This window comes from Zonotrichia leucophrys, chromosome 14, assembly GCF_028769735.1.
Source record: "Zonotrichia leucophrys gambelii isolate GWCS_2022_RI chromosome 14, RI_Zleu_2.0, whole genome shotgun sequence".
NCBI classification, from domain to species: domain Eukaryota; kingdom Metazoa; phylum Chordata; class Aves; order Passeriformes; family Passerellidae; genus Zonotrichia; species Zonotrichia leucophrys.
Window position 1 is genome coordinate 13,715,263 of NC_088184.1, and position 131,503 is coordinate 13,846,765.

Below are 131,503 nucleotides of genomic sequence, written 5' to 3' on the forward strand. Positions count from 1 at the left end.
CTGATCAGGAAAAGGGAAGCATTTTACCAAATTTTACCAAAACCCAGGCTGTGCTCCCCAAACCCAGCTGGAGACAAGGATGGCCAGATGGGGAAAGACCTGGTTTGGCTGAGATCTGGCACAGAAATGAGGAAAAAGCCCTAAAAACGCGTAGGGAAGGAGCAGGGTTCAGTGGCAGGGCTGCGTGCTGAGGTGTAAAGCGTGGGTGGTGGAGAAGGGAGATGAGTCAAAGAACAATCTTTGGCCAGAACAGCTGATCTGATTACGTGGGGTTTTGACCTGGTGGGAACAACTCCTTGTCCTCACTGCTGAATTCTCTCTGGAGAGGTGTTTTCCTGGCAGAACCCTCATGGGAAGGGGTTTGCAGCCTGCCCAGAGCTCTGCTGTTAATTTTTAACTCTAAAACCCTGGGGAAATTCCAGAGGACTGGAGGGTGGCCAGTGGGAGTCAATTTAATATTTAAAAGGGATAAAAGGGCTGATCCTGGGAATTACAGGCCAGGTGAGGCTGATCGCCGTCCCCGCACAAATTATGGGCTGGGTAATTGAGGATGGTGTCAGCCAAAAATTAGAAGCTAAAAATATAATTAAGGTCGTTAGCTTGGTTTCATGGATGGCAGCTCCTGTCAAGTGAGTCGGCTTTGGTTTTTGGCATGACTCTGGGCTGGCTGATAAAGCTAATTGTGCTGCTGCTTTATAATGGGTTTCTCCAAAGTATTTAATTTAGGGCCATGTGACATTTTCATTTGTAGGACTTGCATTCTATGGAGCCGGCAGAGCAGACATCCCACGGCTGTGCTGGCGGCTCGGGGCGGTGGCCAAGGGGGCTGAGGTTTGCACAGGGTGCTGTTTTCAGCAGGGATGCTGAGGTGAAATGGGGTTGGCAGGGCAGGCAGCCCCACAGGGATATCCCCTCTGCCCTGCCCAGCAGCCAAAACGTGGGGAAAACCAAGAGGGAGCAAAAGATTTGGATTTTCCTGTGTAAGCACAGCGAGGTCTGGTGGCAGCAGCAGGCACTGATAACCCAGCTGTGGGTGTAATTCATCAATTTTAGGATAAGGTATGAACTCGCAGACATTTGGCATCTCTGGACAAGAGGAAAGTTCTGCTTGGTGGGACAGGATTTATTGTGGCTTCTGGGACAAGCCCAAGCCTCTGCATGCATGTGCAGCTTGCTCTGGCCCATCCTCATGGGCCTTTCCAGCCCCATGGAAGCTGCATCCTCCCCTCTGGACTGCACCAGCTGCAGCTGAGAGCTGTGGGTTTCCTCCAGTGGATCATTTTAGGTCATCATTTGGGTCCTTTTAGCTTTTCTAGTGGGAAAAATGGGATTGATGGGGCTTGGAGCAACCTGGTTTAGTGGAAGGTGTCCCTGCCTTGGGACAGAGGGTGGAACAAGATGGTCTTTGAGATCTCTTGCAATTTGAACCACTCTGATTCTGTGACAGCTGGGCACAGGGGCATTTCTCTCCATCCAGCAATGTGTTTTTCACCCCATATGGATTTCCCCCCTGTGGGTCTCACCCCAATAAGACCCACAGTGGCTCCAGGGGCATCCAAGCCTCCTTTGGTCAGTGTTTCCTTTGGCAGATGTTCCCCGGGCAGGGCTGTGGAAGGCTCTGGATCCCTGCAGATGCAGATGGGATGGGATGCTCCCACCCCAGGTGGAGCAGGGCAGGACGGGGGAGCCCTCTCAGCCCAATCCTGGTCCCAGTGTGGATCCCAGGGCTCGCCAGCTCCGAGCCCTGACTCCTGCCCTCTCCCCCGGGCATCCATCCGTCTGTCTGTCTGGCTCCGCGGTAATGACAGCGGGCCGGCGGCACGGAGCCATTCAGGGACTTGCCCGAGGTCCCGTGGGGAGCGATGGCCACACGGGAGGAGCACCCGGCTGTGCTGCCCCTGCCCGGCCCTGCGGAAAAATGTGAAATGTGCGGCACCAGGGCCGGGAGAACACGGCAGAGCCACCGGCCCGTGTCCCTGGAGTGGTGACATCCCGTGTCCCCAGGGTGGTGACATCCCGGCGGACATGGCAGTGATGGAGCTGCAGCATCTCTCAGGGTGACAGGAGCAGGGGCTGCTCCTCTCTCCAGGGGGATTTGGAGCTCCTGAGCCCTTTCCTGGAGGGTTTTGCCGGTGCCTCCCAGGCCGGGCAGGTGAGTAACACCTCCCGCTCTGCAGCTTGTTTACCTGGCGCTGGGGCTTCTCTTTGGAAGGCTGACTCACCGCAGCACCTTCCCCCTCTGCCACTGCGGCTCCCTGACAAAAACTTTCCATTTTCCCATTGTTTTAATTGCCCTCATTTGAGAAAACTCCTCCGGAAAAAAAAACCGGCTGTGGGTTGGAGAGACAGGGCAGCCCCAGCCGGGCTTTGCCACAGCGATGGGGTGGGATGGGATGATGGGGTGGGCACAGCTTGGGGATGCAGTGGCAGCACCTGGGGCACGCAGGGGATGTGGCAGCGAGGTCGCAGCAGCCCCGAGCGTGGCACACGGGCGGCTCGGCACGGCTGAATGCGGCCCGACAGGTTTGAGCAGGAGCCCGTCCCGTTCCGCTGGATTTTTGGAGAGGCTGGAGCCAGCCCCGGCGTCCCGCGGGGAGCTGCGGGCTCCGAGCACGGCGCCAGGTCACGGCCCCAGCCCACGGGGCAGGCACGGCCCGCAGGGACGGCTCTGTGCCCTCTGCCAGCTCCCTGATCCCTGGAAATGGGGAAGGAGCAGCCCCTTCCCTCCTGGAGGCTTCCTGCAGTCTGGGGGTCCATGCTCCGGGGAGGTGGAGAAGGGCTGGGGAGCAAGAGGACACCACATGGAGGTGTCCATGGAGATGGAGAGGGGCTTTTGGATGGAAAAGGAAATGCTGGGCATCTGTAGGAGCTGTAGGATGGAGGTCCTCAGCAAGCAATAATCCAGCATTGGGGATGGAAGCAGGGAGAGAGCAGAGGTGGTTGAGACGATCATCCGCTCCTCTCCACGGAACAGAATTTCCACAGTTGTGTGCCAGGTGAACCCTGGACCCACAGCCAGGGCAGCAGGGTCTGTTCAGTCCAGAGGGGAAAATCCTCCCTCACTGGGGTAGGGTCATGCTGCTTTCATAACATTAGGATCAAGGAAAAGGTGGGGAAATCCTCCAAAAACGGTGAGGTGTGGGGGTCTGGTGGGCACCCCTAGCCTGGGATCACCACGTGGGCTCAGATGCACTGGGGTCACTGGTGCTTTGCTGTCCCATCCCAGTCCGTGGCACACAGTGTGCTGCGAGTGGCCCTGGCAGGAGGGACAGGGATGATTAAAGCTGCCTTTGATGAAGGAAAAATTAATAAACAAGCAGGCAATTGTGCTGGGCTCTATTTACTGGGGATGACAGCGCAGAGCCGGCGTGGCGAGGCCGCCCAGGCCAGGCCCACATCAAACACCAGGACAGCGCCAGGTGTGAGGGGACCACGCCATCACCTCCTCTCCGACGGGTTTTTCCTGGCCCCAAAAATCCAGGAAGATCCACGTGCCTGTTCCTCATAGCAGGGCCCCATCCCACACCCGTGGGGAGCCCTGGGATGAGCAGGAGATGCTCTGTGCCATGCGGAGGTCGGACTGGGGTAGGGTGTGCAGTCTTGGGTGCATTTTGGAGGTGCCATTTGGCACCTTTGCCCTGTCCCCCTGCCCCAGGTCAGCGTTCCCAGCTCTCTCCTGATCCAGAGATGCTGCACAGGCTCTGAGGTTCCTTCCCTGGTGTTTCTGTGCAGAAGCCAGGGGCAGAGCTGGGAGGCCAAGCCTGTGGCCTCACACCGGGCCCTTATCAGCCGGTCAGGAATATTTACCTGCCGGTTTCCACCGGATAAAAATTCACTGGACAAACAGGAGCTCCCAGCTGGCCCCAGGGCGGTGGCACCACAGGGACGTGGCTCAGCTGGACGTGCACCCCTGTCCCTGCTTCATCCCCGCTCTGTCCCCAGGGCCGCAGGAGTGTGAGGGACATTGTCCCCACCTAACCTGCGTGCCCGAGGGTTGGTGACCCCCGTGTGCCCTCGTGTGCATGGGCTGGGGACAGGGCCATGGATTGTCACCCCGTGTCACCATGTGTCCCACGGCTGGGGGTGGGCTGTGTGGGGAGGTCACTGTGCTCTATGGGGGGCACAGGACAATGCTCTACAGGGAGCTGAGCTGAGCAAAGCCCAGCTGAGCTGAGCTGAGCTGAGTTGAGCCATACTACGATGAGTTGAGCTGAGCCGTGCTGAGACAGGCTGAAGAGAGCTGAGCTGGGACAAGCAGAGCCAAACAAAGCGGTGCCAGGCTAACCCGAGCCGAGCTTATCTATGCCAGGCTGAGCCAAACCATGTTGAACTGACTAGGGCTGAAGGAAGTTGGGCCGTACTGAGCAGAGCCGAGCTGAGCTAAAACACGCCCCCAAACTATGCTGGGCTGAGTTGAGCCAGTCTGTGCAAGGCTGAGCCAAACCGAGCTGGGCCGATCCGACTCGAACCAAGCTGGGCTGAGCCGAGCCTTGCCGAACGCAGCCGAGCCGGGCCGAACGGAGTCGGGCCAAGCTGGGCCGAACGCAGCCGATAAGAGCCGAGCGGAGCCGATGGGGGCCGATCCTGACCCAGCTGTCAGCGCACCGCCCCTCCCTCTTTCCTCTTTTTCCATTGGCCAGCACGGCCATCCGTTAGGGGCGGAGGCGCGTTCCCATTGGCGGGCGGGCACGTCTGTCCGCGCAGCGGCCCCGCCCCCTTTCCGCCTGGCTCCGCGGCGCTGGAAACTTTGCGGGCGGCGCAGTCGGGAGCGGCTCCCGCAGCGCCCGCACGCCCAGTCCGGGCCCTGGTCCCGCTCCGCACCGACCCCCGCGCCGCTCCTCACCGGCCCGCCCGGCCCGGCCCCGCACGGCGCGGTCAGCGCCGCCCCTCCGCGCTCCGCCGCCGCCGCCCGGCCATGCGCGCCCGCTGAGCCGCAGCAGAGGCGGCCGCCCTGCGCTGCGCTCCCTCCTTTGATTTTTCCTGCCGTGTTCCTCGGGGTTCTGTGTCGGTTTTTGCGTTCGCGTGACGCCCCCCGCGGGCGCGGGGCGGCGGCGATGGGCGCGGCGGCGGGCGGGCGCTCCGCGGGGCGCTGAGCGGGCGCGCAGCGGGCGCGGGCCGCGCCATGGCCGCCAAGGACAATCCCTGCAGGAAGTTCCAGGCCAACATCTTCAACAAGAGCAAGTGCCAGAACTGCTTCAAGCCCCGCGAGTCCCACCTGCTCAACGACGAGGATCTCAACCAGGTGGGATCTTACCCCAAAACCCAATGTTTTTCCCCCAAAATCTACCGCGGCGTCCCGCCCCTAGGGCGCTCTGGGTCTCCGTGCGGTGTCCGCTGGCACCGTGGGTAGCCTGGGGTCCCACAGGTGCCTTGGGAGCCCCCTAGGTAGGTTAGGGTCCCATGGGTGTCCCGATGGGTATTATAGGGTCCCATGGATGTTCTGGGGTCCCAAGGATAGAAGGGGGTGCCACGCGTGCCTGCTGTGTCCATGGTTGGCACAGAATCCTATGGGATCCCCAGGGGTGCCTGCTCGACACTGATGTTGTAGGGTCATGTAGGTGCCTGCGGCTCCCACAGGTACCGTGGGATCAGGTCAGGGATGCTGTGGGGTTCCATGGATAGCACAGGGACCTACAGGTATCCCTGTATTCCATGGGGTGTTGTGGAACTCCAAGGGTGCTCCCTGGTCCTATAGGGTATCTAGGAACTCCATGGGGTGTTTGCTGATCATACAGATAGGCCAGGGACCCACAGGTATCCATGGGTTCTGTGAGGTGTTCTGGAGCCCCACTGGTGCACCCTGGTCCCATAAAGTGTCCAGGAGTCCCATGGGGTACCTGCTGACCCTATGGGTGGTGCATGGTCCTGTGGGGTGCCTGCTGACCCCACGGACAGCACAGGGACCCACATGTGTTTGTGGATCCCATGGGGTGTCCAGGTTGCTCTCCGGTGCCATTAAGTATCCAGTGATTCCAGCGGGTGCCTGCTGGTCCCATACATGGCCCGTGGGTCCCTTGGGGTGCCTGCTGGCCCCACAGACAGCACAGGGACTCACAGGTATTTGAGAAGCCCATGGGATGTCCAGGAGCTCTTTGGGTGCTCTCTGGTCCCATAGGGTGTCCAGAGATCCCATGGGATGCCTGCTGACCCCACAGATTCCCAGGTGTCCTACGGAGCACCCACAGTTCCCACTGGTCCCTGAGGCCATGGCTCACCCCAGTGCCACCTCCGTGGGGACCTCACCCCTGAGGCCATTTGGGGTCCCGCACCAGCACTTGGGGTGATCCCGTCCCCTCCTGGGGTGCACGGCAGGTGGGGGGTGTCCTGTGAGCTCCATCAGGCGATCCTGAAAAGTCCTGGGAAAAACTCGGTTGGAAACAAAACGTCCCCTCCTGGATGTACCGGACATGATCCCCCTGCCCTTAACCCCCCTGCTCTCCTGGGGACATGGCAAGGGGACCCCAGCCCCTTTCCGAAGAGGGTTCAGCGCTGGGGGGCTGCCAGGGCTGGGCCTTCCTCCTCTTCCTCCTCTTCCTCCAGGCCTCACGCAGGCCCAAGGCCGGTGCTCCCATGGCAGGGGGTGTTGGGGGCATGGGGTGCGTTTTTGGGGTGCAGGGGCCCGTCCGTGGTGTCGGGGTGAGGGGAACAGGGCCGCCCTCCCTCCTCCCACACCTTTCTGGGCCAGGGCTGCCATCCCCGCTCCCAATCCTATTATGGCAATGAGATCAGACATATTGCTGCGCTCGCTGGGGGGGCGGCGGAGGGGAGGGGGGGGGCATCGTGAAATCTGAGGGCTAATATGGAAAAAATGTAACTGGAAAAAAATGCCGTGGTGTGTGCGGGAAAGGGGCGGGCGGCGCGGAGCGTCGCGGCCGTGCCCAGACAAAGGAGCCGTCCCGGAGGGGGCTCGGGAAGAGCCCCCCGCTCCCGGCCGGCCCCTTCCCGCTGCCCGGCGATTGCGCTGCCGCCTGGTGCAAAGCTTATTTACTTTTTGTTGGGGGGCTCAGAGCATCGCACGCAGCCGCCGTGGTGCCTGCCTGCCCTGCCACGGCGGCCACCCACCTCTCTGGGGACGCGTTTCGGGCAGCCCCTCGCTGGCTTTGTTCCCGTCGGGGTGGTGGGTGGCCCTGGGGGGCTGCCCCGCGTCCGGCTCCCATGGGGTCGGGGTCAGCGCCGTGGCCGGATCCAGGCCGTGCGCGGGGGGCTCCGGTTGGGAAAACGGCGCAGTCCTGCTCGGCTTTCTCCCTTGCAGCTGGGGTGAAGTAATCCCGCTTCCCAGATAAGATGGTGGCTGTGGTGGTGTGTGATGCACGCACGCACCTCCCGCCCTGCCCGCAGCCCCCCGTGCCCAGCAGCCCCCCGAGCGCGGCCACCCCGGTGCTTCCCCGCCTCCCCTCCCAGTTTGTGCCCCGTTTCGCTGCCTGACTGGATGTGGGGGTGTGCTCGCTCCGAAGCACACCCAGGAATAACGGTTCATTTAACAGCTCTGAATGTTTCTGCCTTTTTCACTCAAACGTTTTGGGTTGGGGGGTCCCACTCTGCAGCCCACTCTGCTGGGCTCAGTGCCCAGCGTGTCCTGCTCGCCCCATGGACAAGGGACAGTGTTGGTGATTACCTAGAGTCAGGCTAGATAAGTCTTTTGGAGTCATCTGACCTTTGTACTTGGCTTGGAGGAAAGGTGAAGGTACTTCACACTTACGCACTCGTGTCCCTTTTGGATTTTTATTAGATAAAAATACCTGCGTGCGTGTCAGGAGCTGCCCCCGCTGCTTCCTGGGATGCTGCAGGGCGCTGGAGCCGCTCGGGGCAGAGACCCAGAGTGTGTTTGCAAAGAGTCACAAATATTTAGTGGTAGTAGTGGATTTCCGTCGTACTCGGGAACCGGCTTAGGAATGGGGCTGGGAGGGGGGAAATCCAGCCCCAAACATCAGGATTAATGAGCTGGAGCTCTCTAATAATAATCAGACTTAGCACTTCCAACTTCAAAGGGCTGTGCGGACGCTAAGTCCCTAATCCCGGGAGCGCTGCGTTCACGAGTTGTTTTTGTGCGTGGCTATGCTGCTGGACGGGGCTCGGTGTGATTTGGGGCAGCTCCTTGTGGTCCCACCGCCTGTTGGGGAGGTGACTGTCCCCTCCCAGGGCTGCAGGTGGGAGGTGATGTCCCCTTGCCCCCCACAGTCTGTGTTTGACCTTCTGGGGTGCCCACACAGCATGGGAAAAACTGGGTCAGTCAGCGCAGCTGTTCTCCCTTTGGGAAAATCTGTTGCTGTGGGTAGTGGGCTGTCAGATCCCTTGATCCTGTGTGGTGGCAGGATCTGGCTGCTGGCAGACGTGGTGCTGTTGGTGGCTGTGTCGTGGCTGTGCCACCCACCTGTTGCCAGCTTGTCTTACGCTGCTCCTTTCCCATCCAGGCAGAAATTCCCTTTTTGTGGGAATTTCCACTTTCCTGGCAAGACATGCCCGTGCTGGCACTGCACGGTCCCTCTGTAACCACCTGCAAACCTCATATGGAGCTCGACTTTCCAGAACCTGCCCTGGGAGAATGGATGGTTCCCAGGGTCCCCCTCCTGTCTCCAAGAGAAAGCCAGCCTGTCCAGTGGGACCCTTTCCCCAAGCAGCCTTTTCTCGTGGGGGTGTCCCCGTGGGGTCCCTGCTCTCCACACTGGCTGTTCCAGGCCAATCCATCTCTGCACACACATGCCCTTGGTCTGTGAGATGAAGCTCCCAACAACATGGGACAGGCTGGGAATTAACCTAAAAATTTTGCCTGGCCTGAATTGGAAGAAGAGCAGAGTGTAAAACAGTTGCTTTTAATTTTCTCCATGCATTTGCTCTCTCGGGGAGTGGGGACTGGCACAGATAGAGGAATTTGAGGACGTCTTTCCAGCTACCAGTGCCTTTTTTTTTTCCCTCTTTTTTTCTTTTTATTAGACATCATGGCATAGATGCCCAGAGGACCACCCAGTTAGAAAATAAAGCTCACAGACTTTTCCCACTGCCTCTTCCTGTGACACCCCTGCCCAGTGACAGGGGGTGGTTATTTCCATCCCTCCTCCATTGGACATTATCACTTTCCTACTGTTCTGGATGCTGAGCAGCTGGTGGCCAGCAGCCTTGAGGCTGCAGCGTGTCAGCGTTGGGTCACAGGCTTGGCTTTGCTCTGGGGCATTGCATCCATAGGGCTGGGATGCTCTGTGCTGCTGCAGGGGTCTTGTCCTGGCTCCTTGCATTGTCCAAAGGGTGACAGGGTGAGGGATCATGTCCCGGCCACACTTTTCCCTCCAGCTCTGCTCCTTTTTGGGAGGAAAAGCCCCCATTTTCCTGGAAAGCAGCCCCAGCGCTTGCATTCCCTGCTCCCCGCTGCTTGTATCATGCTGCAAAAATCCGCCTCTACTTGACTGATTATTAGCACTGAACAGGGGGGGATTTCTCTGCAAATGTCAAATTTGCCTCTCTGGGTGGCTGTGGAGGTCAGGGACTTGGAGGGCACAGCCAAGGGGGCTTGGGGGGCAGGCTCATGGTGGCTCTGCCCATCCTTGGGCAGTGACGTGCAGGCAGGGAGGGCAGCGGGCACTCGGAAGCTGTGTTGGATGCTGGTGTTGATTTGGGGAGCACTTGAACCTCTGTCTGGCCCAAGGGGAGGGACGTGGCGGCGCCTTTGGGTGCTGCAGAACCGTCCCCTTTGCTCACACTCTCTTGCTGCTGGGTTTTTGCATGGCGCCGCACCTTATCTGCGCCGGCAGCCGACAGAGTGATAAATCCCCTCTCCAGCACTGTGGAGAGATGTTGCGGCTTCTCCAGGCGCTGAGGCGGGCCAGTGGTGGGAAGTGGTTAGATATTCCTGCTGGCTGCCAGGCACACCGGCTTGGGGCTGCTCGAGAAGGAGCTGGAATTGCAAAGTCCATTCTGTCCTGCTTTGTTTTGTTGCTGTTTGACCAATTCCCCGTGCGTGCCACAGCCGGGCTCGGCCAGCTCTTGCTCTGACTGCCCCAGGCAATGGCAGCCCTGGGACCCAAGCACAGCCCTGGGACCAGGGGTGTTTGCAGAAGGGGGCTGGCTGTTTGCACGAAGGGTGAATCCAACCTCTCCTCTTCCTGTTCCTCTGGTCGGTCAGTCACTCCCACTGCCCACACAGCAAACTGTCGGGGCACCTCTGTCCTTTGGGATTTGCCGACACTGGGTCAGTGCTAGCCTTGTGCCAGGAGGGCTGTGCCATGCACAGTGCCCACAGCTGGTCCGTGGCAGTGGCACTTGGTTCTCCTTGTGCTCCAAGTCCAGTCTGTCCGATCTGGTTTTGCCTTGTGCTGCATGTGGAGATGTGTTAGATGGTGAAATCCTGGCCTGGGATTTGCAGCTCTGGCAGTGGCAAATGTGTTTTGGCAGAAGAACAGGATATGGATGGAGAGGGGACTCTCCCCATCATCCAGGGTTGCCTCCAGGAGCTGCCCAGGTCTCGTCCTGGAAAAAGCACTGTCTGGGCTGGACCCAGGGGCAGTGAGCAGCCACTTGGATGAGGAGCTGGGGGATGGGAGAGTGTTTTTGTTTCAGGAATGGTTGTGGATGCTCAGAGGCAGCGCTGCAGCCTCCGCGCTGGGGTTTGGCGTCACCAGGTGACAGACAGCAGAGGGGAGATGTTGTAGAGGCAGGAAAACAGGGATGTAAGCAGCTTAACTACTGAGGCTGGGCTTCATCCTGGCCCTGGGGATTGCTGCTGGAGCATGGATTTGCACAGCAGTGTTTGCAGAGCCTCCCGACAGCCGTGGTCACGGGTCTCCGGTGGGTCTCCATCTGCCATCCCCCTGGGAGCACACAGAATATCAAGTGATGCCTGTCTCAGTTCCTAGAAGCCATGCTGTGGGCAGGAACGCCTGCTTGGCTGTTGCATCCCATTCCCTCCCTGAACACCGTGTCACCTTCCCCATTCCTGCTGAGTGACGGCTGCTCCGACTCATCCATCAGCGATGTTCTCCTGGCTCCAAGGTGTGCAAAACTGAGAGCACAGCATAGCTGGAACGGCCCAGATTTCCTATTTTGAGGTTGCAACCACAGTATTTGTGGTGACTTTCTCCTTGAACTGTGCCAGAAATGGGTCCCTGCCTCTGGAGAGCTCTGAGTGGATCAGGAGACAGCACACAGGCAATGATGACCTTACTGTCCCCCCTCTTTGAGAGCTGTCACCCTGTTTGTTCCCCTGGGTGTGGGAAGCAGCAGGCACTGCCGTCAGAAAGGCTCCTTTGGTGAATATTGGGGCTGACCCATAAAGGTGATGGAACAAGTTCCACCTTGGATCCACCCCCAACCTGGGTGGGTTGGGTACATCATTTTTTTGTGGGGCTGCTGGAAGCCCTGGCATCACTCCCCTGGTGCACAGGGCTCCCTGCTCCCAGTGCTGGAGGCAGAGCCTAAAGCTCCGATGCAACAATCCATTTTTCTTCCCCTTCCCGCTCAGTTGCCAAGCCTGAACAAAACAAGCCCTGCCTCCACCCGAGACAGGCTGATTACGTCTGCCGGCAGCCTAAACAGATTATCCCTCCCGCCACGCGCTCCGGGCCAGGAGTCTCTCCCAGCAATGGATTCGGGCTTCCCTCAGAACGTGTGGGGTGGGTGGGCAGAGGCTGTGGGGGCCTCCCAGCCCACCCAGGTGTGCAGCACCCCAGCAGGGATGGGGCTGCTCTGCTGTGGGATTGAGTCTGGACCCTAAGAGGGGATGTGGGTGTTGGTGCAGCTCTCCTGTTCCACCCTGTGCAGTGAGCTCCTGCAGCACTGTGGGGCTGGCACCGTGTGGCTCTGCTGGGTCCTGCGTGCCTGGCTGGTTTGTGTGGGGAGGGAAGAGCTGAAGGCACCATCAAAAACACAGGAGGTGTGAAAGCCTGTCCGACAGGCAGCTGGTTGGTGTCACAGCCCACCTCCAGCCCTGTGGCTTGGCACTCCATGGGCTGCCATGCTCCTGTGGCCCATCCTGCCCTCTGGAAGCAGGTGCCCTGTGGCCCTGGGGGTGTGCAGGGGTTCCTGTATCAGCCTGGGCTCTGGGAAGTGATGAGTGGCTCTGCACGTCCTTCAAGCCCAGTTCCCCATCTGCTGGGATTGTTTTCCCAGTGCTGGTGGAGCTGGTTGGGGTGGTTTGTCCATGCCTGGGCAGCATCAGCACAGCAGCCTGACAGCTTTGTGTAAACCCAGCTGGGGCCGCTTCCTTCTCCGCTTCCTCCCACCCGCCGTGCTGCCGGCGCTGGGCTGGAGGCAGCGTCCTCCCCCTGGCTGCACTGTGGGCTCAGGGGATGGAAGCAGTGGCTGTCACAGCCACCTGAGAGGCAGCTGAGGTGCTGGTGTGCCCCACAGCCCAGCTCTGGTGTCGGATCAAAGGTGGGATCCGATACCTGGGCACTCCCAGAGGTGTGACAGGAAGCGGAGCGGTGACGTGGGGGTGTTTCTGCCTGAGTCAGCCTGCAGCAGTGCCAGGGATGGACTGGGCACCGTGGGGCTGCAAACCGGCCGCGCCTCTCACCTGATGGTGGGGTGAGCGTCACCCCACCCCAGCCCCATCAGCGGCCGCTCTCCACTCTGCTCTCCCACAGCATTTTGTGGCTCACCCTCCGGCCAGGTACCTTCTGGATAAAAGCAAAACCACCTACCCAGTGCCTGAGCACCCTGTGTGGCTGCTACCTGTGGAGAAACTACGTGGAGCTGCCCTTTGAATACCACCGGAGCTGCCAGGAGGCAAGCAGGGCCCTGCGTGGTCAAAGGCATCCTGGGAACCCTGGGGTTGTTTCTAACACCATCCCTAGGTGTGAAGTTGGACAAATATCCTTGGAAGAAGGAATTTTTGCTCGGAGGTCTTGCTCAGTGCTGGTTGTTGCATTTTCTTCCTCTTGAGGAGCTTTCCAGAGGAAGCCAAGCCAGTGGAAGGGACGTGTGATTCCAGCTCCATCCTGGTGCTCCAGCACCCTCCGGGACCTGCCTCCCACATCGGGTTTATTTTAAACCTTGCTTCAGCTGGGCCATTCCAATGCAGGTGTGATGAGCTTATTTGAGACACTTCGTGTGCTAATTCATATCCCTTTCATTTAGGCTTGTATCTCTCTGGGCATTTGCTTGGTTTTAGCAGGAGCTTGTTTTGGTTTGGCTTTAAAAAGCGCTGCAGCGTGTTCATTTGTTGATGGGTGGAACCAGGCTGCCCACGCTGCCTGGCTCTAATTCATACCTTTCAGCTATTTTGGTTTCAATATCTGCAATTGGATGCTTCTGCCAAAATAAGTGTAGCCCACTGGTGGTTTTTTTTATGATGCTGGTACAGAAATGACCGTGCTCTGTGTTAAGGGTGTATATTTCAGGTGCTCGGTGTTTATTTACAGACAGTTTGAGCTAAAATTGGAATGGCTGAAGGCAAATTAATGTCTGCTGGGGGGTGAGAGCCAGGCTGAGGTAGGGCAGGATTTCATGCCTGTAATTCTGGGTTAAGGCTGCTTGCTGCTGGCCCTGGTGATGATTCCCCTGTTGGTTTCACAGTTATTTTGTCCCTGGTGTGTCACTGGGACCTGCCTGCTGTTTGTCACACAGGCTGGATGCTGTGGGGTGCTCGGAGTGGCTGTGGTGGCTGCAGTGCTGTGGCTTGTGTCAGGGAGAGTTGTTGCTCATGGGGCTTTGCTGAGTTGAGCACTTGGTCTTGGTTGGGAGCTGTGCTGGGACACAGAGAGGAAAACTGGGGATGGAGGAGAGCTGAGCCCTGCCTGCATCTCGTCTGTCTGGAGCATCACCAGGGTGCTTGCCCTGGTGTCATGGTGCCAAGCACTGGGGACGTGCTATTGTCACTGTCATCCTCTTGTTCCTGCATGGTGGAGGCCACTCCTAAGATCTTTGCAAGCCCCAGCTGCTCAGCACTCACCCCAAGTTCTCTCATGGCAATTCAGGGACTCCATTTCTTGTCACAGTGACCCGCTGAAGGGTCTCTGATGGTTCATCAGTAGCGATTTGCAATTCTGCTTCTCCCCTGTGAAACACAAGAGACATTTGGGGTGTCTGGCTCTTCCCAGGCCGCACGGGTGGCCGTGGCCACGTCCCAGCACGAAGGGAACATCGGGATCCCTGCGGAGCCCTGCCGTGGCGTGGGCACGGATGCGTCACGGGCGGCTCTGGGTGGGGGCGCGGGGCGGGCGGGGTGTGCCGGGGGAGTGGCACAGCCTGGCTCACCTGCGGGGCGCTGCCAGCGTGGGCGGCCCCGAGTCGGGCACGGAGCTGGGCACGGAGCGGGGCTGAGCGGCTGCAGGTGGCATGGGGGCCACGGGCGAGCAGGGCACCGGCATCCAGGTGAGCTGGGCAGGGCTGACGGGGGGCTCCGGGCCCTTTGCCAAACCCAGGGAGGGTGGTCGTGCACACAGGTGCCTTTCTGTGCCCCCACTGGGGTCGTGGGAACAGCTGTAGGGGTGTCCTGGGCCCCCATGACTCCCCCAAATTGGATCCCAAGCCCATTGCTTTGTTTTCATTGGTTTAAATCTCATTTAAAGGGGAAAGGAAGGAAGGTCTTCTCAAATCATGTTTTCCCAGCTGCTGGGAGAGCAACACCTCGAGCTGGTATGTCATATTGTGGAGGGGATAAGAGATTTTGTTATTTCTTTTCACTTTATAAACAGTAAAAGGTCTCCTCCGGCGTGTTTCCAGTTTGCTTACTCAGTGCTTCATGCATTTGACAGTTTCTGGTGCATAGGCAGTTTCTTCTATTGTTTGCAGGGATTTTTCCAGAGGGGAAACTTTTTTTTAACATTACAAAACCACAGAAACTGGCAAGGGGAATCTAGGGGAGGTACTGAATTGGAAACAGTTTTAAACTTTAAGGAACGGAAAAGAATGAAAGCTACAAGATTAACTGAATCAGTCAGAGAAGAGCTGGGAGTGTGTGTCCTTGTGACTTTTTGGCTGGGCCAGGATGGACGTGCATGGATGTTCCATGGTGGAAAGCAGTGTTCCCAGACCCAGGGTCTCCTGGAGCTGGCTCTGCTCTGGGTTTCCTCCCTCCTGGTCTCTCTTGGTATCTGTGGAGCCGCCTTGCTGGTGTGGCAATGTCTTGCCACTCTTGCAGCAGGATTTGGCCCCAGCCCTTGCCAGGTGTTGGCTCATCGTTTACAGCTTGACAAGGCAGCGGGAGCGGTGCCCGCGGGAGTTTGTGTGGGAGGACATGCCCGGTGCCCATCCCCATCCCACGCCTGCTGTGGCATGGGCCAGCTTCACCCTGGCCGCTTCTGCATCCAAGCCCTCAGTGGAAAGAGCCTGGATATTTTTTTTTTCCACTGACACACGGCAGTGCTGCAAGGTTCTTTCCGAGTATTCTTTCCCTTTCTCTTCCCGGCTGGCTGAGTGAGCTGTTTTCCCTCCTCCTGGCTCTGACCTTCCTGTGTGCTCGCTGGGGGGAGCGGGCTGGCAGGGGCTGCCCTGCAGGGAAGCAGGAGTTGGATGTGCACAGCACGGGAAGCGGCTGGGAGCTGGAGAACTGCCAGCACCGGGTAGTTTTTCCTCTCTTAATTAACGAACGGAAAACATGGAGCTCTCCTTTGGAGTGTGTTTTTGCTTTGGAGTAGAGGCACGCTGCCGATGGCGACGGGAAGAGCTGCGCTGGGGATGGGCTCTGCCGGAGCTTGGTGCTCCGGGCACGGTGCCATGCAGGAGCAGCTGTGTTTGGAGTTTGTGCCTGGGGTTTTGCCTCCTCCCGAGTCCTCGTCTCAGTCCCGTTGGCACACAGTGTGTGTCACACCACGGGTTGCCATCAGACACCACGTTCCCGGCACTGGGAAGGCTGAGCTTGCCTGCGTGCAGGAGGCTGAGCTCACACAGCTGCCTTCGTGCTGGGGTTGCTGCAGCTTTCCATGGTCCCTGACCATTGATTCCCTGTGGTGCTGATCCGTGTTGAGCCATTTTCCTCTGTGTGTGAGCGTTTCTCTGCTGTTTCTTTGCAGGCCAAACCCATTTATGGTGGCTGGCTGCTGCTGGCCCCGGAAGGAACGGACTTTGATAACCCCGTGCATCGCTCCCGGGTAAGTGAAGCTGAGACATCCCCTCCCCATGACGTTGGTGGGGGTGGCAGGAGGAACAGCCAGGGCTGTCCCTGCCCATGGGGGTGGCTGTGACCCTGGGAGTGTGCTGAAGGCACCTCCATGCTCCCGTTCTCTTGTGCAAACCAGGAAGCTGGGAGATGTTTCTGGCAGCAAGGCTGGAATGCTTTCTCTGGGATGCAAGGTCTCCTGTGCTGGGCAGCAGCCTGGGGCACTGCAGGTGCGGGTCAGGCTCAGTCTGTGCAGTTTTATTGCTTGTTGCTTTTGCTTTTTGATGTTTTGATGCTGCTCTGCTTTGCCTGACACGTGCCATGCTGCCAGGAAGGTGCTCAGGCCAGTGGGGTGTGGGCTGTGTGACTCTGAGCTGTGCTGTGACCATCAGAAAAGCTCCTAGTTTTCCTTTGGGGCTTGGAAACTACTTTATTTTCTGCAGCTCGTCATGAACATGCCCAGAGCTTTAGAGGGAGGCTGCATCCCATCCCCTAGTGTGGATATGCCAATGTCAGGCAGGTCCTGCAGCAAGGAAGGGGCTGAGTGGAGGTTCCCATTTGCTATAACCCTGCAGAGCTCTGAAGCCAAGTGCTGGCAGCAGTGACCTGCAGACAGAGCAGGACACACTCAGCTCCTTCCCAAAGGGGTTTTCTCATGCCTGGCAGAAACAGCAGCATCCTGTGGGGTTGGAGCATCCCCCACTTTCCTGTCCTGGGGGGGGTGTGAGGCTCAGAAGGATGTGGCCAGGCTGAGCTCCTTTCACTGCTAGCTTGTGACGAGGACTTCCAGCCTGTCCCCAAGCTTGTCTTGCAGGGAGCTGGCTGCTGAGGCTGCCAGGATGGGGCTGTCTTGTGCGTGGGAGGGATGGCAATGGTCCGTGAACCCTCTGTCACGCAGCCAAAATGTTCTGGGAGCTGTTTGTAATAAAAAAATCGCTCCCGAATGAGCAAGAATTGGGTTCTGAGTTCAGCCTGGGGTATATGGGTTATTATTTGGAGTCACAGCTTGTCATAGGCTTGCTGGCCTGACATAAAGGGGACATTGGGACCCAGGTTTCCCCAAAACCCAGGCTACCTGCTAAGCTGGGGCTTGTGGAGGTCCACAAGGTCCTCCCTGGTTCTGCTTGTCCCTGAGCACTCTGGACTTTGCCCGAAGGGCTGAGAAAAGTGAGATAAGAATTGCTGCACTGGGGCTATGAATCCAGGACTTTTTTATTTCAGCCTGCTCAACCAGTTTTTGCTCTTGGCTGAAAACAACCTGGCACACATGAAAAAAAAAAAGGCAGTTTTCCAGCCAGATCAGTTCTCCAATCTGATCTGCTGTGCAGCTGCAGAGGCAGCAGTGCCAGCATGGTGCCAGGATTGCCTGGGCAGAGCCATGCCAGGAGTGCAGCCACCATCCAAACTGAGCTCATGTGCTGCTGGGGGACATCTGACATGACACCCTGTCAACCCCCAGCACTGGATGCTGGAATAGATGGTGCAGGATGAAGCTGAGGGCTCAGAGCATTTAGTTTGGGGATCCTTATGGTGTCCTCAGTACTTGTGGTATGAACCCGAGTCATGAGGTTTAGTTTGGATATTAGGAAAAGGTTCTTCCCCCAGAGGGTGGTCAGGCTCTGAACAGGCTCCCCAGGGAGCGGTCAAAGTCCTGAGGCTGCCAGAGCTCAGGGCAGTGAGCATTGGGCAATGTGGGCTGATGCACACAGAGCCCTGCCAGCTGATGTGCAGCTCCAGTGCTCCCAGCAAGGGCCAGGGGCTGGTGGGCACTGCCATGACCCACCTCATGTCTTCTCTTGCAGAAATGGCAGCGTCGGTTCTTCATCCTCTACGAGCACGGGCTGCTGCGCTATGCCCTCGACGAGATGGTGAGTGCTGCCTGGCTCTGACCAGCTCTGGGGATGGATCAGCTGGGTTATCTGCTGCCCTTGGAGTGCTCTGCCAAGCTGGAGGAGAGTTGTGCTCGCTGGGTTTGACTCTGTGCCAGGCTGGGTTTGTGTGGGAGCTCAGTGGGCACTCTGCAGAGGACGGGTCGGTGTTTCGGAGGCGTGCGAGTCCTGCCTGGCATGGGATTCAGCAGTTGCTGACAGATCCCACACTGGCAGGAAGTGCTGGAGGGGGTCCCCAAGGTTGTTCCCCCTCCTTTTTGCCCAGTTTCCCGGTGCCAGCTGGGTTTTGGATGTGGTGAATCACCTTGGCAGTGTCCGAGGAGGAGGCCCTGCCTAGTGATGCCCGTGGAAAGTAGGTCAGCTGGAACGCCCTGGAGCTGCAGCTTGTCACCAGCACTGTTCCCAGCAGTAAAAGGGGATCAAAGGAAGGCAAACCCATTCACTGGGAGCTGCAGAGTGGGGCTGAAGAGCCCAGTAGGTCAGTCCCAGGAGCACCCAGGACTGCTGATCCATCCTGCTGGCTGCAGGAAGCCCATGGGAAGCTGCCCAAGGCTGAGCAGGCTGGCACAGTGGGCACCCATGTGCTGGGATCTGCCTGGGCAGGAGGCTCAGGAAGCCAGCTGGAGAGAGCACACCTGTGGGACAGGGACACATGGGGACCTGTGTCTGTGGCAGGGAGGCTGAGAGGTCAGTGTGCCTTGGTCCTCCTCCAGTACCTCCTGTGAGGGCACCGTGGAATGAGGAGGCTCGGCGAGTGTGGCTCAGATTTCATGCTGTGTTTGTTTGTATTTTTACTTGGGGTTGGTCCAAGTGCCCTAAATAATTTAAATGTCTTTGGTAGGAGCAGTGGAGGCTTTAATACATTTTCAATGTCAGCAACCTGGCTCTGCATTGGGCTGCTGTTTCCTGTCCTACGCTGACAGGAGAGTGCTTTGTGTCTGGGTGGAGTAGGGAGATGCCCAGTCTGAGGGTAGAGGTGCAGAAATTCTGGGAGACACAATCTGGAATATTTTTTTGCTGTTTTGCATCCTGGGGAGGTTGAGCTGCCCCAGGTTCTGCCACATCTGGGCAGAAGCAGAGAGGCAGTGCCCCAGCCCTGTGCCACAGAGAGCACCCAGAGGAGAGCAGGAGCATCCCACAGTTCTCCAGGCACCTGTTGGGCTTTTTCCCCTCGAGAAGGGAGAAAGTGGAAAAATACAAACAAAAAAGGGAAGGTACACATGTGCAGCATGGGATGGTGTCCTGGGCAGTGTGACAGCCCTGTGCTGGCTCCTGGACTCGCTGCCCCATGGCCACTTGTGGTGTGATGGATCCCAGGAGGGTCTGAGGCAGCAGGAGACCTCCCAGGCAGTGGCAGGCTGGGATTGAATGGCTCTGCTTGAACCTTTCAGACATTAATTTTGTGGGTTTGGCAATTTCTGCTCTTATTAAAGTGGAATTGGAGGGAGGAGTGAGCCTGGGAGGGGAGTCCTGGGCTGTTGATGCTGGTGGAGACATTGCTGTGCCTGGCCAGGGAGGTTCTGCTCCTGGCTCCCAGTGGGGTGTGGAGGGGCAGCTCAAAGTGCAAGCCCAGGTTGAGGAGACCTCAGGGAGTCCCCAGAGATGTGGGTGCTGTGATACTCAGAGTCTGGGGAATGGGGCAGCACTGGGCACAGGGAGCCTTTTGCCAAGGCATGGGTAAAGTTTGGTGTTGGATTGGAGCAGGCACCAGCTGTCCTGCTTGTCCTGTTCTCTCCTGAGACCTGCCCAGGGATATCCCAGAGCTGATCCTGAGTCTGTGCTCCTGCTTGGCCGCCTTTTTTTCTCTGTGTCAGTCATTCTGTCTGTCCTTGCTCTGCCATAGTTCCAGTCTGAAAACAAAATGAGTTCTGCGTGATGGCTGCGATGGGGAGAATTTGCACAGGCTCTGGACCTTCACCCCCTCAGACCAGGCTGAGCTGCCAGACTCTCTCCCTGGGGGCTCCCTCTTTCAGGCTGGGTGCAGTTGGTGGCACCCAGGTCCAGCCTGGCCACTGGGAATGCCCAGGAGATCCCACCCCCTTCCCTCTGCAGGGACCGTGCCAGCAGCTGTTCCCAGCCTTGCTGAGCCTGCTCAGACGTGCAGAAATTCCTGCCTCTCAGCTGAGGGTGGATGTGGAGGTTGTGTGATCACTTGGGGATCCCTTCCCATCCTGAACATCCACGATTGCACCTGATGCTGGCTTGCTCCTGCTGTTTGATAAACCTTCATGCTGGCGCTGATGATGATGGGCTGATGCTTCTCTGCAGCAGCTGGAGGATGACAAAGCCACTCTTACTGAGGGAAAGCAGGAGAGAACAGGCTTGGGGTTGAGCTGCTGTGTTGTGAGTGTCCAAGGACAAGTTTCAGTTCTCCTGGTAGAGCAGCTTGTGGTCTCCAGTGCAACCACTGCTGTGGAAGAGCAGCACCAACCCACTGCAGTGCTGGGAGGGTTTGGTTGGGATTTGGGAGCTGCCACAAGAACAGTGCAGGGCTCAGGGGCCAGAGGCAGCGAGTGGCAAGTGCAGAGCTTTGGCTGCCTTTGTTTTGATTGCTGTGATCTATAATTAGCGGCCGAGGTCTCTATAAATAGAGCCAGCCTGCGTGGGAATGGAAAGGCAGGAGGGGTTTGTGGGGATGGAGAGCTCTGCCATGTCCCTCCCTGGGGCTGCAGGTGGGCTGTGGCCTCAGCCTCTGCCTGGGCATGGATCCAGGCCCATGGCTGGGGCAGGTCAGAGGAGTGGGTCTGGATCTCCAGGCCAGCTTCTTAATGAATCACTGCATGTCCAAGCCAGGCCTTGTCTCTGTGCCTCAGTTTACCCCTGTGCTGCTTCTCTTGAGCTGGGGTCTATACTAGGTTGGCATTTTGCATCCTCCCTGGGGTATTCTCATGTCACATCAGGCTTCCTTTTGGTAGCTGACACTATTAATTTAGAGGCTTTTTGCTTTGTGCATATGCTGGTTTGAAAACAGGACAAAATTTGGGCTTGTCTGGGAGCATCTCAGACTCGCTGGTGCTGTGGATGAGAGGCAAGGTGAGAGCACCTTCTGGATGGGCTCTTTTAGTTTCCCTGCAGGGATTCAGGAGCAGCATCCCTGTGCAGGAAATACCCATTTTGCAACAAGCTGACCTCAGTCTGTGTCTGGCACTTGCCAGCTTGATGAAATGTGTGAGCTCTATCTTTACCCTTCCTGTAACTTGCTGGAGTCAAATTGCTGTGTGAAGTTGGGAAGGGATCTAGGAGGATGCTTGAATCACTGGTCAGCCACCTCAATACCAGAATTGCTGGGGTTGGATGGTTGTGTCCTCCATGGTGGTGCTGCAGACCCTTCCCGAGCTCACAGCAGGGTGGTCCTGCTCCTAAATCAGGAGCTCAGATGGATCATAATGTCATTAACCTCAGTACAATGGAGCAGACATCCCTGCTCCAGCCTGTGGTGGCAGGGAGGGAGGTCAGGAGGGAGCTGGTGGGACTGGGGTGGGATGGAGAGCGAGGCCAGCCTGGCATCTGGCAATGGTTAGGGAGCAGTGGGACCCCTGGGCTGGGGGTATAAATAGGAGAAGAGAGGCCAGCTCAGAGGTGGGAGGTCTGGCACTCCACAGCAGGGCTCTGGGGTCACATCTGGAGACCTGCTTGGCCCCAGGCTCCATTCCTGGCCACAGAAACCTAAGGAACTGATAAATGGGTGAAAAAGGAGAATGGTGCAAGCATTGGTGGCAGCTGGAGGGGGATCAGAGGAAGGGATGCATGCTTGCTGATGCTGTGATCCACAGACCTGTGTGATTATTGTTTCCTAATTCACCCCCCTCCAAACACCTCTTTATTTGGAGGAAAGGGGCATTTTAAAATGTCACTGTCAGCAGAGCTGTGCTGTGTTGATTCTCATTGTAGTTACCTCCTTTGTCATCTGTATTGTTTTAAGAAGCCGAGAGCCCGTGTGTGTGTGTTTTCCCCCTCCTTTTTAGATCAAAGCAGTTTACTTCAGTTTTGGCACAGAACTGAAATTCATTGGCAGGGATTAAAAACGAACCTTAAACATCCTGGCCTCTCTGTCCTTACTTTTTCCACACATTTTGCCATTTAAGTGTTTCCAAGCTCTCCCTGCCCCCTCCTCCGTGGGAGCACCGGGCTTTACAAACCCCATTCCCCTCATCATCAGTGGTTCCCACCATGGACACAGTTTTGCCAGTGCCTCTCTTTGCCAGATCAAGACTTTCAGTTTCTGTTTAGCATAAAAAGCTTTTGGCTTGAATCAAAGCATGTTTGAAATTTAAAGTAAGCAGAGACAGAAAGGCTGGGTGGGAGTGACTGTGTGAGGCTCAGACAGTGACAGGGACCCCCCATCCCAGTTTTTTTTCTGGATGTAGTCAAGTCAGGGTGGATGATGATTTGTGAGGTTTTGTGTGGGATATTTGGTGTGTATGTCATAGAGGATGCAGTAGCAATAAGGAAATGATGGGAAAATTGGGAAGCAGAGATCCTTTCTCCTTCAGGAAAGCTGGGCAGGAAAGGGACACCAGGGAGAGGGGACATGCTTGTGATTGCTCTAGACGAGTGCTAGTGACTCTGAACAGAGCTCAGAGATCTTTGAGGAATTTGTTGTGTTTGGTTTTCAATACTGATTTGGGGGAATAAAGTCCGTGAACCTACAGGGAGCCCTGGGAGCTCATTCCCTGGGACATTGCTGAGGTCAGGACCAAGCAGCCTTGAAGGGGGTGAGAGGAGGATACACAAATCTTCATTTGTGCTTTTATATTGTCTGTCTTGATGCTGATGCAAGTGTCATTACTGGGGTTGGGTGTGGGGTGACTTTGGGGTGTTCATGCTCCAAGTGCCTGGCCCCAGATGCTGTGGGAGGTGGGTTCTGCTGTCAGGACACCCTGGGCTCCTCCAGGAATGGTTCCCTACATTTGCTGAACCCTCTTCTGGTTTATGTCTTTTAGTTTGGCTTTTAGTTTGAGAAGGTAAAACTGCTGAGCTGCAGAAGGAGCATTTGAGAGGGAGCTGAGGGAGTAGGGAGTTCTCCTCCAGGGATGGCTCCATTACGAGTCCTGGCAACTGACAATGACCAGGGACATCATCAGGGCCCCAAAAGTGCCTGGGTTTATTTTGAGCTTTGGAGATCACTGTTGTCCACATCCAAGCCCCCCAAGAAGGACATTTCATGGCTGCAGGACCCTCTCAGGAGAGGCCCCGGTGTGGAACAATCCGTGGTGGGAGGTTTGGGAGTAAACAGGCAGAAAGAGGATGAAAGTGGAGTTGAAAGCTGGATGCAGCCAGCGACCTCCTAACACAAGCTGCTTTGATGACCTGGCCCAGGTGCTTCCTTCCTGGAAACAACACAGCCCCTATTGTCTAAAGCAGGGCGAGCCACAAAGCTGGAATTGCTCTTAGGCTGAGCAGCAGGGACAGGTTCAAGTGGTTCCATCCTTCTGCTTTTTCCCCACTCCTCGTCCCTCAGGACTTTTCTGTAGAAGACATGTGCCAGAGCAGCGAGGGAAGCGAGCTGGAGTTTAAATTGCATTTATCTTGTTCCTGGGGGCGCAGAGTGAAACAGGCTCTTGCAGCAGCTGCAGTTCCTTTGTGACTCCTGGACCTTTGGCTTCCAGCCTAGCTGCAGGCTCTTGGTGAAGGAAAAATTGTATCTGCTGGAAAAGGTTAATGTGGAAATCAAGCTCTGATGGCATTTAGGAGGGAAGATGTCCGGGCTGGCAGTGAAATGGCACAGCTGAGGCTGAGCAGTTACCCTGCATGGACCCTGTGGTTCCCCCAGGCAGCAGAGCAAGGGGCAGAGGTGGGTGCCTGATCCCAGCTCTTTCCAAGCCAGGACAGTGCTGGGCTCCCAATCATCCCCCAGTCCCTGGGTGGCCATGCCAGTGCACACGTGAATGACCAAACCAACAAAAATTCCAGTTTTTCACTCTCCTGTTGCTTGGTGCTGGGGAGGGGATGTGAAACGAGATGCCTGAGGAACACCCCTGAGCCCACCAGCTGCAGCCGTGTGGTGGGGATGGTTTGGTTTAATTCTTTCCACCCTATCAGGTTGGTGAGGACCACCAGTGGGCTGGGAGCTGCAGGCTGGGTGAAGCTGGGTGACAGCATCCCTTTCCCTGCTCCTGGAAGCAGCAGCATCCCAGCAGCTGGCACATCCCTCTTCCCACTGAGGATCATGAGCTATCCTGGCACGGACTGGTGGGATTCAGTGCTGCAAACCCCTCAGTGACAGCTCAGAGAGGAGGACGAGGACATGAATGGAACGAGGCAACAAAGCTGCTCCAAAAATCAAAGCGCGTTGCCCCTTTTTTTTTTCCCCCGGCAGAGATCCTGCATTCATTGATTGTTGACATGACATATGTGGGTTGGAGAAAGGCAGCGGCAGCTTCTGGCAGGGGAGGAAGGGGCTGGGGGGGCCGGAGGGGATCTGCAAGCCGAGATGCTGATTACCAGGGGCAGCAAATAGCTTGCAGCTGCCTCCGCTCAACACGCTCTTTGTGGCGCTTGCAGCCACTCTTTGGACGCAGCTATTTTTAATTTCCCCAAGCGCGCACAAAGCGAAGGGGGTGGGCGATGCCGCTGGCGTCCCCCCTTCCTGCCCCCGCTCCCACCCCTTTCCCAGCCAGCCCTGCGCTTCCCGGCTTCCTCCCACCCTCCGGGGAATGTGGGGAGCTGCACTCCCTCTTTTTTGGGTTTCTTTTTTTTTGTTGTTTTTTATTTATTTTTAATTTTTTTTGGGTCCGCGTGAGGAGCCGGCCTTGGTTTCCCCCCCTCCCCTCCGCCCTGCGCCAGTGAGTGCGGGGAGCTGGGAAAATGCAGAAATAAATAAATACACAATTAGGCAGGCGTCCAGCCGTGGAGGGGGGCGTGCTGCAAAAAGAGACTCCGGCCAAATTTTGGAATGCCTGAGAAAGCGGCTGGAGCCGTGGGCGAGTGTGGGGTTGTGGGCTTCCCACCAGGGCAGGGGTGGCTGTGACCCCTGAGGAGGAGGAGGATGAGGATGAGGATGAGGATGAGGAGGGTGGCAGCTCCCAGCCTTGCTCTTGGGGGGCTTCCCCCCACTGGCATCTCACTGAGTCCAGGACAAGGCACATTTGTGAGAATGAGGGTCTCAGTGTGCTCTTGCCTCGGCTCAGGAGTGATTTTCTGCCAAAACCCAAGTTGTGCCCTCTGTTCAAGCAGCAACACAGCTCGGGGTTAATAAATTACTTATTTGCAATCTTTGTTTCTCTGTTAGGTAAGCATTGGTGAATATGATATTTCTGCTTTATCCCAGGCATGAATTATTCATCAGGTTTGGAGGCTGTGAAAGGAACGTCAGGTTAAAACTTGCGTGGAGACAAGCTGAGGTCTTCAGTGAGGTTTTGTAAACAGCTTTTCTCAGGGTTACCAAGTGCAGAGGTTTTGCAGGAGTCTTCCTCCTTTTGTTTGTGCTGTTTTAGGGCATTTCTGGTGAAAAATGAGAATTTCCAGGCAGATTTGATTATTGGTCTTGCTCATTTACTTACCATGGGCTGCAAGATACAAAAGTAGGAAAAAAAAATCAAAATACTGTTTTTCCTTTATGGAGAACCAGGTAACAGCGTGTGAATGTGCTCTTGGTAATGTGTATTTTGTAAGATCTTTTTATTTTGCCCTGTTTCTTCAAAGCTACAGAGGAGGCTCTTCCCTGCAGTCACTGAAGTCTGACTGCAAGCAGGCAACGAGATAAAACAGCCAGACAGCTCTGCTGAAAGTCGAAATTACCATAGGTAAATCACGTGTGCAGCAACTTCACTTACCCTTCACCTCCTTCCTGCAGGATCCCATCCAGGAGCTGGTTTGTGGGAGTGTGTTAACAGCCTTGTGCTCTGCTCCTGCAGGCAGCACAGCTCCTCTTGTGCTGCTGCTGCAGGAGAGAGGTGCTGCATGTGGGGCTTGGGGTGCTCCAGGAGCTGGGGAAAGCAGGAAAAAACCACCTTCCATGGAGGTTTTTTCCTGGCATGCACTCCACGGCTGTGCCACATCTCTGCTGCCATGGCAGATGCAGGGAGGAAATTCTTCCCTGTGAGGGTGGGGAGAGCCTGGCACAGGCTGCCCAGAGAAGCTGGGGCTGCTCCATCCCTGGAAGTGTCCATGGCTGGGTTGGATGGGGCTTGGAGCAGCCTGGTCTAGTGGAAGGTGTCCCTGCCCATGGCAATGAGCAGGAACCAGGTGAACTTTAAGGTCCCTTCCAACCCAAACCATTCTGTGGCATGATCATGGGGGTCTTGGCTCTTGCACCCCCCAGGCCTTGGGTGCTGTGGCTCTCCATGATTTTATGGCCAAGCAGAGCCCAGGGAAGCTGCAGTGAGGCCGTGGGCTGCTGTCCCACTGTGCCCCATGGCTGTCCCCACTCTCCTCCCAGTTCCCTTTGCTGTGGGTGGCTGGTCCTTGGGCAGAGGAGGCAGAGGGAACAGGCGCACAGCGTGGCTTTAGAAGCGTCCCAGCAGCATCCTGACCTCATGCAGGATTTCCACCTGTTGTGATGGTGTGACTGGAGAGAAAGGTGGGGTTTTGGAGCACACCCAGCCTTGGCCCTTTGCTCCACATTTCATCAGCCCTGCTGCGATCGCATCGATAAAGGCTCAGGGATCACCAGGGCGCTGGGGAGCTACTGGGATATAATTAGGGTTTTGGTTCACTTTCCTGGCTGCCTTCCCGTTAGGGGAGGGACAGCAGGGATTATGGATGGAGCAGATGTGTGGAGGGAGGGGATGTTTGGCTTGCATGGGTGGTTAATGCCATGTACAGGCCAGTGCTGGGGGGGAGTAAGTCTGTCATCCCAGGCATGGAGCATGGAGAAATCTGTTGTGCTCATCCCCCTCACGTGCACGAGCCCCAGATTGCTCCCCTCTGCACAGCTGCTCCCAAAGGAGGGGTTGGGAGCAGCACAGGGCTGTGAATTCCCTCCTCTCCCTGTGCTCCTCTACAGGAGCCAGATGTGAGCAGCAGGTTTAGGGAGAAAATGCTGCTACCCTGGGACAGTTCCAGCAGCCTTACGTGTTAGTAGTGAATTTTTCCTGGGCATTTAAAGCACTCCTTACCCCAGGTGCCACTTGCCTGTGGACCTGGTGGTGCCTGCCTGGCCAGGCCAGCTCTTTGCTATCAGTGTCAGTGCCTCCACCACATCATGCCTGTGGCAGCAAAGCCCAGCTCAAGCTGCTGCTGGGTGGTCTCCTTCCCCCACAACAGTCATGTGTGTGCCTGTTGGGAGCTTTTCTCCTTGGAACTGCCCAGGAGGCTCTCATTTTGTACCATTTGGTGAGATGGCCAATGGTCAAAGTTTGGGAAACTCTCTCCAGCCATCATCTTGGCTTTTGGGAAGGTCTGCAGGGTCCAAGCTGGTCTGGAAGTTGCTGGAAGCAACACAGAGTGGGTGTGGGGTTCTCTGTAGGGTGTGGGGTGCAGGATGTGGCTGCTGCTTGGTTGGCCAAGCCAAGCCAACCTCTTAGGCTTGGCCAACTCTCACACCTCCAGCTGCAGACCCCCAGGGCCCTGGGAGCCCGGCCTCCTGGTATTCCCAGCCCGGCAGGAAGCTCTGCAAAGCTCATAAGAGCAGTGCTGGGGAATAATGAGATTTCCAGACTAATTTGGCCGGATTCAAGAACTTCCACTGAAGCATCTGCGCCCGTGGGAGTTGCCGGAGCCTCTGGTGGATCTGGTGCTGCTGATCCCCAGGGCTGTTGTCTCCTCCTCTGCAGTTGTTGGGTGCCAGTACAAGACCTGTATTGACTGTCCTGGGGATACCCCACCACGGTGGCTGCAGGGCCTGAAATTATCCAGAGTTCCAGACAATGGCTGTTGGAGATGGCTCTTCATGGCTGTGATGCTGCTGATGGCTTGGTCTGTCCCGGTGTTCTTACACTGATTCCTCTGCTTGGTTGTATTGGCAGGAGAGGTTGTGGGATGGTGAGGAGGAGGAGATCTGTCCCTCCTTTCCCTCTAGGCTGGAAGGGAGATGAGTTTACGTAGTGGGAGGTACAGGGATTTGATTGATCTGATTTTCTGCTTTCCTTGGATGGTAATTACCTTGGTCATGTTCCCTCACCCCCATGAAGCAGAAATCCATTTCCAGCTGGAACTGGCCAACATGGGTAGAGGTCATCCTGCCTCAATCCAAGCTTTCCTCCTCCTGAGCCGTGTCCAAAACTGGCATCACTGTGTGTTTGGCCCTCTTGGTGTGTGGGTGACCTTAGGGAGCTGTGTTTGCTGGTGTTTGGTGAAGCCCTTGCTGCTGAGGAGGCTCTGTGAGCACAGAGGTGGTGCTGAGCTCCTGCACATGTGTGCCTGGCACGCGGTGCAGGGACCACCTGGGACTCGTCTCCTACACCGAGGGGGTGGAGGATAAAGTTGACAAGGCCAATTTGGAGCAGTGCAATTTAAGATTCAAGTATCAAGATGCAAATGAAGCCCGTTTTTCCTTCCCACCTCCAAACAACTGCAGTTCCCTCTCCAGGAAAATCCTGTCATGATCTCTGCACCAAGCTCTGGTCTGTCCATGGTCTTGCCGGGTTTTTGCCATTGGGCTGATTACCATGACAACTTGCTGGAAGGCTGCAGATATTTGTTTCCCCCTTGGCTGGTGTGCCTGTGCATCTGGGAGCAGGGAAGATGCCACGCTGGCAGCTGGGAGCAGATGGGGTCGGATCTGTTATCATCTATTCCTCCCACCCCTCTCCTCAGAGGGGAGGAGGCCATTTTGCATTTTAAATGCATCTAAATCCCATAGAGCGAGAGGAAGGAGTGACTTTTGGGTTTGCAGGGCTGCAAGGTGGTGCCTTTGGCACTGCAGGCCTGGCAAATGCCTGTGCATTTCTGGGCTTCTGCTTTGGTCCCCAGAGAGTTGGGATAGGGCTTGAGCAGATGCTCCGAGCTCTTTGTACAACGTTTGGCTTTTAGTTTGGTCCACAAACAGCCAGGATGGCAGCTGAGAGCAGCCTTTGGATACCCCACCCTGGTGGGACCTTGCTGACCATCCCATCATGGTGCCAATGTCTTCTGCATCTCTCTCCCTCTTCCTCTCCAGCAGCATTGGAAGTGGAATGTGCATATCCCTGGTTGCAAGCTTCCCTGAAAGGCTCCTGCATTTGTCCATACTGCTGAGGACCTAGAGGGTCAGACAGCCGTGCTGAGAGAGGTTGAACCCACTTGGTGACCACCAGTGGGTTTGCTGACCCTCCCTGCCCAGCACGTCTGGTTGTGCCAGGACTGGACACGGCTGTTCCCACCATGCACAGACCCCTGAGAGGCTGTTCAGCAGGAAAGAGGTTAACAGGAAAGAGGCAGGCTAGGCTCTGGCTGCCAACTCCGACCCTGCTTTGGAGTGGGGAGCAGCTGGGAGCTGCAAGAGCAGTGCGAAAATAGCCTTATAAGGCCAAGAGGAGCCGGCTCCAGCCTCCGCACAGCCCGGGCCGGGCTCGCTCCGCTCCAGCGCCCGCTTGCAGGATGGGTGCCCCTGGAGATGGGGCTGCACATGGGATGTGTGGCCCCAAACCCGCTGTCTGGGCACCCCTGGCATGGGTGCTGGCCGTGCCTGGCTGAGGTGGCACTGGGTGGGAGACGAGCCCAGGGGTGCACGCAGCCAGTTTGCAGCAGCTCCCGGCCCCGCTCAGTGTTTAGACTCGCTGTCTGTGCACATAAACACCGACTCTGCTGAAAAGTGGCCCCTGGCTGAACTCTCCTGCCCAGCCCCTGCACTTCACCCCCTTCTCAAAGTGCTCCCCGAGGAAGAAAATTCCATCCCACTGGTAAAAGGGGAGCTGATGTTGTTTTATGTCCTGGTGGAGGCTCAGGAGGGCTCTTCAGGGGCTGGCATGCAGGGACAGGTGTGTGTGGCACTTTCTAACCCATCCCAGCTCTTTGGGGTGGGTGACCTGGGGCTATGGGGAATTCCTTCAGCAAAACAAATCCCAGGAGCTGGCTGTCAGCGCCTGTGATGAGCGACCCAGGGTCAACAGTGGGGAAATCTGTGGTGGGGCTGGGGGAAGTGGCATTTGTGGCATTTTTCCATCTGGGGAATGTTCTGCATTGCTTTCTGCACACCAGGTCAAGTGTCCCATCCCCTTCTTGTGCTGGCACAGGTTTGTAGCCAGTACAGAGAGGCACATTGGCAGGTCACATCTGCAGAGCACTGCTTGTGCCTCTGTCTGTGAAAGGGAAGTTTGCAGGTGAGAAAGGTGTGCTCAGGTGGCCAAGAAAAGGATACCTGCCTCTTGCTTGGATGGCACAGGGAAAGCAGAGCCGCTGTGGGGATATGGGAGCACAACCTTCTGCTGCCCTTCAATGGGTGACTCCTCCAGTCCATCCTTTTGCAGAGCCCACAGAGGTTGTTTTCAGCCTCTTTGTCTAATTTAATAAATCCAGGATGCTCAGCCTGCCAGCTGATCTATAAGTGTAATAAATCTGCCCACCACAGTGCTCTGGTCCTGTTGTGGCCCTGTCGAGAGCCTCGTGCCTGGTGGCAGGAAGCCCAAAGGGCTCATTAGAGCCCTGCTGCTGTGCCAGCCATGCTAGCCTGGCACCTGGGCAGCTCAGGGCAGGCTGAGCCAGCCCTGTGTGTGTGCAGAGAGCATGCAAGCTGGGATTTGGGAGCTGCATCCCCAGCTGGGATTTGGGAGCTGCATCCCCAGCTGGGATTTAGGAGGTCGTGCCTCACCTTGCATGGCTGAAAAGGGGTGAGTCTACATCTGAAAAGGGATCTCTGCAACTCCCTGAAAGGTGGTCGCCAAGTGCGGGTCAGTCTCTTCTCAGAGCTAACAAGAGGGAACAGCCTCAAGTTGCTCCAGAGGAGTTTTATTGGATATTAGGAAAAATTTCTGTAATGAAAGAGTGGTCAAGCACAGGAACAGGCTGCCCAGGGAAGGGAGGAGTCACCATCCCTGTAAGTGTTCAAAGAACCCATAGATGTGGTGCTTAGGAGGATGTGGTTTAGTGGAGGACCTGGCAGTGCCATGGGTTGATGGTTGGAGGTGTTTCTACAATTCTCTAACTTTTCAAGGAGTTGGTGCTGTCCTGATGGCCTCCAGGTGGGAATGGTGGATGTGGTTTTGGGTCAGGCTCCCAGTGCCATGCTGGTGCTGGGAGCTGCATGTCCAAGCTCTGTCTGTGCCCTTGCCCAGCTGTGGTTGTCTCTGTGTTGCCTGATGTGCCTGTGACAGTGTGACAGCAAAGTCCTGCTCCCTTCTGTTTGCATCCTGCCTGGAGCACTGCGATCAGCTGAGCCCAGGCACTGGGATGGGGGAAGCTTTAGCAGACACAGGAGCTGCCTTTGCAGAGCACAGGGGAGTGCTGTGAGTGAGCAGCACTCGGCAGCCACCTTCATGAATATTTTAGCTGGGAGAATTAACATTTGTCAGGGCACATTTATGGAGGCAGCGTGGATGTCTCTTCCCCAGGCTCGCTGCTGCTCCAGGGCAGTGCTGGGAGCCAGGGCAGAGCTGCCAGATCTGAGCCCAGAGTGGGGCAGCAGAGCTGTGATCTCCCCTGGGACAGCCAGGCCCCGGTGCCAAGGCAACCAGCCCGCCATGCCACATAGACAAATGGTTGTGGGGTTTTTTTTTTCCTCTCTCTTCCCCTCCTGGTTCTTGGCAGAAAGTAAAATGTCCCTTTTGTTTGGTTTCCTCCTCCCCCTGCCCCATCGCCTTTCTTTAAAGGTTGTGTTCCAGATTTCATCAACCCACGTTGTGTAATAGCCCTGGACAACAGGCTGGGCATTGGCCATGTCCCATGGAGGCCATGGCACAGCCCCTCCTCAGGAGCCTGACCCTGGGGTTACCTGCTCCAAAACATCCTGTGTACAGCTCCTGAGCAGAGCTCCCTTGTAGTTTGTATCAAGCTGCTATGTGTTAGAAATGACAGAAAAAGTCCTTGAAAAAAACCCAGAATTTTTAAAATCAAAATAATCCTGTTTTTCTAGCTCAAATAATCCTGGTTTTCTACCTCAGCCCTGCAGTGCCTTATGGAAATGAGGGACTTTGCAGATAAACCCTTTTGATTTAGAGCATCAGCTCCTGTACCTGGTAGTTCATCACCTGTGAAGCATCTAGCACTGTGCAGGAGGATGCAGTAATGCCCTGCTTGGGATTTCTTCCTTCAGGCTTCTAAGAGGCCCCCATTCTTTCTTTCCTTCCTTTCCACTGCCCAAGGAGGGGGCTACTGCAGTTCTGAGCTCTGCATCCTAGGAGCATCCATCCAAAGATCCCTGCATCTCATGCAGAGCCTGCTGCTGCTGTTGATGTGGAGAGCCTGGCATGACTCACGGCCTGGGCACCCAGGGAGGGAGAGGAGGAGGAGGAAGAGGAGGAGGAGAGCTCTCTATAGGCTTTGTGTGTTACGGAGAGGGACACTGTGAGCACGTGTGTGTGTCAATAGGGATCTGTCACTCCAGAGGGAAACAGCAGCACAATTGTTTCTTGTCTCTGGTTCCTCTGCTGGCACTGGCAGCCTGGAGAGCTGGAGCTGCTCGTGTGATGCAAGTGCTCCTTTTCCTGTGCTGGTCAGGGACAGGCACTGCTCCAGTGACTGGGCTGGAGGCACCTGCTGGCACTGGTGGCCTCAAGGAGAGCTGGAGGTGGTGGCATTGATGGTGTCCTCTGCTTCCACAGCGGTACACCCTGCTGTGCTTCCACTCCTACCCCTAGTTAAATGACACACCCAGCCACCAGATACACTTCTGGGGTAGCTGGAGGCTCCATCCCAGCAGCACTGGGAGAGGGCAGAGGCAGGGACAGGGCTGTCCCTCAGCTGGGGACTGGCAGCATTCAGGAGCTGAGCCTGAGCCTCCACTCCTGCCTCATCCAGACACGAAGCCACCCTGGGGTCTGGTGCTGGGTTCAGCCTTCTATCAAAGCATCTGCTCTTCCAAGGGCTGGTTCAAATCCCAGCCCTGTTGTTTTGGTGTCTCTGCCATGGAACACTTCTCTGCTTCTGCATTTATTTATTTATTCCCTTCCAACTGCTGAAGCCACACATCCTCACCTGGCCAGGGACCGGCTTTGCTCATCCTTCTCCAAGGTTCCCCAGCCTTGAGAAACCCTCCAGCCCAGAAACAGCTGCTCAGAGGTGAAGAAGGGGTCTAAGCCATCCCCTTTTCCTTGGTGCAGTTTGTGTGTGTGCACTCGCATTTCCACCAGGCACCATTTGCATTTTGCTTCACTTCAAAGTGCTTGTGCTGCCTCCAAGGAAGGAAACAAATGGTGTCAAGGAATTTACATCCCAAGTGAGTGAGGCTGCTGGTCTGTCAGGTTTGATTTGCTGTCGAGGGGTGTGGGGTGCAGGGGAGCTGCAGTGGGATGGAGGGTTCATCCCCAGGGCTGCCGATGGAAATGGTCACTCCCAGCTTTGTTCCCAGCTCTTTGCTGCTGTCCTGGCTCAGAGGTGCAGTGCTGGATGGAGACTCATGTGTCAGGCTGTGCGAGATGCCAGCATTCACCTTTCACAGGGAGGGCTGACTGGCAAAACCACTTTGCAGGGCCAGCCCCCAAACCGGCTCCTGGGCTCCGGTCAGGGCTGGGCGTGGACAGCAGGAGCAGCCACCCTGCACTGCCATGGCCTTGCAGGGTGTTGCTTCTTCCTCTCCTCCTGTGCCAGCTCCCTGCCAAATCCCTCTGGGGCCTTACAGGGAGAATGAGTAACCCAGGATCCCCCTGTGGGGCTCCCTCCCTCCTCCTCACCCCCTTGTCTTTGTTGAATTCCCTTGGTGTAAAACTGCTCTGGGAGGGGAAGGAGGTTGGACCTAGACCTTACAGTCCTGGAGGCCTTGGCTCTGCCAGAGGCCAGCAAGACAAAAACTTTTCTAAGACTCCACTTGGAACAGGAGAAAGTTTTTCCGTTGGGTTTTTATAGCTCCCGGAAAGCGGGGTTTTATTTTTGTTGTCTAAGACAAAAAAATCCTCTTAGGAGCTGACTACCCGTGGTGGTGCAGGGCAGGAGGCTGGGCATGCGCCCTGCTGGGGTCTGGGCTGGGCTTTGCTCTCCCTCCCTCCATCCTGGGGGGTCTCTGGATGCTGATTCCCACAAGGAGAAAAGGAGGGTTTGGTGTCCCTGATGTACAACTGGTCCAGTTCATGTACCCAGTGCTGAGCACCTGTGATGGCTCCTTGCCACCCCTGGAATGTCAGAGGATGCTCCCACCCAGGGACACAGCTGCAGGGAAAAACCTTTTTCCTGGGGAAAGGGGTTATTTCCCACCACCCACAAATGGCTAAACTGGGAGCTCTGGGAGTCTGATCTGAATTTTCTGGGTTTGTAGGCTGGGGCCATTGAGCTCTCTCCTGTCACCCTTTCTTTGCATGGCACAGGCTGCTTTTGGAGGGGTTTTGCTGGCAGGGGAGCTGGTTTCCATGGTAAAAACCTTAACAGCATCTGCCAGAAATCTGTCTCCTTGTTGGCCCGGCCATCTGGAGGGCACAAGGAGGCTTTGGCAGGGTGAGGAGGTGTCCACAGGCTGCTTTAGGTCCTCCTTTGGTGCTGTTGGCAGCTCAGAGGGATCTCTCCATCAGTGATTTATGTCCCAGGGGCAGGTTTGCCCTGGGCTGCTGGAAGGACCCCAGTGTCACCGAGCCTGGTGGGGACAGGCAGGCTGGGGACATGGAATGGCTCAGGGGGCAGGGCTGCAGGCACTGGGGATGGGTGGATACGCTGTAATCGGATGAGCCAGCGCTGCTCCAGATGGACCTGTCAGCTCTTGTCAGTGCTGACACCCCTCTGCATGTCCCTCACTGTCCTCTTGGGCCACAGGGGCCACCACCTGTCCCACTTCACCAGGTCTGCTTGGAGCTATGGGGCTGAGAGGTGACGCTGTGCAGAAAACCCACCAAGCAAGGTCCCTTCCACGCTGCAGTCCCTCCGTGGTTTTTTTTTAATTTTAATGGAAAAAACCTGGTACTTGTATCTGTGTGTTTATCCCTGAGCCATCCTGTGCTGAGGACAGTGGGACCTTGCTGCTTTGCCACCCCTGTCCCCAGGTGCCACCCCACCAGCCCAGATGGATTGCAGCTGCAGAGCAAAGCTGCCACTTGGTGCTTTCCTCGGTGTCCAGGTGCCACAGCAGGGCAGCCATCCTTCCCTGTGTGTTTGGCATAGGAGAAGCACTTCAGTGGCAGCAGTGGACCAGGCTGGTGTGGCAGGAGTTGTACTGGTTGGTCTGTGTCCCCAGGTGTGTGGCACAGAGCTTTGCTGTGCACTGGGCACGGCACACAGATGGATCTGGTTATGTGTGGGCAAATCACCTTGGTGTGTAGGATCCTGGTGTGCTCCAGGAGAGCTTTTAGGGCTCAGCTCTGCACTCCTCTGCTCTTCTCTCCTTAAAGTTGCTCCTTTCTCCTTTCCCTTGCAGCCAACCACCCTCCCCCAGGGCACCATCAACATGAACCAGTGCACGGACGTGGTGGATGGGGAGGGCAGGACAGGGCAGAAGTTCTCCCTGTGCATCCTGACCCCGGAGAAGGAGCATTTCATCCGAGCTGAGAACAAGGAGATCATCAGTGGGTGAGTGATGGTCAGAGCTGGGGCTCAGCCATTCCCAGGCTCTTCCATTAGCCACGAGGAAGAGGAAGGTGGGTAGGTGGCTTTGCATACCCAGGCTGATCCTGGGTGCTGGGGTGACCCCACAGTGCTTTTAGGGATCACATTCCATCCCATTTTAGGCACCAAGCCCACTGGCACATGTCCCATAATTCTGGGGCTGGCATGTCCAACCCAGAGTGCCATACACCCTCTGATTCTCATCCATCCCTGGGCAGATGTGGAATCCTGGGGTGGATGCTCCCCACCTCCCTGGTCCCAGGGAATCATCTCACCTCCAGGAGTGGTTTAAATGTCACAGGAATGCAGTGGCTCAGTGACACTGAAGATTAGACCGCTAAAATGAGCAAATCAGGGTAAATTTCCCAACTCCAGGTGTTGGGTGGTGACCTAGAAACATCCTCTTCCATCACTCACATGCCAGCTGGGGTTGAAGCTGGGGCTGGTGAAGGTGCAGAGCCCTGGAGAGCCGAGCTGCCAGCACACAGTGACAGAGTGGGGCTGTGCTGCTGCTCACCTGAGAGCCTTTCCCACATGGAGTGCCCGGAGCTCAGTGCCTCCCTCTCAAAATCTGACATTTGAAACTCCAGCAGGAAGGTGAAGGGATGAACACTTGCTCTTTCCCACTGTTCCCAAGGCACAGCATCTCCTGCCTCCCCCAGCCCTGGCAGCAGCAGAGTCAGCACTTTCTGCTGAGATTTCTATTTCTGAGCCTTATCTTCGGTCGAGACTCCCCTCATTCTGTAAATACTTGTTGAAATAGACATCTTTCTACCAAGAATTTGTGATTTTGACCAGATGAGTGTTTTCATACATTGAAATTTCCCTGCCCTACTGAGACAAGAGAGCACAGGTGAGCCTTGGGTTGACAAACCTGTCCCCCCAGCCCCATTCACAGCGACGTGCTGCAGGGGCTGTGGAGCAGAGCCATGCAGAGCCATGTGGGAATCACAGCCCAGGGGAGTGAGCTCCTCTCCTCCCTGGCAGGAGCACTGACTGCCCCAAACCATGGCCAGCCCCATGGCCTGCTCTCTCCACCTTCTCCCCACGCTCTGGTTCCCAGCTCAGCCTTTGTTGCTGGTCCTGCCTGCCGTGGGAGGGAGAGGCATTGCGGAGTGAGGTGGGGCTGATTTATTGCTCATCAGCCCAGCAATGGGTTTTGAAGCAGTGCTTTTGCTCCTGACTGCAGGCATTAATCATCCCCCAGCAGTCCCACTCTGGGGCCGAGCCAGGCTGGTTTTGTTTGCAGTTGCAGCACGACAGGAAGATTTCCCTGGCTGGGGGAGAATTGGTTTCACGTTCATTCTGTGCTTCTGGCGTTCATTGCTTCACCAAACCCCACTTGATGTTGTCATCTCTGAACACTTTACAGCAGCAGTGTGCAAAGCAGGGGGAGAAGGGAAGGGGAGCAGGGACATTTGGGGTGGGAATGTTTCCCAGTGGTGCAGGGATCCCTGTGGAGCTCTCAGAGATGCGGGGGCAGGTTGTCAGGCCACGGTGGGAGGACACAGGACTTCTCAATGCCGAGTTCATGCTGCTCTTCCTTGGACAAAAGCGCTTTGTCTGCAGTGTGCGGGTGTTGGCATGGCTCACGGGGACGGTCCTGCTGGAGGCTCTGTCCCTCTCCACTGTCTTTCAGGATCCTTGAATCCCTGCCTCATGTCAGCCTTGGCTGTGGCCTCACTTTTGCAGAGAGTAGGGTTTGAGCCAAAGCACCCTGGGGTCATCCTTCTCCTGCCTTATTTTCCCCCAGGAGCTGGTTGGGATGGTTTCTGGGTATTGTTCAGCAAACTGACCCTGACCAGGTCAGCATCACTCCTGTCCCTGTGGCACAGACCTCACCTTCTGCTTCTCTGCCTGCAGGTGGCTGGAGATGCTGATCGTCTATCCCAGGACAAACAAGCAGAATCAGAAGAAGAAGAGGAAGGTAGAGCCCCCAACTCCCCAGGTAACCCAGGGACACACACACACACAGTCACCCAGTCCCTTGCCTCACTCTCAGGGCCGTGACCTTGCTCTGATCCTGGGGTAGATCCCCCCCAAGCCATTGGGATCTCCAGCCCTCTGATGCTGCCTGTGTGAGAGCTGGGGCAAGCCAGGACAGCAGATTGGTGTGAATTAATTCCTGGCCATCACTTCCAGGCTCACACACTCCTGCTTTCCTGGCTGCTTTGTGGTGCCACCCCTGCACACAATCCTGGGAGTGGCCACAAAGCCACATGGTCCCCAAGGGGGACCAGGGAGAGGTGCTGTTCATGGGCCTTTTCCTCAGAAACAGGATGAAATTCCATCGGGCTCCAGTTACTCCCTTAGAGATGACCCCAGAGATAATGGGAATGAAAGGAAAATACGAAAGGCCAGGGCCAGGCTGGGAGCTCCGGGGGCCGGAGCTGGGCTCTCCAGGGACCCGCCAGTGGCTTCGTGCTCACTTTGACTATAAATGGTAAAAAGTGGGGCCGGCTCTGACTCACTCGTTCCTGCCTGGCTCCCACGTGGCTGGAATGGGGGACAGTCCCACAGATGGGGAACGTGACCCCAGGGCCACCCTCGTCCCTCGCCGGGGCTGAGAACAGCCGTGTCCCTGAGGCCGCCTGACCTCTGCCTGTGTGTCCCACCACAGGGAGGGCTCCTCCAGCCTTGCTGGGGACCAAAACCAGCATCAGGGCTCCCCTGAGCCTTGGTTTTCATGTCCTCTTTGATGAAGTTCCAGGGATGGCCCTGGTGCAAACTGGGCCATGGATGGGTTTTGTACAGTGTTTGTTTGAATAAGTTTTCATCACTCCACTGGATAAAGATGTTCTGGGCAATGGGAAAAATGTTAGTAGGGGGATGATCCTTTTTTGCACACCAGGCTGTAAGTCTGAGCCACCCCTTGCCAAGGTCTGGGGTCCTCACAGCCTGAACAACCCCTCAAGTGCTGGCTCTGGTTATGCTTTAGGGAAAATGCCTCCTCCCTTCATGTTCTGAGTTGTCAGTCCTCAATTCCTAAGAAATGGACTGTCGCATTTGGGACACCCCAGGGAGTGGGTGCAGCAGGGCAGGGATGCTCACCCTGGCCAGGGTGCACCACTAAACCCAGGCTGGGTTCAGCAGGGGGACGGGGCGGAGACGACAAGAGGCGCAGAGCCAGAAAAACATCATTCTGGGTTACATTTCATCACCATGGCAACTTCTTGGAAACCGTACAGGATCTGAGCTCCTGAGCACCAAATAAGGGAAGCGGCTGTGGGAAGGATGGCGGCTCCCCGTGGGCAGATGGGCTCCCCAGGTGCTTGGGGATGGGGACCAGGACCCTGGTGGCACACTGCCCTCTTGTCTTGGCACAGACCACCCTGTCCTGCTTGCTACCCTCCTTGCACTCTCTCCATCCCTTGCCTTCCATCCCCATGGTGCTGGAAAAAGGCACAAATTCACTTTGCAGAACCAACCTCCATGTGGGAGCTGCTGCTGATGGATGCTGTGCTGTGTCAGGAGCAACCTGCAAAGGCAGAAGCAGCATCTTTCCTCTGTCTCCCACATCCTGCTGATGCAGGTGGCTGGTCCAGGGAAGGAAAGAGGATGCTGAGGAGAAAATCAGCACTGAATTCTCCTCTGTGAAATGGCCTCTCCTGAAGTTGGCTGCTGTTCAGCTTGCTCTCCATGTGCTGGTTGAGAAAGCTTACATTCTTCCTAAAGATGGCCACACACTAATCAGGCAGTAGATTATGTCTTAGAGCTGCTTAGGGAGGGGTGGGCACCTTTGTGATATAAAAAAATAATTTTATATTCTTGCTTTTTCTCACTCTCCATAGCTTTTGATTGTCTGTGGTACAGCAGACCTTGGTTACAGCTGGATGCTCTTGGAGCGTCAAGGTCATTTTCAACTCCCCATCATTTTGCATCATCCCTCTGCAAAATCACCAGGGTGGGAGCAATGCAGGGAATACCACTCCTGCTGCAGATTTTTGGACAGGGAGTTTCAGGTGTTTTCAGTTTGCTTTGCAAGCAGGTTGCAGTTTTAGGGGGAAAAGGGCAGGATTCTCTTGCAGCTTTTGCTGTGCTCCAGCACTGGGAGAGTCTGGAATGCCTGTGCCTGCCTGCTGCCCATGGGAACCTGAGGCAGGGTTTGGGGCTGAAATGTGGGATTTGAGGCTCTGCCCTGGGTTTGCACAGGGGTGTGGCAGGCTCAGGTAAGCAGAGCGTGCCCAGACACACCTCATGCAACCAGAGGCTGGTTTTGCTGATTTTGGTGCATTCTGCCTCTTGGAGTTGTTCATACCCCTGAGCAGGAGAGAGTTAATGTCTCTGCTCCCTCACAGACTTTCTTTTTGGCCCACATCTCTGCCTAATTAAATACGTATCTACAAATAATTACGTGGGGGTGTGTGTAAGAGATATATAAAGATATATATCCTGAGCTGGTGATTAGCTTTGGGCTTGGATCAATGAAAGGGAGTATAAGGGACCTTGGAGATTGGCCTGATCCTCTGCCTGAGCAGGATGCCCCTGAACTCTGGATCGTTTACCTCCAGCACTGCATTCCTTTAGTGTGAAATTTCCCAAGGGGATTTTTTTCAAATTGAGGTCATTTGCTGCTTGTCATGGCTGTGTGTGGAGCCAGGACACACTCCCTGGGAGATCCCTGGTGGCTCTGGCACAGCCCTGCAAATGCCAATGGAGGTGCAGGGCTAAAACCCACCTGATGTGGGAGGAGGGGATGGAGAGGATGCTCTTTGCAGCCCTTGTTCCCAGCTTTCAGTTGTCTGTTTGTGCACTCCTGTGTTCCCCCCTGCTCCATGGAAAGGGAACAAGCAGCTGAAAAACTTCCCACAATCCAAAGGGGAGTTAATTGTCATTGATTTATGGGTGGCTTTAAGAAAAATAATCTGTGAATGCAGAAGTTTAATATGACAACAGCAAAACATCTGCTAATGAACAAAGCCAAGGAAGGAGTTGGGAAAGCTGCTGCCTCTTCTGGGTCACATTCTGAACCTGGGCTGGCCAGGCTGTGGCCACCAAAGGGGCATCATCCATCATCTGATGGGCTCCAGAGCTCCTTGTTAGCAGAGAAGCGCTGAACATGATGGGGAATGTTTTGAAAGGGTGTAAAGCAGTGACACATGCCGCTGTCCCATCCCTGTCCTGCTGTGACATGTCATGGGCAGCACCCAAGCTATGTGGAGCTCACACCTTGGGGCCAAGCCCTTGGGGACCCTGAGTGTGTAGCTGGGGCAAACTGTCTAACTTCCTGTGTCAACTGTTTTTTTTAGGAGCCTGGTCCTGCTAAGATGGCTGTGACCAGCAGCAACATTCCCAGCGCTGAGAAGGTCCCTGCCACCAAATCCACGCTCTGGCAGGAAGAAATGAGGGGAAAAGACCAAGCAGATGGGGGCAGTGGCATTGGCCCAACCCAGAGCCCCATGCAAGGCCAGGCTGGGGCTGCCAGCTCCATGAAGGACCCTGTGCTGGACAGCAAGGAAGGTGAGAGATGGGGTGGATGAGGTGTCCATTGCCTTGCACCCATGGAGCTGTGGTTGCTGCCAGGCTGGGAAGGACAGAGATGGAAATGCTTGCAGAGCTGTGACTACAGTTACCCATTTCTTGGTTTGAAAGTTTAGTTCTTTCACCTGTAGAAACTTAGCCCAAGGGTTGGATCAGCATCCCCAATTCCCTGCAACTGTCCCTCACCCATGGGCATGAGGGGTGCTCAGAGTGGAAAAGCCAAGGGTGCAGGAGGTAGCATCGCATGGGGCTGGTGCCCAGACCAACTTTGCTCTCACACCTGCCCCTGTCCTGGGTGGAATCAGGGTGTTTCTTTCTTAAAAGCAGAACTTGGTCTCGAAACCAAACGTGGTGACTTCTCTGTCCCTTAGAGGAGAGCTCCATGAATGGGGACCGGATAGACTGCGGGCGGAAGACGCGTGTCGAGAGCGGGTACTTCTCCTTGGAGAAGACCAAACAAGACTCGAAGCTGGAAGAGCAGCAACTGCCACCCCCACCAAGCCCACCCAGCCCCAGCACCCCGAACAACAGGTACAGTTATCCCAAATCGCCCTCACAGGAGCATGCCCAGCCCTTTCCTTCCCCAGGTATCCGATCAGGCGACCGAATGATTCACAGCTTCTCTCTGAACTCCTTGGACTCGAAGAGCAGTTGCCCCATGCACAAGGACTCCAACAGCAGAGATGTGGGAAGGGGAGCTGAGAAATCGGGGCGGCCCCTTTCTTTTAAAGCCAGCCGGCAGTACACCACCCTGGCCGACGTTCCCAAGGCCATTAGGATCAGTAATCGTGAGGCCTTCCAGGTGGAGAGGAAGCGGCTAGAGCGGAGAACCCGCGCTCGTAGCCCTGGCAGAGAAGAAGTGGCCCGGCTCTTTGGGAATGAGAGAAGGTAAGGGATGAGTGGCTCATCTCCTTGCATGCTTCCAGCAGCACTGAGGTTGCGTTCCCAGTGCAGCCTGGATGGAGCAGGTGGAATTTGCTGGGTGGAGCTTCTTTGTTTTTCAGTGCTCCTGGGTTTAAGGGTGCCCATCCTTGCTGACCAGGTGGTGGGATGTCTTTAATAGTGGTAGTGGGCAGGTGTCACCCAGCCTGGCTGCTCTGGGGATATAGAATGATTTGGGTTGGAAGGGACCTTAAAGTTCATCCAGTTCCATCCTCTGCCATAGGCAGGGACACCTTCCACTATCCCAGGGTGATCCAAGCCCCATCCAACCTGGCCTTGGACACTTCCAGAGATGGGGCAGCCAGAGCTTCACTGGGCAACCTGTGCTAGTGCCTCCCCACCTTCACAGGGACGAATTTCCTGCTAGTATTTAATGTAAAGCTGCCCCGGTGTTGGGTGGTGTTGGGTGGTGTTGGATGCCCACCCTGGTGGCACACGCTGGCAGCCAGCACCAATAATTAGGTTAGCTCTCCTCGTGGCGTTAGTGCCAGGTGCCTTACGCAACTGCCTAATGAGCTGAGAGAGGTTTCAAAATGTCACAGCATTAATCTGGGAGGGGAGGGAGAGGTGGGTGCAGTGCCAAGGCAGGGCTCAGCAGGCTGCAAAACAGCTTAGTGTGGAGGAGGACGGGGAGGGCGAATGCAGCGCACGCCGGGTGCCCTCTGGGCGAGGCCAAGGATGGGCTCCCCTCGCCCTGGGAGAGACACATTTGTGCAGTGAGGGCAGTGGAGCAAGCTGGGAGACAGGCCCTGGGCGAGAGGGCTGCCTGCCAGTCTGATTTCCCTGCCCTGCTTCTCCTCCGGGCATGTCCTCTCTCGCACAGTTGCAGTAGGAGCTTCTCCTCTGCTCCTTCCCAGCCCCTAAAGGATTGTTTTCCAGACTGGCTGGGAGAGCTGGGAGCAGCTCTGGGATGTGCAGCACAGCTTTGTGCAGGTGCCATCAGTCGGCAGGAGGATCCCAAACCTGGCCCAGAGTGTGTGCAGGGAGTGCTGGACTGGGTATAAATGAGTAAAGCTTGGGTTTGGCTATGTCTGCCTTGGGAATTGGCTTTTCCCCAGGATGGAGGAGGAGGATACCACCTTGGCCATCCTGGCCAGGGACAGGGCTGAGAAAAGGCTGGTGGCTCTGGTTATCAGGCTGAGTTGGTGCTGCCTGTGACATTGTGTCCCTGCTGCCTTTGCTTGCACAGGATGCCCTGGCAGTGCCTGTCCCCAATTTGACTGTGCCAACAGTCCCTTGCCCTGGGTGTCCTGCAGCACTGGGATCATCCTGCATGGAACTGGGGAGCAGAATTATAACAGATAACAGGGCCTGGGAGAGGACACTGCTGCCAGAGTCTGTCCTTTTTTGTCAGCCCCACTCACTGCCTGCTGGTGGGTGCCTTTTCCCAGGGAAACTCTGTTTTTCCCAGCCTGGCTCAGGCTGTTAACAGTATTTTTGCTTTATCAGTATTGGCAGCAATCCCCTGCATCAGCCCAGGGCTTTTATCAGAGCAGAAGGGGTGCAGGGAGAGGAGCAGGAGCTGCACCAGGCACTGGGGTCTTGCTGCCCACAGGGCTGAACCTGGTCCAGCTTTTGGGAGGGGGGTGATGGCAGAGAGAAAGGGGAGGGGTCCCCACCTGCCAGAGGGTTTGGCCATGGATCACAGCCCTCGGTGCTGGAGGAATGTGCCATGAGCAGGGGTGGCTCAGTGGGTGTTCAGGGATGGGCACATTTGTTTTCTCCTCTGGTAACCTGGGAATTGGCCGTGCAGGTGGTGTGGGTGGAGAGGCCCTGGAGTTGGGACAGCCATGTTGGAGCTCAGTGGATCCAACAGGACACACAGACACTGTCCAGTGTTGCACCAGAGAATTAACATTCCCCAGCACTCTGCTCAGCTTGGCTTGGCTGCTTTTAACTCGAGTTTACTTAGTCCCTGTGTCCCTCTCATTTTTCTCCTCTGAGCTCAGACTGTGCTGTTTGAGGCTGGGCAGATACAATAACTCATTTCCATGCTGTGGGGTTGGCTTTCCCCCCTGGTTTAACCCCATTTGTAATAATCCTTCTCAGTAACCCACTAACATGTCTGGGAGCACTTGTCCCATGCCAACCCCACAGGCAGCAGCCAGGCATCGTGCAGATCTGCCTTTCAGTGCAGCCAAATGAACTCACTCAGATTCTGTTGGTATTTTCAGCTCTTCCTCCCATTTTTTTTGGTGTGTAAATCAGTGCAAATGTCAGTGCTGTGGATGGAAAATAATTATTTCAGGTACCCAGTGTTGCATCCTGAGTGCCACACCTGCAGGCTTTGCTCCAGATAAAGCCATTTGTTGAGGCTTTTCATCCTGCTTCCTTATCACAAGAAATATTACATGTTAAAGGCCAGGAATTTTCTGTGCTGACCATTTATACCTGACTCTGCCTCCATGCAGACATCTGAGCTTGCAGCCACTCAGAATCAGGAAACAGGAGATAATCTCCACGATTTTGGCAGAGCAGCAGAGTGCGAGTTCCCTCTGCTGGCACGTGGCAGGACAGGGCTGCAGCACCCAGCAGGATGTCACACTGGCCTGGGGGACAGGGATTGAGGCCAGAGAGGTGGAGCCATCTCCAGTCTCCCCTGTCACACCCATCCCTAGGGCAGAAGGGCAGGGGCAGCACTTTGGAAGCCCCATGGATGAATCTGGAGGTGTTGCACACAAAAATCACAGCTGAAGAGAGCTGCAGGGATGTCCTTAGACAGCAGTCCCCATGTCCCAGAGAGACTCTGCAGCTGCAGGGATACATCCCTGCACATCTCAGGATTTCTGTTTGACAAACTTGGGGTTTTGTGCACAATTCCAGGGGTGCAGCCTGTAAAACCACAGCTTTCCCAGTTGACCTGATGTTCTTCTCACACTGCCAAGAGTTCACTGTGGTGTCAGCCACATCTGCTGTAGGAATGTGGTCAGGGGCTGAGGTGTATTTCCAGCATCAATTAATAGCAGAATTGCCTGAAATTGCTTAAAAGACTTTTCTTGCTCAAATTCTTTCTCTGGAGTTTCTTGAGGTGTAAAGCTCTGCTCTGAATTCTGCTTCTCCCTATACAGAGGAGCTCCTGCTCTCCCAAATACAGGTTTTTATCTTGTAAAACTATCCTCATCATTCTGGTGGACCTCTTGGGAAATGCCTCTTCCTTTTCCTGACACTCTCTATTTTTCTTGATGCTTAATAATGAATGAATCCAATAAAAATAAAGGCCTTTCTTCCAATCAAAGAAAATCACTTTAATGACAGCTCCTCCTGGTCTTTTGAGCTTTCCTTCCCACTGCACACCCCCTCCACTAACAGCTGAGATCTGCAGCCTGGGTTTAGTGGCCTGGAAAAGATTAACAGCCTGCATGGCCAAGGCATTCCTTGGGATGAGCTTTTGTAGTTAAAAAGCACTAAATAGCACTGCAGCTTTTAAAAAGCTTCTCCATACCTGTCCCAGCCTTGTTTTGTCCACCCAGAGCTGCTGTGCAGGAGGGAGCAGCTCAATCCAACACGTGGGGAGAGGAGGAGAACCCTTCCTTCCCCATCCCTCCAGGATCTCTGGCAGTAACCTCTCTGAAATGTTGATCTAATGGGAAAAAAAACAAACAAAATCTTTCCTGTAATCTGGATGATATTAACCCTTGGGGCTGTGATTTGTTGCAGTGATTTATTTTTCTCCTCCTTTTTTTCAATGATGAATGACTGGAATGATTTTGATTTTGTTTTGTATGTAGATGCAGATATATATAATTTCCTCTTCTGTTCATTCATTTTCCAGCCTTGTTTTCTTCCAGGTCTTGTTGCTCTCCACCTTCTCCTGCTGTGTTGCTGTGTGACGTGTCCACCTTTACTTCGCCTGCTTCGCTACCATCTCATCTCAATCTCAAGCCGTAGAACAACCTGGTGGTGCAGCCCCTTTCATGAGAAATCAACCTGCTTTTGATTTTGTTTTTATGGTTTTTTTTTTTGGTTGGGTTTTTGTTCTTTTTTTTTTTTTTTTTCCTCTTGATTTGTTTTTCTTCAGACCTTCACCTAATAGGGCACAGACAATGTTAATTCATGGACTTTTTCCTCCCTTCCGAACTGAGACTCAGAGAAGGCTGGGCCAGTATAAAAAGGGTTAAGAGAATGTGACTCCAAAACAGTTCCCTGTGTGTCAGTGAACACAGAACATGGATTTATGCTCCACAGCCTGGCCTGTGTCAGGCTTCTCATGAGCAGAGCATCCCAGGGAAATCGGGAGCTCTGCACGAGCCTGGGATTGCAAACTGGGAGGCATCAGGGGATGAACAGATGTCCCCTAAAAGCATCAAAGATCTTTAAATTTACAAAGCAATGTCTTCCCCAGCAATTTTGTCCCTTCCTCTTTGGTTGTGTCCTGGCAGCCTGGCTCTGAGCAGCAGTGGGAGCCCCAGCCCCCCAGGAGATGGGATGTGCTCAGACTGGTTGTCTCATTTACAGAATTTGGTGCAAATATTGGTTGAAAACTGAACATCTCATGGTATTTGAACCCTTAACCTGCTGTTCCTCTTTGTGGAAAGTGTTAAAAATGTTTTTGTTTTGGATAACCTGTTATCCCTCATGTGGTTGCCATTGTGATTTTCATGCACATCAGAGGCTCACACAGAGCAAGCAGCCCCAAGTTTAGATGTGGCACATGTGGGTCCAAATTTTGTTTTAAGAAACCACCTGGACAGAGCTTTTTGGGCAGGTTTAAAATGGAACTTTAAGCCTCACAGCTTGGAGCACAGCTGCCATGTGCTGGTGGTGGGTTATTGCTTTATATTCCCAGTTTGTGATTGAAGACCTGAGGCTGATACTTTCCTGCAAACTTAGACACGAGCAGGTTCTTTGGAAATTCCTCTCCTGTGGGTCAGCAAGCAGTTCTCATGCTGAAACAGCACTTCTGATTCTACCTGTTTGCTTATCTTTAAGAGAATCCCATTTGGGTTTGATCCAGGGTTGGCTCCTGCTCCATCTAAATTTCTTCATAGTTCTCCATCCTCAGAGACACAAGTGCCACGGTGCCATGGGCCACCAAGGCAATGTCTGAGAGCCCAGGTCATGCCCCCTGGTGTCCATCCAGACTGGATTTTCAGCCCAGTTAAGAGGAGGGAAAGGCCCCAGGTTCTGCAGGGAGTGCCCTTCCATGGTACAGGGTGCTCCTCATCTCCTCAGGCCCTTTCAGCTGGTGCATCCTGTGAGCCAGAACCGTGGACACCCCTTGCTCACTGCAATCCTGTGGTTGTTCCCCACGTGGGGCTCAGTTTTCAGAGGGTTCCTGTTGCAGTGAACACACTGGGAGACCCAGAGCCACCCATTACCCCTGCACCAAAGCTTGGTCTGATGTGTCAGTGTTCTGGGGAGCAATTGAGAGCCCCAGTGCTAGAGGGTAGAGGCAACATTTAAGCCAAAGCTGCTCCATAATCCCTACTTCCCAAGGAGCTGTAAAAGTCACAAATAAAAATTGTGTGAGAGGTTTCTAGTTGCTGAAGGAGCTGCTAGGTGCAGAGCTGAATAATGTGAGGTTTTCCCCCACTTTGTGGGTAAAATGATGTCAGTTCAGGGTTTTTACCCTGGATTTGGCCATGTCAGAGCTCACAGAGAAACAGGGACCAAAAGCCGGGTGTGCATGAACTCTGGGTCAAGCAATTCTGCCACCTTTAACTTGTGGGGTTATACAGCTCCACCCAGTTGCTGCTCTTGTGTTTAAAGCATGTCTGGTTTCCCTTTTGTCCCTGTTTTGCAGGAGATCCCAGGTGATTGAGAAATTCGAGGCACTGGATATTGAGAATGCAGAGCACATGGAGACGAGCGCGCCGGGAGGCGCCGCCCTGTCCAGCGAGACGCGGCAGGGCAGGAGTGAGAAGAGGGTTTTCCCAAGGAAACGGGTAAGATCCTCAGCCAGGCAATCCTGAAACATGAAACCTGGAGTCCTGCAGCCAGGATAGAGGGTTTAGCTGCAGGGTTTGTCCCTGGATGTGGATTTGGAGTCCTGCAGAACTGCTGTGTGTGCTCAGTGTGGGTGAATTTTCCTGCTCTGCTCCCTTGGCCCAGGGAGATTGGAGTGGAAAATCAGGCTGTCTCTTCTTTCTTCTTAATACAAAGGGAAACTTCAGATCTAGCATGGCAGGATACATCAGGATAGGGTGAAGTAACAAAAGAAACATGTTTGAGAGTCCCAGATTTGCTTGGGTATAATGGGAACAAATTAATGCCTGAAAGGACAAAAAATGTATTGCTAAGGAAATGACACTTGTTCTGAGCCTGAGATGCCCCTTAAATAAAGCAGATTTTTATGCCATGAGCCAAGAGAGCAGGACTCTGTCCTAGTTCCTGCACTGATCTGGGCTAATGCTGTTCACACAGGACTTCACTTGTGAGGGAGCAGCCGTGGGCTCCATCCTGGACGTGTCTGCGTCACCTCTGTCCCCACACCGCAGGGCAAAGTCACTGGACAGAAGGTCCACGGAGTCCTCAATGACGGTGAGCCACCAGGGGGGTGTCCCCTGCCTTGGGGAAGGACGTGAGAGGCCCTTCCCAGCAGGTGCCACAAAAACTGGACTGTTGCTGCTTTCCTCACATGGGATATGGGATACACTCAGACTTGGAGCAGGTTCAGGGACCTGAATCAGGGGTTACCAATGCAGAAAGCCTCAGGGGCCTAGCTGGAAAAGGGCCACACTTTTTGCCTGTTGCAGAAATTAAAACTCAGAGTCTTGTGAGGAGCACTTTTCCTTAAAGTACAGCAGCAGCTTGGGAAGCAGACCCTGCTCTGGATATTTTCCCCTTGAATGCCCCATTTCCTCCATGCTTTGTGTGATGTGTCAGGCACTCATGCTGTAGGTAACCCTGGAATTGCTGGGGTCACCTCACCTGGCCACAGCCCCTCTTTGCCCCATGGTGTCCCCCAGCAGAGGCTGCAGCAGGGCATTTCCAGCTCAGCAGAGACTCAGTCCAGTTTCTGGACTTGGACCAGCTGCTGTGTCATGACTGTGGTATTTTCATAGGACCACAGAATCCCAGAATGGTTTGGGATGGAAGGGACCTTAAAGATCATCTTGTTCCAACTCCCCTGCCAGAGGCAGGGACACAGACCAGGCTGAGCAAACACATGTCCCAGTTTTCTAATGCCATTTCCTTGATGTTTATGCAGTTGGAAGTGGGTGTGAGTGGGATGAAGGCTGCAAGGAAGGGCTGAACCTTCCCTCCTGAGCTTTCCTCCCTTTGCATATTTCAAATGCTCACCAGACCTGGAGGCAAACAGTACAGAATAAACACAAAGTACTCTCCTCTCCCTCACCACCCTTCTGTAGGGACAAAATAAATACACTTGCTAATCTCTCAAATAGATTACAGAGCTACTGTAAATACAAGTTGCATTTTTTGTGGATGGACAGCTTCTGTTCAAGGACTTATCAGAAAAATGCAGTAGCTTGGTGTTTCTGGAGCTTTTCCTGTATACTTGTACAGCCACAAGAGTGATTTTTAAATTCTTGGTGGGAATAAAAAATGCAAGAAGTGCATATGAAGTGGCAATGCACATTATCTAGTAAAGGGAAGAAAGTCATGCAGGTTTAGATTAGATATTAGGAAGGAATTCTTCCCTGTGAGGGTGGTGAAGCACTGGCACAGGTTGCCCAGAGATGCTGTGGCTTCCCCATCTCTGGAGGTGTTCAAGGCCAGGTTGGATGGGGTTTGGAGCAGTCTGGGATAGTGGAAGGTGTCTCTGTCCATGGCAGGGGGTTGGAACAGGATGATTTTACCGTTCCTTCCAACCCAAAACATTCTATAATTCAATATTTTACTTTCCCCTGTGTTTTTGGGGAGCAGGACTGGGTTCCCACCACCACAGGATCACTCAGATATGGGATGTGCTGCCCCATAGGTTTGATTGAATAAGCTCCCAGACCCAATTTCCACTGCTGCCCTTGCTGTAGCCCATTTCAGAGCTGCAGCTGGGTTTCACACACTGCTGTGTTTTCCTCCTGCACTCTGCAGCACGTGGAGCAGCTGGAGGAGCTCAGCCTCGGGGGAGTGAAAGCATTTCCACCACATCCTTCCCTGCACACAGCAGGGCTGGGAGGAGGGGCTGGCAGCACTTATCCCACGCTGTCCTGCTTGCTTTCTACAGGAATTCAACATCCCCATGCACCCACATAGGAGGGAAAAGCAGGTGTCATTAGGTGGTGCAGGGCTCAGATTCCCTGTATTTCCAGCCTTGGGAACTCAGCCTGTTTTGAACCCTGCAGCCTTGCATCAATAGCACATCGTTTTTCTTTCGTAATATATAATAGAGGGTGAAACTGCCTGAAGTCTTGCTAATTCCTTGTTTATCCTTTCTCTGCAATGCTGGTGTAGCAGTAGGAAATTGCAGGAGAAATAATAGGAAGGGAACAGTCTGAATAAACTGAGCGGAGGTCTCCATTCCTCCTGGGAGCAAACATTTAGCCACCATGCAGTGTAATGATTCAGCTTGGGGTAGATGACCTTTAAAAGGCCCTTCCAACCCAAACTATTCTATGATTCTATGAATTTAACTGGTTTTGGTCTCTTTCATTGCTCTGCTGAGTTTTATCAACTGCTGTTGCCTTCTGGGCACAGACACTTCTTCCCTCTCCTGATCCCTCTCTCCTTTCTTCCAGCCCGACCTGCTGAACTTCAAGAAGGGCTGGTTGACAAAGCAGTATGAGGATGGGCAGGTGAGTCAGGAGAAAGCTCTGCCCTTCATGTCAGTGTTTGGTGCTGTGGTCAGTCCTGTTTCTGGCAGCTCACTTTAACATCCTGTGTTGGCACCACATGGAGCAGCTCTCAGTGCTGATGGAGCCCCAGTGTCCTGGGTAGATCAATATTGGGCTTCTCTCAAAGTGGGAATTGCTGTTGCTCTGTCCTGGGGAGGTTTCAGAGGTGGATATCACATTGTGGGTTTCTAGGGAGCCAGGGCAGCTTGGATGGCAGCACTGGTTTCATGTTCCTGTTCCCTATTTATTACTCTCGTCTCCTGTGCAACCCAGCGACCTCTTTGGTGTCAGAAGTGAGGCTCAGGTAAAGTCTCCTGAGTGCCAGGGAAATGGCAATAAGTAAATAAATAAATAAATGGCTCTGAGGGAAGCAGCTGGTGCCACTTTCCTGCTGCCAATTCCCAGAAGGATGCAGGGTGTTCTGCTCTACTGGAGCCTTAGGGGTGGGCACTGATGCCAATGCAGCGTGGATAGCCCTGGCTGTTTGCAAACCACCCCTTCCCTGCATTTCCTTCCCTCCTACTCAGCTCTCAGGGAAAATAAAGGCAGTTTGCCTGTGGCTGTGGCTGGCCCAGGCTCTGCTGTGGGTACCCCTGGGTCCAAGGACACATCCATAGACAGCCAAAGGGGAATTGGCAGCTGGAGCAAGTCCTTTATTGACTGAGAGATGCCAGGGTGAGCCTGTGCTGGAAGCATTCAGGAGGCAGATTTGTGTAGAAGGAAGTCTAGGAATAGACTTCCAACTCATTTTCTAGGTACTGTAGATAAAATATGAATGTCTTACTACTTTTTTTGTGCTAAAAAGGCTTTAAGTGCAGTCCCTAAAAGCCTCATCTTGCAGTGGAGCTAATGGGGAGGCTGTGACTGCCCTGTGGCTCTCATGGTGTCACTGTCACATGCAGCGTCTGGTACTGTGCAGGGTGACAGCAAACCATCACTGTCCCTTGCACTGCTGCCTGTTTGGGTCTCCCCTTTCCCATGGAGTGGCCTTGATGAAGCCATGTGTGGAGCTGGGAGGGACCGAGCTGCCTCCTGCAGGGCAATTCTGATGGTCGACCTGTGACAAGCAGCCATGAATATGGGAAAGGAGCAGGATTGTAACTGCTCCATCTTTGTTTTTTCCTAGTGGAAGAAGCACTGGTTTGTGCTGACTGACCAGAGCCTGAGATACTACCGGGATTCAGTGGCAGAGGAGGTGAGTGTCTTCTGTCAGTGTTCAGCCCATTACAGGGCAGCTCCTGGTGCTCCCAAATGGATCCTGGGCAGGTCACTGCCTCCCTCAGTGCCCCCATTCCCAGATGTCAAAGTCCTGGAGCCCCTTCAGGGCTTTGTGCTTCTCAGGGGCCTGCTGTGCCTTCCTGCAAGCCCACCATGCTTTGGGGCTGCAAAGCTTGGTTGCTTATTTTACCTCTTCCCTCTGCAGGCAGCTGACCTGGATGGAGAAATCGATTTATCCACGTGCTATGATGTCACTGAGTACCCAGTTCAGCGGAACTACGGCTTCCAGATCCATGTAAGGAAAATGTGGGGAGCAGGAAGAATCCAGCTGCAGGACAGCTGATGGGGATACTTGTCCATGACAAGGGGAACATCTCCCCAAACACCCAGGAGAGGCCACTCAGCATCCCCCCACAGTGCTCCAGAGAACTGTGGCCTTGGGTTTGAGAGCCAGTTTTTTGACTGTCAGAAAAGGAAGGGGGAAAGTGAAGATTTTATCACAGCCTTAGGGTCTCACCTGTGGCAGAATCATCCTGATTGCTGGGAAATGCCAATTCCCACTGGGACTGTGCTGGGGGACAGAGGGGCTGGGTTTGACCTCTGTGCAAGTAGTGCCCTAGCACTGAGGGCTTGGGGATGGGTGCAGGGTGGTCCTGGGGAGTTGGGAAGCTGCTGGTGGGTGCAATCACCTGCTCTGAGCTGTTTTTTCTCTCTCTGTAGACAAAGGAAGGGGAGTTCACCCTCTCTGCCATGACGTCGGGCATCCGCCGCAACTGGATCCAGACCATCATGAAACACGTTCGCCCCACCACTGCTCCTGATGTGACAAGGTAAGGGGGGGCTGTAGCAGCCCCTGCAGCTCTGTGGTTTGCTGTGCAGGAGTAACTCATCCCTCATCCCTTTTCTTTCCTCTCTCTGAGCCTGTCTGTTCCTGGAAGCTGCAGCTTTTTCTCACTTCTCTCTGAGCTTAATTTGGATACGCGTTGTGGGGACGCTGATATGCCGAGTTATTCTTACACGTGCAGATTTCAAAGAGGGTTGAAAATGTGGTTTTAATTTGTGCATAGGAATATGAAACACTGTTCCTATATCAAGGCTCCTCTGGATTCCCACCAGGTATTGTGAAACCACTTGGATTCAGTTGTGCTGGGTTCACCCTTTCCTCTGGCTACTGTTCAGCACGAGCTGCCCAGCCCCTCTATGGGTCACAGCAGCAGGAGCTCAGGGTTCAGTTTAGAAACCGTTTGGCTCTGATCTATTTTAAACTCCAGCCAGGAAATCATCCTCCCTCCTCTTCTGATCTTGCTGAGAGCTGCTGCAGCTCGTCCCCCTTACGCTGTAGTAATGCTGGTGTCTCCTCCTGCGTCAGTGCCAGAGGAAGGGGACCTCCTGCGTCACAGAGTACCTTCTGTGGGCGCTTCTGGCTGTGTGTACTGGGTGTTTGGCCTCCTCACAGCTGTCTGTGCTGGCCACACTCACACAGGCCACTTCTTACAGGCTGTGTGGACACAGCTACACCACTAACTCCATCTCCTGTCCTTACTGTAGCTGCAGCCAGCAGGTTCTTGTCAGGTTTGTTCCTGTGTTGGTGGAATGGCTCTTCTCACCCAGTGCTGTTGACCTGGAGATGCTCCAGCTTCTCCTTCCCCATCCTGCTTCGCCCTCAGCCATTGTTTTCCCAGCCGTGCCTGAGCTCTGATGGATATCACAGGGGTCTCATGGAAGCTGCCTCTCTCCTCACTCCTGTGTATGTTTGATTTCCATGCAATCCCAGGAAAAACTTCTCTTTGAAACTATCCGTGCTGAAGCCCAGGTTGGAAAACTGTGTTCTCTCCTGTATTAACGTTCTGTGGTTTGTATATCTCGTGATTCACTGCATGCTCCTCCTTTTCTGCACCTCGGATGGGAAGTCCTGCAGTTTCCATTTATTTTTCTTTCTTTTCTTCCCCCCCTTCCTTTTTTTTTTTTTTTTCCTTTAAATAAAAACCAGAGAGAAGGGAAGAAGCAACCTGGTCTTGACCCTTGATTTCCCCACACTGGTATCTTCCGATGTGACTAGATACGAAGATGAAGACCAAGGAAATTTGAGGGGACCTCTCTGCCTTTAAAGAGCCAGATGTATTTATGGTTGCTCACAGGTTACTGCAGCACGATAGCCCTGTGCTCACTGTCTGCACCTGCTCCAAGCCCACACAGAGTGGTTTCACTTGGCTTTCCCTCTGAGAGGGTCCAGGCGCAGGTCCCTGTTGGGTAGTAACTTGTTACACTGCACAAACAGACTGTGAACCAGTCCTGAGCTGGGAAAAGGGAATGATGTGTGTGTGTGCTTCTGTGGTTTCCCACCCAGCTGGTGCCGTGGGTTAGTCACGTTGCTGGAGTCCTGCTCTGTGTGTGCAGCAGGGCTGTGTTCACTGGTGCCTGCCTGGCAGCCCTTTGCAGCAGTGTGGGGTATCCCAGCCCATCCCACCTGGCTTTGGGATGCCATTGCATTCTCACCAGGGAAGCAGAGGGTGAAGGGGGCTGCTGGAAGGACAAACTGCCCAAGGCTCAGCATGGAGGGATGCTGGGTGTTGTGCTCGATGTGTCAGGAGGGCAGCAGTGCTCATCCATCCCTGAGGATGGTCCCACACACTCCTGCAGCCCTCAGATATGTCTCATTAACCTGCTGCCGTGGCTCCACCCAGCCAAACACTCCTTGTCTTGGTTTCTTGAGCCCTAATGATGGTTTACAGTGCTGCATGTGTCAGCACCCGGCGTGGGCAGCAGATGCTGCACTGCTCCCTGCCCTCAGCAGTGCCCTGCAATCTGCAGAGGCACTAATTGCAGTTTGCTAATGATGATGGGGCAAATAGAAGATACCCCCATGAACAAAAGTGGCTGCTTCAGAACTGGATCCATGTTGAGCTCACAGCCCTTGTGAGGCTGGGTTCCCCAGTGCTCCCCAGTTCCCTGCAACCTCTGTGCTCTTCTTGCCACAGCGTGCTCAGCTTGCAGCTTGCACCACTCCCACCCCTATTAAAAAAAGCCTTTGTATTTTAACCTATGAATACCATTGGGAGGCAAAGATCACCCCCTTCCTGTGTGATATGAATTAATTTCTCTGTGGTGGAGGAGATGTGAAATGGTTGAGCAGAATTAATAGCCGTGGGGCACTTGCAGGAGATGAAATGAGAAACTTTGGGTCAACCTTCTGAGTGTCTTCACCTCATTCCCAGCAGCAATCCCTCTGCTCCCTGACCCACATCCCGTGCCCTTTGGAAAGCAGCAGAGGAGAAATGAGCTCGTGAGAGATGTCACCTCTAGAAATGCCAAGGTTCTTCCATGTGGGATTTAGAGCAGCAAAATATCTGTGTCCCAACACCATATGGCAGGCCCCAGGACCCCCATTTCTTTACTAACACTCTTCTCCATTTTAAGACTCATTCTCATCCCTGCTTTAAAATGCAGCTGTAATCACTAACTGATTCCAGATTGAGAGGCTGGCTTTGGAGTTGTGCAGTATCATGGGTGAGGAGCAGTGACATTTCATCATTGTGCCTTCTGGGTTTATTTTATTAGCTGCAAGTGACAGCACAGAAGAAGGAATTATCTCTGAGCTGGTTTTAGCCTGTAACTGCCAGAGTCTCTCCAAACCCAGCTCTACTGAGCCTGTGGTTTGCTGCTGGATGACAGTGCATCGGAAGATACTAGCCCACACAGAGCCATGTCTTCTGCTCCATGCTTTGTTCTGGGCATATGCACATCCATGAGGTTCTTGGCTGGGGCTGGGGTGTGTTTCTGAGGTGAGAGAAGCTGTGATGCTGCTGCTGCTGCTGCTGCTGCTGCTGCTGCTCCTGATCACAGAAGTCCCCAGATCTGCTTCTGATCACAGAAGTGCATGTGGTCCCATGGGTCAGAGCCTGGAGTGAAGGGCCCAGTGAGCTGCTTTCCAGCTCTTGCACAAAGCTTGTTGAGTCCCTGCTGGAGGCTGAGGATGCTGTGGTTGTATTGGAAGGAGGGAGAGCCAGGAGTCAACCTGAGCAGCAGGACTGTGCCTTGGGAGGCAGCTTTTGGAGGTTTGGGCAGCAGAGAGAGTTCAGCAAGTGCCCACTACTCCCTTGAGGCAGGCTTCCTCCACAGACTTAGCATACTGCCGTTTTCTGGTTTAATTTTGATCTGCATGTTACAGGGCTGGCATGTCCATATTTAATAAGCTAATACTGCATTATGGATTATCTGTAGGTTAGAAATGGTATTGCCTTCCCCTATTAACTTCCCCTGCTTGATGAGTATGTCTCCCTCCTCAACCCACCACCCTCTAACTCAGCACTAAAAATCATTCCTTGCTTGAGAAATTGGCATTTTCAGTGATTTCTGTGATGTGTTGAGTAACGTGCTCTCCTTGCTGCACTCACCCCTGCCCATGTCCAGGGGCTGCCCAGTGCCAGGGGGCTGCCCATGCTGCCTGTGGGGCTGGGTGCCCTGGGGAGATCTGTGCCTTCAGTGCAGATAGTGGCACAGAGAAGTTATGGACCCATTGATACTTTTTGAAGCTGAAGGGGAACCTTAGCCTTGTTTCCCAAGACTCTCAGAGCTGCTCTGTGCTTCTCCGCCCCACAGCTCCGAAGCCAGCCTGGCTTTGGTGGGATTGGTGGCATCTTTCCACAAGCACGTGACTATGGGTTGTGCATGGAGCCCCACAGCCTGGGGGCTGGAGGAGCTGTTGGAACCTCTGACAGCACAGTTTGGGATCGCTGCCTCAGCCATGGGTTGCTGCTTGCTCATGTTCACTCCAGTGTGGCTGCCGAGGAGGAACAAGGTTGGGCTCAGCCTCTCTCCAGGTGCCAGGGTGTCCCAGGAGCAGCTGGGGCTGCTTGCACCAAGGCTTTGCACACCAGCACATCCTGGGCAAGGGCAGCAACAGCTCCTGTGCCCGAGGGGAGATGGAGGGGCAGGGGCACCCACATGGCATTGGCTTGGGCTTCCAGCAGCCCTTTCCCACCCGGCTCTTGGAGGCATGCATGGCAGCGCCTGGCTGTCCCCAGCACCCACTGACACTTTCCTTCACCCTCTCTCTGTCCTCACAGCTCGCTGCCGGAAGAGAAAAGCAAAACAGGCTCTTCCTTCGAGAGCGGCCCAAAGCCGAGCGAGAAGCCGGATGCGGAACAAGCCGAGCTGGACACGGAGCAGAAGCGGAGCCGCGCCCGGGAGCGCCGACGAGAAGGACGCTCCAAGACCTTTGACTGGGCTGAATTCCGCCCCATCCAGCAGGCCCTGGTGCAGGAGCGTGCCAACGCTGCAGACTCCTCCAGCAGCGGCTCGGCCGCCTTCCCCAGGGACGCCGGAGCTGCCGACGCCGACCCCGGGGAGCTGGAGCGGGAGCGGGCCCGGCGGCGCGAGGAGCGGCGCAAGCGCTTCGAGATGATCGATACCGTGGACGGGGCAGGGCCAGAAGAGGCGCTGAGGATGGAGGTGGACAGGATCCTGCCTGTCCCTGGAGACATCAAACCGCAGAACGTCCACGTGGAGATCGAGCAGCGCTGGCACCAGGTGGAGACCACCCCGCTGCGGGAGGAGAAGCAGATCCCCATCACGCCCCTGCACCTCGCCCACGCCGAGGACCGGGAAGAGGGGCTGACCAAGCAGCACCTGACCACGCTGCTGGAGAAGGAGGTAAAGGGGTGTGTAGGGTGCAGGCTGCCTGCCAGGATGGCCTTCAGGCCACTGGGGTGACTGTAGGGAGCGTGATATAGGCTTAAAAATAGCTGTAAATATTCTTCCTTCATAACAGCAACTAGTAGGGGTGCTATAGGTTCCTTAGGGAGCTGGCAGGGAGCAGATCCTGAATCCATTCCAGCCCTGCCAGCAGCTTTCAAGTTTCCCACAGTTGCAGAAAGGGCTGTTCTTATGGCCTGGTAATTCCTTACCCCTCCCAGCCAACACAGCCTGATTTGTGGTGGTAGTAGCCAGCCTGTCTCTGACAAAATGGGTAGAAATTCAAGCTCCTAATCCTCTGTGCCTCTGCAGCTATAGAGACCAGTGTCTGCATTTATGAACTGCCATGAGCTGAGCACACAACACAAAAGTTCCCTTTTTGTGGACCCTACATCAAATAGTCTTAAGATTTTTGGAAAAGAATGGAGGAGACTCAGCTCGCTTGGAAGAGTTCTGTGCCTGGGATAACAAAGGTTGTTGTTAGCTGGGATTAAGGTGTATTAGTGGGAATGAAAGGGGTAACCTTTTCTTATGGAGTAACCAGGAATATCACCGAGCTGAACTGGGCTGGGATTTGCCAGGGTCGTGCCTGGCACAAGCTGGTGCCGTTCATCCTTTGCTGCAGTGAGCTTTACGAATTACACTGTTGCATAAATAAGTTCTTTCAGAGGGGAGGGATTTTCCTGGCAAAATGAAATCCAGGTCCCAGAGCAGAGCAGCGGTGCCATCAAAAGCTCCGTTAATTCTGCTCTGTGTCCCCTCCGAGCCACTTGTTCCTTATGGCTGATCCCCTGCCCACTCCCTGGACGCTGTCTCTGTTCATGTCCCTCCAGCTGGAGCAGAAGCAGAAGGAGGCCCTGGAGCTCCTGGAGCAGAACCGGCACCTGCAGGATCAGCTGAAAGTGGCTCTGGGCCGGGAGCAGAGCGCCCGGGAGGGCTACGTGTTGCAGGTAGGAGAGCAGGAGGAGATGGAGATCCAGATCCATCTTCCCTGTGCCCAAGGGATCCCTGGTGGGCTTCCATCCGCGGTGTTCATGGGGACATCCTGGGTGACCACCACTGAGCTCCCAGAGATTTGACCTTCTTGCAAATGTGGCTAATTCTGTAGCACTAGCAGAGTTATCTGCTTATGGAAACCTCTGATCTGGGATGGAGTAGAAGGTAGCATTACCTGTTAGCATTCCCAAGAGAAAACAAACCAGAGCCAGATGGATGGGACTTCAGCAAAGTCCACCTCTGATCCATCTCATATTGTGTTTGCCTTTGCAACAGCTGTTTCCCCCTTTCTGTGCCCCAGATTCTTCCCTCAGGCAGGAGGGTGCCCACAAGGCTTTCCAAGCATCCTGTAGCCCACCAGTTGTTCCTGGCTGGGGATTTTGTGTGCCCGTTACACAGGCAAACACAGGACACTCAGATGTATTTCCCGGACACATTCCCTGCAGCCAGAGTGGGATTTGCACTGGGATGACCTGTTATCTTGGATCACTTTGGTGGTTTCTGCTGTCACAAGATTCCTCAGCAAAGCCTTGAAATGAGTTTTGGAGGATCTGACAAAAGAAACAGGATGATCTTTGGGAAAACCTTTCCTCCCCTCGTCCAAACAAAAGTTTTTTCCAGCCCTTCCTCTGGGAACATCTATGCCCGGGGGGAGTTGTGGCACCTGCAGGGCAGCTTCTGGCTGCTCTCAGGGGTCCATAGTGTGTTCTGTGCAGGGGCAGCATTTTGACTTGCTCAAATTTACTTGACCAAACTGGCTGTGGATCAAAGTGGCCGCGCGCTGCCGCACACTGCGCTCCCGCGGCAGCAAAACCCAGTGTCGATGCCAAACCTTGCATCCTTATTTCTCACAGGAAAATTTTCCCTGAAGAAGTTGCACAGGCAGTGGAGCCAGCCCAGGGAGGGGGACATCTTGCCTTCCTTGCCCATGATCTCCCAGGAGGAGTAATTAATTCATTTCTGGAGTCTCCGAGCTGACAGTGCCTGCTTGGAGGAGTTCCATTTTCACTTGGCAGAGCTGGAGGAGTAACTAAGTCCCACTTCCCTGGGGCAGAGGCGTCTGACCTCCCTTTGCCTGGAGCCTGGAAAAATCAGGGACTGGGGATAAAAGCTGGATTCTGAATCCACCATCAAACTGAAGTTGGCCACAGTGCCTTGATACAAGGAGGGGTGGTGAGGGGGACAGCCTGCAGAGAGGCTGAGCTGCAGAGAGAAGTGACCCAAACTTGGACCTGGAAGTTGGAGAGGGTTTTTGGAAAGGTTGGAGGTTTTTGCCTGCTCCAATCTAATTGTTCTGGGGATTTCCCTTGTGTTTCCTGGGAACCAGAGGGATTAAAGTCCTATTGTAGAAGGGAGTAACCCCACCAAACCCTGCTGGGGTGGAGAGTGGAGCCACTGAGGAAATTCTGCAGCCAAACATCACAGCATTTTTTTGGACAACCCCTCTGAATTTCATGCCCTCCCACCCCATCATGCCTGATTTTGGGGAGGTTCCTGCATTGTCTGTTAGGAGGGCTGATAGAGAAGCCTGACTGCTTCCAAGCCCATCCCTCCTGAGCTGCCTGGGAGGCACCAACCCCTCCTTGGCAGCCTGAGCAGCCCCACGGGACCCCCAGGCACTGCCTGTTCCGTGAGGCAGTGCTGAGCCGCCCCTCCCATGCATGTGCCATGCACCGAAGCCTCTCTGGCCTCGTGTAACCCCTCTCTTGCTCTGAGCTTCCTCGGGGTGGGGCACCCTAACCTTGATCCCTACTGGGACAAACACCAGGAGCTCCTGCTCCTGGAAAATGGGCTGGAGACATCCCCTGCTCCGGCCACTGTGGGTGGGAGGGGGCACGTACTAACCTGTCCCAGACGGATATTCTTGCATGTTTTTGGTATAAAGCATGAAATTTAACTTAACATAACTGAGTGTCACATCTGTGGGCTTTCCTTAATCAGCAACCAGAGTACAGCAAGGCAGGCCAAATTCCTAAGCTTAACGCTGTGCTTCTCTCACCTCTTCCTGTCTGTGTATTTTTCTTTTTTAAGATACATAATTTCTGTCGCCTTTTGCATGACGCTTTCTGTGAGTTTTCTCTTTGCATGCTCCATTGCTTTGGTTTGAATCTCACAAAGGTTGGTTTCTTTCATTTTTACATTCTCATCACACCTTTTCCTTCCCTCCATTTGTTGGGCTTTTCATTTTGTCCTTTGTTGGTTTATTTTATTTTGCAGGTAGAGAAATTAGATCCTCCCTAGCCCTAAGCTTTAGCTTAACAGCATCTCTCTAAAACCATGAGCAGCCACTCAGTCTTGTTTGGCAGGCACAGAAATGACATCTCCACCATGATGGCTGGCCCGTCGCCCCGTGTATGGGTGGGATGTGATGTCATTTGCTGTCACCTCACTTTCTGTTGTTGCTTTTGGTCGGTGGACTGTATTACCTGAACTGTGCACTTTTTGTTTCACAAACAAACAAGCAATCTTGCTAAAAAAAAGAAGTTCCTTTCTCCTCCATTTTGTTTCATCTCCTCCTCATCATCATCCTTGGCATTTTTCTTTTGTCTGTGTCTCTGTTTTGCTGCTGGTGTTTCTTTTTCATTGTTTTTTTATTCTGTTTGAGTTTGGGTTTATTTTTTTTTCCATTTAGCCTGTTACTGTACAGCTGTTTTGATGTTGTGGTCAGTGTTTTCTGTTACTGGAAAGCAGTTGTCGCTCATTAAAAAAAAAAAAAAAAAAGTTGATCAAACAAACCAAATTGTGCCAAGAACAAATCATCCCATTTGGAGCAGTGGGTAGCAGCCAAGTCGCTGTGAGGAACTTTTCCACGGCCTGCCTGGCCAGAGGTGTGACACTCAGAAGGGAGAGCCAAGAGTGTTACTAATCTAGTATTTAATCAATTTTTTTAAGACCGAGGTGGCCGCCTCGCCATCAGGTGCCTGGCAGAGGCTTCACAAAGTCAACCAAGACCTCCAAAGCGAGCTGGAAGCCCAATGCCAGCGTCAAGAGGTGATCAATCAGCAGATTCAGTCGCTGAAGCGCAGCTACGCCGAGGCCAAGGACGTGATCCGGCACCACGAGGCCGAGATTCAGAGCCTGCAGGCGAGGCTCAGTAACGCGGCGGCCGAGCTCGCCATCAAGGAGCAGACCCTGGCCAAGCTCAAGAGCGACCTGAGGAGCGAGAAGGAGAAGGCCAAGGAGCAGCTGGAGGAGTGGCAGCACGGCGAGGCCGCGCTCAGCTCCCAGCTGAAGGCCAGCGAGCAGAAGCTGAAGAGCGCGGAGGCGCTGCTGCTGGAGAAGACGCAGGAGCTGCGGGACCTGGAGATGCAGCAGGCTCTGCAGAGGGACCACCAGAAGGAAGTGCAGCGGCTCCAGGACAGGATCGCAGACCTCAGCGGGCAGCTGAACGCCAGCGAGCAGGCGCGGGTCCTCATGGAGGAGAAGCTGCAGAAGAACTACGAGGCTTTGCTGGAGAGCTGCGAGAGAGAGAGGCAGGTTTTGATACGGAGCCTGAAGGAGGTGGAGGACAAAGCTAATGAGTATGAGAATCAGCTGCAGAACAGTGAGCAGCAAATGGAGATTCTGCAGAAGGAGAAGCTGAGCGCCAAGTTCGAAGGCAGCGAGCTCGTCCACCAGCTGGAGGAGCAGCTGGCCATGAAGGAGGCCAGCATCCAAAAACTTGCCGAGCACATCAAGGAGCTCGAAAGGGAGAGAGATCAGATCAAGTGCCGGTTCCACGAGCTCATGAATCAGGTGGCCGAGTCGGATAACGAAGTTGCAAAGCTACAAGCAAAGTTGAAAATGGAAGAGACCAACTACCACAATCTGGAGCAGTCGTTCGAGGAGGTGTCGGATCAGTTCCGGGGGGTGCAGGAGGTGCTGAAAGAGAAAGAAGAAGAGCTGAGACATGTTAAGGAAATGCACTTGAGAATTGTGGAGAAGAAAGATCAAGATCTCAGTGAGGCTTTGGTTAAAGTGGTTGCTTTAGATAGCAGTTTAGAGGAGACTAAAGTAAAGCTAAAGGCCAAGGAGGAGGCTTTAAAGAAATTAGCTAGTGCGGGCACAGGTCCATGTGCTGAGGAGGCAGAAGACCTTGGCCCCAGTCTTGAGGTGGATGAAAGTCATCCATCCCAACTGGGGCAAACTCAGGATGTCCTCCCAGCTCTGACTTATGCACTGAAGGAGGAGGAGGATGAGGTTCTTGAGACCAGTCAGAGGCAAATGGAGGAATTTGGCTCCCCATCTAAAGTTGTAGAGCTCCAGGACCAAGAGTTGGTTCAGAAAGCTTTAGCAAAGCCTGATGTAGGAATCATGGGGGCCAAGAGGCAAAGGATCCGTTTTTCAAGCATCCAGTGTCAAAAGTACATCCATCCAGATGGATCAGAGAAAAACTGGACAAGCAGTACCTCTTCAGACACAAGCCAGGACAGATCTCTGTCTGAAGAAAGCATGTCCTCAGAGCCAGCTCTGGGTTACCCCTCATCAGGGACCAGTGATTCTGAGACTTATCTCTCCATCATCCATTCCCTGGAAACCAAGCTGTACATTACAGAGGAGAAGCTCAAAGATGTGACGATGAAGCTCGAAAGCCAGCACGGCCATAACCAGGAGACGCTCATCGCCCTGCACCATCAGTGGGCCAGCACGGAGTCCCAGCTGCGGGAACAGCTTCAGACCAGCTTGTCCCAAGTCAATGCTTTGATCTCACAGCTGGAGAGTGAGAGGCAGGAAAAGTTCAAGCTCATAGAAAGTCACGTCAGCGAGCTGGGAGGTTTCCAGATGAAAAACGATCAAGCGCTGACTTGCTTAGAGAAGTGCAGGGAGCAGCTAAGATCCTTGCCCAAATCAGACAAGGATAAAGAGGGTGATTTGTTCCTTGTTACTCTGTCTAGCATGGAAACAACTTTATCAAATGCAATCCAGGCCTTGAGCGGAGCGCCAGTCCCATCAGACTATCAGCAGAGTGAAAGCCTCACCACGGAGAGCCCCGCTCCAGAAGGAGGGGATTTGGGAGAAGAGGAGCACATCTCCAAGGAGCAGCAAGCAGATGTGTTTGACACCGGCCAGCTGAGGTGGCTTTCTGAGAGGGTGGCATTTGAGGCCTCTCTCATCAACCAAATAGCAGAGTCTTTGAAAAATGCAAGCTCTGAGATAGCCCAGCTTCTGAGAGAGATCCAGGGAACGGCTGAGGTGGTTTTGTTGGAGCCAGCAAGTGTTTCTCATACAGCCAATGATTTGGCCAGTGTCCTGTCTAAAAAGCTGCTGCTGGAAGGGGAGTTTTGGAGCCAGGTGGAGGAGCTGAGAGCACAGTTGAGCACTAGAGAAGGAGAAGCTGAGGGTAAAACAGAAACAAGTTTGGGCATTTCCCCATGTTTTCTCAGTGCTGTAGCAGATGCTACATTGATCAAGGCAGAACTTGGGTTTGTTGCAGAGAAAATGAGAGAATCTTTTCATCAGAGGTTAAAAGCAATTGAAGAAGAGCTCCATAATACCAAAACAGCTCTCCAGCAGCACAAATGCATGTTGGAGGAGATCATCAAAGCATACAGGACTCCTGAGTTTGATGGAGTTATGCACCAGATTTCTGAAGCACTTGAAATTCAAAAAGATGCTTCGGAAAGAACCCAGATCTCTTGGGATGGGAGCCGTGTCCAAATGGTGCCGTGCCAGGAATTAGCCAAGGTGGAGGAGACTGGCAGTGCCCCAGACCGTAGTAGTGAAGCTCTTGTTTCCATTCAGGAAGATCTTGCCCAGCAGCTAAAGGACAAATCCAGTGTTCTGAAGGAGATATCTGTTGCCTTACTCTCTCTGCCTCCCGAGGAGGCCATGAGAGACTGTCAGAAGCTCCTGAAGATGTCCCAGAGTCTTTCCTACCATTCGTGCATGGGAGACCTGGAGCGGTATTCGTCTCTGTTAGTCCACGATGCCATTGTTCAGGCTCAGGTTTGTTACGCCGCTTGCAAAGTCCGGCTGGAGCACGAGAGGGAGATGAAGTCCTACAAGGAGTCCCTGCAGAGCATGGATGCCCTGTGCCAGGAGCGCGTGAAGACGGTGTCTCTCCTGCGCGACGAGTACGAGGAGCTGCTCAGGAAGCAGCAGGGCGAGTACAGCGAGGTGATCGCCGTGCTGGAGAGGGAGAACGCTGACCTCAAGGCAAAGGTGTCCCAGCTGGACAGCCAGCGCAGGCTCCTGGAGGAGGAAGGGCACGAGCACAGCAAGAGCTTGAGCGAGCTGCAGGGGCGCTACGAGGAGGAGATCCGGAACGTCATCGAGCAGCTCAACAGGACCGAGGATGCCCTGAAGGCCGAGAGGGTGGAGGGGCTCAACCAGCTCGACGCCGTTGTCCGCGACAAGCAGAACATGGAGCAGTATCACCTGGAGCAGATGCAAACGCTGGAGGAGAAGTTCCAGGCCAAGATCAAGGAGCTGCAGGTCATCCACGGCGAGGAGCTGCAGGCGCTGCAGGAGCACTACAGCCAGAACCTGCAGCGCCTGCAAGAGACCCTCGATGAGTACCAGAGGCAGCACCCGGAGGCGTCCCCCGCGGTGGCCCCGGGCTCTGGGGACACCTGGGTGGCCAGAGAGGGGGGTGGCACCGGGCAGGACCCCGGCAGCGACCCCGACTCCATGCACGGCCTGAGGGAACGCATCCAGGAGCTGGAGGCCCAGATGAACGTCATGAGGGATGAGCTGGAGAACAAACATCTGGAGGGGAACGCTTCCACGTTGAGGGAAAAATACCAGAAAGACTTTGAAAACCTAAAGGTCTTGATATGTTTAACGCTTTCTGCCTTCTGCTGCTGAGCGTGTGGGAGGGCACGTGCAGTCCCAGGGTTTTCAGCCATCCCCTGAAACAGCCAGTGTGCTGAAACAAGCCCCAGGGTATTAGCCAGGCCTCTGTAAAGCATGGTGTTTCCTTCTTCTCCATGCTGGGGTATTCTAAATGCATTGCTCAGGGCTTGGGAAGGTGGATTTCTGGAGGTGATCTTTGTGTGGAAAGGGAGAGAGAGAGTTTCAAAGTAGCTCAATAACATCACACTCTCCTTCAACACGAAGAACTCGGTGTTTCTCCTACGTTTTGCTTGTGACTTCCTTTTAAAAGCATTCCTCAGCTCTGTCTTTCCCAGTCTGATCAAATCTCCAGTCTGTCTCTGCTGCCTTCAAAATTGCAGGATGAAATGGAAACTTGATGCTCTCAAAATGTATGTTCCTAGGGAAAGTAGCTGCAAACAGATGCCAAATTCTGTAGCAAAGCAGAGCTCCTCTGCAGGAGGCTGCGAGGACCATGCTGGTGTTGGACACAATAATTCTGTACACAACAAAGAGTGCACAGTTACAGAACACCCAGGTGAGGTGCAGAGAAACCCACTGGCAATGAAATGCCCCCATTCAAATTGCCCCAGCAGTCAGACTGGCTGTAAAACTGGTTTGAGATCATCCAGCATTTAAAAAAATTGGGTTTGGTGGTTTGCTTTTCCTGGGAGAGCATTCCCAGTTCAGAAGTGAGTTTAGGGCTGTAGAGGACTCTGGCAGCACCAGGAGAGGCTGCCTGGTTGAACAGGAAGCCAAAAGGGCACTGATGCAGAGGCTGAACCAGTGAGGCTCTCACAGACCAGTTGCTCTTAAGAATCAGCAAAAATGTGGGAGAGCTTGCTTCCAGCCACAAGATCCAGCACACATTTGAGCTGGGAGTGAAGTGTGGCTCAGCTTCAGCCAAAAGCTGGTTTTAGCCTGGGGAGAGCAGTAGTTTTGCTGAATCCCATTGGAATTAAGCAGTGGTGGTCAGAAAGCCAACCAAGCAATTGGAAACCTGCCCAAACTGGAGGCTTGAATGTGCTTAATTCTTCTCTTAAGAACCTGGAGAATGTAACATCAGTAGCACAAGCATAACTCCTCAAACTGGAGAAGAGAAGGCTCCAGGAACACTTTGGAGCCCTTACCAGTGCTTAGAGGGGCTCCAAGAGAGCTGGAAGGAACTTGTGACAAGGCATGAAGTGGCAAGACAGGGGGGAATGGATTTTAGATGAAGGAAAAGTAGATTTAGATTTAATATTAGGAAGAAATTATTCCCTGTGAGGGTGGTGAGGCCCTGACACAGGTGGCCCCAAGAAGCTGTGGCTGCCCCGTCCCTGGAAGTTTCCAAGACCACGTTCAAGGCTTGGAGCAACCTGGGATAGTGGAAGGTGTCCCTGCTTGTGGCAGAGGGTAGAACAGGATGGACTTTAAGGTGCCTTCCAACCCAAACCATTCTGTGATTCTATGAGGTACTGATTTGTACGTGTGGATTTATGGCAATGCATTTACAATACATTAAATAGTGAATCTACAGCCAGACCTATGGCAGAGTATGCACCTTTTTCTTCCAAAATCAGAGGTGTTTCAGGAGTTGGACTTGATGATCCTTGTGGATCCCTTCCAACTCAGCATATTCTATGATTCTGGGTGTAATGAAGAATCCTGCAGGGCTGCTCTGTGCCACAGCCAAGTCCAGGCAGGTTCTGGCACTGAGTTAGGAGTCTAAAAAACAAATAAACAAACAGACAAGGCTGGGAAAGAGAAGAATGCCTCGGGATTAAAAATTAAATGGGAGGGAAAAAACCCACCAAAGCTAAAAATTGGGAATGAGGATTAGGTGTAGGTTACAGAGCATTAGCCAAGAAGGTGATGCTGAGGGGTGTATGTTAGTGAGAGTCAATGGTGTTGGACTGTCATGAGCACTTTTGCCACTAGGTGAGTGAATTTGTCCCCCTAAAATTTCCCATGGTGTCCCAGAGGTGACAGTTCTCACTTTCAATGGAAAACACTGGTGTTAGTCAAGGGGAGCTCAGCTGAAATCAGGGAATAAAGCCAGCCTGTGTCATTAAGGGAAAAGCCCTGTACAGTGCTTGGCATCAGGTGTGTCCCAAGCTGCCTGATGGGGCTCAGCACCTTGTCCCCAGTGTGTGCCCCTTCTTCCCTCGTGGCTTGGGCCTGCCTGTGGCTTTGCTGGTCCTGTCCGTGTCCTGCAGCCGTGTGTCCATCCAGGATCCCAATGTGCTTAGGCTGGCGGCTGAGCTGGGAACAGAAGGACCAGGCAGGAGTTCAGGACCTCACCCCTGGTGAATCCCAACTCCCCAAATTGCTCCTCCTGTGTCCTGGCTCGAGTTCTTTCCTAGAAATTCAATTAGCAAGTAATTTTCCCTGCAGCATTTATAGCAATACTTGGTTGGGAATTAAGATCCTGTTGCTGTCACATCATCTTCCTTACACCCAGAGACTGAAAAAAACCCAGGCATTGAAAAGAGCAGAAGGGGCACAGAAGGGTTTTTTTGATCGTTTTTTTGACACACATTTGCATTCCCCAACTGGGTGTGCCCCCCTGCATCTTTTTCCCTGGAGCTGTCAGGGGTCAGGCGACTGCAGGACAAGCCCTGACCTTGGCAAGGTCCATCGTGCTCCTTGGCTGGGGGAGCAGAAGATCCCTGCTGGACCTGGGGAGCTGAGCTGTGGCTCCTGGTGGGCTCCCCAGCACCGTGGCACCGGCCCTGTGCTCCTGGGCCAACCCTTGCCCTCCTCCCTTTGCAGGCAACATGTGAGAGGGGCTTTGCAGCCATGGAGGAGACGCACCAGAAGAAGATCGAGGACCTGCAGCGGCAGCACCAGCGGGAGCTGGAGAAGCTGCGGGAGGAGAAGGATCGCCTGCTGGCAGAGGAGACGGCTGCCACCATCTCAGGTGCCAGGGGAACCCATGGTGGGGCAGCTCTGTGATGGTGGGGACATGGGGATGGTGTTGGCTGCATTGAGGAGCAGAGCAGGGGTGGGGTGAGGGCTGGGTGGGCTGCACAGGGAGATGGGGACAGGCTTGTGAGAAAGATGTTTTAGGTGGAGGTCCATCTCCTGGTCATCCAGGTTTGGTACCCATCTGCTGGTTCTTCTCCAGGCTTGGTACCTCTGTCTTTGGTTGTTACACATTCTGATCTGTTTTGCATTCCAACTCCGAAAGGCATTAGTCATTCCTGTGGTTAAATTATTGCCAATTCCACACTGAATTAATTCTTCAGTGCCCCAGGGAATGTTGAAACACTGGAGTTCAGGGGCTCTGCACTAGGAGTCCCACAGTCCAAGAAACAATGTGTGAAGGGGACAATCATTTGGAATCTGTTAAAAAGCAGGATTTGCAGAATCCCCTTTGCAGCTGGGGCACAGACTGAAGGGGCCGTGAAGCAGTGGGAGATTTGCAGGGATATTTTGTTCCTTTAAGAAACAAACAAAAACTCAAAAAGCCAGCAGTGGGTGCAGGGTGCTGACCCTGTGTGCCCCTCGCAGCCATCGAAGCCATGAAGAACGCGCACCGGGAGGAGCTGGAGCGGGAGCTGGAGAAGTCCCAGCGCTCCCAGATCAGCAGCGTCAACGCCGACATCGAGGCCCTCCGGAGGCAGTACCTGTAAGACCATCCCTGTCCTCTGTCCCCATCTGCCAGGGACATCCTGTGTGGGGGACCCTTCTCTGCCATTTGATTCTGGCCATGAGTTTGGGGTTGTTTCTGCATCCATCAGAGGCTCCTGGTTACCCATAATCTTTCAGGCTCCAGGTCAATGTCCCCACATTACCCAAAATAGCTCCTTTATGGTCCCCAGAAGTAGCAGATGGGCAGCCAGTGCTGCTTTTCACACAGCTGCAGCAGCAGGGTCGTTTAGAAGGTGAGGAGGAAGCTCTGAGCTTTCCATGGCAAGGCTGTCCTCCCATGGGAGCTGAGCAGGGCTGCCTGTCAGCTTTATCAACCTTGATACATCTATATAAGTTGGGGAGGTGTGCAAATACACCTGGTCCTGAGTGCCCACAGCAAACTTAGAATACTGGGATGGTTTGGGTTGGAAGGGACTCAAAGCTCATCTCATTCCAGCCCCTTGCCATGGACAGGGACACCCTCCACTATTCCAGGTTGCCCCAAGCGCCATCCAACCTGGCCTTGGATACTTTCAGAGGTGGGGCAGCCACAGCTGCTCTGGACAACCTGTGCCAGGGCCTGCCCACCCTCACAAGGAAGAACTTGGCTTTGGTAGATTTTGGTAGACCTCAGCTCAGTTTTTGGAAACCTGAGAAAGTTCTGCCACTTAATCTCTGAGAGAATGACCTCCTGTCCCCTTTGGTGCCCAAGCATGGCTCTGCCAGGAGAGGGAAGAGTTTACTTGCTCTGGACTTGAGTTTTTTCCCCAAAGGGAATATGCAATCCTCATCCTCGGTGCTTAGCTCCCTGTTGGGTTGTCCTGGGATGCTGAAGGAAGAATGGGGATGTGTGTGTGTGGAGAGGGCACTACCCCCCCGTGTGTTGTGCAGGGAGGAGCTGCAGTCGGTGCAGCGGGAGCTGGAGGTGCTGTCGGAGCAGTATTCCCAGAAGTGTTTGGAGAACGCGCACCTGGCGCAGGCGCTGGAGGCTGAGAGGCAGGCCCTCCGCCAGTGCCAGCGGGAGAACCAGGAGCTCAACGCCCACAACCAGGTGAGGATCCCCGCCCTGCTGACCCTGGGCTCGGTGCTGAGCTGTGGCCCTGCTCCCCCTTCCCACAACGGCTCCTCTCCTCTCCCCAGGAGCTGAATAACCGCCTGGCTGCGGAGATCACGCGACTGCGGACCCTGCTGACCGGGGAGGGCGGGGGAGAGGCTGCTGGGTCGCCTCTCACGCAGGGCAAGGACGCCTACGAGCTGGAGGTGAGCTCTGCAGAGAGGCACAAGTGCTGTGTACCCCAGGAGCATGTCACACCCGTGGAGCATGTCACAGCTGGGAGGTGTCGCAGCCATCTGTCCCCCAGTCGGCTCTCGTGGCTGGTCAGCACTGTTATCATGAGCTGCATCAGGTCAGGAGATTCTGGGGTCCTGATCTCCTCACCACGTTGAGCCAGACACTCACTCTTCCTTCTGCAGCCCCTGCTTGTCCCTGGGATGCAATCCATGCAGAGCAGTGGGGACAGAAACTGGGGTGTGCAGGGAGCATGTCAGCTCTGCAAGCTTGGGCGAGTTCCCAAGAGAACCAGGAGGAGTTTTCTTGTGAGAAGCAAAAAATGGGTGGACCAGAGGCTTTGTGGTGCTGGCATGGGGCTGAGCCTCCAGCCCTTGGGTACAGCAGGTGTCACACTGTGTCTGCTCAGTTGCAAAGATTCTGGCTTTTTGTTCCCACAGGTCCTGCTGCGGGTGAAAGAATCCGAAATCCAGTACCTGAAGCAGGAGATCAGCTCCCTCAAAGACGAGCTGCAGACAGCACTGAGGGTAATGCCAGGGGTGGTTCTGCAAATCCTCCTACTGTGCTCTGCTCCTGAATGTCTGTGCTTAGATTTCAGCCCATTTACACCTAGATTTGAAACCATATTTAATTTTTCCCCTGAATGTAATTCAATACCCATTTTGATGTCATCAGTAAAGCACTCCATGCATCAACTTAAGGCTTACCCCTCAAAGGAGACAGTGTGGGAAAACATCCCTTTCAGCCTGATTTCCCCATTTACTGTCACATCAGATCAGATTTAACTGGCACAAACAATCAGTGTTAGAGATCTGCCCAGCCTCGCAGCGGTGGAACTGGTTTGCTCTGGACAAACCAAAGCCATTTCTGGGAATTCTGCTTGAATTTCTGTGTCTTGGCTAAAATGAAAAGCCACTAAGAGCCCTGTAGCTGAGGGGCTGCAGGCACTGTGCTGGCCCTTGGCTCTCAGCTCTCTGCCTGTCTCCATTCCCTGTTGGAAGCAGCTCCAGGGGCGTGAGCTGCCCTGGCCAAGCCTCTCTCCCGCTGCCGGCTCTTCTTCCGTCGGCATTTGCCAAGCTCCTCTTGAGTGCATCCACAAACCCCTGGGCTCCAGCTGTCTGTCTGGCTCCATGGGGTTGTTCTTGTTCCCTTGCCAGGATAAGAAATACGCCAGCGACAAGTACAAAGACATCTACACGGAGCTGAGCATCGTGAAGGCCAAGGCAGACTGTGATATCAGCAGGTTGAAAGAGCAGCTGAAAGCAGCCACAGAAGCTCAGGGAGAGAAATCCCCTGTGAACACCACTGTATCGGGATATGGTCAGTCCTCCTCCAGCAGCTCTAAGCAGTCTTGGGTGTCCTGAATTAACAGGGAATCCTGGAGTACAAACCCTTGTGCAGGAACGGGTCTGAGTGTAGGACTTGGCCTTCCAACCCAAAGCTGATGGGCTTTGAAAGCCTTCTGGTGTTTTGCATCAGGAAAACCTCGTGATGCAGGGATGCCCAAAAGCCCCCTCTGTCCTTGGGCTCATCGGGGCACTGTCCTGGGCTGGGAGGGCACAGCCTCAGCCCTGTCCTTGCAGGAAGGCAGTGGGCACCAGGCTAATCCCACTTCTTTTGCTTCTTCCCAGATATTATGAAATCAAAAAGCAACCCTGATTTCTTGAAGAAAGACAGATCCAGTGTTAGCCGGCAACTAAGGAATATCAGGTCAAAGGTGAGCTCAGATGTCCTGCCCAGTGGGATGGGAGTGAGGAATGCCCAGCATTTCTCTTTGATGGGGATCCCAAATGGGAAGAAATGGGCAGGGGAACAAAATTAAGAATTTCCCAGCCACTAGTGCTAGCCTGGATGGCTTTTTACTGCAAAAGGACTGACTGGGCAGCCAGGCAGGGCCCACTCCAGACCTTGCTCAGATGGAGGCATGAAGCTGCTCCCTGGTTGGGAAAAAGGCTGACATTCTCCTTATTCCTTGGTCTTTCACAGGAGGACTATTCCAGTATCTGCTCCTTCTTTTCAGCTGAAATATAGGTGGAAATATACCCATCATTCTAGTTTTAGTGTTCATCACTGCAAGATTTTTTTGTCTTTATGTGTATCAGCAATGTCTGGGTCCTGGGCATATTTAACACACACTTTGCTTGTGTGTTAACATGGTGCAGATGGCCCTGTGCTTCTGTGGTCCTTCTGTGCTTGCTGTTGGTCCCAAAGCCCAGTGATGCTGTGCCAAGCTCTCCTTGGCAGCCAGTTCCATCATGTGGGACTGGGGATAAGGAAGGGCAAATAATGCTTATCAGGGGACAGCATTAAACATAGGGCACTTGGGAGGAAGCTCAGCATGAGCAAACCTGCTTTGCCTCTCACCTGGTGTCTCTTGCTGATGTTTGAAGTGGTTGGGCCCTTGCAGGGCAGACAAAATGCTTTGAGCTTGGTGCCCACATGGGGGAAACACTCGGAGCTCTGTGAGCAGCAGCTCCTCAGCTCAGGGCACCCGGTGAACAGAGAGGGACTTTGCACATTTTGGGGCAGCCCAGACCTGCTGGGCCACTCTGATGCTGGGTTTCCCTTCACCACTTCAGCTCAGATCACTTTCTGTGTGGTGCCCATGTGTGTTGCTTGGTGGGGAAGGAGAGGAGAAGGAGCAGGGGCTGTGCCAGGGCATCACTGTGGGACGGGGGGCTGGGGCTGCGCCAGCGCAAATTCATGTGGGATTTATGAGCTTCTTCTTTTGTTTTTTTTTTTGTTCTTTTTTTTGTTTTATTTTGCTTTTTCCTTCAACAGTCCGTTATTGAGCAGGTCTCATGGGATAACTGAAATGAACCCGAGTCCAGGTTCCCTGCCACGTAGGTAAACACAGCGGCACCGCCCACGGCCCAACCTCTGCATGCACTGCTCACACCTCCCTGCCAAACTAGAGCCCTCCTCTCTTAATGACTGACTGACTGACTGACAGGTTTATTCACTGCTAATTCTTCTCCTGGGTGAAGGGGAAGGGGAGGGGAGAAGTCAGTGTACCCAGGATCTGTGTGGAACAAAGTCTCTCTGCCTCTTCCCTGGGGGATGTGGCTTTTTGTCTTCCTGCTCTTCCCACCCTCACCAACACAGCTCATCATCACAGAGAGCATTTGGACATGGTGGGGCACGTTTTCTGTTTACTGTGTTGGGAGTGTGGGACACTGAGTGTGCATGCCTGGATGACTCTGCATGCCTCAGACTAAACTCCAGCACTGTCCAGGTCTCGTAGGAAAACACCTGTTTTGCTGTTAGCCAGGTGCAGGAATAGTCTGGGATGCCTTTGAGTGTACTGCCCATAACAGCCTGGAGCATGGAAAATGGTCTCAGCCACCTCAGCTGCAGAGGGAATGTCCTGGACTGCTCTGATTTCCTTTACCCACAGTTGCTGCTTTTTCAGGTCGATCCATGCCTGAGCAAGAGCCCAGTAACCTTCTCCTCCTGCTCCATCCCTGAGCCTCCAAGGCTTCCAAGCTCATCCACCAAAAGGAGGGAGCTAATAAGAAATGAGGCTGATTCTAATGAGCCAGATATCTCCATTAACTGGAGCAATAGTGAATTTCCTGGCCCATGGCAAGGACTGAGGTGGGAGCACCTGCAGAGGCAGGTTAGGAGAGGGGAGCTCCCAGCACGGTGGGTGGAGAGCCCCAGGAAGTCTGTGGAAGATTCCTTTATCACAGATATCATCCTGCATTAGTCTCACTTCATCAGGCTCTCCTCATCAGCAACTGAAACGGTTGTGGGACTGCCTGGGGGCTGAATTTGCTGGAATTTGTGCCATCAGGCAGAACAGGCTGATGACTCCTGGTGTCTCTTTCCATCCACTGAGAAATCAGATGTGAGAACTGGAATGCATGAGCTGCTCCCATTTAAAGAGGCCCAAAGTAAACTTCCTTTAGGAAGTGTGTGCTCAGAGCCTCTCATCCCAGGAGACTCTGCTGCCCCTTGGAAAGAGAGCACTCAGCATTTGGAAATCCAGTCCAATTCAGTGCTTTCATTTCCATGCTGCCTGGCAAAGCCCTTCTGTGTTCGTGGGCCTGTGGGAGGAAAAACATTTCCAGAAATACAGTAACCATGGGAATCTGCACAGCCCTGGGGCAAGTTTATCATGGAGTCCTGCCTTGATAAATACATGGGAAGGAAAATGCAGCCCAAAAGTCCAACCTGCTGCTGTGGTAGAACAGTCCCACAGCCAGGGAAGGGAGGTGGCTGCCTGATAGTAGGATCGTGGAATCACAGAATGGTTTGGGTTGGAAGGGATGAAAAATCATCCAGGTTTCCAACATCCTGCCATAGACAGGGGCACCTTCCACTATCCCAGCTTGCTCCAAGCCCTGTTCAGCCTGGCCTGGAACATTTCCAGGGATCCAGGGGCAGCCACAGCTTCTCTGGGCACCCTGTGCCAGGGCATCACCACCCTCACAGGGAAGAATTTATTCCCTATATCCCATCCATCCCTGCCCTCTGGTAATGGAAAGCTGTCCCCTCTTGTCTGTCACTCCAGGCTCTCTCCAGTCCCTCTCCAGCTCTCCTGGAGCCCCTTTAGGCTCTGGAAGGGCCCCAAGGTCACCTTGAGCCTTCTCTTCTCCAGGCTGAACAATCCCAGTTCCTTCAGAGTTTCCTATAGGAGCTGATTTCCATCCCTGCACTCTGTGCCTTTGAAGGTGCCAGGGCTTGGTCTGTGCAGTGAATCATGTCCAGCTGCAGCATGAATTCCCTGCAAGTTCCAAGGACGGGGCTGGCAGGCAGAGCTGTGGGGCTGGGACAGGCAGTGGGGCACAGAGGGGCAGAGCCCTGGCTGTGGGGCTGTTTTAGGGATGGGAGGTGGCTGTGCCTCCTCATCTACAGGGACAGCTCACCACCTAATGCTTTGCTCTCCTCAGTCTCTTGTGCCACAGGTTTGGGGCTGCAGGAAGGAGGGTGCTGCCCTTGGGCTGGTGCATCCCCTCAGGCTGGTTTCAATTTAAAGCTGTCCTACAGGAGTCAGGCAATTTGTTTCTGGGTTTCTGCCCCTCTCAGTGCAATGCTGTGAGTCCCCATGTGTAGCTGATGGATTTTACAATTCCAAATGCCAGGGGGCTGCTGGCCAGCTGCGAGTTGTGCCTTGAAATCTGGATGCTGCATCTGAATTGGATCAGCCATGAGCCACATTTAGGATCCTCTGTCTAACTGTGGGCTGTCCCAGGGTGGGGTGACAGAAGGGGTGGGATGGTCACTGGTAGCACACAGCAGTTTCCAGGGTTTCTTGAGCAAATCCTGCATGGAGTGGAGCCAGGACTGTCCCCATGGGTGCTGTATGGTGGGGCAGGCAGGGAAGGACCAGCCTGCAGGTCCTGCTCAGCACCCTGGGCCTTCAGCACAGCAGATCCCAGCTGGTCTGCCAGGGGCTCCCCCGCTGGAATTGCCCCATCCAGCAGTGCCCTGTGAGCCCAGGGCTGTCCTGGTTTAGGGCAAATTTGGGAGAGAACCTCCAAAGGGGTTCTTCTAGAAAGCAGATTCAAGCAGCCTCTCCCCCAACCAGTTTGGGAAAATATTTCTGCATGCTTCTTCTTCCCCCCTTCACTCTCAGAACCAGTCTGTAAGGTGCAGAACTTATTTCTGGGCTAACCAGAGTGGGGATACCAGCACCATAAAGTCACCCCAGCACAGGGGTCATTCCCAAGTCAGCTAATCCTGCTTGCAGCATGATGTGCCTCTCATTGCTTCTGGTTCGTCGCCTGGTTCATCTGCAATCTCACCCTGTCTCCAGGCAGTAGCTGCCCTCCATAACCGTGTGTTCTCCTCAGCATGTCCCACTAATCCTCGCCCAGGATCCCACTCCCGCTGCCACGGCTGTGCCCGAGCGCCGCCCCCGCCCCAACCCCGCTCTCTGTCGTTTGTGTCTCGCAGAGTCTGAAGGAAGGCCTGACTGTGCAAGAACGCCTGAAGCTTTTTGAATCCAGGGACTTGAAGAAAGACTAGTTCTCCCCGCTCCGCTTGACCACGCGCACCTCCCAGCTTGAGGCAGCACAGCACCAGCACCGTTTGTCTCTGTTCCTTACGATGTCCTCGCTGTCGTTGTCCTGACGCCCCGACGGGACCTGGCGGTGCCCTCCCCTCGCCTCCCCAGCTCCTTTCCCTGCTTGTGAGATGCTCCAGAGACTCTGAGAGGGAGAGGAAGGGATTGGAGTGGGGTTTTCCCCCCTCTCTTCGGCGCTTTGTAGGAGAATCCTTTCTTTACTGTAAACCATTACACTAAGTGTCAGTATTAAGGCTCAGCAGCCTGTTAATAAGCTATAGCTCTGTCGGGAAGAGCGAGCAGGGCCTGGGTGCTGTCAGCCAGACCGAGCTCTTACTGCTGTCTAGAGACCCCGTGCCCAGAGCACACAGGAGCCTGATCTAACCATTGATCTCCACTGCATTACTTGCACCTACAAGGGGGGAAAGCCGGGGGAAGCTGCCGGGGAGCTGAGCCGGCGCCGGCGCCCGCAGCCTGGAGGTACCACACTGACACCTCGCTGGAGAAGGCTGCAAGAAGTGATTCTCCTGCCCCGTGACTGTGCCGTGTCCTGAATGTAGGTGCCACCGAAGCCTGGCCAGCTTGGGTGGCTGCCCAGGTGGTTGTGGATGGGGAGCTGCAGCTACTGAAGAGCACCCTCGAGCCGGCGCCGTCGGCGCGTCCTCGCTCCCGTCTGCCGGTGGCCGGAGTTGGTGTTCAGGGGCCGAGCTGTAAGATCACTTTCTTGCCTCTGTTAGATCAAGCCCAGCACTCTCTTTAATTTTTTTTTTTTTTTTTTTTTGCTGTTACTCCCTTCCTCTCATCGAATCCCGTGTATCCCAGGGTCTGTGCGCATGTGAAACTCCCTTTTCCTAGTCAAAGGAAAGTAGAGTAGAAAGTAGAGCCAATATTGACTGAAAATGCACAGTGCTCAATGCATATAATGCTCCTTTTTTACCAGCTTCTTGAATTCAACTCTTCTTGTCAGCAGGGCAGCTCCTATTTTAATTCTTTAATCTTTTCCTGAAATAAAGATCTCAAAACCAGTATGTGCTTCAGACCTTCTCAGTCCTAATAGCTTCTGTACTTAAAACATACAATTTAGCACCATGAGGCAGATAAATGCATACAAACCAAGGGATGAGGAGCTGGTAGCCCTAGATGGTCACAGCCAGCTGAGCAGAGGCTGCCTAGGAGAAGCCTGTGCTGCTTTGCAGGTGTGGAGCTTCATTCCTGGATAGATCTGAAGATGCCACCTGGAAGTCACCAGGGCTGAAGGAGACTCCGGCACGTTCCTTCCCAGCCTGGTTGGGTGCTGAGTGACCTGTTCAGGCCGGGATGTGGAAGATATCCTGGCCTTCACCCGGAGCAGAGCTTCCTCTTGTCCTTCAGGCACGCAGCCAAGGTTGAGCCAGCAGCTCCTGGTGCTTTGCTGCTGGTTTTGGGTCTGGTGCTTGGTGCAGGTGCAGCTCTCAGAGCCCCACGGGGCTGGTGAAGGACCCCCAGTCCTGCCAGGCTGGACCACAGCAGCTGCCAGAGTCACCCTCATCCTCCTGGGAGCAGAATCTCTTTTTTTCCAGCAGCACCCTCAGCAGGACACGGTGTCACTGGACCACGGTGGGAGTCAGGCTCTTGTCCAGCTTGTGTGGCCTTGCTTGGCACTGGTCCTGCCCAGAGGAGCCCCTTTGTGCCCAGGCAGGATGGCAGCACCTTGCAGGGGACACAGCAGGGATGCTCTGTGTGCATGGAGGCCCTGGAGGTGGAGCAGGGCAGGAAAGGTGCTCGTCCTGTTGGACACACAGCCTTTCCCTGGTCAGCTGTGCCCTCAGGTGTGTGCATGGGCAGCCACTGCATCCGAGCTCAGCCCAGCACTTCCATGGTCTGGAGAGCCTGGGGACCTTCCTGGGGACCCACCTGGATCAGCCCTGGCTGCTCTGCTGTCTGAGGTGAGCTCTGATCTCCTGTGGGAGGCAGCAAGGGTTTGGGATGGCACATGGGCCTTGTCATTGTCATTGCTCTTCCCTTGCCGGGTGTCACTGGCTCTAGGAGAACCCTCCTCCTCCTCCTCCTTCTCCTCTCCTTAGCCTCATGGTGGGACTTTGTCCTTTTCAGCCAACCAAGCAGAACATCCTGGTCTCCTCCTTGCCATGTGGACCCTGCCCTTTCTTAGATTCCCCAGAAAATCCCGCTCATGTGCTCCAGCTTATAGGAGCAGATATTTTCCATGGGCTCCTGGAAAAATAAATGGAGAATCTTGGTCAGCTGTAGAGCCAGGGCTGAGCATCATCAGGAGCAGCTGCACCCTCTGGGGCAGTGCTTGGGGAGATGTCTGGGGGTGTTTAGAGCTGTGAATTGTGGGGGTCACTGAGAGGAAGAGGAGGGAGGAAGGTCCCTTATGCATCCAAATGTTCTGAACCTGTGCTGAGGGCTCTGGGCTCGCTCTGGTGAGTCTGAGCATCTCTCCAAGGCCAGGGGCAGCACTTCTGCCTTTTCTGTAAAGAAAAAGTACCTGCAGCGCCAATAAACAGCCCCAAGCTGAAATATTCCTGCTGTAGAGCCCAGTACTTGAAAATGAAGGGAGAAATCCTTTTACTCATACCAATGATCCTCAGTTATCCTCCTGCCTCTTCCTGCTCCAGGCTTCATCCATTTTTTGGGATTAATCAGTGGCTATTTAAGTTAGAAATTGTGTGGGCAAGCTGCTGCATTCTGCATCACTCCTCACTATTGATAGCACCAAAAAGGGAGGTTTAGGAAAACTCAAGTGCAGCAAAGGCACAGGTCTTGGAGCCTTGTTGGCTCCAAGTAATCTTATTTTTCCTGAGTAAAATTTTCCTCCCATTTGCACCATCTCCCCTGAGCCAGACAGAATCCTTCTGTAAATGTCACCTTTTCTTTGCCCATGTGTTAAAAAAAGAAGCAAGTTGTGTTCATTTGTTTCAAAAATAGAATTGCTTAGAATTGGTGCTGGCTTGCAAACCAGAAAATTCCCTTTTTATGGTACCAGGGAGCTGGCCTGCAGTAAAAGTGCTCACATTTTGTACCTGCTCTGTTTGATGGCACTTCCACAAGACCTTTACATATTTATCCTGGTTTGGATACTCAGTTTGTTGTGGTCACTCAAGCACACTTCCTGTGGCTTGCCTTTGCTCTGTATTTTTTTCCAATTTTTTTAGGTAAAAAAAAAAGCTTTCTTATTCTTCTTTTTAAAAAACAAAAGTAATTTAATACCTGTATAGTATTCCAAGCAGTGCAGTGTAAATATTTATTCCTCAGCAGTTTGCAGAGGGTTCTGTTTTGTCACTGAGTTGTGGGTTTGATTTTTAAGTCTTGTTTTAGCACAGAGGCCCTTGAGTGGGTTGGGAGAGGAGGAATGAGTGTAACAAGTCCAACCCACCCCACCTGCCCTGATAAACTGCTTTTTTTTTGTGGTTTGAGGACTGTTTAAAAACCTTTTCAAACCTTTTCCGCTGATCTATGCCTTTAGCTTTGCAGGCACCTGCCTGAAGATGGTGTACACTCTGTTTGACCACTGTAACCTTCTTTGCTATAAATTTGGGGTATTTTTTCCACTCAGAGGCCTCAATAACCTTGTGTTTGATGGCAGCATCAGTGCTGTGCATGTGCAAACTGTGCCCTGTTGTTACAGAGAGCACCAGCAGCTCCCTGGCAGCCACAGCCCCCCTGCACACACAAAAATCACACAGCAGCCTGGCCACGAGCTGTAACTCACTGAGTAACTTCCAACCAGTGGAAATGCAACAAGAAAAGTGAAAGCATTGCTGCAGACACAGCAGCAATTTACTTTGTAAATATAATTACCTAACTTTACATTAACTATATGGTAATAAACTATTTTTGCACCACCCTTTGCACGCTGTGTGTGACAGGTTTATTTCTAAAAAGAAGGAAGAACAGGTCAGAGCATAAAAAAGGAGATGGTTTTTATAGTCACACTTCACATAGGAAATGTAACAGGCAGCATTTTAACAGCAATAATATATTTTAAATACTTTAAATCTAGTGCTGCTGAATGGGATTTATTGGAGAAAGACCTTCCCTAGGTGCTTCCATGCAGGTAACATCATTTTCTTTCCCCCATGAAAGCTTTCTCAGAACAGAACAAATCTAAAATCTGGGGATGTCCATGGATCATAAGTATCTTAATAAGGATCTACAGGAATTGGAATGAAAAAGTCAGATGAGGCTGTTGATGTTTTCTGTGAAAATGCTTTATTTAACAGTGCCAATCACAGCAATACTGGTAAAAAAATAGTAACAGAATACAAAAACCTCTTTTCATTTTGAGAGATATTAAGGCACTTTCCATTCAGTATAAAACAATTCTTTCATCGACACTATTTGGAGTTTGAAATTCTGAGGTTTTTACATCATCTTTGTTCTACCCTGAGCTGTGGGGACAGAGATGTCACCTCCCTCCCCTCGCTGTCCCCAGGCTGGTGCTGCCAGGGGAGGGCACACACCATGACAGGCGTCCCAACACCTGAAAGAACCAGGTGGGATTTCCAGGGCCCACCTGAAGTGGTGACCCAGCTCCAGCCGTGTCCGCTCTCCAGATAAACCCTGATCCCAAAGAACCATTTCTCTCATTTCCTTCCACAGCTCCCTGCACTTCCTTGCTGGAGAGAAGCTGTCATTACCATCTGTGCTCATCTTTTACACCAGAGCTCTGATAAGCTTTAACCAAAAGAAACAGGTACATAATCAAAACTTCGAAATTGTTGCTATTTCCCAGGAATTTCCTTTTACCAACTTTCAACAATTAATGCCAACAAGAAATGTAACTGAGGCACTTAATCTATAGAAACTCTTAACTCTGCTGTAGCCCTCTTATCTCTCCCTACCTTTTCAGTGTAGAGGAGCCCTTGGGCTACAATTCCATTTGGAATTGGCTACAATTCCATTCCATATCCCAAGTTGAAAATGTTCCTTTTACCACTGAAACACACGCTCAGCACTGCAGGAACACACCAGGTCTGCACCAGGGCACAGCAACGAGCCTGCCCAAAGTTTTAATGCCTATGGATGCAGCTCTGTCACCTTCACAATCAAACACTTGTATCATTCCCTCTAGCACGGGAATGACCCACAGCAAGGGATCTGTGGCATTTTAGGGCAGAGAACACTTCTCTGGAGACATTTACCAAAGTTACACCCAGATGGACAAAACAATGATGTCTATGCATAATAATAATAAACTCTGTGGGTGTTACCATGCTCCACTAGCCCTGTGAGGCAGCTCTATAATTTACTGCCTTTCAGAAAAAAACCTGTAATTGGCAGGATTGTACTCTTCCCAAATCCTTTCAAACTCCTCCTGGAAAGCCTTCACGTACTCGGCGTCCTCCACCACCAGCACGTTCTCGCGGTTGCTCTGGATGGCCTGGGTGGTCCAGTTGAGGGAGCCTGTGATGAGCATCCTGCGGTCCACGATGGCGAACTTGTGGTGCATGTAGCCGCTGTGCTGGTCGTGGCGCACCTGGATCCCTGCACAGACACACACACAGACACACAGACACAGACACAGACACACACACAGGGGGTGTCAGACGCAGCTCAGGGCTCACCGGGCCCGCAGCGGGCAGGCCCGGCCCCGGTCCCTCAGCGCTCACCCGCTTGGCGCAGGCGGCCGATCTGGGAGCCGTGCAGCCCCATGTACTGCGCGTCCGTCACCAGGCGGATGCGGACCCCGCGGCGGTGCAGGAGCTGCACGGCCCGGGCGAGCTGCGGGCAGGAGAACGAGAAGAGGCAGAGGTCGAGCGAGCGGCGGGCGGAGAGGAGGCGGCGCACCAGGCGGCTCAGGGCGGTGTCGCCGCTGGGCAGCGGGCACGGGCAGGGCCGGGCGGGCGCCCCGGGCTCGGCCGCCTCGGCCAGCAGCGCCTCGATGCAGCAGGGCGGCGAGGGGAAGAACAGCACCTCCCGCACGGGCCGGGCCCGCCGCCAGGCCACCACCGCCATCGCCACTGCGGTCACGGCCGCCGCCGCCAGCGCCCCCGCCGCCCTCATGGCCCGGCCCGGCCCGGCCCGCGCAGCCGCGGCGGAGGCGGGAGCGGCCCGCGGGGAGGAGCGGCCGCCACACGGGGCTGGGCCGGGCTCCCAAATCCCGGCACAGACCCAGCCCCGAAGGGCTCCGGATCCTGCCCCGAACACCGACCCCTCCCCAGGTACCGGAACCCTGACAGCGAACCCGTCACCGCACACCGAGCCCATGCAGCGGATTCCCATCCTTTAATCACAGAATGGTTTGGGTGGGAAGGGATCTCAGCGATCATCCAGTTCCAACCCCGTGCCATGGGCAGGGACACCTTCTGCTATTCCTTCTCAATATCCCGTCCAACCCCCCCCTCTGGCAGTGGGAAGCCATTCCCTGTGTCCTGTCCCTCCAGGCCCTCATCCATAGTCCCTCTCCAGCCCTCCTGGAGCCCCTTTAGGCTCTGGAAGGGGCTCTGAGGCCTCTCCTCCAGGTGAACATCCCCAGCAGTCCCAGCCTGTCCCAGAGCAGAGGTGCTTTAACCCTCGGAGCATCTCTGTGGCCTCCTCTGGGCTCGCTCCAGCAGCTCCACACCCTTGTGATGCTGTGGGCCCAGAGCTGGAGGCAGCTCTGCAGGTGGACTCTCATGAGGGTGGAATAGAGGGGACCATCAGCTGCTGGACCCTGCCTGGCAGAGGGGACAGGGGTGGCAGAACTGGTACCAGGAGGGTTTGTCTGTAACTGCAGCGAGCACTGAGCCAGCACTGGCTCCATCACACGGCAGCTGCAGCACTCACCGCTCCCACCTCGCTCCCAGCTACACGCTGCTCAGCCGGGCAGAAATCACTCTGGAATAAAGAATTATCCTGCCTCCATCAGTTTGTCTCTGAGGCATATCGTTTGGAGGGAAGGAGGGTGCTGAAAGATGTCTGCAGAGATGATTTTTTTGTTAATTAAGTCGTGCACATTCCAGCTCTCGCTGACGGCAAAGGGAGCAGCCGTGGCCTCACCTGCGAGCTGCAGGAACCTGCCCAGGCAATCCTTTGGTAATCCCACCTACAGATGTGTTCTGGCAGGCAAGCACAGCTGGGTGGAGCTTCACTGACTTGGCAGCTCTCCCCCTTCTTTCCTGTGGGCATTTTTATAAGCTTTAGTGGTTTCCTTGCCCTGGCTCAAAACCGAGTCTGCTTGTCCATGACAGCCCATCAGGTCAGGATGGAGAGGGATCAACGTCCTGCACGACTCACCAGGAGCAAGGGAGCAGCAGCAGCCTCGGCTCGACCTTGTGACCAACCCTGTGCTGTTCTGGGAGGAAGCACTAGGTGAGGTTTTGATGCTGGATTTCTTGGGAGAGATGTTTTAAAAGACAAATCCAGTTCAGCAATCAAGAAGGTCTCAATGTCAAATGATGTCTCACCTGTTCTGTTACACAGCTCTGGACTGGACCAGAATAGTTTTAAAATAAAGATTACTAGGTTAGTCTACAAGAAACTAATACAAAGATAAGAGGAAAAGACCAGTATTAAATTCTCTACATTAGATCTAGGCTAAGGATGCAGGAATTTTGTGGATCAGCTGCTGCTTTCCCTCACCACAACACACACACACTGAAAATAAACACAAAACCAGGCTTTGTTCATTTTACAAAAATAGCTCTTATGAGATTTAATGCCTGTCTCCATTTTACAGATGTTCCAGACAAAAATCAGCCTCCGTATTTTATATATAAGAACAGAACTTGTGACAAGTTGGAACATCCTCTCTGAGCTTGAGTGAGTGTAGAAGGTCACCTGGATAAAACCTGCCTTTAGCTTGTTCAAAACATCTGTGGTAACGTCAAGTGTTCCCAATAATGATCCAGAAAAACAAAAAGAAAAGACATAAACCCCAGACTTCACAACAGAAACAGAGATTCCTTACAGAACAGCTAAGGAATATCTGGTTAGGTAATTAAAAAATGCACCAATGTTTTCAGGAACTATTAAGCAAAAATGGCTACTATAGAGTTATATAAGGGAGCACCTACAGGTTGAATCTCTTCTGCTTTATTAGGAAGCTTAAAAAGACAGAAGAGAACCTTATCCTGGCGAGGTTATCTTCATTACCTGGAAGTTCTGCAACCACAGGCAAAACAAGGCGAGTATTTTCCCCTCTGAGAGGCAAGCAGGCTGCATTTTGAGGCTTCTTATTTTACAATTCGCCCTCCCAGACAAGATCTCCAAAGCAAATGCTAAAACCGTCTCAAGTTAAGATTATAAATAAATAAAGAGGAGTGACAGGACTCCCATGGGATATCCTGACTTATGCTACAGCAGAAAATAGTCTCTTAAATCTGAGCACAAAGTGGTTTGAAATAATTTACACGTGATCCATACCCTGTGACGTGCCTCTTATTTTTGGTTCTTGTTCTCTCAGGCATTGAGGAGATTTATGTGGGATTTCAGTGAGATTAACCATATGCACTCCCAGGAGTTCTGGATGCTGTCACAGGCCTGCCAAGCAACCTAAAGGTGAGGCCTGCTGCCACACCACGATGCTTAATGAGGACAGGATGGGATTTTAATTAATTTAGCTGATTCTTTGAGCGTTGCTGTGTTTAAGTCTTGAGTGTGCACGTCTAGACTGAGAGCTGAGTTCCTGGGGAGACAGCAGCACTGTGGATTAGCACTTATTAGTCCAGTCTCACAGCAAGTAGAAAAGACTCAAGTCACTCTTCAAGTTGGTTTGAGGACCAGGAGAATAGTGATGAAGCCTCACTATCCACCTAAAGCACAAGCTGCAGGCTCAGCAGAGGTAACCAGGGGTCCCTGCCCTTCTCTGAAGGCAGCAGGGGGTTGGGCACCCTTCAATTCCGGCACTCTGAGGACGTCGGGCTGCGAACTGTCGACATCAGGTGCGACTTGTAGGTCTTGCTCAGGCCGGTCATCCAGAACTTGAGGAGTTTGACATTGTCCTCCTCTGCAGCTCCCAGGATGCTCAGCAGCTTCTGGGTGTCCTCCTTGGGTCTGCTGTCCACTTTAGTGAACTTAAAGAGGACTTTCACTTTACTGCAGGAACAAGAGAGTGCTGTCTTTACCAAATGGACTCACACACCATCAAACAGGGAACAAGGAGGAGCTGAGCTTCTCTTGGCACCTACTGCAACTAAATGTTAATAAAGGCTTCTACCAGTGTTTCATTGAAACTATTCTCATGCTTTGATGAAGAAGGGTGATGATTAGTCAGGGAGATGACTCATTTTCAGTAATATTTCTAGTTTGGATTTTTCATTCTAGCAGAAAGTAGAACAATTAATTGTGACAGCTGGGAGACACATCCAGTGCCCATCTGCCTTCAGGTAAATTCACACAGTCATGATGTGCCATGAATTATTCACATGACTGACTGGTCTTCCTTTACAGCTACCTGCACCTCTGAAATGCAGAGCCTGAAGGCAGAACCCGGGCATGTGTTTGGGTGTTTGGGTGTCAGCTGTGCTGGGCTATGGCCACACTGACAGGCACAGAGGGATCTGCAGCTTTAATCCTCCTAACCTGGGTGAGGCAGGCAGGTGGTGTCATGCAGGTAACCTGCAGCTGTGTGAACTGAAGCATAAAGGTTAAGAACTGCTGAAAGCCAAAAAGACAGTTAGGACTAGAGTAGGAAATTCTTAACTCCTGACTTAATTTGTTCCTGTAAATCCAAATGAGCTTCATCAGAAATCACCTGACTGAAGTGTGTCCTGCACTCTGCTGCTGCTGTGCCAAAGCTGCTCCTCTGAGAGCAAGGGAGCTGTACTTACTTCATCCACTCCTCCTTCAGGCACACAAGGCACTGATCCACAACGTCCACAGAGAGGTTCTGGTTGGTCAGGGCAGCTTCGATCTTGTTCAAGATTGTTGGGCCAACTGCAGGAGCAGAAAAAGGGGCAAGGGTGAGAAAGAGGACACACAAGCTAAAGGTTACTGCTTACACCTTTACTGCTAATCATTGTTAACTATATCCCCAGTGGCCTGCTGGGATTTCATTGCCATGGAAGAGCAGCTAAAGGTCATCCCATTAGAAAAACATCTGATCTAAGAAGCAACATGGAATTTACTGAAGGATCCTGGGACATCCAAACAGGTTCAGAGGCCTTTGTTTTCTCTTCAGATCCACTTTTAAACTCCTGCTTAGCTTTTGTTGTGCCCTTACCAAAAGATCATTAAAAACACAAGGTTATGAAAAAACCTTCATGCTTCTTTGTATTATATACAAATATACATATAAAAATATAAACCCTCAACTTATACTTTATTTAATGTTCCATTCGTTAAGGGCAGTTCCAGGATACTTAGTGAAAAAATGAACCAGCAACCAACCCAAGGCATTCCTGGACCACTTTTTGGAAGTTTCTAGGGGACTTTTTTCACAGCAGTCCATGGCCTAGTAAGTTTGATGCTGTGGTGGAGGAAAGGCCTTACAGTGACTATTTTTGTGCAGAAGTTTCTGGACATGCCACTGACTGGATGGAAAATAAACTGGTGTATTTATACATGTGGGATCAACAACAGGAAGAGCACTGTGCAGAGAGCAAGTCTCTGCTTTGCATCTCTGTCTTCAGGGACCAAGAGGAAGGATGAGCCATCTGCTGTGTCTTTTGAGACACTCAGTGAGGCAAATTCATCTAAATTAAGACTTCCCAGAAAAGACAAGACTGATGGACCTGACTCAAATCACCTCTAGGTGCAAGTGTTCAACTGCTGGAAGGAAGTAAGTAAAATTAAATAGAAAAGTCTGGGTATTTCTCTATCAGTGACATTTGACTACCAAGTGGAACATGGAAAATCATTGATGTCATGGTCCTTACAAGTTAGTCTTACTCAAAATAAACACACAAGTATCCCAGGACTGAAAGTGTTCACTGTGGGTTACAGAATTTCCCTACAATTTTTCTTATACCTATGGTACGGAATCCATTTCTGATTTATGAAAATTAACAGGCAAAATGCTGATCTGGTAGAGCAAATCTTTTATAACTGAACAATCTGTGGTGAACCTCACCTCAAGCAGCTAAACCCCAGCTGAATATTGACCTGGCTTCTACCCAAACCTCCTTCAGGGCCAGTTAAAGGTCAAGATGCTCTTTTAATCTCAGTGACAGAGGCTCTTTCTGCTTCCATCACCCACCTCGATCTGCTGCCACGGGGCTCCCACTGGTGACAAGGAACTCGTACTTGTTGAGGGACTGCTCATCATCAAACAGGGTTGGGTAGAGGCTGGAGCGGGAGGCAGCACGGACTTCCACGAGCACTGCAAACTCTGCAGCAACAAGAGCCCAAAAGAGCATGAGCTGTGCTAGCCCAGACTCTAAAACACAGCTACAGACCCTGCTTTGCTTAGAGAAGGTGTCACATCTTTCAGTCACTGACCAGGAAAAGACACGGGGAAAACAAAATGAAATGGTTGGAGCTTTATTTCATGCAGCCAATTCTTATTTAAAAAAAAAAAAAAAATTGTGTTCTTTAACATGACTAGGGAGGGGAGAGGGTTCAGCAAGGGGTTCTTACCAGATGCCAGGATGTGGGGAGGGATCTGGACGTGCGGGCCCAGGCCCAGGAAGTTGCAGCGATAGGCCTCCTCGTACTGCTCGCTGTAGGGGATGATCCGCACGCACCCGATGGGCAGCATCGTCTGCAGGGGCAACCAGCCAAGACAAACTCTGCAATTCAACAGCCAACTGCAGTTCCCTCCCTGACCTAAACCTGGAGCTCAGCTTCCAGGGTAGGACACGGAGCACTGCTTAGGCACATGCTCCTGATTTGGGAATCAAAGTAACCCACTCAGCCTGAGAGCCCCTGCAATCACTGAGGACAAGCAAGACATCCAGAGGTTGAGGGGATTTTGTTTTGTGCATGTTTTTTGGGTTATTTTGATTGCTTTTTTTTTTTTCCAAAACCACATAATTTAGAACAAACTCTTCACAAGATCACATGTTGGTTGCAGATCATTATAAAGGCTGGAGTAGCAGAGAAATACATGTACAAATATAAATATGCAGCCAAGAAACAAAGGAAAAGGTTTCTACCCGTAGGACATCAAAGGCAGACTGGACAAGATCCACATCCTGAGCTTTCCAGATGACCTGGTTCCCCATCAGAACATGCCAAGCCAGCATTCGGAATGCTGATGCCCCGAGAACCTGGAAAAAAACCCCAAACCATTTTGCACTGGTTATAAAAATGACTGAAATGTCTACTTTGCCCTGTTAAAAACATGAGTGACAGGTAGGAAAAGGCTAGACCAGGACAGCAGGAAATTTAGCACATAAACCTTGGGCACGTGAACCTTCCCCCTCAGCCGGGTCACAGGAAGCACAGCAGAAAAGCAAGATCCATACAGAATAATTGATTCTATCTGTAAATTGTTTCTCCCTCTGAAACACTTTTTTAAAAAGCAAATATTACTTGGCTTTGCAGATACTGCAGAACCTCTGTATTAAATTACTGCCACTGCTCTTGGGAAGAAGAGAAGTGCAGAGTTTGAGGGAAATCATCTGACCCCAGCCCACATGACTGCTGATCACCAGAGGCCCACGTGAGGAAGGGAGCGTGCCCAGAGATCCCGTTCACATCGTGTTCCTGGCTGGGCAGGCACTGAGCTGAGCACAGCACAGGGAATGTGCAGATTGCAGGAAATAAATGTATCTCTAAAAAAATCAAACATTATCAGGAGAAAAGAGTTTGTGAACTCTGCAGCCTTTGTTACCTGTCTCATGTGCCTGAGAGAACGGAACACAGACAACCTCCTGTGAGCCACGTTCCAGCTGTTGCAATCTGGCACCAGAGAGGTTTCAGGGGAGCTTTTGGACAGCTCCTGCCCTTCCACAACATCTGGCTGGGAAGAAGGCTTCTCTTCTTCCTCAGAACCGTCCCAGCCTTCTGACTCTTCTTTCAGATCTAAAAAAACCCCAAAAAACAGAGGGGGAGATTGGTCATAAAAACTGCTGCTCTCTAGGAATGGAAAGTGGAAAGTGCTCACATGCTGCCGCCATGTGATTTTGGGTGGATGTGGGAAGAGAGAGAGCTCAGAACACAGTAACTGAAAGTACTGGCAGCAGCACAGACACACTTAAGTGTTAATTCAGATAAAAAATAACTACTCAAAGGTCAAGAAGGAATTTTCATTTTCTACAGAACTGAAAGTCACATTTTTTGATCAGCTATGTTCTCTAGTCTTGTTTTAAAGGTTATGGACAAAGCTTTGTAGATTCTAGTATACATGGTTAATAAAATAGTTCAACCTAGGGAAAAAAACCCCAAACAAACTATGATCCTTTACTTTTAGAAAGTTTGTAGAAAAAGAAGCAAGAAATCCATATGTTGTGACTGCAAATCCCTCTGGCTGTACAGATTCACTGGGAGGGCCAGCCCAGCCACAGAGAACAACAATCTTGATGATGCAACTCTGCTCCTCAAGTGACAAACACCACGTGCAGAGAGCCTTTGAGGTGCCTGCATTTCACATTCCTCCAGAGGCCATCTCCAGATGGGAGAGACAACCAGCAAGGTGAAGCTGATGAGCAATGGCTGTGCTTAAGATGCTGATCAAAGACTCAGTGTTTCATCATCTAAAGCACTCTCAGAGGGTTTTTGCAGCTCTGGAAACCTCTGTCTCACCTGCAAGTTTTTCCATCTGAACCAGGGTGTCTTCTGTGGGTGCTCCCTCCAGAAGCTTCTCTGTAAGCCGGCTACCACAAGCCTTCAGCAGCCTGGAGACATTGAAAGGAAGAGAAGCAGTCATGCAGCTTACCAGGTGCAACAATCCAGTAAGAAACTTTATGTCATGATGTCAAACAAAATACCAAGCACTAACCACTTTGTGCTACCTTCCAGCTCATCCCTGTGCTTTCCTCAGGGTGGGACTATCAGCCCATCTCACAATCCTTGCCACATAGAGTCACCCAGATCCCAGCATTCTGCAATTTATTTGTGCAGCATGATTATCTCCCCATCCAAATCACATGCCAGTGTTGCAACCCTCCCTGTGGCATCTTTCCAGGGAAGTTTAATGAGCCAGTCAGGCACTGGAGCAACTGGACTCTCTCAGAGCCCAATGGCTGCATCTCCCACACTGCTGATCCAGCACAGGGGCACTGCCAGGTGAACCACTGTGGTCTGTCACCTGTGAATTCCAGCTGCAACACACTGGGCGTAGGGGAATCTTTTATTCCTTTATTCCACACTGCAAAACCTTTCCATCTGCACAGCCATGGCTTCTATTAGTATTCCCTCACAGCAAAAAGACATTTTTTTGTCCTAAAGACATCAGTGTTGGCTCCTTCCAATCCAGATGCTACTTAGAAAAGTCTGAGTATTACCTCAAAAAAACCCACCCAAACCCTCAAATCCCATTCCCACTGTCTCAGGCAGCATCCTCCTGAGGAGGGACTGCCCAGGCTGAGCCCAGCAGTGCATTACCAGGCGAAGGAGGTGTGCAGGCAGGCCCAGAGGTTCTCGTCGTTGGTCAGCGAGGTCAGGGAGCGCGCGGCGTTGCCGTTGCGCTGGTGCAGGAAGGGGGTGAAGGCCGTGTTCATGCGCTGGGCACGCTGGGGGCACCCAAACTGCTCTGCTTCAAACACCTGCACACACAGCAAGGACAGCTCACAGACTCAAGGAAGTTCGGTGTTTGCAAAACTCAGGCAAAAAAAACCCAAAAATACCAAGTGAAAGGGTGTGTGACACACTCATCAAGTCATGGGAACACAGAGAGAAAGAAGGGACATCTTATTCTTAGATGGACTGAAACTGTCATCAAGTAACACTTGTGCTCCAAAATCATTGTCCTTCCCAAATCGACTTAATTACATTTGTAACAAAGCTGTTGTCTACAAGGCCTGTGAAAAGCACTGAGTGTTTCAAATTCCTGTTCCTTCCCTCCTACATCCCCAGACACAGAATCCTGGAATGGTTTGGCTGGGGAAGATCAAATTGTTCCAATCCCCCTGCCACAGGGACCCGCCACCTTCCATGAGACCAGGATGCTCCAAGCCCTGTCCAACATGGCTGTGAACACTTCCAGGGATGGGGATACACATCCCTGGTGCCTTGTGTCAATCTTCATGACCTCCCTGAGCCTTGTGTCAATCTTCATGACCACCCTGTCAAGAGCTGGATCAGCTGTTTGACTCAGCTGTCAATCAGAGATCATGATGCTGCACTGACACTGAGTCCCAGGGACTGACCCACCTTCAGTGCTTTGCCCTGCAGCTCATCAATGATGCCTCTGATTTTGCCCAGCAAGAAAGGCCAGGAGTTGATGAGGTAAATCCGGTCCATCATGATGGTGATGATGCTGTACCAGCGCTGGAAACCTCTGGCCAGGCTGTCTTTGATAAAAAAGGTGTGGCTGAACACAAAACCATGCTGCTCATCTCCAAAAAAAATAGGGCCTTCACGTCCTGGGCAGACCTGAAGGGAAGGGACAACACACCAAAATTATTAAACACATCACAGAGTAACCAACTAAACAGCTCCCTGCACTTTAATGCCCACTTGGTGAATAAATGAAGCCTTTTTACAATACTATCCCAAAACTGTGCTCAAACAGCCTTCCAGAGATATTCTACAAACACTCCAAATCCTTCAGTTTAACTGTATTTTAAGAATTCAGCCCCATTGAACTACAATACTGAGATTCCAAAAGGAATTTTGCTGATCCTGAGACACAAATGTTCATTTTTCCTTCATGTCTGTTAGAGGATGAATATTAATGGTCTATAAATGGAACTCAACACCACATTGAGGTTTTTACGAAAACCAGGTTATCTTACAATGACAAATAATAAGCACAAGGAAAAAAACCAAGGAGGGCATATTTTTAGCCTCATAAATTGAGAAGAAGGAACTCTTGAGGTCATCAAAAATCAAGCTAAAAAACACCACCAATCCTGCAATAAACAGACTTCTGTGCCTGCCTTTCCCCCTGTTCCCTGCCTGTCCCAGTCTGCACAGAGCAGGCAGGAGCAGCAGTGGAATATCTTGGGTTTGAAGTGCTGGAGGAGGCACAGAGAGCATTCCCTGTGCCCAAGGCAGGTACCTCACAGCTGAGGCTGCGCACGCAGGCCTGGCGCACGATGCTGAACAGCTGGGGATGGTTTGGGTGCTGGTGGCTGACGTACTTGATGGAGGTCTCCTTGTCGTGGCTGACGTACCCCGGGTGTCCTCCTGCAAGGGAGCGGCAGCCCTGAAGGCAGAAAAGCAAATCCAGCCGTAAATGAGTGTGCAGGTAGCTCAGGTTTGCAAAGAACTCTCACTGTTCCCCCCAAAACACCATAAAATGTTATTTACACACACAGACAGGAACATAAAGACTCAGAAGACAAGGAAGGTGAGTCAGGGTCAGGATTTGGACTCAGCTCCTCACACAAAACTCTGATATACTTCCTCTGCTCTTATGCTCATTTTCCACTATTAAATTCCACTGTGAACTTGGTGCTGGTAAAGTTCAGTTCCACCAGCTGTGAAACCAACTGGCCAAACAAAACTGGCCACAACTGAAGGGAAAGTAAATAATAAATGTATCAGAGGAAGTACTGATAGAGGATAAGTATGAAAATTATAGAATGGTTTGGGTAGGAAGGGACCTTAAAGATCCCCTCATTCCATCCCCATGGACAGGAGCACCTTCCACTATCCCAGGTGGCTCCAAGCCCCATCCAACCTGGCCCTGGACACTTCCAGGGATCCAGGGGCAGCCACAGCTTCTCTGTGCCAGGGCCTCACCACCCTGACAGGGAACAATTTCTTTAGTCTATCTAACCTAAATTTCCTCTCTTTCACTTTCAACACACTACTCCTTGTCCTATCACTGCAGTTCCTGATGAAGAGTCCCCCTCTGGATTCCCTGCAGGCCCCTTCAGACACTGGAAGGTTGCTTCAAGGTCTCCACACAAACTTCTGTTCTCCAGCCCTGAATGACTGAGAAGATATATTTTTCCTATTGTTTTAATTGGTTTTGGGGTTTTTTTTGTTTCCTAACCAATACTGCTCTTAAAATTACTATTAATAAATGATCTGACCTAATCTAACAAAGTAAATGCTCTTTGAGAATAAAGAAAGCATTTCAAAGCCACAAAAGAATCATAGATCACAGAGCTTAAAGAGACCTCAAGCTCCTGCCAAGGTGCATGTGTTCAACACCTCCTTCATACTCTTGTCATGGTCATTAGGATTAGAGTTAGGGCTAGTTTGCAGTTTATGAGGACTTGGAGACCTTCTGGCACTGGCACATACAAAACCAGTGCTGTTCACATTTTATTTGTCTTTAAACAATTCAATTTACATCAGAGAACCCCAGAGCCCTTTAGCCAAGCCAAGGACACCGATGCCCACACACAGATTTCCCCACTTGCCTCACACATGTCGGATTTCTTTGGGCCAGGGCTGCTGGAGTCGGCGCTGGCGCCTTCGGCCGGGCTGTGCGAGCGGATCCTGCTGCTCATCTGAATCCCCCCTTCCTCCTCCTCGGCCTGCTCGTTCTGCCCGGAGATGTCCCCGCTGCCGGCGCCCTGCGGGAGCGGCGAGTGCAGCACCTCGGTGCAGAACAGCGTGCGGGGGCCGTGCAGCTCACAGAAATGGCACAGGGCCACGATGGCGTTCATGGTGAGGGCTCAGCGCGGCCGCCAGGCCAGGCCTCCTGCGGCAGGGACAGACACGGTCAGCACAGGGATATCCCAGGATCTCTCAGGCCTCACTGCTGCCAGGGCTGCTCTGCATCCCACCCGGAGCAGCTGGCCTTGAGCTCAGCCTGAGCCTGAGACCATCGAGTCCAACCTGTGACCAAACCCCACCTTGTCACCCAGATCAGAGCACTGAGTGCCATGCCCACTCTTTCCTTAAACACCTCCAGGAATGGTGACTCCAACACCTCCCTGGGAATTCCACTGATCCAGGACCAACCTCCTGCTTGCTGATGGCATGGCCTCGAGCAACCCAGCCTGCCATGCCCAGATGCTGGATGCTGATCCAGGACACCTCAGGCCCTATGGGGGGGAATGGGGCTGGACCAATCCCTCATGCCCAGATACCTCCAGCATCACAGGGACAGGTTCAGGGAATCTCAGAATGGTTTGGGGTGGAAGCGACCTTGAAAATCATCCAACACAACCTCCTGCCAGTGACAGGGACACCTTCTACTGTCCCAGGTGGCTCCACGCCCCATCCAACCGGGCCTTGGACACTTCCAGAGATCCGGGGGCATCCACAGCTGCTCTGGACAACCTGTGCAAGGGCCTCACCGCCCTCACAGACCAAATGTCTTCCCAATATCCTGTCTAACCCTGCTGTCAGTTTGAAGCTGTTCCCCCCCTCTCCTGTCACTCCAGACCCCTGTAAATATCCTTTCCCATCTTTCCTGTAAGTGCTATTTAGGCACTGGAAGGCCACAAACAGGTCACCCCGAAGCCTTCTCCTTTCTAGGCTGAACAATCCCAATTGTTCCAGCCTTTCCTCAAAGGACAGGTTCTCTTCCCCCCTGATCAGCCCGGTGGCCTCCTCTGGATCAAGGCTGAGCTCGCACACAGCAGCCCCCGGTGCCCGGAGCCTCAGGCCGGAACGGGCCGGCCCTGCTGAGCGCCCACGGACCCGAACGCCTCAGGCCCTGCCGGACCCGGGCCGCCCTGTCCCGCCGGATCCAGTGTCCGGTTCCCCGTGCCCCGTCACCCCGGCCCGGCCCCGGTTCCCGTGCCCGGAGCCCCCGCTCACCGCGGCTCCCCCGGCCCGTCCCGTGTCCGCGGGCGCCTGACACCGACTGACCCACCGGCCGTACCACCCCCACCGCCAGCTGGGGGGGGAACACGGACAGACAGCTCCCCGCCCGCGCGCCCGCCGCCGCCGCGGAGAAGCGAGAAGATGGAGAACAACGTAGAAGAAAGAGAGAGATGAGAAACCCGTTCGTACCGGGGACTGAGCTGGCCGTCCCGCCGCTCTCCCGGGGAGCCGCCACCCCCCGGCTGCCGCAGTGGCTCGGCCCAGGGCCGCCCTGTCCACAGGGGCCGGGCGGAGCCATTACCTCAAGAGAGGGGATGAATGAGGAGGTCTGGAAGACGCATCCTCCCCTCCCGCGCTACACCTGCCCAGCTGTCACATCGCAGAGCGGAGCAGAGGTCTTCGATCACCGGGGACACGAGAAGGGACGAGCGGCAGCCAGCGAGCCGCGGGTGCCACACGGGGAGAGGCCGCGCTCCCCCCGCAGGATGGTACTTGCCGTGCTCTGGGTCACGTGACCCGCTGGCTCTGGGAGGGGAGCCGGGGTGGCCGCGGGCGGAGCCCCCGAAGGAGCCGGGACGGGAATCGGGATTGGGACAGGGGCCGGGATCAGGACCGGGACAGGCACCGGCACCGTGACCGACACCGGGCTGGAGTCTGCGGCGTTAACGAGCTTCGCCATCAGCTGCCCCAGAGCCCCTTCCCGTGACTTTCCCTGGCCTCAGGGCGGTGCCGTGTTCTCCGCAGGCTCGGCGCGATTTCTCCATTGGAGACTCAGCACCCACCGTCTGTGTTAATTCCTTAAAGTGCTTAGAATGTAAGATTATGGCAGATGAAGGTTTCAAATATTGTCGCTTCCCGATTTATAAAGCGGCTCTGTGGGAGTGTTTGCACAGGTACAGCCCGGGAAGGACAGGGGAGCAAACGCCCAAGTTAAACCTGTTCAGGCTCTTCATTTCCATTAAACTACTCCTCTTTCTCTTCAGGGTATCAAGTTTAAGTATTAAAGGATTAATTACCTCTAAGAATCTATGACGGAAAGCTAAACCAAATTCCACATGAACTATTAGGCTTCAAAATAATAAAGTACCAGATTTCCTCCCTGCCCCTTGGAGTTGCCCCTTAAAGAGCTTTAAATACCTGAATCTGAACAAAAGTAGAAAGTTTTCAAGTAGATAACAGCATAGATTATTCAACTGAGTAAAACTTGTACTTTAATCCCAAGAAAGAGCAGCTATTGCTGATGCTGCTACAAGACACACCTCTGGATCCAAGCACAGCCACACATAGACAATAATTGTGTCTGATTAAAACAATAGCCAGATGGTCAGCAAGATGGATTATTACAGAAACACTGAGCTCAGACACGAATCCCAGAATGGTTTGGGTTGGAAGGACCTTCTGGACCATCCCATTCCCACCCCTGCTGTGGGCAGGGACAGCTTCACTAGTCCAGGCTGCTCAGAGTTAAGTGTTCCATCCAAAATCCCAAAGCCCAGCTCAGACAAGGACCTGCAGCAGCTCTTCTCAAGAAAGACACTAAAGAAAGATTATTTCTACTTGTAGTTGCTCAGCAGAGCTCTGAGAAACCACCAGGAGGGCTGGAACACCTCTGGAGCAGAGGGCACACAGAGCAGGCAAGCAGCAGCCTCCCAGTGAGCCAAAATCACCTCCTGAAAAACAACCAGAACAAAGAGATCCTCCCCAAAAAACCTAAGGAAACCCCAAATGCAAAAGACCTACAATCTCATTTAAGACAAACTAAGGAGGACAGGTTTGTTATCTTTATTTTCCAATAGTACATTTGAACAGGTTCTCAGGACTAAGCTCTCCACAGGGAGAACATTTGCTAGGTTATACAGATGGCCTGTGACAACACAAACACGGGGCTGGGGCTGGGGCTGTGCTGTGGGACACTCAGGGGAGCTGAGGAGGAGGAGGAGGAGGCAGCTGGGGTTGTTACACCATGGAGTGATGGTCACACACTGGGGCTCCTCAGTGGCACAAAACCAGCAGTGGGGCTGGACACAAACAGCTTCAACCATTCCTTCTTAAAATCATTTCAAAATCTCACCATGACTGGCCTAGAGACCCCTCCTGTGGCTAGGAACTGCAGCTGCACATCTAACACTGCCTTCAGAAGTGCATTTGGTGTCTTTGCTAATTCAAATGCATCAAAATCAGAGTCAGATATCAAAGCATGCACTCAGTATTCCCTGGACACATCCTGTGACTGTGCAGCTTGGGAAGGAACAGCCACAGGATCTCTGAGAGCCCAAGCTGGGAGCAGCACAGCACGCAGTGTTCCCAGATTTCAGCAAAAGTCCTTCCCTGCAGTAAATCCAAATTAAAACCAGAAAGCCCAAGTGTTCTCAAAGCCTCTCAGCTGACCACAGCCCAGGCAATTAGTTCCAAGACTTGGAAGGAGCTGCTTCATTAAAAATCTGACTTAATTTCAGTGCTATCTCAAGACGTGCAGATGCCAGGCCACGTGTGTTTATCAAAGCAGGACTTAAAAGCCCTTCCCTGGAGCACTTCTGGTGAATGCTTTATCTACTGATTCTACAGGTGGCACCTGACTTTGAATTTCTAACAGAACTCAGACATTAACAGCACAACTATCCACGCCAGAAAAGGAACCTCAGCAGTTCTCTAAAAGCATCTGCCTTCTTAAAAATCAGATATGTAATGGAATATATCACTTTAAACTATTACACAGCTATTTTTGCCATCCTTTTGATGTGAGCATGGATTTGTTTTATCTACTTTGGGCAACATAAAAGAAGAGAAAAATCTAGGGCTATTCACCAGCTGCATAGATTAGTTTGCTTCTAATTCCACAGCTGGAAAACCATCCTGCAGATCTCCATGCTCACCAATAGGAACTAGTAAAAATGGACATTCCTGGTTTTTTTTGTGACTCCATGACAGCATCCTAAATACATTCTCCCCTGGCAAGGAGAGTTGAGGCAGGCACATTTCTGGATGGGTGGGGTTTGGGATCAGTGATTGCAGTCCCTTCTGTGAGTGCCACATGTGGCTGTGACAAACACCCTGTTCTGGGCTCGAGCCACAGCATCACTAATTACTCATTAACACTTCCATGGGACCAGAGGGGAAAATGGTGAATGTTCAGCATTAAAATCACTGCAGGATTAATTAGGATAAAACCTTTAAATCATAGATCTCTTCTAGTTAACTCACAAGACTTGTGAGTTATGATAAACCCCAAGATTTTGCCTAAAGATCAGATATAAAAGTTGTCCCAATGGAATTCTCTCAGGCAGGAAGTGATGAGCTGCTCACACTGTGGGCCTCCACTGTGTTCAATATTAAACTGCTATTTTATACTTTTAAAAACATCCTTCACAACCAACCACAACCTGGGACACCTCTTCACCAGAAGGCAGCACCCTGCTGCCACAGAGGCTCTGCTAGACTCGTGACACCGGTTTTAAGTGAAAATCCCAACACTTCTGTGTCAGCACTGGAAGCACAAATGGAATATTTTCAACCACAGGTGACCTGAATACATAAAAACTTCACAAAGCAAGAGCCAGGAATGCTCAGCTCCCACCTGGAAAGAAGCTGGCAGGGTAGCAGGAGCAAGCAGCTCCTGGTCAGGTGGTTCAGTAGGAAGCAGTGGCTGCTGAGCTTCTCATTTTCTGACTTGGTGACAGGTTTATTTCTGCCTCACAGGAAGGTGTTTGAACAGTGAGAATCTTCAGATACACAGAAACGACAGAAAATTAAACAACCCGTTGATTTAAGGGGTGAAGCACTTTAAAGAATCCAATAACAAAGTTTAAAATAGTAAATTAAAAACCAGGCACCATTCCAACACATTATATCTGAATAAAATCCTGCATTTTGAGAGCTGTATAGAATTCTATTTATGTTCCATGCAGAAGCACTGGTTTCCACCAAAGAAACTATCAGCCTGTTGAATACCTTCATGCCAGTTGCACAGGAACAAACATTGAAATTTCTTTCAGTGTAAACAACTTCCTATCTAGAATCCTCCAGAACACCAACGGTTTCCAAATATCCTTTTGTTTAGGTCTAGTAAGTTTCACCTAAGAGCAAATAATATTAGCAGATATTTTGCAACAGAAACTTAAAATCATAAACAGCTGTCACGTATGTTTCCATATATGATTCCTGCTGTGCAGCAAACTTCCTTACAAGGACATGTTGATATCCTCATCCTTTTGGGAAGAACAGTTCTTATTTCCTCATTTAACAGACAGCACCAGCTACATTGGGCATATGCAAATTCCCTACAGTATGATTTGCTTGAACTCCACCCCTCTGCCCCCACCACACATATGATAAATCTGCACTTTGAGCCAACTTTAAATACAGAATAATGAACCAATAATTATCTTGTAAGTGAACCAACACTAGTTTGTATTCTTCCCTGAATAACACTTTCTTTTGCAGAAGAGAAGGACTGCTACAGAAACACGGCAACATTCAAACCCTTTAAAACAAAAGGTAGATTATTTAATGCATTAACAATGTTAATCTGAAGATAAATAAATCCACAACAGACTTTCAAGTTTCTTTTGAGATTTCCTTTTTCTTTGCAGAGAATATTTCTGATATTATACAGTACTGAGAGGGTGTTCTTTTATTTTCTTAATGTCCAGGTGAAAAGCAAAGCTCAGTTCTCTCTGCTCTCTTTGTGGAACTCCTCAATGCCCTGCTCCAGGCGTGATTCTTTCATAAGCTTTTACTTGAAAGCGGAGTGGTGAGCAACATTAATTTCAAGAATAACTGGATGGTTTGGTCCCTGAGTCATCTTCTTGAGAGCCCATACTCTGAAAGGGAGAGAGTTAGTTCTGTTCAGAAACAGGTCTGCAGGCTTGACAATGACAATTCTTTGAAGTGAACAGGCAGGAAAATAAAGTGCCTATGAAATAACATGCACTTAATTTTCTGGTTGAAATCACTGCAGGATTAATTAGGGAAAAGCACCTTCAAAATTAATAAATTATCTTTATGATGTGTCATGATGTTTATGCACATATTATTAATAATGTGTAATGACAGCACTGTAAATGCTGACATTCAGTTCAACACACTCACTGCACTGAATGAATCTCTCACATACTCTTACAAGACATTAAATCCATTACCTTCTGCACAAACTGAGGGTTCACAGTGATCTCTTGATCCATGGCTTTCAGTCGTTCATCAAGCTCTATACATTTCAGCATCTTAAAAATATTTATGAAATCAATTACTTTGAAATTTAATTACTTTGTCCAGCTTGCACCTGATCTTCAACACATTTCACAGCTGTGCCATGTAGAACTAATAACTTTTGCCACCACTGAAGTTCCACATCAAAATGTTCTCATCCCTCACCTCCCAAACAAAAGTGTCAGACCATTTTTTATTCCCTTATTTGATCCATGTCCTCCCAACAGCCCTTTTTGAGGCCATTGATGGGCAGTCCCCTGAGGCTCAACCACCTTAGATTACAAGCAGGTTATTGAGAGCCAATGGAAGTGATCCTTCAAGTTTAAAACTCTAAAAACAAACTTTCTAATCCATTCAAGGATCTTCCCATCACCAACAGCAAGCAGTCTCCTGAAACAGCTCAAGCTGTGCAGGACACAACAAGCAACACACTGCAAAGAGTATTAATCTAAAACTGATGAAAATATTGTGAAACAGTCAAATAGTGATTTACAGTCCTCACTCTCTATACCTAAATCACTACACTGGCTTCTGCCAGCAGCTCTCTGATTACAGACTGAGGTTCTTTGGTAAGAATTCCAAAAGCAGGAAAAGATTTACCTCCTGATCAATGTTATGAAGCATAGCTGGATTGTTATATTTTTCAGGATTATCATGGAAACAGACCATACCATCTTTCTGATTAATACTTGCAAAGATTTCACCATCTTCTATCTGAAATGACAGAGGGTTTAATAGAAGTTATCACCAAGAACAGAATTTCAGGTAACTACAACACATAGATTCTTTGTGGAATTGTCTTTAAATTGGTTGTTTTTATTTCCCACACTTCTCAAAACCACGATTCATGCCTTATCTTACTTAGCTTTTTAGATTTTTTGAGAACAGTCTCAACACCACAGCAGACTGCCAGCATTTCCTCCATCCTGCTCAGGATGTGTACTGCCAACCCAAACACTAATTTTGGGATAGCTTACCCAAAATTAGGCCTTACCATGTGGAGGACGTATTTTTCTGCTTCCTGGGGCCCCGACAGCTGCACTCGACTTGCCATGTCTTGTAATGACAACGTTAAAAACGTCTGAAATGTAGAAAGTTTGAAAGTGTTACAACTGGATGTTAAGGATTTTCTTGTTGATGCTTCATGGCCTATGTAAGCTGGCTATGGGAAGGAACAAGTGGAACCCACAATTATTGAAGGGCTCATGAGAGTGAGTCAATTCTTTCTCCACACATTCATTTGTTACACTGAGCACGTATGGAGTCATCACTGATTCCTGCAATTTCATTCTACACCAGACAGTCCTGACCATGTCCAACCTCTTTCTCTCACCTTTTTACACAAAAAAGTGACTCTCCACCCCTTGAATTCCCTTCAAGTGATGCATATATAAAGTTCCTTACGAGATTTTTTTCTACTGCAACAAATATAATTTGAGCTTGTCACAAAAATATGCTTTCCCCAATCACCTTTCAGGATTAATCTGATCTCTCAGCTGAAGGAGCAAATCAGTTCAGTACTTCTGGTTTTCATTTTATTTCAGACATTTCCAAAATCTGTCCTATTCACTCACTCCTTTCTAATGAAGTGGCCTGTAAAGTTCAGTTTCCCTATTTTTTGAATAGGGATGAAGGTCACTGGGTTGCAGTGCTCACTTTTTTTGATTATCTACAAAAACCTCACAGGCAAAGCTCCCTGACAGACAGATTGAATCACCTTTTAAATAATGCATAAGCAGCCAACTGATTTGTTTTCCTATACAGGGCATTCTAGTCTGCTTTGTTTCAGACACAAATCTCAGTTCAAGTAATTTCTCTGCCACATTACTATGTTATCATTTAGCTCTAAATTGAATATATTTCAGAAATACACTCTCAAAAGAAAACAGCTCAGTTTCTCTTACCTTGGTTAGCCTCTGAATATTCTTTTTGTAGAGAGATGACAAGCATTGCTTAACCAGCCCCATATTGTTATCTCTTGTGAAAGTTTCACTGTGTTTGTTCACCAGATTTCGAAGCTCCGAGGGTTTATTGGTTGAATAAACTTGTGCTAATTCATGGTAAGCATTGCTAAGAGGCTGCAATTAGAAAAATGAGAATCCTTCTTGAAGAACACAGTGTTCACTCAGCCTCACAAAACCTATTCAGTGCTCCAACACTAGAAGCCATGCAGGCATTGAAGTAAATTGAAGTAGCTTGGGCATTTCTCATAAAAAACCCAGTGTGCCCATACGTGGCTTTATGGCAATGACAGATCTCATACACTAAAATCTGTATTACTGCTGTGTAAGATTTAATAAACATCATTCCAGGACCTCTGTGTGACAGTTTTACTTACAGCAATGTGAAAAAACTCTCTCAACTGACCAGCTGGGTTTGAGGTAAGTATTGCCAGTTCTGTCCTCTAAAACATCCATCCCTGACCACACTGGGTCACAGCATCGACAGCAGAGACTCAGAGGGTGACACCAGTTCACTAAACTACTTTAAAATGTTCTCAGCTTGTTTATTAGTCTCTGAAGTTTTTGGAACTCTCTAGAATCTTGGTCACAAATCAATAAAATGTTTAGAAGTGTGTTACTTAGGATCAGAACTCTCTCAGCAGCAGTTTTGTCTCCCACCCTACACCCCCAATCTGAATGCTTACAGACTCCAAACTCACAGTTTTTTCAGAAGCTTTTATTCTTTAAAAAGCTGGGTTGGGAGTAAACTGTTTAGCATTTTGTGCTTCAATCAGACGAAGTTACAGGTCAAATCTTTTTATAATGACACTGCAGCTTGAAAGCCAATTGAAATCTGAGTATTTTTTAAATTCTAACATAAAAAGCTATAAAGGAATGTTCAGTATCAGTGAAAGGAATATTGATTAGTACTATTCAACACTGAAGTTATCCCAGATTTTAAAAACATGTGTCACTGACATCATACAATGGTTTGGGTTGGAAGGAACCTTCAAGTTTGCCTCACTCCAAACCCCTGCCATGGACAGGGACACCTTCCACTGTTACACATTTATAAATTCAGATTTGTTGATCTATTATTTAGATGAATTTGCAATACTTACCTTAATGAATCTACCAACTATCTGGGAAGTGTATTTTGGTAACTGCTGAACTTTACCAAGTAGTATCAAAGAGACTAGGATATACTTTTTATATGATTCCAACATAATATGACTGACTGCCATGGCTGGAGTAGTTATTGCCTAAGCAAGAGAGAAAGAAATGGAACAGAAATTTAGTCTGCTTACTGGTAGATCCTGGTAGTTACTGCATGAACAAAAAACTCAATTTCAAGCTGCATGTAAAAGATACAGTGACATATGAAATTCTCCTTTGAGCACTGAAGCTTAACTAACTTCTGTCAAAATTAATTATCCAGACATATGCAAAAGAAAGGAAATTTTATACAAGCTACTCAAAACATATCACATTCCAGTGGTGCCTGTCTTAAAATAGACCTGCTCAGACAGAATCAAAACTTCCTTCCTTGGAATATATATCTAAAGTTGTACCAGAAATCATCTGTAGCTACCTGTGAACCTGGATTTACACAGGCCCTCCAAGAGGTTTTATAATGCTGTTACATTATCAGAAGTTTGCAGAATAGGGAAAAGGGATTTTAGTTCACTATGATACTGGAACTACTCAAGAGCTGACCCTCATTAAATGCTGCACCAATTAGTTTTGCACATTTCACAGCATTTCTCTCATAGCCAAGATTTTCCCAATTTTACTATCTTTGTTTCCTTCCCAGATAAAGCAAAGCCAGCAAATATTATAACAGCATTGAAGAAGTATAACTCCTCTCATAAGAGTGGCAAAGGCCTTACCAAAACCACTGGACTATTTTTTAAGGACACACAACCATGTGTCAGCCCATGACCTGTTTCTGTGCTGCACTTTCAAGCAGGCAGCTGAAAAATATTTCTAGTGAGATAAATTTAACATCACTCTTTGAGCTGCACAGCTTTATGGTGCAATAAGGCTGTGAGAGACTTTCTTAAAGGCAAACACCTCCAAGGACAGTCTGCTTGTACCAGTTCCAAGGTGCTGTGTTTTCTCAGCACTGTTACCCATCTACTTTTGCTTTCCAGACATCACATTTCAGATTTATGGTTTCAAGTTACCTGTTCATAAAAGTAGAGTGCTCTTTCAAAGTTCTTTAGCCCAGTGTATATCATCCCACCATAGTAGTAGTAACATAAAAAGTGCTTCGCATCATATGCCCCATTCTCTTTACAAATATCCATCATGTCCACATCTAGATACGGGAGGGCAGGTTTAAAGCATTTTGCTAACAAACAGAGCTACAAGAAAATAAATCAAGTTTTCATGAATTAGCCATTTCCATTCAAGTTTCCATGAGAAGGAATTAAAACTAAATTAGTACTACTGCATAAATATCACTCTCCCATGAGTTAAAAAACTGAGCGTGTCAGTAGTGGAGTAACACAAGTTGAAAATCTTTAACACAGATTATGAACTGTTATGAAATTATCTGACCCCTAAAGAAATTAAACTCAGACAAAGCTGTCTGAAACTCCAGGACTGCCAGACTACTGTGCTGGCAGCACTAAATATTGCTCTGAATGTTCCTGTCCAGCCCTAAATCCCAGGAGCCAGGAATGAGACAGAAATACAAATCCAGGCCAAAGACAGCAGACAAACATAAACATGTATTTTGTCACACTTGAGCAGACAGTAGCTGGATATTACACTGATACCACCCAAGAGAAGTTCACTGTGACTTTCAGCCCACAGAGAAGGGATGCCAAAGGACTTTCTGAAGTCATCAGCAAAATCAAAGATCTGAGGACATGCACTGAACATTTAAAATTATTAATTAATCTGTACATCAGATACAGATTTTTTTTCAGTACATCACATTATTTAATACTGGAAAAACCCAAACCAAACAAAAATCCATTATTACACTGCAATATGTGAACATGCATTTCCTTGAAGTTTTATAGGTATTTTATAAGCTTTCATTCTCCCAAAAAGCCATTCTGATGCCCTTACCTGGCAGAGATCTGCGTGTATTGAGGTCAGCTGGTTTGTGTTCATCTGCATCTTGTCTATGGCTTGTCTGAGAATGCTAATTCCTCGCAGGGGCTGTCAGAAATTACATCTCTTTCAGATAATTTCTCATAGATGGCAGCACATTGGATCTTATGTTGACACTTACAAATGAAAAATAACACTAATTGACAGGTTCCAGTAAGTAATAATTAACTTGAGGTTCCCTTTTTGTAGGATATCGCAGTCTCTTGGAAAATAAAATTAACCTTGGCTATACAATTTCTCCTGATCAAGTCCTCAATTCTGCTCCACAAAGTCAATCTCACCAGGAATACAGTAATGTGTATCAATAAAAAACCTTCCTTGACTCCATGACTCCATCCAAACTCCCAACAAATACTAAAGACAAGGTTCTCACTTCCCTCCACTTAGAACCAGAGATCAGATCTGGTCTGTATCAGGACAGACTTCACCAAAGTGGCCTGGAAAAGTCAGGATTTTAGCAACAAAACCACTGGTCAAGTATTTCTTAATCAAGTTTCCTGCACAGTTTAAGGCATTTCATTAAGAACATTATGTAACACCAGTGAGAATAACACTGAAACTAAAATCCCTGACTCACCAGTGCCAATAACCCTTGCAGCTCTTTCCTCTGCCCATGCACTGTCTGAAGAACATTCTTGGTACTACAGATCTCCTATTTTGTGTGGGAGAACATGTTTTTAAGGTGACTTTTCTCCTCCAAAAATTATCTTCCTCAGAGAAATCTTAGAATTTTGAGTTTGGTTTATTACCTTTCAGTAAACTTACTAACTAAAGAGCTGCACAGAAACACTTGATGTGAAGTTAGTGGCAAATCTTTATGGAGTAAGAGGCTGGTAACACCCCCTTGAAGCCTTGGGTAAGGAGTAACTTATTTGTACTAGATGATTCTTGCTCACCTGTTTTCTCTCCACAAGGGCATTTGTTAACTGGTGGCACAGGCCAGCAACTAAACACAGTAAAAAACAAACAAGAAAGAAACACCTCAGTGAAAAATCAGTATTGCCAAACTATCCAAAAATATATCAAGTCTGAAATTAGGTTTAACTCACAAGTGTCTGTTGCATATCTAATGTGTTCTCCATTGCAAGTGCTGATAAAAAGCTGCACCTGTGAGAATAACGTTTCGAAGTCAGGGATGCTGGGCATAGAAAACTTCACAAACCTGAAACAAAGAAACAAAAGGTTTAGCATTTATTGCTTGGAGGTTCTTGAAAAGAATCATTTTCTTTGCTAAGTCTCTGCACGTAGGTGCTTGTAAACAAATCCAAAGTGCTTATGAGACAGGGCATAGGATTTCCCCAGTAGCTGCACAACATCTGAAAACACCTTTTTATGCACAACATAATTCTCAATTTAGTGCAAATGGCAAAGATCATTTTCAGTATTATCAGTATTTTGTTTTGAAAGAGTAGCAGAACAAGTGCTAGAATTCTGATATTTCCCTTAAAAGAGAATTTTAAAATAGCAGTGAAACCTGCAGATAGTTCACCTAAAGTCAGATACAGCCAGTTTGAACTTCAAGACTGAATATCTTTACCTTAATTCAGCACCCCCAAGGCAACTCAATTTTATCTTAAACTCCAGACAACAGCAAGAGCCACAGTGTCTAAAGACAAACAACCAAGACCCATGATAAAAGCTTGGTTTTTACTGGAATAAAATGTCTCTCTCCATGCTTACAGCTCAGTGAAAATACACCCTGAAATAAAATTTGAAAAGCTCATTCTATATTTTTTTTCTGAACACATATGGAAAAACACCTCTGTCGCTGAAGGACACGAGAGAACACAAGCACACTACTACTCAAGGTGAAGGGAAAAAAGGGAAGTTTTATTCTCTGACTCCAATATTTATAGTTTTACAAAAGTGACAGTGGATTGGAAGGTGACATTGACATCTCTGCAATGACACTGGTCAAACTAACAGTCTATCAACTCTCTCTTCCTCCATAAAGGAATGAAAAACAATGAGTTATTTACAGAAAGTGTGTGAGAAAATTCACTACAAGAATGTCAACATCAGAAAGCTTAGAAAATCTTAAAAAACTAGGGTGACACAGCTCTCATGGAATCCCAGATTGGTTGGGTTGGAAGGGACCTCAAAGCCCATCCAGTTCCAACCCAGGCCATGGGCAGGGACACAATCCCAGGGTGCTCCAAGCCCTGTCCAAGCTGGCCTTGGGCACTCCCAGGGATGGGGCAGCCACAGCTTCTCCTGGAATTGTGCCAGTGCCAGGACAAAAAGCTTTGCTTGTCTGTCAGTTCAGCTCATTGCCTGAAGTTTTGGTATTTAACCCAAAGCAAGCAACACTTACAAGACAGCAAGAACACCTAGGGAGTGTTCCTGTACATCCAGGGCACCGAGCACTGTATCCAGATGGGAAAGGTTTTTTGCTAGCAGCTCTCCACTTTTATTGATCAGTTCACAAAGCTGGGTCATTTGCCCTGAAAAATAAAAGCATTGTTGTCAAAGCCTAATTAGAGAACATTCACCCATTCCCACACCTCTTTATAATCTGCTTCCTCATGTAACAGCAGGAAATAACAGATTCACCCCAAGTTTTAATTTTCTTTAATAAAGCAGACATTAATTTTCTACCCACCATGTTTGTTTTTAATAAAACAAATACCAGAGCTTGCTCCTTACTGGTCCTCAAGCACTACCCAACTTTCAGGTCTGCTCATAAGCATTTTTTTGAAGTAGACATTAAAGTTACAATTAAGTACCTACAACAAAAGTATTTAAAAACCTCTCCTTAGATTTACTTTGTACAATTGAAACTACAATGTTATTCTGTATGAAAAGTGACTACTTTGAATGAGGAAGGTATGGCAAGCCCCAAAACCTTTATAAAGAGAGCAGATCCATTCCCATGAACTGCTTTCAAACTCTTCCTCCCTGCCAATTAACTGAATGAATCAAAGCTATGTCCTTCTGAAGCAGAGTATTGTTTCAAGCAGAGCATTGTTTCAATGTTCAATCCTTGCAGATTAGAGAGAAAAAACAGAGGTTCTCTCACCCTTAACAAAAGTCTCCATAAAATGAGGAATAGTGCCTCCATTCAGAGAGATTTACACTACCCTCAGCTCTCTGGCCTTTTCCTTTGAGAGAGGAAAAGCAGGGAAATTCTGGCAATGAAATGTTGGTTTTGGAGTGCCAGAGGGATCAAAAATTCCAAATGGGGGATCAGAGCCCAGAAACGCCTCAAAACCATTCTCCTCCATATGGAATTTAAAAAAAAGGCAAAAGCATGGGAAGGAATGGGGTTTGTAAATCTCTCTGTGCTTTGGTCAAGGTGCTCAGGCACTGCAAACCCTAATTCTGGTGTCCTCCCTGTTCCAGAAATCCAGCCCTTCTACAAAACAAAACAAAACAAAACAAAACAAACCCCAAACAGATTCTGAGCAAACTGGTCTAGTGGAGGGTGCCCCTGTCTATGGCAAGGGCTGGAAAGAAATGGCCTTTAAGATGATCTCTGAAGTTCCTTCCAAGCCAAACCATTCTGGGATTCTGTGGTCTCTCCCTCTACCCACACACACACTGAACAATTTACAGTCCAAGCAGAAATTCCAGCACCAAGCCCAACTAAATGTCCCTTCCTGTTGTCTCCCAGGTGGCCAAATGACAATCAGGAACCAATACAAGCACACACACTGCTCCTGAGTGCTCCCATCCAGCTGCTGCCTCTGGATTTACTTTCACAGAATCCCAGAATGTTTGGGTTGGAAGGAACTTCCAAGATCTTCTCATTCCATCCTCTATTATGGACAGGGACACCTTTCACTGTCCCAGGGTGCTCCAAGCCCTGTCCAACCTGGCCTTGGACACTTCCAGGAGCAGTCAGAGCTTCTCTGGGCACCCTGTGCCAGGGCCTGCCCACCCTCCCAGGGAAGGATTCTTTCCTAATATCCAATCTAACCCTATTCCCTTGTTACTATGAAGCCATTCCCCCTTTCCTGTCCCTCCAGGCCATTATAAACACTCTCTCCTCAGCTTTCCTGCAGCTCCCTCCAGATCCCGGAAGGTCACAATTAGGCCATCCCAGAGCCTCCTCTTTTTTCCAGGCTGAACACTCCAGATTCTCACAGCCTTTTCTCAAAGCTCCATCCCTCCAACGATCTTGGTGGCCTCATCTGGACTTGCTCCAACAATTCCATGTCCTGACTGTGCTGGGGACTCTCCCACAGAGAGCATCTCCCTGGCTCATTCCTATGGGAGAACTTGCACAAAGCCAACCAGTCTCCCCTTGAGCCTTCTGCATCCCCAAAACTTCTCCAGCTCAACTATAGAACAAAAGATCCATCATCCATCTGGTTTGTACCCACATCCTGCAGGTATAAATTGTCTCTAAAGTAGAAATACTTTGTATTTATTAAGTGGAAGCAAAGTAAGAGAAAGGTGGAGTTAAACCCAAGAACTGCAAGAGGTAAAACCTGGGGCCATGGTGGGAAACATCAGTTTTTTATCAGCTTCTGGGAGGAAACATCCCAGGCAGAGACCGGTCAGAACACATTTCACAGAGCATCAACACAGAGGGAAAGTTCAAGAACCAGGAAACGCTGCGCCCACACACAGTAAAATGAGGAGTTTGGCAGGGAAACGGAGGAATTCCAACTGTGATTATTAAAACCCTTTGTGGACACGTGGGTACAGTCTCAGATCTGTCACAGCTCCGTGCTGGGGCGGGACTCTCTGGCCACACTCTGCTTTGTAAATGTAGAGCACGGACACTTGGACAATTCGGAAATTTATTTTAAATTTATTTCTACACTCATCACAACCTGTCCGTTCCTTGTGGAGGTGACAGGCTGGGCCGCACAGTCCCATTTAAAGCCCTAGCGATGCTCGCTCCTCCCCCTGTTTTAAAGGCTTAGATTTTGGCAGGATCACCCGTGCATGCTCCGCTACCGAAACCACCTCTGGGAGACCCACGGAGAGCTCCCCGCGTGCCCGGTCACACCGCCGGGATCCCTTCGGGGCTGCCCCGATCTGACACCGGCCCGGGCCCCGCCGCGCCGGGGCTGCAGCGCCCCGGCCCCGCGCCTGAGGGAGCGCCGTGCGAGCGGCCAGGCCCCGGCGCGCCGCCCCGCCACCCGCGCGGTTTGACGAGCTCCTTCGGTCTCCGCCGTCCTCCCTCGGCCCCGCGGGCCCGCCCCGTCCTCCCGGTGGCCCCGGCGGGCCCCGTCCCCCTCACCCTGGGCCGAGAGCTGCCGGACGCTGTTGACGAACTGCTCCAGGGCCGACGCCATCTTGGCGGCTCGCGCCGCGGCCGCGCGCGCCGGAGGGGCGGGGCGGGGGGAGCGGCGCGCGCCGGGAGCCGCCGCCCGCCGCCCGCCAATCAGCGGCCGCCGCGGGAGCCGCGCGACGCCCGCCGCCCGCGCGCCGCTTCCGCCGCCTCTCGCGAGAAGCGCGGTCGCTATGGCAACCGCCGGCCCCGCGTCAGGCGCGCGGGAGGGGCCGTGACTCAGCAGCGCCGGAGGGGGGGCGGTGGTGACGTCACGGAGCGTCAGCACTCCGCGACACGAGGCCTCGCACGACCGCGGCGACAGCGGCGACATCAGGGCCTCGCGACATGAGGGCCCTGCGATAGGGGAGCCCCGTGACACCGGGCCCTCCGTGACACCGAGCCACCCGTGACATCAGGCCCTCCCCGACACGGGTGGCCGCTCCCTCCCGCTGCCCGAATGGCCGCGCTGCCCCAGCAGAGGTTTAATCCCTTTTGTCCCCTCTGGCGGGACTCATTGCGTGGAATGTGTGCTCTGGTGTCAGGGAATGGGATTGGAATCCCTCAGGTTAATACGTGTTCTGTATTCTCCATCCCTTTGGAGATGCAGCAGGCAGGGAATGTGTTCAGTATCCATGAAAATGATGGAAGCCTGAGTGGAGATCACAGAATTGTAAAATATCCAGAGCTGGAAGAGACCCACAGGGATCATCCAGTTCCACTGCTGGCCCTGCACAGGACAAGCCCGAAATCCCACCCTGTGCCTGACAGCGTTCTCCGAATGCTCCTTGAGCTCTGTCAGGCTCCGTGCCCTGACCACTGCCCTGGGGAGCCATAAATTTGCATGCATTCCGTCCGTGCTTAGTCAGGAACACCCAGCTGTGTTGAAATCCCATTCCTCGCAGGAAGCAAAACGCCTGCGGTGCAAGTGAAAGCAAAACACAGACCTGAACTTGACACATTCCCCGCCCAGCCTCAGCTGAGATCAACATTGTGTCCAGCCAGTTCTTCCTTCCTTCCTTCCCTCTGTGACCTTCCCCAGGTCACCCCATCCCAACAGCAAATTTGCCCTCTCTATGGACCAAGGACAATACATTCCACTTGAAAACATTCTGGACTTGAAAAATTAAATATTTTGGAACCTTATTAGTGCTGTCGGGCAGAAACTTTTATTTCCCAGCTCAGTGTTTGCCTAATCCTGTCAGTACCACTTGGAGAACTCCCTCTTCTCCATACGTTTTAAACATATGTTTTTTGAACAGATCTTTGGTGTCTGCTCAGAACACCGAGCCCTTCTTGGTGCAGTGCCTGCTCCTTTGGGCTCCGGGATTGGCTTTTAAGGTTTCCTGTCACACGGCTGTCACAGAACTGTCAGAAACGAGTGCGGTTTATGCAGAAAATCACCATTTCACGTGTGTCCCGAAATGTACCCATCACCTCTGCAGGCAGACACGGGCATGGGGAGGGAGTGGGTATCTCAGAGGCTGACAGCGAGGGAAACTGAGGCAAGCAGGGCACGGGCAGCGGTGCCGGGGCAGCCTTAAGGCGGGCGGGCGCGGAGCCGCCGCGCTGTCGCAGGGCGCTTGTGCCGCTTTAAGGCGGTGCCGGCGCTCCGGGCTCGGCAGGCACCGGGAAGAGGAACTGGGCTTTGCACTGCCGGGTCGGGGCGAGCTCCGCCGTCCCCGCTGCCCTCCCGCCGCCGCTCCGCGCTCGCTGCCGGGCAGCGATGGGGAGGACGCGCCGGGGGCCAGGACGGGTTCCTGCATCCCCCCCTCCGCTCCCCATTGCACCCCCCGGCCGCTCCTTCCTCCTGCTGCAAAGGGATGCGCTCGGCAGGGCTGCCCGCTGCCTCGGGGCGTGCTTGAAATAGAGGCACCCCTCTTTGCTTGGAGAGCACCCCCAACCCTGCTCTGAGCCCCCTATCCCCTGCCCCGAGCCCCCCATCTGCTTCCTGGGGGCTCCATCGCCTGCTCCGAGCTCCATCCCCTTCCTCAAGCTCCCCAGTCCCTTTCTCAACCCCCTGTCCCTTCGCTGAGACTCCTTCTCCTGCTCCAAGCCCCATCTCCTTCCTCGATCTCCCCAGTCTCTTTCTCAAGCTCCTTTCCCCTTCCCTGAGCCCTCTTCCTCTGCTCCAAGCTCCATCCCCTTCCTCAGTCTCCCCAGTCCCTTCCTCAAGCCCCTTTGCCCTTCCCTGAGCCTCCTTCCCCTGCTCTAAGGTTCCATTCCCTGCTCCAACCCCCTATCCCCTTCCTCGAGCCCCCTTCCCTGAGCCCCCTACTCTGAGCCCCCATCCCCTTGTTCAAGTCCCCCATCCCTTTCCTTGAGTCCCCATTCCCTGCCCCAAACCCCCATCTCCTGCCCTGACCCTGCTTCCCTGAGCCCCCTGCCCCAAATCCCCCAGATCCCCCATCCCAAACCCCTCTCCAGGATGATTTTGCTGAGCTGTTTCCTGCACCTGCGGCCCCGGCGGGGCTGTGGTGCCCTGGCCGGGCTGGGCCGGGGGCTGGGCCCCTCAGCCGGGTCCCGCCGGGCCCTGCGGGTGCTGGTGGACATGGACGGGGTGCTGGCCGACTTCGAGGGAGGCTTCCTGAAGAAATTCAGGGCCAGGTACCCCGACAAGCCCTACATTGCCCTGGAGGACCGGAGGGGCTTCTGGGTGTCGGAGCAGTACGGGCGCCTGGGACCCGAGCTGAGCGTGAGTTGTGCTTCCCCTTCATGGGCTTGTCCCCCTCAGGGACCCTCTGAGCCCCAGATCGTGACACTGCTGTTCCTTGTGAGGGCCACCAAAAAGCTCCCACAGGAACACAGGAGGGCTTCCAGCAGTGGGTTTTCCCCAGGAATCTAGGGGATTTTGTGCATGTCTATGTCTTTCTTAGAGTCCTAGAATGGGTTGGGTTGATAAGGGCCTTAAAGAGCATCTAATTCCAACTTCCAACTAGACCAGACTATGATGGTCTAGTGGGCTTTTTCTCTGCATGCCTGGATGGAGACAGATGCAAGACAAGGGGGTATTTCAGAACATCTGTCTTGAAATACCCCAGATTGCATAGCTGGGTTTTTCTAGCTCTGATTTGGATTGGTACATTCCTAGATGGATTATTTAGCTCCTCAAGAGCAATGTGAGGGGTGGGATGCAGCAGAGCAGTTCAGAACAAACCAAGCAATTGATGCTTCATTTGAAGGCTTACTTGAAGTTAAAACAGCCTAAGCCCTCCCATGCCAGGAATTATTATATTCAGTTTAATAATTAAAGCTTAAAAGCAGAAGCTCTCTCAACGTTGTAATTTAGCATTCAGCAACAGGCTGACTGATGTAGAGAGTTGGTTTCTGCCTCTACAAATTTCCCATCCCAGTGGATGTCTGTGGTCTCATCCATGGGTTACAGTTGCAGTGACTGAAATGTGTTATTGTAAATAAAAGTGTTCCTGTTGTTAGGAGTATGATGGTTACAGGGAAGGAGTGGGAATAAGGTCCTGGGCTCTCCCATGGGCAAAGTCCTAAACAGCTTGATGATCTGAAGGAATAAGGTGTCCTTCCTGGCCGGGAGTGGTGAGAGGGAAGTGCAGAACATCATTTGTGCAGTAAAGCAGCTGCTCAAACCCCTGTTTGGCAGGGATAACACATAATAACAATTTTTTTTCTTCCTTGATCCTAACTACTTTGGATGTGTTAAATGAAGTGAGCTCATCTTGTGTCTGCTGTGATCATGTAAAACCACCAAAATCTTGGGCTGAACAACTAGCAGAACTTGCACAGTCTGACCTCAGGGCAGTCCTGGTTTTCCCTGTGGTTTCAGGGCAGGGCTGAAGTGAGTGGGAGCTGCTCCAGACACGTGGGCCATTCCAGTCTCTGGGACCAGAAAATAGGAGCCAAAGAGTCCAGTGAGCTGCAGGTCCCAGCTCTGAAAGGGAGAGAGTTCAGCAATGCAGTGAGCACACAGACCTGGAGAGCCCTGGACAGGCAGGGAGATTCCTTATGGGGCTGAGGATCTGTCCTGGACCATGGTGGGATTCCCAGCCTGGGGGATTTTTCCATCTGCTGCTGGTCAGCATGCTGGTCATGGTGCCATAAGGAATTTTTCTGGCTCTGGGAGTGGAGTGGGTCTTTTCCTCAAGCTGAGCTGAGTTCTCCCCTCCTCAAGCTTGATTGCAAAATTCTTTTTGACATAATTGGAAGCAGGATAGCTGTGGAAGTGCTGCTGCAAGAAAACACTTCAGTGCAGTTTGAAGTGCTCTGCTGCAAGAGGCAGAAACACCCCTGTGTTTCTCAGGGGTCTCTTGTGCAACTACAGACAATACCCTAAAAATAAAATCCCATTACTGCTCAGTCTGAGGCAGAGCAACTGGAGTTTGAATGTTTGCATGGCCCCAAACTTTCAGGCTGGCTGTTCTTGCCATGGAGCCTGGAGGCATTTCTGCATCTGCAGCTCCTCAGCTGTACCTCAGCACTGGGGCTGGGCTACTTCTGCTTCTTCCCAGTTCTCCTCCCCGAGGACACAGTGTTTGTGCAAAATAATTGCTTTCCTGGCACCTGGCAAGCTGTTAACCTGTTTGAGCAGTGCAGGGGCTGCTGTTCCTGAGAGCTGTGCTGGACCCATGGCAGGCAGCCCCTGGACTCTGCCCTCACCCCAAGGTTTTGCTCACTGTGAGCTCCTTTCTGTTCTCCCTGTGCCATACCAGGCTGCTGTCCTGGATGTTGTGTTTCAAATCCTTGCCTGGAGATGCTCTATTTGCCTGCTAGACCTTGTCCAGGCTTCCCTGAGGAGGAGCATCTGCATCCATCCTGACATGTGGTTCCTCCTGTAACGTTCCTGCTCCTGGGAGAGCAGCCTGGCTGCTATTTTAGGTGATCTCATGGAGACAAATAGGCCAGACAGAACCTGAACAGTACCTGAACAGCACCATGGTAGAGCTGTCAGCTGGATCCACGTGGATCTGTCCCTTGGATGGGTTTGGTTTGGAGCTGGATAATCTCTGGTGTTTGGCTTACAGGAAGGTGCAGCTCCCTCTGTGTGTGGGGCTGCAGAGGCAAAACCAACCCTGTTTATTTGTTCCATCTCCAATCTGAATTGTATGGGATGGGTGGGGAGCAGAGGCACCCACAGAGGCAGAGGGGGTGAGCAGGAGAGACTGGAGCTGGTGCTCCCACTGTTCTCCTGTCCCCTCCTCTGTCCTAGCAAAGGGTGAGGAGGATGCACATGCAGGAAAAAACACAAGAAGTGCAGCAACTGCTTGCTTTCCCCTCACAGGAGAAAGCCATCAGCATCTGGGAATCCAAGAACTTCTTCATCGAGCTGGACCCTCTCCCTGGGGCTGTGGAAGCTGTGAAGCAAATGGCAAATTTGGCAGAGTGAGTATGAACCTGTCTGTGGGGATGGACAGAGGAGCAGCTGTGTCTTCACTTCCACCTCTTGGCAGAAGTGCTGATACAACAACAGCATTAAAAATAAATATCTCTCAGCCATCAGGGAAGGGAGGGGAGAGAGGGCTTTGACTCCTGGAGCAGTCACCTACAACATCAGCCATGTGCAGCCTCTTCCCTTCAGCTCTCTGCTCCAGCAAAGGCTGTGCAAAGGGGGATGTGATTGTGCTGTGGGATTCTGTGAGATGGGGGATTAATGTGTTAAATCTGTTTGATCTGTGTATGGTGGGGGTTGGCTTTGGGCTGCTCTGGGCCTGCTCTGGCCCAGAATGACACTCTGGCCCTGTTTTTCTCCTTGTGGCAGCACTGATGTGTTCATCTGCACCAGCCCAATCAAGAAGTACCGGTACTGCCCTTATGAGAAGGTGAGCAAGCCCAAATCCCAGCTCCCCTCCCATCCACACTGCCCAGTGAAAGGTGTCTGACCCCTGCACACCTCTGGCTGTAAAATTTACCTGTTCCATCCATTTGCATGCACTGAGGCTCTTGGTCTTATTCTTTCATCATAACATCAAAAGCTGCTTGGCTTTCTAAGAACTCTTACTCCAGCAGCATCCAAATCCACCCCACTAATGAACTTAATTAAGAGAGAAATCCTCCCTGTGTGGGGACCAGGGCTGCTTGCACTCCACCAAGCACCCCCTGCCCCATCCATCAGCCCTCCCTGAGCTCACCAGCCATCTCTTGCCTTCCAGTATGCCTGGGTGGAGAAGCACTTTGGCCCTGAATTTCTTGAGCAGATTGTTTTGACACGAGATAAGACAGTGGTTTCTGCTGATCTGCTTATAGACGACAGACCTGATATAACAGGTGAGGGGTGAGGGTGAAGCCAAGGGTAAGGGTGACTGGAGGGAGCCAGGGATGGGTGTTGGTCTTTCTGTGCTCTTTGGGTTTTGTAACTTTGGGGTTTTCATGTTGGAGTGAAACCAACTTCAGCGTCTCATGTTGGAGTGAAATCAACTTTAGTGTCCCATGGAACTGTCCACCACTGACCTTCCTTGCCTTGCAGGGGCAGAGCAGAACCCCAGCTGGGAGCACGTGCTCTTCACTGCCTGCCACAACAAGCACCTGCAGCTGAAGCCCCCCAGCCGCCGGCTGCACTCCTGGGCTGATGACTGGAAGGCCATTCTGGACAGCAAACGCCTCCCACCCGGCCAGGCCACCTAAACACCAGCCCCCAGGGCCACCTGGGGCTGCAGCCACCTGCCTGTGTCCCTGTGGAGCCCTGCTGAGGGCCACAGCCACAGGACAGACAGACAGACGCTGTCCCTGCTGCACAGAGGAAGAGGAGGGTGAGCTGAAGCACCACAGTCACCTGGACTTGAAAAACAGACCCCAGCCCAGCCCAGGCATTGCCCTCTGGCTCCTGGGGTGTCTGTGGTGCATCTGCACCCCACAGGGCCAGCCTGGTGCTCCTGATGGACAAGGTCACCCTCAGCGTGTCACTGCCCTTGCTTGGGCACTGCATGGCACAGAGCAGCTCTGCATCCTCCCCTCCACAGCGTGGTCAGGGATCATGTGTGTGATTTGCTTAGTTCTTGCCAGGTTTCATCCCAAGGGGCTGCCTCAGGAGATCTCTGCCCCTGACAGTGCCTGGGTCTGGGGAGAGGGGTGGCTGCAAGGGCAGGGAGAGCAGACAGGGGCTGTCCAGGCTCCCTGCACTGGGAATTGTCACAGCACATCCCTGGATGCTGTCTGCAGTTCTCACATACTGCAAGGGAAGATGTTGGGGGGATGTTGCTGTTAAAGGCTGGGGAGCTGTGCAGGTTTCAGCCAGGGTAGAGTTCATTTTCTTCACAGAAAATAGAGCCCCATACGAGCTGCTGTGAAAAAAATTAACTCTACCCTGACCAAAAGCAGCATGGGAGCCCATGAGGGGTGCCCAGGGTGGTTTGTTCTGCAGCTCCACCATGATCCCAGCTCTGTCTGGGGACAGAGGATGCTGCCAGCCCCACTCCCCTGGCTCTGGGCCCCTGCAGGGAAGTGTTCAGTGCCTGGCTGGTGCAAAGGGGTCACAGCTGGACCAGCCCCCTCTGCCAGGGGACAGTGCAGGGGCTGCTGAGCTCTGGGAGCACCCAGCTCTGCTGGGAAGGTGCAATTGGCCCCCCAAAAGGGAAGTTTAGACCAAGGGGCAGCTCCAAGTGGGATGGTTTTGGCATAGCTGTGCCCACAGCCTCTTCCTCCCTTGTTTGTCTCGTTTTTGCTTCTCTGAGCCTGCAGCAGTCCAGCCTTGAACTTCAGTGACCTGTCTGGCAGGAGAAAGCTGCTGCTGCTGCTGCTGCTGCTGGCCCCAGAGAGACATCCCAGCTGCTGGGAGAGCCTGGCATCCCCTCCTGCCTGTGGCACTGCCACAGGGCAGCCACAGCCTGCCTGTCCCCAGTGGGAGCTGCTGCTGGGCCCCCCAGGCAGAGCCCCAGGGATGAGCTGGGGGTGTCACTGCTGACACCACAGAGGCCCTTGGCCCCCTCTGCTGTGTGTCCCCACGCTGTCCAGGACCCCACTGCCCTCCTGGCCCAAGGACTTGCTGGCTGCAGCAGTGAAATTCCCCCCATGGACACTGAACACCCCAGGCAGAGGTGGTGGCCAGGGCTTGGCTGGGATTTCACCCTGCACCCCGTGCTCACACCTTTGCTTTGCCCCTCTGCTCTCCTGTGGACCCCAATCAATGAAAGGACATGAACTTGAAGCTACATAATCAACAAATAATGTAATTCAGCAGTGGCAGCCAGGCCCCTCCTGTGCCAGGAGCTGGAGGGGTTCTGGAGTTGGTGCTTTGGAACCTGTGCCTTCCCTGGGTGCTGCAGGGCCAGGGATGGGGCCTGTGTTGACCTGGGGCTTGCCCTGTTTACAAAGTCAGCATGGTTGGCCCAGGGCAGTAGGACTTACATACCACAAGCATCTTTTTATCTTTTCTCTTTTTTTTTTTTCACTTTTCTTTATTGTTTAAACCACTGTGTGCTTCTCTGGGTGGTGGGTTTGGTTTGGAGGGGTTTATTTAGGATGTGCAGCCCCCTGGCCAAGAGCTGGCTGGGGGTTTGCAGGCTGGGAACTGGGACAGTGTGGGAGCACCATGGGCGGCTGCTGCAGCTGCTGAACATCAGGAACCCCCTGCCTCCACCAGCCCTCCACCAGCTGTTGGCCCCTCTGTGCAGCCAAGGTGACCTCATGGGGTCCAAGCTGGGTTTTTTCTGATGGTACCATGTAAATATGAGCTGCCCAAACTCCCCAGAGCCTTTTCCCTGCTTATTGAGCCAAAATGAGCTGGCACATCTCTCCAGCAGCTGCCCAAACCTCTCACCTTCCCCCGAGGGCTGTGGCTCTCTGGGGCCAGCAGGACTTTTCCCCGTGAGATGTGATGCCAGAGATAAATACACCACACCAAATATACTTGAAAGCAGAGCTGGAGTTCCTCGTGCCTGAGGCTCCAGCTCCATGCACAGAGATCCTGAGCTGGTGGCTGCTCTGATTGCTCCCACACTCGGGACCTGGAGGTGACTCCATCACTGATGGATCGGCCCGTTCGTCCTTCAAGCCTGTCTGTGTCCAGCTGACATACACAGAGCTTTTCTTTTTGAATGTACATCTGTAAACCTGAGGCAAATGAGGAGCACTGCAATAAACACTGGGTTGTTTGGCATCCAGCTGCCTGGAAATGGAGCTTGGGGTTTGCAGTTTCCCAGCCGTGGCTCTGTGTGGGGATAGGGCGGGGTTCACCTCCAGGTTTGGGAATGTTCCCTTATCCAGAAAACCTGGAACCAGCCCTGCTGTCCTGGCAGTGCCATCACCCTGTTAGACACAGTCCCTGTGGGCAGAAATAAAGCCAAGTGCAGAGTAGAGCTCATCTTCCTAAAGATCTTTTCTAATAAATAAAGCTGTGAAGTGTGTGTCCTGTTGGGCCACAGAGCAGAAGCTTTAAAAGGGGCTGGGACGGCCATGGACTGCCTCTCCCTGGGATTTTATGCCTTATCCATCACTGCTGGCTGCTCCACATCCGCACACTCCTGTGAGGTGTCTGTGGACTCCCCTGCCTGCTGTGGGGCTGTGCCATGAGAATCCCTGTGCATGACCAGAACCTGCACACTGTGAGCAGTGCCATGGCCCAGCTGGACACACAGCACCAAAGCCAGGGAGGGAGGACTGTGGGACCATCCCAGCAGGGCTGGGACAATCAGCATCACAGAGCAGAACCTGACTGTGTGCTCCTTGTACTGGTGTGGCTCCAGGATGGGACATAAGGGCTTACCAGGGTCACATCTCTAGTCCTGCTAGAGCTGGGACACCAAGGGACTCCTGGCCAGCACAGCAACAAGGTGGTTCAGCTGCCGCCTCAAATAGAACTGGGTGAACACCTCCCCAGGATGCTGCTGTGGGGCGATAAAGCTGTTCCAGGACTGGTTTAGCAACAAGAATCTCTGTGCCCTTCCAGCTGCTTTTTGGGACTTCCTGGCAGCAAGCGTTGGGCCACAGCTCCTCCTCCATCCCCACTGCCCTCACCCTGCACTGGAGGCTCCATAGGAGACCCCATCCTTCCCTGGCCCAGGGATGGGGCAGAGGGTTTGACATCAGCTCTGCCCTGCAGAGCAATGAGATGGTTTTTAAGATCCCTGGGGCGGCTGGATGGTGGCACTGGGACAGGGTCATGTTTCCAGTACAGGATGGGGCGAGTTGGAGGGGCTGCATCCTGATGGAGCATGGTGAACTCCTGGTCTGCAGCTGTATCTGTTCTTCCATGCTCTCCTACTTGGCTTTTTTTCCCTTGAAAAGCCTCAGGTTGCAGATATCACATAAATTCCAGGTGATAAGCAATTTCCAAAGCAGGCAGAGAGGAGATGGTACACAGGGCACAGGGCAGTGCTCAGGGTGCTGGTGGGAGCCTTTGCACCATTCCCATGGGCAGGAGCTGCTGCACAAATGTGCAAACACTCACTCCCCTCAGGGGATTCCCACCTGAGAGCGTCCCACTTGTCCCCAGCCCGAGCTGGCCCAAGGCAGCAGGTCCTGGCAGGGTTGGAACAAGGATGCTCGGCCCTGGATCCTGGAAGCGGCCGCCAGTGGGTGCTCATTGGCTCGGGTGCTCATTAGCTCGGGTGCTCATTAGCTCGTGCTCATGCTGGCCACTGCTAAACAGCTCGGAGCAGTGTGAGATCCCAGCGGAGGGGAGAGCAGGAAGGCAGGGGCAGCGGGGCCAGCCCTGACGCAAGGGCGGCGGGGGGTGTGGGACAGAGCCAGGGCAGGGCCGGGCTGCAGGGAGGATGAGTCACCCGAACACGCAGGAGGGGAAGGAGAGCAGGAAGCGATGGAGCAGCTGGAGGCAGCTGGATGGGCTCTGCTCTGCCGCCGTGCCCAGTTTGAGGAGAGGAGCGGGATGGTGCCCCAGGGTCGCTGCTGGCACCAGGTTTGGAGCCCGGCGGTGCCAAGGCAGTGCGGGCAGGACATGGTGCGGATGGGATGTGGATGGAAGAGGAATATCCACTAGAGGGGACTGTGTGACCGCGTGTGGAGCTGGCAGCCTGCGCTCAGCGCCGTGTGCCAGCCCTCCTTCCAGCCCTCCCGGTTATCCCTGCCCGGGCTCCAGTGCCCTCTGCATCCCTCCCGCTGGAGGCACCGATCACCGGCACCGGGTGATGCTCCAGGGTTACTTACAGGAGCCAGGAAAACCAGAGAATCATGAAATGGTTTGGGCTGGAAGGGATCTTAAAAACAATCTCATTGCAACCCATGGGCCTTCCACTATCCCAGGTTACTCCAAGCGCCATCCAGCCTGGCCTTGGACACTTCCAGGGATAGGGGAATGTTCTGGGGTGGCCTCCACCAGCTGCTGAGCCTCCCCCCAGCCACTCCACCTGGATGAGGCAGAGAATGGGATGGGCAAAACCACGAATGACTTGTGGATTAGAAGATGAAGTAGGCACCTATAGGGTCTATGTTGAAAATATCCCTGGAAAAATCACAGGCTGAAGGCCCCTGAGAGCCCAGGGCATCCCCCCTGTCCCTGCTCAGCTCTGCCCTTGCTTCCCCTGGGACCCCACAGCTCTCCCAGGGCTGGGATTGCTCATCCTGCCCCGAAAGCTGAAATCCCCCAAGGAGCTGCAACATGACTTTGCCTTTTCCTTTTGCTCACTCTGAAGCCAGAGCCCGTTTTGGGGAGCAGAGTGGGGACAGATCTGACCGTGGTGAGGACAGGGGGACTGGGGTGGCTCCTGGTGGGTTTTGCTGGCCCTTCCGCTCTCCCTCAGCACCATGATATTATTTCCCTCCAGGTTGGATTAATGGGATTTGCTTCTCAATTTGTGCACAGGGACTTGAGTAATGCACTCCCGGGAGAGAAATCAACTTCCCTTGCCCCAGCAGTGCTGGGGAGGCCAGAGCAGAGCCCACATGATAGGCTGCACTGCCTTGCTCCTGTCCTTCAAGGCTCCCACACACATTAAGCCCGCCCTCCTGGCAAAAATCTTGCAAAATGTTTATTTGTGACTATGTTAACAAACATGCCTGGGGAACATGTTGTATTCAGACGTGAGCATGCCACCTTCTCCCTGCCTCCCTGGGGCCAGGCCTGTGGGCAGAGAGGGGCCAGGGCTCAGAGCTGCCAAAATCCAGCTGACGCTGCACTCGGGGCACCACCGGGACCCAGCACGAGGCCACCAAGCACCAAACCTGCCAGCAACATCCCACCAGTGCCTTTTTCCTGGAGCTTCCCAGCTCATGGCTTTTTCCTGGAGGTGCCCAGCTCATGGATGCAGCTGGGGGAAGGGTGTGACCTTGTGGAACCCTGGTGTCCTGCAGTGGACACGAGGGCTCCAGGGATCCTGTCCAGCTCTGTAAACACCCGTCATAGGGGAGGGCACTGCTGTCAGGCCACACCGTGGGCAGAGACCTCACTGGAGCTGAGCCTGCACACCCCACACCGCCCTGAGCCCATCCCTGCCCCTCACCTGCCCTCTCCTCCTCAGCTGCTGGGTGCCAGCAATGATCCTGGGATGGAGAAGGTGCCCTGGTGCTGCTCCTCTCCCAGAACACACTCACCCTCAACACACACTGTTTTAAACTCTAACTTGCCAGATTTGGGGTGAACTTGTGTCTGGGTTCAATACTCCATGCACCTCAATCTGCTGTCAGCATCTCCAGGTAACCAGGGCTGGAGCTGGGGCTGTTTTTCTGAGATCTGGGGGAGGGAGATGAGCAGTAATTATTGAAGGGCTGTAGTTCAGCATTTGAGGGTCTGTGGAGCTCTAATCAAGCCTGTGAGCCCCTGTGTGCCCATGGAATTTTTCCTTCATGCCATCCCAGTGGGAGCCTCAGCTGGGCAGCACCTGTGCTGCCTTCACATCCCTCTGGTGAGTGACCCAGCAGCTCCTGGGGATGGTTCAAAACACCAGAGGGCTCAGGAAACTCCCAAAAGTGCTGGGAGATGCACTGGCAGGAGCTGTGGAGGCTGGGAGTTGGCTTCTGTTCAGTAAAAGTGAGGCAAGAGGGGCCTGTTGTGAGTGCCAGGGGACGTGTGAGGATGAGGAGCAGCTCCTGCTGCGTGGGCTGAGCCCTTCCCAGGATAAGGGAGGGGAAAGGCAGGGACCTGGTGCTGCAAAGCACCTGAACACCACACTGCTGCCACCCAGGCAGGGCTCAGTGCTGACACCAGGGCTGGAGCTGGATGGTGTTTGAGGTTCCAGCCCAGACCATTCTGTGATCCCACTGCTGAGGGCTCCATCCAGGTGTGGGCAGCAGCCAGGCCCAGCTCTCACCTCAGTGGGACTGGGATGGATCCCTGGTGCCTGTGTCACCCTTTCTGTGCCCACCTGCACCAGGCTTTTGGCCAGCTGGGAACCCCCTGGCTCAATGCCCCAGCCCTGCTTCCTTCCCCTCCCAGTCCCAGCCATGCCAGGTAAGGACTCCAAGAGCCCTGAGGAACAATCTCTGAAGCTTTCCAGGTGTTACCACCCTCCTCTGCTCTCAGTCCCAGCCCCTCTGGCTCTCACAGCCTCTGGAAAAGCAAACTCATGCCTTGGGTGCCGGTTTTAGAACAGATTTTCCTTTTCCAGTCTAGCAGAGCAGTGTCACAGCTGTGCTTCCTGCTCATGCATTTGTGCACATCCTCTTTTATCCCAGAGAAAAGCTCCTGGGTGGCTCCTGGGGACAGGCACTGGTGCCAGGGGCAGCCCCAGCCACCCTCAGAGCACAGGGGATGTTTTGGGACTGATTCCCTGCCCTAGGGCCAGTTTATTCTCTGAAGGGAAACATCTCTATCAACATCACTGGCATCTCCTCACTCCAAAAATGATCTCTGGGTTACCCATAACCATTCAGATAATGAAAATGGAAGCACAGAATATGTTCTATCTCCTTCCTGTAGAGTGGGGTTGGAACTGCCCACACCTAAGGGATACAGGAAAATTGGGAGCTGAGTGTCCCACCCTGCCCGGCATGGGCAGAGCCCAGCTTTGTAACGGGAATTCATAAAAAGAGACCACAGAGAGTCCACAAAAAAGGGCAAAACTTCATTTCTACTCCTCCTGATGTGGCCACAGGGCAGAGCCCCCCATGGACAGGGCTTTTGCCAGTGTTTTGTAGCAAAAAGGGTTTCAGAAGTGCCCAAACCTTTAGGGCTGTATGTTCCCAAGAAGCCATAAACCCTCCTGCACCTGTGCCCCCAAATCTGCAGCACTGCAGCCCCAGCCATGACCCAGAACCCCCCCAGCCCCAGAGACCCTGCTGTTTTCCACCCTGTCCTGCTTGTGGAACATGTCAGACGTGCCTGGAGGAGCGTTTCTGGCCCAGCACCTGCCCTCCCCACGCAGCATTGTTTCCCCAAAGCCCAGCAGAGCAGCAGCAGCTCCACACAGCCTGACTCCAGCCGGCTGTGTCCTGCTCTGAGGTGGTTGTTTCATCCCAAACTAGCTCGTTCTTGCTGCTTTTTTTTTATTCCTGCATTCGAAGGAGGAAGGGGAGAACAAAACAGCCCTTGGGGTGAAGTTACCTCCTTAATTAACAAGGCTGAGAGCTTTGCAGAGATTGTGCAGGAGGAGAGAAAAATAAGGAAAACTGGGCAAAACCAGAAAGGCTTGGGTTCAGTTGTCAGACCAATTAACCCAGATCCACACTCTCCCCCTGGATGAATTGCTCGTTACTACGTAATTGCTCGGGCCCAGCTCCTGATTGAGAGAAATTAAAATCAGACACTTAACAAGGCAACCTGGTGTGGAGATGGGATGCAGGAGCTGCCTGGGGATGCCATTCACAAGACAAAACTGAGAGAGAGAGCCCAAGCTTGGAGGATCTTGCTGAAATCAGCATTATCTGCCCCATTTGCACCATCCTGGACTCAAAACATGGCTGGGCTGGGGGATAATTTGAAAAGGCCCTGGGAGATGGTGAGAGGAGGAAAGCCCTGATTTAGCCAAGCATTTCAGCTTCTGCATAATTGCAATGTAGCTGCAGGTTCAGCTCAGCTCAGTGCAGGATTTAGATGAAATATGAGTCGTGCTCAGTCAGGGACAAAGTGATTCAGGAGCTCTTTTGTCTAAAGAAAAAATAAAATTCTTTTCAAACCCTTCTTGACTCTGTGTTAGGACACATCTGCCCAGAGATGAGGGAAAATTCCACCATTATAGACTTTTAAATATAAACCTAGTGAAACAAAAAAAAAAGTCACTAATCCTGATAAATCAGCCTAGGAAAAGCAGCCTGTGCTGCAGCTGAGCACGTTCTGCCATGTGTAGGGCTGATGAGTTCACGTGCAGTGGGAAATTCAGACACAGTGTTTGGGAAAGCTCAGTGGTTTCAATATTAGCTTAAGAGTAGGCAAACATGTTTTCCTGCTGCTGAAGGAGAAGGGGATCTCCTTGTGGGAGCATTGGCCTTTTCCATCCCCTGTGGTTCCATCTGCCTCTTTTCCTGCCTAGGAATTATCTGTGGAGCAAGGGAGGGCTGCAGAAAGCCCCAGGCATGGCTGCACCCCCAGCAGCACTGCAGTGCTGTGCTGAGGGGTGATCACAGCTCTGCTTCCAGCTGCTCACCCTCCTGCAATATCTGCTTTTCCCCCAGGAGTTTTTGGGGTGCTGTTCCTGTGTCTGGCTCTTGCTGGGCTTCAACCAAGCCCCAAGTGCTGACCCCCATCTTTGGCCAAACTCTGCTGCCAGTCTGTGCTTGTTGTGCAATAACCCCTAAAGAAAAAAAGCCCCAGATCTCCCAATTTCAGCAGTTTGAGCTTATCCTGGTGTTTGGTGCCTGCAGCCTCAGCCACACATGTCCCTGGAGCCAGGAGAGACACCCCAAAGGGCTTTAATCCCATCTGCTTTATTTTTTATTAATGAACCAGCTGTGCCAACAAGTCATAAAAACGACCACAGGCAGGGCAGGAAAGGATGAGAATAGCCCAAACCAACTCTACACCTCCAACTGGAAAACCCCAAAGACTCCAGCAACACGTGTCTGAAGGAAAACCACCGGTGCTCTGGCTACTCCACGTGTATTTATTGACACAGAAAACAGCCACCGTGTGTTTTCCACCTCCAGGCTCAGCCCACAGCCACCAACACCCTTCAAACATCCCTTGGTGGCATCCAGGAGAGTCTGAAGGGTCTCTCCCCTCCAGGGCAGTTTCATCTGAGGCTGAAACGGGCTCAGGATTTTCCTATGAAGGCACCGGGATTAAATTAAAGAGGATTTAAGCAGATGGTCGGTTCTCTGCCCATGGTAGTTGGCAAAATGGGAGCCATATCACTGAATTGTCTGCCTGCACTAATTAATGTTTGTACAGAGCTCTGCGCTGCAAACCGCTGCCGACGTGCTAACTGCTATCATTAGTATTATTACTAAGCTGTTTATGCCTGTTCCAGTGCTTTCTCTCCTCGTCCCCAAGGGCTTTGCCTCTTTCCTGTGCAGATGTATGGGGAGAGGAATCAGCCCTCTCAGGCTGTGCTGGCTCTACCCCAGGCTCAGATCCCTGGTTTGTTGGTAAAACCCTCTGGCTGTGCCCATGGTGAGAGCAGGAAGAGGTTCTGCCCAGAGATGGGCTTTAGCATCACCCTGCCCAGTCCTGGTTGTTTCAGCGCCCCTCCTGATTGCACAGTGGACTGGATGCTGCTTCCCTGCCTCCTTCCTGTTCCCACAGGGAAAAGCTTTTCTGTGCTCTCAGGGGCTCTTTCGCATCCTTCTCTGTCACTGCATGGCAAGGGGTTTTGTAGGGGAAGGGAGGGATCACTCATCCTTCCTAATGACCTGAGAGGAGGCTGAGGAGCAGAGGAGTGCAGTGATGGATGAGCTCAGCCATGCTCCACGACAGGCCCTTGTCCCTGTGCAGTAACCGAGCAGTGACGTCTGCTGCCACCGGCAGAGGGGACGCTGCAAACGCCATCCTGCAAGGCAGGGTTCTGCAAGGCTGGAGGATGGCTTCTCCCCTTCCTGCCCAGTGAAGCTTTCAGCAGAGATTCAACTCACCAGAAATCAGGAATGCTGCCTCTGGAAAGCAGTGAAAGGACAACCATCTGCTCATGGGTGCACGGAGCAGCAAACTCCCCTGACAAACACTCAAACCTCAGAGCTCAAGATCATGGAATCAAGGAATGGCCTGGGTTGGAAGGGACCTTGAAGGTCATGGGGTTCTAGTCCCCTTCCATGGGAGGGACACCTTCCACCATCCCAGGTGGCTCCAAGCCCTGTCCAACCTGGTCTTGGACACTCCCAGGGATGGGGCAGCCGCAGCTTCTCTGGGCTGTTTCAGTTCCAGTCCCTCACAACCCCAGGCACAGATCCTTGACCTGATCAATGTTTCCAAGACCCTGCTTGGGAATCCTTTGCTCATTAAACCCAACCAGGCAGAACATTCCTAACCATCCCTACTGGCATCTTTCAGATACCAGAGTGTTTTTTGTGACTTGGTTAGGAAAGAAACTGCCCAAATCAAGAAACTGGGGCAGTCCCTGAGAGGAACCAAATGAAATACAGAATGCAGGGAGCCAGGTATCCAATGTGCTACAGCAAAATGGCAGGCAGCATCCCAACTTTGCTCCCTGAGGGTGAGGAAAGCACCCTCACTGCCCAAACAGTGAGATGACTTGGCTGAGGACTGATGGGATGCCTCCAATGGGAAGTTTAGGGCGTGAATCATCCTTATTTTTGAAATGAGATTCCGAAAGTTGGATGTGGGATGCAGGCAGAGCAGACAGCTCCTGGAGTGAGAACAGGGATTACTCCAGCCAGGACAGGCTCCACTCTTGCCCTGAGCCAGGCTGCATTCGCTTTGCAGAGGTTGTTTAGCCCAAACAAAGAATTGCAGAGAAAAACAGCCCCGGCAAGCAGGCGATCAACATTTTCTGCGTGGTTTGAATTATCCATGACTTTTGACCCAAGATTAAATCTAGTGTGTAACTGGTGGTTATATATTGAGTCATATGAGCAGCCTAATCACAGAAACCCCATGTTCTCCAAACAGCCCGAGCCCCGTCGGGGCCGACTGCGAGCCGCTCACGTTTCCCAGCCAAAGCACCCCGCAGCTTTTGCATCATCCTTTTAATTCAACACTTACAAAGCATTGTTTTCATCCCACCGCTATCTCGAGCCCAGAACAAAACAAACCCAGCCAGGGCATGAGTGGCCAGCCCAAGGAAACCAGATTTCCCAGGAAGTTTGGCCTCGGGGCGGCTGCTCCGGTGGCTGGTGGAGGGCTGGGCTCACGCTGCAGCGTTTTTCTCAGCAGGGGCTGTCTCGCCTCTCTATCCTCCATCAGCAATTCTCCTGATGCGCATAGAAATTGCCTTTTGACTTCTACCTCCAGTGTAATTTGGGTGAAAATGAGCACAGGAGTTGGAAAGTGCTGGTGGGGGGTATGTGGCACGAAAAGGGGCTCTCCTGGGGCGCGACACCGCCTTTGAGACTCACTGTGAACGCAGCAGGGCTTGGCACAGCATGGCCCTGACTCTCCCCAAACTAATTTTTAGCTGTTTGCACCTGCCTTTCCTCTCCTTAGGGCTGTGGGAGGCTGGAGTGCTTCACCTCTCCCAGAGAGCCTGGCTGAGCGCCGTGGCAGGCTGTTATCAGGCACAGGGATCGGTATCACTCGTGCCAGTACAGCCCTGCGGGCTCACGGGGTATTTCCCGGCTGGGACGGGGCTGGCACAGCCCTTGAGTGCTGGAACTGTTTGCCATTCCTCTGCACAGCCAGGCTGGGCAGCAAGGCCAGCCTGGGGAGGACCCAAAATGGGTCTGCCCAAACTCTGGTGGGTGGGGAGTGTGTTGGAAGATGCTTGCATTGCACAGAGGGTTCCCATGAGCTCACACAGTGGGGACCTTGCAGGAGCAGGGCAGTGAGGGATGCACGGGGGCCATGGAGGGTGTAGGGTGAGGCTCACAGCCTCAGATCCATGCTCGGGGCTGGGGGAGAGACACCCAGCTTTTTGCAGCTAGGATAAACAAAGGCTAAATCCTCTCTTTCCCCCTGCAATAGCTCACTGGCTGGTGGCAACCCAGCTGGAAGAGTGTGACCTCAGAACGGGCTGGTTGTCAGCCTGGTATGGAGCTGCTCAAGAGGCATTTCAACATCAAAGGCTCTTTGTCTGGAAGGCCAGCCACTGTCTCAAATTGTCCCAGGAGGAATGCTGGTGATGCTGTCCCAGGTTTAGAAGGGGCACAGCTCCATCCTGACAGCCCCAGAACCCACCTGGGGTCCCCAGAGGAAAGGGGTCCCCAGCATTCCCCAGGCAGTGCTGGTTTTGGTGTGACCCCACATGTTCCACCACTTCAGTGTCCTCCAGCTCATGGCAGACCCCAAATCTGCACACCTGATCCCACTGCAGGGACCTCTCTGTGTCCCTTCATGTTGATCCCACCACCCAGGAGAACGCTCAGCTTCTTGCTGGTCTGAACTGGTGCAGGCATCAGTGCTGGGCTTTCACCTGCTCTCGGTCAAGGTAGTTCTGCATCGCATTGCAGCGAAAATAAAGAAACAGCTCGAGGGGAAAAATTCCTGGTTAGTAAACAGAGCTGGGCAACCACAGACCTCTCACCCAGGAGGGGAGGAGGAGGGCAGGGACAGGCTGGGAGAACCCAGGGTTGGATTTCAACACTCTGCAGAAGACAAGATGCTTGTATTGAATGTATTTAATTGTCTGGGTTGCAGCCCTACATGGATGAGGAGGAGCTGGATGGGAAGGGAGCAGTGACAGTCGAGGAATGAGAAGTGGCTGGGATTTGGAGCTGGCACTTGGGGCTTGCTTTGCCCTCTCCCCTCCCTGTCTCCCTGCAGAGGAGGGTGGTGGTGTAGGGAGAAGAGGTGCCTGGGGGCCAAGGATGTCCCAGATCCCAGTTACTCAGAATCTCTGTATTTCCACAGCTCCTCTGCTTTGTGTCATTGCTGAGCGACTTCCCTGAGTCCAACACCACATCTGCTGCCACTCTGCATGACTTGCTTTGTCTTAGGGTCACCTGCTGTACCCCGTAGCAGTGCCAGCTCCTGCCACGTCCCTCCTGGATGTGGCAGATGAGCAAACTTCTGAACTAAAGCCAAAAATTTGCATTTTAAATTCTCATGTCTGTTTTTTTCCACGAGAGGAACGGGTGACTGAACACATGCACACTGTCACCTGTCCCGTGGATGCCACCGCTGTCCTCAGGGGACACTTCTCTGACCTCAGAGCTTTGTCCTGCACGGCCAGGTAAGGTCATGCTGGACCAATGCCGGGGCTCCTTTGGTGCTGGCTGTGACAGCTCTGCCCCGCTCCACCTCCACCATAAATCATGGCGGGCTGTAAATCCCTGCCAGCACTCAGGGACCTGTCCCTGGGGAGGGCAGCAGTTCAGCCCTGAGGCAGCAAAAACAAGGATCATGTTTTTCACAGGGACAAGATCACCCAGAGGCACAAACAAGAGCCTGGAGCAGAGGGTGCTGGCACTGCAGCACCTCGGGGCGGCACCGCTCCAGCCGGACCCGTGCGGGGACAACTCGGGGCACAAACCTCTGGCAGGGCACACACTCCCAGCTGAATTTGGTCCTGACCTGGCTTCTGCATGAATCCTCATGTCAGCACAAGGAAAAGGAGCTGAGCAGGGCAACGGGGACACAGGGCAGGAATACATAGTGTTTGGGGGTTCAGGGAAATGCTGGGTATTCCTGCCCCTGCAAAGGACTGTGGCCAAAGGGGACAGGGATGGAGCTGCCCTGGGTGTCCCTTTCCCAGCTCTGTGCTTTGCAAACCCCAATGTTCCCAGACCCATAGCAGCTCCTGCCATGTGGGGACCTCTCTTCACTCAGCCTTGGTTGGGTTCAGCCAGGAGAAGAATTTGGGGAGATTTTGGACCTACAAACAGCCTCACCCTGGCTTTCCACGATACAGGCAGTTGAGATCAGGTTTAGTTTTCCTAGTAAACTCCTGAGGTCCCCACAGCAGCAATTTTGTAGGAATCTTGATTTTCTTTAAAAAAATCCCATTTCCCTGCTGTGACAACTGCTACAGGAAGCCCAAGACTGCAAAAGATGGGATGAATTTGTCAGTGAAGAGATTAAATGGGATCTTAGCACACAAAAGGGGCAGAAAACCATGGAGGACAAGCAAAAGGGGCTCATGAGAGTTACTGGCAAAATCCAAGGATTTTCTGGGAAATGCTGCAGGAGCCTCTGTGTACCTGCACGTGCCCCAACGTGGCAGGACCCATGTGATTTCTCATCAC

At 52.5% G+C, this 131,503-nt stretch overlaps 5 protein-coding genes across 15 annotated transcripts; 2 read left to right on the plus strand and 3 right to left on the minus strand.

Moving 5' to 3' along the window:
* The first annotated feature begins 4,763 nt into the window (after positions 1 to 4,763).
* Positions 4,764 to 80,072, plus strand: MPRIP (myosin phosphatase Rho interacting protein). Of its 9 annotated transcripts, none has more exons than XM_064725716.1 (27): positions 4,765 to 5,242; positions 15,942 to 16,019; positions 17,830 to 17,895; positions 35,267 to 35,418; positions 37,318 to 37,402; positions 40,704 to 40,914; positions 41,307 to 41,466; positions 41,554 to 41,823; positions 47,621 to 47,762; positions 48,241 to 48,357; positions 50,517 to 50,573; positions 51,739 to 51,807; positions 52,036 to 52,125; positions 52,551 to 52,660; positions 53,605 to 53,643; positions 56,897 to 57,482; positions 58,358 to 58,474; positions 61,413 to 65,267; positions 68,067 to 68,214; positions 68,808 to 68,925; positions 69,819 to 69,978; positions 70,068 to 70,187; positions 70,656 to 70,742; positions 71,373 to 71,535; positions 71,847 to 71,932; positions 72,997 to 73,062; positions 76,117 to 80,072. In XM_064725716.1, exons 1-26 carry the CDS (start codon positions 5,123 to 5,125, stop codon positions 73,027 to 73,029), a joined length of 7,239 nt encoding a protein of 2,412 aa, XP_064581786.1. In that variant the 5' UTR covers positions 4,765 to 5,122; the 3' UTR covers positions 73,030 to 73,062; positions 76,117 to 80,072. The 9 variants fall into 9 exon arrangements, with proteins under 9 accessions (XP_064581784.1, XP_064581788.1, XP_064581786.1 ...); XM_064725717.1 differs by having other exon boundaries at positions 72,997 to 73,058; XM_064725714.1 differs by lacking the exon at positions 72,997 to 73,062 and having other exon boundaries at positions 4,764 to 5,242.
* Positions 80,073 to 80,419: 347 nt separating this feature from the next.
* On the minus strand, positions 80,420 to 82,207 carry PLD6 (phospholipase D family member 6). Its single transcript, XM_064726032.1, has 2 exons — positions 81,838 to 82,207; positions 80,420 to 81,712 (listed from the first exon to the last, which is right to left on the minus strand). Exons 1-2 carry the CDS (start codon positions 82,181 to 82,183, stop codon positions 81,474 to 81,476), a joined length of 585 nt encoding a protein of 194 aa, XP_064582102.1. The 5' UTR covers positions 82,184 to 82,207; the 3' UTR covers positions 80,420 to 81,473.
* A 1,639-nt stretch (positions 82,208 to 83,846) lies between these two features.
* FLCN (folliculin) lies at positions 83,847 to 95,323 on the minus strand. Of its 3 annotated transcripts, none has more exons than XM_064726186.1 (12): positions 95,226 to 95,323; positions 93,568 to 93,851; positions 92,253 to 92,399; positions 91,403 to 91,624; positions 90,635 to 90,795; positions 89,834 to 89,925; positions 88,923 to 89,113; positions 88,243 to 88,356; positions 87,725 to 87,848; positions 87,345 to 87,476; positions 85,978 to 86,083; positions 83,847 to 85,243 (listed from the first exon to the last, which is right to left on the minus strand). In XM_064726186.1, exons 2-12 carry the CDS (start codon positions 93,814 to 93,816, stop codon positions 85,042 to 85,044), a joined length of 1,740 nt encoding a protein of 579 aa, XP_064582256.1. In that variant the 5' UTR covers positions 93,817 to 93,851; positions 95,226 to 95,323; the 3' UTR covers positions 83,847 to 85,041. The 3 variants fall into 3 exon arrangements, with proteins under 3 accessions (XP_064582256.1, XP_064582255.1, XP_064582254.1); XM_064726185.1 differs by having other exon boundaries at positions 95,114 to 95,244; XM_064726184.1 differs by lacking the exon at positions 95,226 to 95,323 and adding an exon at positions 94,919 to 94,973.
* A 3,443-nt stretch (positions 95,324 to 98,766) lies between these two features.
* On the minus strand, positions 98,767 to 110,500 carry COPS3 (COP9 signalosome subunit 3). Its single transcript, XM_064726117.1, has 12 exons — positions 110,393 to 110,500; positions 107,513 to 107,642; positions 106,248 to 106,360; positions 106,095 to 106,144; positions 105,154 to 105,246; positions 104,259 to 104,438; positions 103,194 to 103,334; positions 102,034 to 102,207; positions 101,124 to 101,210; positions 100,730 to 100,843; positions 100,063 to 100,143; positions 98,767 to 99,744 (listed from the first exon to the last, which is right to left on the minus strand). The coding sequence occupies exons 1-12, from the start codon at positions 110,445 to 110,447 to the stop codon at positions 99,691 to 99,693; spliced, it is 1,272 nt and encodes a 423-aa protein (XP_064582187.1). The 5' UTR covers positions 110,448 to 110,500; the 3' UTR covers positions 98,767 to 99,690.
* Positions 110,501 to 112,008: 1,508 nt separating this feature from the next.
* On the plus strand, positions 112,009 to 119,500 carry NT5M (5',3'-nucleotidase, mitochondrial). Its single transcript, XM_064726183.1, has 5 exons — positions 112,009 to 113,117; positions 115,671 to 115,771; positions 116,148 to 116,208; positions 116,539 to 116,653; positions 116,853 to 119,500. The coding sequence occupies exons 1-5, from the start codon at positions 112,851 to 112,853 to the stop codon at positions 117,008 to 117,010; spliced, it is 702 nt and encodes a 233-aa protein (XP_064582253.1). The 5' UTR covers positions 112,009 to 112,850; the 3' UTR covers positions 117,011 to 119,500.
* The last annotated feature ends 12,003 nt before the right edge of the window (positions 119,501 to 131,503 follow it).

Bases quoted from the DNA above. Each gene is read 5' to 3' on its own strand.
- MPRIP (XM_064725713.1), top strand. From the start codon at position 5,123: ATGGCCGCCAAGGACAATCCCTGCAGGAAGTTCCAGGCCAACATCTTC. The intron at 47,763-48,240 runs GTAAGATCCTCA...CTGTTCACACAG, and splicing joins GGGTTTTCCCAAGGAAACGG to GACTTCACTTGTGAGGGAGC. The intron at 57,483-58,357 runs GTAAAGGGGTGT...ATGTCCCTCCAG, and splicing joins CCACGCTGCTGGAGAAGGAG to CTGGAGCAGAAGCAGAAGGA.
- PLD6 (XM_064726032.1), bottom strand. From the start codon at position 82,183: ATGGCGGTGGTGGCCTGGCGGCGGGCCCGGCCCGTGCGGGAGGTGCTG. The intron at 81,713-81,837 runs GTGAGCGCTGAG...GTGTCTGTGCAG, and splicing joins CGGCCGCCTGCGCCAAGCGG to GGATCCAGGTGCGCCACGAC.
- FLCN (XM_064726186.1), bottom strand. From the start codon at position 93,816: ATGAACGCCATCGTGGCCCTGTGCCATTTCTGTGAGCTGCACGGCCCC. The intron at 92,400-93,567 runs GCAAGTGGGGAA...TTCTGCCTTCAG, and splicing joins AGAAATCCGACATGTGTGAG to GGCTGCCGCTCCCTTGCAGG. The intron at 87,477-87,724 runs GTAAGAACCCCT...TTGTTGCTGCAG, and splicing joins TCCCCACATCCTGGCATCTG to AGTTTGCAGTGCTCGTGGAA.
- COPS3 (XM_064726117.1), bottom strand. From the start codon at position 110,447: ATGGCGTCGGCCCTGGAGCAGTTCGTCAACAGCGTCCGGCAGCTCTCG. The intron at 106,361-107,512 runs GTAAGTGTTGCT...TCTTTGTTTCAG, and splicing joins CTAGGTGTTCTTGCTGTCTT to GTTTGTGAAGTTTTCTATGC. The intron at 100,144-100,729 runs GTAAATCTTTTC...AATATTTTTAAG, and splicing joins TTCATAACATTGATCAGGAG to ATGCTGAAATGTATAGAGCT.
- NT5M (XM_064726183.1), top strand. From the start codon at position 112,851: ATGATTTTGCTGAGCTGTTTCCTGCACCTGCGGCCCCGGCGGGGCTGT. The intron at 113,118-115,670 runs GTGAGTTGTGCT...TTCCCCTCACAG, and splicing joins GCCTGGGACCCGAGCTGAGC to GAGAAAGCCATCAGCATCTG. The intron at 115,772-116,147 runs GTGAGTATGAAC...TCCTTGTGGCAG, and splicing joins CAAATGGCAAATTTGGCAGA to CACTGATGTGTTCATCTGCA.